Source organism: Megalobrama amblycephala, linkage group LG14 (assembly GCF_018812025.1).
Source record: "Megalobrama amblycephala isolate DHTTF-2021 linkage group LG14, ASM1881202v1, whole genome shotgun sequence".
Lineage (NCBI taxonomy): Eukaryota > Metazoa > Chordata > Actinopteri > Cypriniformes > Xenocyprididae > Megalobrama > Megalobrama amblycephala.
In genome coordinates, this window is record NC_063057.1 from 24,172,543 (window position 1) to 24,290,042 (window position 117,500).

Consider the following 117,500-nt stretch of genomic DNA (forward strand, 5'->3'; position numbering starts at 1 on the left):
AAAAGTTATACTGCTCATTTTTAAGTAGTCTTATACAGTAAGTAGTCGACAGTTTAAGTAGTCGACTACAATAAAAGCGTTCAAATAATAAATATAGTTTAGCCTCCAAATCGTGAATATTGAAACATTTGGATTTGTGTCAAATTAGAGAGGTAGTTATAACGCCGGTTTCTGTTTCAGTTCAGCTTTAAATTAATTCGTTTTATATATATTATTTTTGTCATAACTAAAATAGCTATGTAGCTGTAATTTTAATCTTTAATGTTTGATCTTTACATATTCCCTCAATCTTTTAACCAAAGGGTTATTAACATTAGCCTATATATTCAGCAGGCAATGTTAGGCTATATAAAATAAATAGAGAGATGAGCTATTGTTCGTTTTTTCAAAACTGCTTACACTACTTATTTATTGTGATTTATTCTATTTATTAAAAATAGAATAAAATAAAAACTAGTTTTTTTTTTTTTTTTTTTTTTTTTTAAATCTGTGCTTTTCATCCGCTCCTCTGTGTGGGTAGCGCAGTTTCAGCATGCATATTAAACTACAAACCGCATTACAACAGTCTGTGTGCTGATTAACATTTCTGAAATAAATATTTCTGTGAAATACCCGTTAGGTTGCACAGAAGAAAGCCGATTTATGACATCTACTGATATAGCAGGAGAGAGGAACTCAGTGTATGTCTTTTCCATGTACTGAACTCTTGTTATTCAACTATGCCAATATAAATTCAATATTGAATTCTAGGGCACCTTTAAAACAAATGTTCAAAGCTGAAATGTTTTTTTTTTTAATTAAATGCATATGGTTGATGTAGTGCAGTGTACTTTTGTAAAGTGTGTATCTGAAACTGTGTGAGTCCTTTCCGTGTGAATACTGCATATATGTCACTGCTCTGGTTGTGTGTTGCAGTGAATGCTGATTCTTCAGCGATCTCCTTCACTCTGTCAGCAAAACCTGATGCTTGCTCTTTTGAAAGGTCCAACAGGAAGCTGAACAAAAGAACAATTATTGAGAATTCAGTACAGTTTTACTTACAAGCTGTGTATCAAAACATAATCACAAATGTAAGTCATTTGGTGGCAATGTTTTTGTGTGTGTGTGTGTGTGTGTGTGTGTGTGTGTGTGTGTGTGAAAGAGTGTGTGTATGATGACAGACTCACTTTGCCAACTCTATTATCAGAGCAGCATCAGGCGCTGTGATCTCTCTCAGAGAAGAATCGAGCTGATGAACCATACTGAGAAAACAGAGATAGTGTTATCATCAGATAGTTTATGCTGGTCACTTACACACAAACTCAAATACAGTTTCTGTGAGCTGCATATGAACAGGCTTCACCTGGCTGAACAGAAGATGCTGTTGAACAAGTTCCTGTATTTGTTTTTGAGAGGAAGTTTGTTGAGTGAGTCTGGAGACAGAAATGACACTTTCACTCTATTCAAGTTCAGCAAATCTGCAAAAACACAGGAACAGAAAGAAAATGTGAGAGAAACTGTATCTCAGAACTATTAGTTGCTTTCATGCACCACAGTTTGATTTGTTTCCAGCATTTCACTGTCCATAGAAGTACATTAACTATGTTTTGTCATAACAGGACGTTACCAAGCTCTTGTGTCTGTTGCTCAGATTCTGTGTGAGTCTGAGAGGAAGGCGGATCATTCTGGATCTTCTCTTCTGTTATGAGACTGTCTGTGGATTGACAACAGGAGCTTGAAAGGTTTGGTTTTGCAGACAAGGCTTAGATTAAGCCAGGATTATGCCTTAATTCAATTAGGACATTGCTTTTATAAAAGTGCCTTAAAAACATCAATGGTGTGCATCTTGAAACAAAACAATGGCAGTGATATATTTTAAGACATGTCAGGGCAAGTTGCTTTCCGTTAAATCAGCTCAAACATGCATTTTTGTCTGGCACTAGACTTAAGCCTTGTCTGTGAAACTGGGGGTATGTGTTTTAGATTTTACATTTTCTCGGTTTTGTGTAAAAGGTACAGTTTCAAGAAGGTGGATTAGTTTTTACCAGTGTTCATTGCCATGGTAATTTACGCTACAAGGCTAGCCTGCTCCAGAGCAAGTTTTATATGAATACGACTTCGCAAAATAAGACTGACAAATCAGCAGTAAGCAAAACCAAACAAACAAAGCAGTGCCCACTTTCCCCATTTTCCCACTTCTCCTCTCTTCATTCTTCCATTCCTTCCACCTCCCCACAGCCCAACAGGAAAGTGTTGTTGTGTAGCTGATGTCTGTAAAGTGTGAACTTTATTTATGAAATGTTTCCTATTATTCAGAACCTTAAACATGTCTCTGCTAAATGTCTCTACTTGGAGCAATGATTAGTGGAGGCTGTTACCTGATTGGTTCTATTCCTAAAACCCACCCCTACACCTACCTCAGGTACAGCTTTCATAATCAATGTATAACTTTCTGCTGCCCTTTGCCCTCGACTGGCAGAGAGATTCATCTTAAAAACATATCATTTACAATTACATAAATATATTTTACATTGAATATTCATTTTTGAAAAAAAGAATTTTTAAGAAAGTAATCTAGCCTTTATGGTTTAATAATCCTTGTGCTTATTTGCAAAAGTGAAAGAAGGTAAGAAATGGCTGCCATTTCATCTGATCAGTTCAAACTGTGTGGTTAAAAGGATAGAAAAATTATGTTGTTATTAGCAGGAGGGAACAGATTTTTTTTTGAAAGTGTGATACTATTAAGATATACAATGTGATCTTGCAAGTTGATTTATAACCACAATATGAACGTACCTCGTTCAGCAATATAATAACCATACGTATTACGTAGTCATACCTAAGTTCACAGGTGAGTATTTTTATATAATTTTAATCTTTAATGTCATGATTTCATGGCAAGTGACAACATTTTTTCCCAAAGGAAGTACATTCTATGGATTTTGTTTAAACATATGAGTAATTTAAAAGGATCAAGCAGTTTGACCACTTCCGTGTTTGTTTTATCATGTCTAGGCAGGGAGTTTGCCTGCTTTCTGCTTTGCCTATTTGCCATGATAACACGTCTTATTTAGTTTTATGTATTTGTGTGGAATATTTGAGTTTATAACTTATTTTTTAATAAAAATTGTACTATTATGTTTTATTCATCTTCAGATCTAGTTGTCAGTCAAAATTACTAATACTTTTAATGCTGTTGCTTGGGTTCAATATCTTTCTGTTCTGAATATACTCTTGCACTCTTACAAATAAAATGGGGTTCAAATCAGAACAAATGTATCCATATCCATTTACTGTGCCTTAAATTTGCACTATAGACCTTTCTCAGTGCTGTACTGTACATTTTAGAGTACAAATTTTAGAGAGGAAGGCTGTACTAAAGTAAGCATTTACATGAAGTCCCTGGGCCCAAGTCTGTTGTGTGATAGTTTGGGAAGCTTTAAACTACACAGACACAGTGGCAGCAATCTTCTTAAATTTGTAACAGATTAATTTATTGTTTTATTTTCCAGTCTAATCTGTAATTTACTTTTCACCTTGACTAGTTGTTGTTTTTTATGATAAAATGGTCAATTATGGTAAGGATTTCTGTTACTTTTGGCTATATTTTGTTAGATTAAATGACTAATAGAAAGAGAAGCAAATTATTCTTAGAGGATGTAAAGTGTGAATTAATGGAATTGCTTTATGGGAATAAATTCAGGAGAATAATGACAAATATTGTTACATTTAGGATTTGCAAGATTGTCACAACAGAACTATTTTAACATGAGAGGTGCTTTGAGGAGGGGTTGATTTTACCACCTAGCTGAAGTAAACTTAAATTGTTGGATTGTTGTCTAACTCAGACCTGTTTTGTTTGTTTTGTCTCACATTTTCATTTTCTCTTATCTTTATAACAGTGCTACATGTTTTATCTATGCTGAAAAGATTAGTTAATATATTTCCTGTTTTATTTTATTTGAAGAGATTTGAATTGAATTGAAGTGATTTATCTTGTTTGATATAAGATGTGTTGAACATCAAAATACGATGTGACAACATCATGAATGCATTCATATTGTCATATTTTATTTACTAGGCTTACATTGGATTTTCCGTCTCAGATGTCCAGAAATTCTAAAAAAAATGGCTGAAGCTAATGAAGATTCAGAAACTAGGAAAGGTAAGTAAAAAGAAAAGGTGACTAATGAATTGACTGTCTCACAATGCACAGTTTGTCCATATATATTTGGACACAGGCACAATTTTCATAATTTTTGCTCATGTATGCCACCAGAATAAAATGAAATTGAAACAATCAAGATGAATTTGAAGTGCAAACTTTCAGCTTTAATTCAAGGATTTCAACAAAAATATAAAGTAAAATTGGAACCATTGTTATACACAGTCCCCCATTTTCAGGGGCTCAAATAATGAGATCTTTGGCCTGTTGCACAAAGCCTGTTTCTACCCAGGTAAATTCAAGATTAGTTTGAGTAAACTCTGGTTTTTCGGGCTTATGAAGGTGGATTGGTTCTTAGCGGGGTTCATTGCTATGGTAAATTACACCACATGACTAACCTGAATTAATTATATATAATTATATATGAATTATATATTATATATAATTCATATAATAGTATATTCATATGATTATTACATAATTATGATATTACTTGACAATTATTTATCTTTGCTTTTAATTTGATATAAATATACATGCATCGATATATAAAGCTTTTAAACAAATTAAGCTTATGTATTCATTTGAGCTCTTTGTGAATCTAATATAAATGATTATATTATAAATTATTAGGCATATTTCTTTGATTCACATGCATTGATATAATCAGATATTTTCTTTCAGCTGCCTTCTCAAACTTTCACTGCAGCAGCAGTGTTTATTCCTGCCTTGTAAATGCATTTAATTTCATGATATTTGTCATAATGATCTCTTAATCTTCAGAAGAGAAGTGAATCAAACGGACGCTCTGCATGTTCCATGTGATTGGCCATTTGTCGCATGTGTCACACTTTCAGGTGCACGCGCTTCAGAGTTAATCACAAACTCTGGATTAAACCTGAGTTGGCAGAGAGAGTTTATACAGAGCGTTGTGCAACATCTGATCCTGATCTTAACCAGTTTGGATTTATCTGGATTTGTCAACTCCAATCCTACTCTGAAACTCAGAGTTTGTTCAGCTAGCTTCATGCAACAGGCCACAGGTTGACTTGGCCATTACAGAATACTCCGATTCTTTTACTTCAAAAGCTCATAGGTTGCTTTTGCAGTGTGTTTTGGATCAATGTCCCATCTGTTTGTGAAGCACCGTCCTATCAACTTGGCTGCATTTGGCTGAATCTGGGTAGACATTATATTCCTGTACACTTCAGAATTCATCCAGCTGCTTCTGTCACATCATCAATAAACACCAGTGACCCAGTGCCACTGGAAGCCATGCATACCCATGTATGCTTCCACCGTGTTTTACGGATGATGTTGTATGCTTTGATCATGAGCTGTTCCAAGCTTTCTCCATACTTTTTTCTTCCTGTCATTCTGGTGCAGGTTGATCTTAGTTTTATCCATCCAAAGAATGCTTTTCCAGAACTGGTCGGGTTTTTAAGATGTTTTTTGGCAAAGTCTAATCTGGCCTTTCTATTCTTGAGGCTTATGAATGGTTTGCACCTTATAGTTAACCCTCTGTATTTGCTCTCGTGAAGTCTTGTGGGTTTTTCTTTACCATGGAGAGGATCCTGCGATCATGTCTTCAGTGGATGTCCAGAACTCTTTTATGTTGCTGAGCTTACCAGTGCATTCTTTTTTTCTCAGAATGTACCAAACTGTTCCTTTGGCCACTCCTAATGTTCCTGCTATCTCTCTGATGGATTTTTTTTTTTTTTTTTTTTTGAAGCCTAACAATGCCTATTTCACTTACATGGAGAACTCCTTTACCACATGAACTGGGTTTACAGCAAAAGCTTCCAAATGCAAACACCACACTTAGAATCAAATCCAAACCTTTTACCTGCTTAATTGATGAAGAAATAATAAAGGAATAGCTCCCACCGGTCCATGAAACAGCTTTTGAGTCAATTGTCCAATTCTTTTTACTCCCTTGAAAAAAACAACAACTCTGCTCTCAAGAGCTGTAATTCCTAAACCCAATTTGGAAGTAAATACTCTCAAATTAAAACTGAGAGTGCACTTTGAGCCGAGATTCATTATATAACTGTAGCTTTCTTTCTTTTCTCTTCCTCAGAGTTGTCTCTTGTTTGCCAGTCTCAGATTGTTTTTTTCGTACCCTGGAGAAGATGTTGTTCTGTCATGTCATCTTAAGCCAGCTATCAGCGCTGTTTCAATGGAAATCAAGTGGTGGAATAAGGCTGATCTGGTCTGCCATTATAAGGATGAACAGAAGATAGAGAGCTGTGAGGGTCGAGTGAGTCTCTCATTGCAAGATCTACTAAATGGAAATGTATCACTGACTCTCAGAGATGTCAGAATATCTCAGACGGGCCTCTATATTTGTGAAGTCATCCATGAATATCAAACAATAAAAGAGTATGTTTTCCTTCATATCAACTGTGAGTATTTATAATATGTATACATTTATAATATATATACTTTTTTTGGGTGGTGCATTTTATAGCTTTGTCTTGTATTTGTTTCTGAATTTTTTTAGAGGTAAAATGATCTGTAAATATTTGGATCATAAAATTAAAGTTTTATTTTTATATGAATAAGACATTCAGAAATTAGAAAATTCAAAATTCAGATCATACAAAAAAATAGAGCAAAGGTCAAACTTCTAATTTCCATGTTCCACAAAAGTAGAGGTTATCAGAATAGTCAAACTAAGCATCTATCATACTTCAATGCCATTTTTTAGCACACCTATGAACATGACTGAGAAATGCTAATCTGAATTGGGCAGAATGTGTAAAAGGGTGGCTCATTCTCTATTGTAAATTTCATGGGTCTGTAAAAAGCAAATGGTACACAAAAATGTTTAAACTGTGGATTTCATTTGAGCTTTAGACTCCCTCATATTTATTCATATTTGACATGTCCTGCACCCTTGAACATGATAAAGAAAAGCCAGCACGAATTGGGCAAAAGATGACAGCTCATTCTGAATTATTCCATATGTGAAGTTCATAGAAGAAGATTAGTGCAGTGAATAAATATCTCTACTTTGGATTTAATCTGAGTCTTAAACTGTACCATACCCCAGTGTCATTTTAACACACATGAAAATGAATGCAAAACACCAAATCGCTTTGGGCAGAAGGTATAATTGGGTGAATCACTCCACATGTCTGTAATAGTATCAGCCCCCAGGGTCTTATTTAACACATCTTTGAACCTGGCTGAGAAAACAACCCAGAAATGGGCTGAAGTGTGCTGTATCATGGCTCATTGTGTACAATCCCATATTTCTAGCTCAAGGGTCCATAGAAAATATTGTACCGTAAAAATCTTAAAACGTTGGATTTTGTTATACCTTTAGAATATGTATCAAGCCCCTTTTGTCATAATTAATGCTTGAAAATGACAGAGAAATAGTGCTTTATATTGTCCCGAAATGACGTGGCGCATTTATCTGCATTGTACCATATGTCGTATTTAAAAATATTGGTACAAAAAAAGTTCAGAATTTGCATTTTGATAGACTGACTCTGTTTGAAGCCCCAGTGTTATATTTAACCCATACTTTCAAGTGACAGAAAAACAGTGCTTTAAATTCCATTATGTGGAAAATGTATGGGTGCATTAAAGAAGTGTCACATCCTTTTCAGGTCAAACAGAAAGTGTCAATAAGCAACTGGAGAATAAGTAATTTCATTAAAAAACAGAAAAGACAATGGTGATTAAATATTCATTTGTGTTAGTAAATGAGTGTGACTGACTTTTCATGCTATAAATGTATTTCTCTGTCCAGCTGAAGACTTTAGTCTTGTGATTCCTCATGGCACTGTATCTGCTGGCCCTGGATCAGATGTCATCTTACCTGTTCATCTCTCACCTGAAACCAGTGCTGTGTCCATGACAGTCAGATGGTTTAGAGAGACAGACCTCATTTTTCAGTATAAGAACGGGCAGGAGATAACAAATAATGACTATGGGGGCCGAGTCTATCTGTCTATCCAGGAGCTGGAGAGAGGAAATGTTTCTCTGACTTTGAGAAATGTTCAACAATCTGAGTCAGGAGACTATACATGCAGAGTTTTCTATAATGGATGTCTGCAGACTGGAATAGTTCACTTGCAACTGAGAGGTAAATCATTATTAATACTGAACTTCACTTTCATTTTACTTTCAATTTAAAAAAGAAAACATATATTTATCATTGTCCTTCAAATAGAACTGCTGTGACACATTTAAGACTGATAAAGGGCTCACTTTGATATTTGCTTAATTTTAGAGAATAAGAAGTGTGATGAAGATACTTGGAGTTTCCACAACTTCCTAAGACAAAACATATTTGCAATTTATTTAAACTCAATTTTTTCGAACTCTTCATAGGCCATTTGTCCAATTTGCTTGAAACTTGACATGCATCATCAGGGGACCCTCCTGGCAAGAATTTTGATGGATTTAAACTGTTTAGCAGATACCGTTTTTATATATATCTGGTATGGCCCATTTTAAGTACCATGTCTATACAAAAAAAAAAAAAAAAAAAATCACAAAACTGTGTACATATGAAGAAACATTTGACACAGAAGTCATTCCGAAGAAACATTCTGGGTTTCATTTCTGTTGCTTAGAGGTCTCACAGTAAATTCTTTCTAAACTATCAATCATTACAACTGAAAGATGAAGGCTGTAATACTACTGTTGTCCACTAGAGGGACCCACAGGATAAGAAATCTTTTTAATCTAATCTGTTTCTAGCATTGGCTGATAAGCAAATGTTTAAAACTATTATTTTTTTATATTGTGGTGCACTGGTAATGTAGTTTAATTTTATATAATTAGTTTACAAAGAAATATATGAAATGTTTAGACCATTAAAAGATTCACAATGACATATCCCAATAACACTGAAAAAATTGTCTTTGTTATTCAAATTTAGACATTATAAAATCACTATTATAACTTTTAAAAATCACATTTTGTCAAAGTTTATCTTCATTTGTACTGAGCTGTTTAGACAATTTTGCCACATAATTATTGTGAAACCTATCCTTCTTAGCATTTTGTCATTTTACCTGGTGTTTATTCCTTAAAGGGAGAGTTCACTTACAAGATAAGGTGCCAGTTCTGTGAGGTGGTGTGCAAACATGCACTAACTGTATATAAAGTTTAATCTTTTTTTTGTTGTTTAGCAGAGTCAGTTTACCTTTATCTCTACCATGATGTGACCATGTGCATTAATGGCCTGTATTATTGTTTAAGCCTTTCATGTATGTGTTTTAGCATATTTTCCATCATGGATATTTTATGGTGCTAGGCTGTCAGCCCAATTTTTCGGGTTGGCCTAGACCTAGATTGCATGAAGTTCTTAAAACCCCATTAATTGCTTCTTGCAGTTATATTTTTGATTAATTTTGTTTACATCATCATATTTTAGGTCCTACACCTAGACGGAGAAGTAGCATGGAAGAAATCCCCCCACTCAGTAAGATATCACTTTAAATGTTCATAGATGCTTGTGAGGATGATCAGAGAATCCTACAGTGTTAATAACTGCAATGAAACTGTTTTTCTATATCTTTGATTAGAAAAGTCATTGAGGTTAATTGTTTATTTAATTCAGTTAGTTTAGTTCATTTATCTTGTGATTTCATACAGTGGGAGATGATGGCACATGTGAGACTCCTGAAATGAGACTGGAGAGAGTGGTCCTGCAACTTCCAACACATCAAGAATCCCAGGAACCCCAGGAACTCCAGGAGCTCATCTGGGAACTCCAGGAGCTCAGGCGGGAACTCTGGGTGCTCATCCCAGCACTCCCTAGACTCCAGCAGATACTTGCATTCCTTTTTAGAGTCTCGTGTAGAAGTTTGCGACTTTCACTGTTATTCACCAGATCAGTTATTTCAACATTTAGAGTTTTTATGCAGAGACCCTTTTATGCAGGGCAAGAGAGATTCTCCCCAGTAATACAATCACAGGAACAAGAAAGAGAAAAAACATCAGTCACATTACCAGCAAGAGATATGACACAAACACCAGGGAGACCAGTAGACAGAACACTAAGGAGAAGAGAAAGAATAGAGACAAACTGCCAAATTTTGTAATTAAAGTAAGAAATATACTACTAATATACTACTGATTTAACATGTAAACATGTCAAACATTTAGTTAATGGTGCTTGCCAAAGGCAAAGCGTCATTATAGTTCTCCTGCATACTTATTATTATTCTTCCACACAAAACTTTGGCACGCTACTCCTCCCGCAGCTTTTGTCCTAGACCCACGAATGAGGTGTCAAATCATGCGGCTTATTGAGGAATGGTGTGCTATGACTTTTATAAGCGATCAGGTGTACGATGTTCGCCCGGCGGGCAAAAAAGTAGCCGAAAAAATCCCATAGACTTTGCATTGCGACAAATTTTGACAAGTCATAACTCCTAACGAGGATTTCGTAGAAAAATGTGGGTCACCACGTTTGAAGAGACTGGCGGGCTCTGTCAGACCATACTATGGTGAAGCCGTGCCCATGAAACATTGTGTTTTTCCTACTATGAGAAATTACATAGGGATTTTGTATTGAACATAACTCTGGATCACAATGTCATAGGCCACGTTCACACAGTCATTTTTTGGGATTGACAACCGCATTTATTTAACAGGTGTAAGTCTCGAAATGTCTCGTTCACACAGCAACTTTCAGTAGTGTTTGGAACACTGCCTGTATGAACGTGCAGCGAGTGTCAAGCCTGTATTCTCTTACTAGTAACCATAACAACAGTGATCAACGTAATATTAAAGATGGCGACGTCCATAAAACTGAAAAGTATTATCACTTTTCACATGACAAGAGACTAACTGAACCGCGAGTTCATCCATCAAAACTTCATTAACCAACAGCAGCATGTAAACACGTGATAGCCGGAGTCTTTAACCGCTGCACACGCGTCACGTCCTTTGCGACGTCTCGCGCATGACACAGCATTTGAAAAGAAACACAAAACTGACATGAGCCTCTCCGATGGAGAACAGTGACTGGATCTAACACCTTAAGATGATGCACAGCTCACATCTCTGTCGCTGTAAGTTACCAAAAGTGAAACAACACAAAACACCGGCTGTCTCGCACTGTATGACGATGTGACAGACAACTAGTTGTCCAGTGCGGTTTCGTTCACACACGAATACACACGAATATTCAGAGAATGCGATTCTGAGTCCTGAAAATTTACAGGTGTGAGTTCGGTTATAGAATGCGGTTGTCACTCCCGTAAACCATATTAAGGACTCAAATACAGGACTGACAACCATATTCTGCTGCTGTGTGAACGTGGCCATAGAGACAAGGGGGTGGGCTCATTTTACTCAGGCAACCAATCAGTCTCTCAGGATCATTGTGAAGCTATCAAGCCACGCCCTAGCAACCATATAGAGCACCTTAGTAACAAACTCCATAGACTTCCATTGAAAAATATCAATGGAATATCTTTGGATAGAAATGTCATAGGAACATGAGGGTGGGGTCATTTTACTAGGGGCAGCAAACGGCCAATCACGAATCACCTTCCAGACTTCATAGCCACGCCCTAGCAACCATTAAGAGCACCCTAGCAACCCGAAGCATAGAGGGATATCTTCAAATTGGAATATCATAGAGGCATGGGGGTGGGTTTATATCATTCATACTGGCAAGCAGCCTTTGGAGTATCATCATTGGCAGCTGCCAAGCCACTCCCTAGCAACCGTTTTTTCAAGACCTATATCTCTGCATCAAAACATTGTACAGACATGGGGGTTGGCTTTTTTGACTAATGCTAGCAAACTGGACTTCCAACATGCTACACATGCTAACAGTGAATAGCTACATATTAATAGTGATTAGCTTAGGGTTTAAACATGACACAAACAAGTAAAAATGTGTTAGCATTATGCTAGTAGCATGTTAATCGTGTTAGCATCATGCTAGTAGCATGCTAATCATGTTAGCATCATGCTAACAAACATGCTAATCATGTTAGCATCTTCTTAAAAACATGTTAGCAAACTTGGTAAAAATGCTAGCAAAATTCTAATCATGTTAGCATCTTCTTAAAAACATGTTAGCAACATGGTAAAAATGCTAGCAAAATTCTAATCATGTTAGCATTATGCTAATAAAATGCTAATCATGTTAGCATTTTACAAAAAACGTGCTAGCAAAAAATGCTAATCATGTTAGCATCTTGCTTAAACATGTTAACAGCCTGCTAATGGTGTTAGCATCATGCTAGCAACTGGCTAATCATGTTAGCATAATGTTAGCAAACATGCTAATCATGTTAGCATTTGGCTAAATACATGATAGCAACATGGTAATCATGCTAACCTCATGTTAGCAAAATGCTAATGGTGTTAGCATCATGCTATCAAACATGTTAATCATGATCATGTACGTGATCATCGCGTAAATGATTGGCCCTCTGGCTTGTCAATCACTGCCATGACATTCCTTGTGAGAGACGTGCACGGCTGCGCGCTCCAGTAACCTTCCACACACTACAGGTGCCGCATGCAATGTTTTTGTCAGGAGACAGGAGTAACAACTGCAGATTATGAGTTACCTGCGGTGAGTCCGACATAATGAATCCACTAACACAACACAGCGAATGCCGGTGGTAAACAAACACTCGTGTTCCAATACTCGTGCACAAGTTTTGGGAGGCGTTCCCTCGAAATGAGCTGTGAAGGAGGGGGGTTGTTCTTACACATGCGCTCATTTCAAAAACTCACTAACAGTCTTTGGTTTCTCAGTCGACGAAAAGATCTCTGTATCACCTTTAAGAACTTTATTAATCCCACAAGGGGCAATTCACATACATCAAATTCACATACAAGTTTCTTTGCTAAAATGATAGGATTAATTGTGTTGAATGCAGAGGAGAAATCAACAAACAACATTCTAGCAAATGTGCCTCCCTTCTCTAGATATTGGTGTATGGTATTTAGGAAAAAAAGCTTTGCATTATCCACACCTCTTATAGTGTTATATGCAAACTGCAAAGGATCTAGCTCAGGACCCATAACTGTGATAAGAAGTGACTTAACTTCCCTCTCTAAGGCTTTCATGGTTAAAGAAGTTAATGCAATGGGCCGAAAATAATTTAAAGAATGTGACTTTTCTTGCTTGAATAGGTATTATATTAAATGTTTTCCATAAGCAAGGAACTACAGCTTGGTCCAGGGATGCTTGAAACAGAGAGCAAAACACAACATTAAGCTGATCGGCACAGTATTTAAGTGTTCTCCCACAGACACCATCTGGACCAGGCACTTTATTAACAGGTGTAGCTTTCAGCTGCTTCACTACATTAAGAGGATGCAAAATCAAGGACTTAATTTTTGTTAAAAATCATCAAGAGCAGAACTTATATCATGCTTCTCAAAACGCGTAAAAAACAAATTCAGGTCATTAACCAATAAGTTACCATCATCGTTCCTATTTAACACTGTTCCTTGCTTAGGTATACCAATATCCGCCATGTTCCTAATCCCATGCCAGACAGCCCTCATATCACCTTGAACAAATTTATTAGATCAAATTAATTTATAAAATTAATTTATTAGATATAATTAAATAAAAGTTATTTGGAATTGTTCTCAATTTTTGTGAACTCCAAATTACATCATTAAAATTGTAGTTCCTTTATGGAAAACATTTAATATAATACCTATTCAAGCAAGAAAAGTCACATTCTTTAAATTATTTCAGCAACAATTTCAGCCATTTAGCTAACTTGAACCATATGCCTTACAGAAGTGAAATTACAAAAAAAAAAAAGCACATTTAATTTGCATTACTGTTGAATGCCACATTAAATTCTATATTATAATGATGTTAAAAATATCTAGTCCAGTTTTGCTCAGACTATATTGTGGTAGATTTTTCCCCTACACATTTGACATTAAGTTTAAACCTTACTGAAGATTTTTATAATTTATAAAGGAACTGCAGAGAATTCTATTCTCTATCTCCTTGAATTCTACTCAGATTTTCTTTAATCTCAGACTATCTGTACACAGCAGAGCTTCTTTCTTATTCTGGCAATCTGTCATTCTTTTACATTTTGCATGTGAATGAAGAGACAACAGGTCCTTTTTTAATTAAAATTGTTCAAGCACACAAGTGTTTGTTGTTTTATTATAATGGAATGATGTTTGTGTTCGTCAATGGAACACAATGGAACACAATGGAACACAATGGTTTTTGATCTGTCTGCATTGGCACTATTGTATGCGACCAGGGGCCGGTTGTATAAACTGCTAAGACTAGTCTTACAAGTTAGTCATCACATTCTTTTTCTTTAAGACTGTTCATAACTGTTTTTAGTCAAGTACATAAAAACGTAGATTGGTATAATTTGAAACCAAAAAGTTACACTGATTGCCCTCGACTAATCACTAGTTGGTCATACTAGCACTTAAGACACATCTTAACATATTGGCTATGTTTATGCAACTGGCAGCTGAACTGAGCTGGACAATGACATCACTGTTTTCTCCAGAGCTGATGTACAGATGAATTAACTAAATAACTTGATTTTTACAAAGGAATGACTCAATACTAAATTTACTTAAACTGGACAATGACACCATTTTCTTCTAAAGCTGCTGTGCAGCCAAAATTATTTGCCAGTTATCACTGTAAAGCTGCTTTCACACAATCTGCATTGTAAAAAGCACTATATAAATAAAGGTGACTTGACTTGGATCAACATGAAGACTAAACTTTCTCTTGGGGTTTACTTCATCAACTGCTTTTTGTTGCGTTTCATTTTCACTTTTTTTTTTGGTCCAATCATTCCTACATTGGACTTGTTTTTGCTGTATTGTTTGTTAATTTTCATTAACCAACATGGACTAATAATTTTAAGCATTATTTAATTTTATTCATGAACAAGTAGCTTGAAACTTTTATAAATGTTCATATATATTCATATTTAAATGTTTGTTAATAATGTTTGTTCCAGTTATGAACTGTCAGTGTTTGTTTAATCAAATCTCCCATTAAGACAAATGTTTTCAAAGCTGAAATTGTACTTTTTTTCCTTTTTTTTTTTTTTTTTAATTAAATGCATATGGTTGAAGTAGTGCAGTGTACATTCGTAAAGTGTGTATCTGAAACTGTGTGAGTCCTTCAGTGTTTTTTTCCATGTGAATACTGCATATATGTCACTGCTCTGGTTGTGTGTTGCAGTGAATCCTGATTCTTCAGCGATCTCCTTCACTCTGTCAGCAAAACCTGAAACTTGCTCTTTTGAAAGGTCCAACAGGAAGCTGAACAAGAAAAACATGGTGATCATGAGCATTCAGGAGTTTTGCTTAAAGCTGTGTATCAAAATGTTAGCATGAGCACAAATGTAATGACATGGGTATTACACTGGTATTACGACATAAACATTAAATATGAGGACATTTCATAAGTCCTCATATTTAAAATAGCTTTAAAAACATATTAAACAATGTTTTATTGACAATGTAAAAATGTAGACAGTTTCCTGTGATGGGTAGGTTTAGGGGTAGTGTAGGGAGATAGAATGTACAATTTGTACAGTATAAAAACCATTACGCCTATGGAATGTCCTCACTTTGATAGCAAAACAAACCTGTGTGTGTGTGTGTTAGAGAGAGTGTGAGATGACAGACTCACTTTGCTAACTCTATGACCAGAGCAGCATCAGGCGCTGTGATCTCTCTCAGAGAAGAATCGAGCTGATGAACCATACTGAGAAAACAGAGATCATCAGATATTTAATGCTGGTCACTTACACACAAACTCGTATACTGTTTCTATAAGCTGCATATGAACAAGTTCCTGTATTTGTTTTTGAGAGAAAGTTTGTTGAGTGAGTCTGGAGACAGAAATGACACTTTCACTCTATTCAAGTTCAGCAAATCTGCAAAAACACAGGAACAGAAAGAAAATATGTGGAAAAGTCTATTTCAAAACTTTTTGGCTGCTTTTATGTAACAGTTTGATTTGCAGCATTTCACTGTCCATAGAAGTACATTAACTATGTTTTGTCATAACAGGACGTTACCAAGCTCTTGTGTCTGTTGCTCAGGTTCTGTGTGAGTCTGAGAGGAAGGTGGATCATTCTGGATCTTCTCTTCTGTTATGAGACTGTCTGTGGATTGACAACAGGAGCTTGAAGGGTTTGGTACATCTTCCTTCAGTAAAGAGCGCCATCTAGTGGAAAGACATTCAAACAACGCCAGGACGTTCACTTCTGAAATATCCTGAGCCATCTGAGAGAAAAAGGTCAGAAAAATGTAGATCATGAGAAATGTTATTTCAATGCATTACATAACATAAAATATATAAAATCCATAAATATAAGTGTGGTCTTGTACAACTTTTTATGATTTTTATCTATAACTATGATTGGGAGGTAATGAACTAATTTGATTCACCTTTACATGTTGATTGTTCTGTGTCTTCAGCAGGTCTTTGTTTTCTGTCTCTATCCCGAAGGACAGATACGGACTGGAGACGATGTCGCCCCAATATCCTCTAACAGCGACCCGATCTCCTCTCTGGGACAAACACATACACATACACAGATTCATGACACTGTTTCATGGACCACACAACAACAACTATTATAGTAGACAGTCAATCTACTCACATAATTAAACACTCGAGTAGAAAGCAGACTCTGATTGGCTGTTTGGTAAAGCCCCTCCCTCATTTCAAAGGCCACACCAGTTTCCCTCCATTTCACATACTGATGTTTACTAATGACGCCACACTGAGAGTAAAAAACATTTTGTAGAACAGCAATGAGACAGGATTAATATCCTTAACTAAAACTAAAACCATAAAAAACATGATTTTTAACTAAATGTTAACTGAAATAAAATAAAATATTAAAAACTTAAAAACTAAAACTGAAATATAAACTAAATAAAAAGTATATAGATTAAGCATTCACATTGGTAAGAAAATATGGGCTAATTTAAATTAAATGTCTGTGTAACATCCAGTAAAGTGAGTTTTATTGCACTGCTCTGATTGGCTGTCAGGAGTGCAGGTGTATAATAATGTCATGTTATTGAGTACATACTCCTCTCTGGTGCAGTTTCATGGTGAGATCCCAGTCGAAACACCCCTGTCGTGAGTCGTAGCGAGTCCCCAGGTGCTGCCGAACACGGGTGTCCCAGACCTTACGTACACTAGATGGAGCTGACGGCGGCCGTTCCCACAGTTTAAAGATCCGGACCAGCTCATCTCTCTCCTTAAACTGTGATGAAACAGCAGACAACAAGCACCATTGGGGCCATTTTCCACAACTGAAAGGAACATCATTCCACCATCAACTGAAGAGTAGATCAGAAGAGTAGCCCAAGAACCAAGGACCACTCGGAAAGAGGTCAAGAAAGACTTGGAGGCAGCAGGTACAGTTGTCAATAAGAAAAAAATAGGAAATGCACTCCACTGCCACAGCCTCCATGCACACTCACCACAGAAAGCTTCATTATTGAAGAACAGGCATGTTGAAGCTCATTTGGAAAGGTCTGATCTACTGGGAGAATTTAGTGAGGTCAGATGAGACTAAAATCAAACTTTTGGCAACAAGACCACATGCCATGTTCGGAGGGGAAATGGCTTTGCATATGACCCTAAAAATACCATACCAACAGTGATGTTTTTGAGGTGGAAGTATCATAGTATGGAGCTGTTTCTCTTCTCATGGTACTGGCAGAATCAATATTTTGAAGGGTAGATGAATGGAGCCATGTTGCTCCAAATTAATTCTTGAGATTAATTTGTTGCCATCCACCAGGATGATGAAGATGAGACTTTGGTGGAGCTTTCACCATGACAACAATCCAAAACACACTGCAATGGAGAGTTTGAATTGGTTCCAGAAGAAGAAAATTAGGTTGTTAGAATGTCCCAGTAAATCACCAGATCTAAACCCAAAAGAACATTTGTGGAAGGAACTGAAGATCAAAATTCACAAAGCGAGACTTCCAGAATATTTAAGATTTAAAGTTTGGTCATACAGGATGCGCCTTGAAGCTGTCATTGCAAAAAAAATACTCACCCACACATTTCTGTCCCACCCACTTTTTAAAACAAAGTTACACCACGACTTTTACTCCACTCACATTCAGCAAATCTGGAAAAACACAGGAACAGAAAGCAAATGTGTGGGAATAACTATTATCCTATATCATTCAGAACTATTTGGCTGCTTTTATGCTGCATTGTTTGATTTGTTTGTTTCAATGACAGGTGCAAATAGCCTACCCACGTTGAACTTTCGATTAGGATTCAACATGCTCCAACTGTTGCTCCAACTGGATTCAGATCATTGAGTAATAAGGTGAGCTACAGTCTAAAATAAATACTTTTCCCTCTTTGCTGTCTTCAGATCTGATAGAAGTCTCTTATTTCTGTGAGTTTTAATGCTGGATGACGGTGACTCTTCTCCGAGAGATTAATCTTTCTTAATATTAACACTAGACTAGACTACATTGAAATTGAATATTCAGTATAATAAATGTACCAAATTAATAAGGATTCGTGGAGGAGTTTTAAGTAATCTAGCATTTACGAGGTTGTTACGTAAAAGCCACAAGTGAAAGTGAAAGAAAATAAAAAATACGTAGCTATAGAATCTTTTCGTCTGTACGTTCTTTAGATCAGTTTATTCTATGGATTTCTTTTAAACGCATCAGTAACTTGCTAATTTAGGAGGATTGATTGAGCGTTTTGCAACGGCGCCTTCTTTATTTGTATTTATCTTACCTAGACCAGAGAGTTTGCCTGCTGTCTATCTGTTCTCCCAGTAGGGGGCAGTAACATGCTCATTTAACCTAATTTAGGGTTTATGCGTTTGTGCGAAATGTGACTTTATATGTTACTTTGTTATTTAAAAAAATGCCTATTAAGTTTAAATAATGCTCAGATGTAGTGATTAATGCTTTATTACTTATATTTTTATTTTTTAATGTTGCTGCTGCTGCTTGTGTTCAGTATCTTGCTATTTATAGCATTAATTTACACACTCTTAGAAATAAAATGTTAATGTGAGAAATCATCAGGAAGGCTACATTACTGACGCATCTGTTTAACACAAAGTGCCTAGGTATTGAATATTTGTGGTGTAATGCTTTGGGATGTTTTATGAAGGCACAGTGTCAGAAACCTTTTCAAATGTATTTTTGTTTGATTTTGCCGGCTAATCTTTAATTTAAAATACAAGAATGTGAATTTATGAAGGATTTTTTTTTACATACCTCCTTGACTAACAGTTTTGTTTACTTTTATTGTGCTAAAATCGTTTTATTTGGATGGATTATATTAGATGTTCATTTGCATGAATGGATTCATTTTAAATAGCTCAAATGACTCACAGAACAATAAGAACTTAGAGAGAAAATAAGAGAATAAGCATTATTTCCATTTCATTAAAGGTGGTAAAGAGGATGTTTTGTTTTATACATTTTTGCAATATTACTTGAAACTGTCTTTACTAAGTGATAAAGACTATTTATTAGGTGCACTGAAAGGAATAGTATTAATATACATCATCTGTGCACGAGGTAGGGCCTTAAAAACATCAGCCAATCGTTTACGCGATCATCGCGTAAACGATTGGCCCTCTGGCTTGTCAATCACTGCCAATGTGAGAGACGTGCGCGGATTGGCCCTCTGGCTTGTCAATCACTGCCATGACGTTCCTTGTGAGAGACGCGCGGCTGCGCGCTCTAGTAACTTTACACACTACATGCGCCGCATGCAATGTTTTTGTCAGGAGACAGGAGTAACAACTGCAGATTATGAGGTGAGTGAGTCCGACATAATGAATCCACTAAGTGTGTGCGCGGTTTAACGATTGTAAGGCCGATTATGAATGTAAATTGATACTTATGACTGATCACGCTCAAACGCGTCCAGTCAGAGCCAGTTGCTTTCAGTCTGCGATAACAGTCGGTGTTCAAATTCCATGTGAAAGTATATAAATCTGCTTCAGGAGCAGGAAACAATCGCTGTATGTTGAGCATAGTCAGAATGTTTTAGCTAGTCGTAAAATGTGTATCAGTTCAAACGCTCATTTCAAAAACTCAGTCGACGAAAACATCCTCTGTACCACCTTTAATGGTACTGCTTTCTGGGAATGAAAGATTTTCAGGACTTATAAGATTTTCACAAAATATATAACAGAAAAAAGGGAAGGACATCTAGCATAAAGTTATGTTTTCAAACTTAAATTATTGCAATTATTGCTTAACTTTTTGATTTTCCCTTATGTCCATATATTTACGTGAGAGGTAAAATAATAAAACTGCATCTCTAGCTCATTTCTGTAGTTCACTGACTGGTCAGTGCCTCATTGAGTGAACTTCGGTAAAGTTGGTTTTATATTCGCACATTCGGACTTCTGATAAATTCAGACTTTCCAATAAATGTGCAATAAATTAAAGGGATAGTTCACCCAAAAATGAAAATTTGATGTTTATCTGCTTACCCCCAGGGCATCCAAGATGTAGGTGACTTTTTTTCTTCAGTCGAACGCAAATTATGATTTTTAACTGCAACCGCTGCCGTCTGTCAGTCAAATAATAGCAGTGGATAGGAACTAAAACTATAACAGTAAATAAAACTTGCTTAGACAAGTCCAAATTAAATCCTGCGGCTCGTGACGGCACATTGATGTCCTAAGACACGAAACGATCGGTTTGTGTGAGAAACCGAACAGTATTTATATCATTTTTTACCTCTAATACACCACTATGACCAACTCCGTTCAGCTTCCGGTGAGTGAGGTCAGATCGCGCTTTGACAACGGAAGTGATGTCCCGCGCTCATTGAAGTATATGGGCGAGACATCACTTCCGTCACCAGAACGCGTTTTTTGACCTCACTAACAGGAAGCTGAACGGAGTTGGACATAGTGGTGTATTAGAGGTAAAAAATGATATAAATACTGTTCGGTTTCTCACACAAACCGATCGTTTCGTGTCTTAGGACATCAATGCGCGTCACGAGCCGCAGGGTTTAATTTGGACTTGTCTAAGCAAGTTTTATTTACTGTTATAGTTGAAGTTCCTATCCACTGCTATTATTTGACTGACAGACGGCAGCGGTTGCAGTTAAAAATCATAATTTGCGTTCGACTGAAGAAACAAATTCACCTACATCTTGGATGTACTGGGGGTAAGCAGATAAACATCAAATTTTCATTTTTGGGTGAACTATCCCTTTAATGTTTGCGAATTTTAAGCAGCGACATGATATTGACAACCAACGATTGTCAACTTACATTTTTCACAGTCGATCAAAATAGGCAAGTATTGTTTTAATGGCATATTTACTTGTGAATGTCCACTGAATGTCCAATGTAGTGTGATTAACAAGGCTATTGAAAATGGATGTCCGAATGTGCGAATATAAAACCAACTTTACCGAAGTCTACTTTTCTCAGGGAAAATGGCCTGAAAATATCTGAGGATTGTCGTAGAAAAAACAAGACAAAATAACAAGCGTGCTTACTTTATTGGAGGTAGGGCGTTTGTAGAAGGAATCGAAATATTCCCTCCAGCCTGAAACACCGATATAAAGACTTCGGTAAAGTTGGTTTTATATTCGCACATTCGGACTTCTGATAAATTCAGACTTTCCAATAAATGTGCAATAAATTAATGTTTGCGAATTTTAAGCAGCGACATGATATTGACAACCAACGATTGTCAACTTACAACATTTTTCACAGTCGATCAAAATAGGCAAGTATTGTTTTAATGGCATATTTACTTGTGAATGTCCACTGAATGTCCAATGTAGTGTGATTAACAAGGCTATTGAAAATGGATGTCCGAATGTGCGAATATAAAACCAACTTTACCGAAGTGATATAAAGTTGGTTTGACGTTGGATGTTAGATATTCGATAGATATTCGGTCACGAAAATTTTCAATAGATTCTTTGTGAATAATTATAAATGTAAAAAAAGTGCCTTATTTGAAAGGTATTATAACATAGAACTAAGCACACATCGCAGTTTATGAGTTTTAATCCTCTTTAATGTGTAGCAACATATTTTATCTCTAGCAGTGATGCGCTAGCGCTTAGGCCAGATAGGGACCGTCTACAAAGTACATGTGGAAGAAAAAACGATCTTATTTTTTAATAATATGTAGCTCCGCCCCTTTTCAGCGCTGCGCTCGGTCGTTATATTAAATATTCTTGTAAAGTAAATATTCTTTGACAGCGATGCCATTGAAATGTACAGATCTACCGCAAAATGTAATTTCAAAGACAATTTTATAAAGATGGCGGTGCGCTTGTATACTGTACACAAAATATGTAATTGGTTATGTTATTAGTGCTACCAATACAATCTTTTCATAATTCCCACTAAGCAAAGCTATGTCCAGAAGACGTCTCTTCACAAAAGTCGTACATTGAAAAGATGTCCACTGAGGAGCCAGAATAAAAGTTTTTATGACGTCTTCTGAACGTCCAATATAGACGTTCGTTGAAACTCTGTACAAGGTTAAAAAATGAGCATAGACAGTAAAACACATGTTCACACCTTTAGACAACTTGGCATCTGTAATTCACACATCTTTGGATTATCAAGTCAAGTCACCTTTATTTATATATCCCTTTTTACAATGCAGATTGTGTCAAAGCAGCTTTACATTGATAACTGGTATATAATTTTGGCTATACAGCAGCTCTTAAAGAATGGTGTTAAAGCAGGCAGATCAAAGCACTGTTGAATATCAAATGTCAAGTGTCCCCAACTAAGCCAGCCAAAGGCAACAGCGGCAAGGAACCCAAACTCCAACAGGTGACATCAGGTGTTAAAATGGAGAAAAAAAACCTTGGGAGAAACCAGGCTGAGTCGGGGGGCCAGTTCTCCTCTGGCGAACAGTCCTTTGTTACGACTCGGGTTGCTATCATAAGTCGGAAAGGATCGCAACATTCAAAGTATTTATTTCAGTTCCATCCAGTTGAGGATCATATTCATCAGGCCGGTATGGATGGTTGTTGAGGAACTGTGCTACTGGCTGTCATGTCGATGAGGCCTTCACAGTGGATGATCTAGTCGACTCGATCTCTGCTGATACTTCAGGGCTGCGTTGTGGTCGTGTCAATATGCAGGTCCTCGATCTCACCTGGATATGGCCCGGATCCGGCTGACTATGATAAGCCTCGGGATAAACAGAGAGACTAATATTAGCGTAGATGCCATTCTTCTTCTGATGTAACGAGTACATCTGGTGAAGTGTTCCCGGTTCGGGCTGACCTAATTTATGCAGCCTAATAATTCTTTAACGGATTTAAAAATATAAATTCGAGAGAAACCAGATCTGAACAAAGACTTTAAGCTCAGCTGGGATTCGAACCAGGAACCTTCTTGTTGTGAAGAGACAGTGTTTTCCACTGAGCCGCTTGTGCTGCCCTTAGGCACAGACATACATACATACAAACATACATACACATATATCATACTATTTTTCATGTTTATATGTAAAATAAAATGAAATTAAAAACATTTACAGGAACAAAACTCTGTGTAGATATAAACACAGATCAGTGTTCACTGAGGATTTTACTGTGAATGTTGTACATTTCAGCATCTATCCAAACAATGTTAAAAGAAACACTGAGACAATGTTTTTGAAGCAGTTAATGAGATAATTAAAGGGATAGTTCACCCAAAAATGAAAATTCTATAATTTACTCACCCTCAAGTTGTTCAAAATCTGTATAATTTTCTTTGTTCTGCTGAACACAAAAGAAGATATTTTGAAGAATGTGTTAAACTGAACAGTTTTGGGGCACCATTGACTTCCATAGTAGTTTTTTTTCCTACTATGGAAGTCAATGGTGCCCCAAAGTGGCCTGGTAACAAACATTCTTCAAAATATCTTCCTTGGTGTTCAACAGAACAAAGAAAATTATACAGATTTTGAACAACTTGAGGGTGAGTAAATGATGATAGAATTTTCATTTTTGGGTGAACTATCCCTTTAAGTGATCAAATAATAGATGATTGAACATTTGCTAAAATCAAGCAGAGGAGGATTAAACAAACAGCATTACCAGCTTTACTTATTACTAACCAGAATGACTTTATTTCTGTCACACATCTACAGAAGTTATTATTGAGAATTAACAGAAGTTTAGATGTTGATGTTTGTTTCATTTGAAGTCACCATCAAGGTGGAGAGTGTTGCTAGTTGGGATCTTGGTCCTCATTCTTCTTCTGTTAGCTTTTATTTGGCTGTTATAACTGTGTTTGTAAAACACATTTGTTGTGGCAAAAAAAAAGCCTAGATGAAGCAGGATAAGTTGTTATCAACTCCTTGTTTTAGAAAAATGGTAAAATGAGCGTCTAATGGTATGTTTTTAATTTATAAAACTGATCTGAAAAAGCATGCACAAGATTTGATTGAGTATATCATGAAGTCACACACATAGACATCATTATTTTGGATATGATTCACAATAATGGTGACAATCAAAACTAAAAAACTCATCCTTGTTTTGAATGTCACCATTGTTGTGAATCACATGCAAAATCTTGATGTCTGTGTGTGACGACATGATTATTCCCGCTCAAATATCTTGTGCACATGCTTTTTATAGCTTCAGGATAAGTGATAATTTAATTCTATTGGTGCAATACTGCAGTTTCACAAGGTTGGTGGACGTAAATGCCAAATATAAACAGAAAATTAAAAACCGAAAAGTAGATTTTGGCTCTGTGATGATTTTGTTATCATCAAGAAGTTGATTTGTAGTTGATGTGTATTGTCACAACACATTGTGACAAATGTGTCCCACAGCTACAGCAGCCAATGAAAAGTTAACAGATGAAGTACAAGGACCAAGATCCCAACTAAAGCAAACACTCTCCACCACGATGGTGACTTCAAATGAAACAAACACCAACAAATAAATCTGTTAATTCTCAATAATTTCTGTATACGTGTGACAGTAATAAAGTCAGTCTGGTTACTAATAAGTGAAGCTGGTAATGCTGTTTGTGGAGTTTAATCAGATTTTGAGAGATTCAGCGTCTTTTACTTGCAGTTGATTTTATCAAATGCTGAATCATCAGTTATTTGATCAGTTAATTATCTCATAAACTTCAACATTGTTTCAGTGTTTCTTTTAACATTGTGTAGATTGGAATTATATAAACACAGATCAGTGTTCACTGAGGATTTTACTGTGTATGTTGTATATTTGAGCATCTATCCAAACAGAGTTTTGTACCTGTAAATGTTTTTTATTTTATTTTATATACAAACATGAAAAAAGTCTGAAATATATATAGTTTAAATATATATAGTATAATTTTTAAGTAATTATTCTACAAGTATGTGAATTTTATGAACGTGTCTAAGGGCAGAACAAGTGTCTCAGTGGAAAACACTGTCTCCTCACAACAAGAAGGTTCCTGCAGTTCGAGTCCCAGCTGATCCAGAAAGTCTTTCCTTCAGATCTGGTTTCTGTCACAATCCAAAGATGTGTGAATTACAGATGCTAAGTTGTCTAAAGGTGTGAACATGTGTTTTACTGTCTATGGATGGATCCATGGCTCTTTTTTTTTTAAACCTTGTACAGAGGTCCAACGAACGTCTATATTGGACATTCAGAAGACGTCAAAAAAAGACGTCATAAACATTTTCATTCTGGCTCCTCAGTGGACATCTTTTCATTGTACAACTTTTGTGACAAAGACATTGAAAAGAAATCTTTTGGACATAACTTTGCTTAAGCTCAAGTTAATTCAGTTCAGTTCAATATCAAGATTGATGTAGCATGTAGTTTATCAATATGAAAGAAAATTTGAAAAAGCTATTATGCAACTTTACTGATATCACTAAGCTAAATATAAGAATTTAGCTCCAGCCAAGCAAGCCCAATGTTACAGTGGCATTGAAAAATATGTTTTTCTGATGGTTTTACTGTCAAAAGTGATGCTGAAGACGTGTTAATGAAACGCAACAACTGCGAAAAATCTCGCAAAGCCTCCTAAAGACTGAGCGTTATTACTGCCCCCTAGAGGAACATGATGCAGTTGTTTTGACTGAGATTGACATTCAAAATGTAAATAAATTAATTCAAATTTATACAGTGTTTTTTGTCAACTTCACAGGGTGTGTCCTGTTACCTGGACCTAAAAGAACATTTCCATGCAGGTTTTTATCTCATTTGTAAATCAGGGTAAATGCTATTGAATTAAATTCAAATCTGATAATAAATTCATTTAAAATACATACAGTTTTCTATCTCAACTTCAAATGTTGTGTGTTGTTGCTGGCTCCTAGAAGAACATTTTTATGTTGCTTTTAGTCACAGAACTGTAGCACAAGGCGAGCTATTGATATTCAAAGAAAGACATAAGCTCAATGAAAATAAATAAAGTGTTCTAACTCGCATTCAAATGCTGTGTGTCTGTACTGGTTTCTAGAAGAACATTTTAAGGTTGGTTTCATCCAGAAAACAATAGCATAACATGTGTTATTGAAAGCAACAATTGAGAAAAATCTCGCAAAGCCTCCTACAGACTGAGCGTTATTACTGCCCCCTAGAGGAACATTAGGCAATTGTTCTAACTGAATTTGATATTCAAAATTTAAATAAATTCATTTAAATTCATACAGTGTTCAATCTCAACTTCACAGGGTGTGTCCTGTTACCTGGACCTAAAAGAACATTTCCATGCAGGTTTTTCTCTCATTTGTAAATCAGGGTAAATGCTATTGAATTAAATTCAAATCTGATAATAAATTCACTTAAAATACATACAGTTTTCTATCTCAACTTCAAATGTTGTGTGTTGTTGCTGGCTCCTAGAAGAACATTTTAAGGTTGGTTTCATTCACAGAACTGTAGCACAAGGCAAGCTATTGATATTCAAAGAAAGACATAAGCTCAATGAAAATAAATAAAGTATTCTAACTCAACTTTAAATGCTGTGTGTCGTTATTGGTTCCTAGAAGAACATTTTAAGGTTGGTTTCATCCAGGAAACAATAGCATAACATGTGTTATTGAAAGCAACAATTGAGAAAAATCTTGCAAAGCCTCCTAAAGACTGAGCGGTATTACTGCCCCCTAGAGGAACATGAGGCAATTGTTCTAACTGAGTTTGATATTCAAACGTTTAATACATTTATTTCAAAATGACAAAATCAGTGTTCAATCTCTGCTTCACATGTTGTGTCTTGTTACTTGGACCTAAAATAACATTTTCATTCATATATTTATGTCATTTGTAATTCAGGATAAATGGTATTGAATTAAATTCAAGCCTGTTGAGAAATTAATTTAAAATACAGTTTTCCATCTAAATTCCAAAGGGTGTGTGTTGTTGCTGGCTCAAAAAAAAAAAAAGAAGAAAAAGAAAAGGTTTTAGTCACAGAATTATAGCAGAAAACTTTTTTGTTTGTTTATTTTTTTTTAAAAAACAATGTTATTATCCAATTAAATAATTTCCCCACATGCAATGTTCACACACAAACACACATAACTCACACAGCAAAAAAATAATGTGTTTACATCTTATGTGGTTACATCTAAAATTAATTTATTGTACTGAAGTAAAAGTGTTATTTAACATTTAGAAAGCATTAAGTTACACCAACAAAATTAAACCTACGCTTGGGATGAGGTAAACAGCTCTTTCACCAGTTGCAGTATGGGTGACCACCTGGTTATTGCTCTGTCACAGGGCATAGATGTGAGTTGTAAGAGATATTTTTACTACTGTTATACCATGTAAATATTGATTTAAATTATTTGTAAAGCATGTTTGCTTTGTTGGATTAAAACGTGTTTTAAATCGCTAATAAGCTTTGTTAATTTTAGTTAAAATGAATTAAACAGGCTTGAATTTAATTCAATAGTATTTAACCTGAATTACAAATGACATAAATATATGAATAGAAATGTTGTTATGGGTCTAAGTAACAGGACACAACCTGTGAAGCAGAGATCGAACACTGTATGATCTTGAAATAATTTTATTAATCGTTTGAATATCAAACTCAGTCAGAGCAACTGCATCATGTTCCTCTAGGGGGCAGTAATACTGCTCAGTCTTTAGGAGGCTTTGTGACATTTTTCGCAATTATTGCGTTTCAATAGCATGCCTTCAGCATCACTTTTGACAGTAAAACCAACATCAAATTATTCTTCTAGGAACCAGAGACAAGACACGCCCTTTGAAGTTAAAACAGAGCATTGTATTTATTTTTAATTCATTTATGTATTATCTTTATTTTCAATAACATGTTTTCTGCTGCAGTTCCGTGGATAAAACCAAAACCAAAATGTTCTTTTAGGTCCAAGTAACAGGACACACCCTGGGAAGCAGAGATTAAACACTGTATGAATTTAAATGAATTTATTTACATTTTGAATGTCAAACTCAGTTAGAACAACTTCATCATGTTCCTCTAGGGGGCAGTAATACCGCTCAGTCTTTAGGAGGCTTTGTGAGATTTTTTTTTCAATTGTTGCTTTCAATAACACATGTTATGCTATTGTTTCCTGGATGAAACCAACCTTAAAATGTTCTTCTAGGAACCAATAACGACACACAGCATTTAAAGTTGAGTTAGAACACTTTATTTATTTTCATTGAGCTCATGTCTTTCTTTGAATATCAATAGCTCGCCTTGTGCTACAGTTCTGTGAATGAAACCAACCTTAAAATGTTCTTCTAGGAGCCAGCAACAACACACAACATTTGAAGTTGAGATAGAAAACTGTATGTATTTTAAGTGAATTTATTATCAGATTTGAATTTAATTCAATAGCATTTACCCTGATTTACAAATGAGATAAAAACCTGCATGGAAATGTTCTTTTAGGTCCAGGTAACAGGACACACCCTGTGAAGTTGAGATTGAACACTGTATGAATTTAAATGAATTTATTTAAATTTTGAATGTCAATCTAAGTCAGAGCAACTGCATCATGCTCCTCTAGGGGGCAGTAATAACGCTCAGTCTTTAGGAGGCTTTGCGAGATTTTTCGCAATTATTGCGTTTCTATGAAGTCAAATTAATGCCTTAAAGTTTTGCACAAAAATAAGTTTTGCAAAACAAAAAAAGAATTGAGCAATAAAAAATGTTTTGCAAACACAAATAAAGAATTGCAAAGGAAAAATAAAGTATTGAGCAGAAAAAATAAGTTTTGCAAGCAAAAATAATAAATTGCAAAATAAAATAACGTAGTGCAAAAATAAAAATATAATCAATTACAAAAATCAATGACAGCTGTAATCCTATTTTATCTTTGCCACATATTTTTCATGCTCAAACCTACTAAATCATTTGCAACGCTCATTTTATTCTGCGTTTCAGTCAAGCGTGCGCTCACGATACCGGCTTTCGTTTGCGCTGCACTGTTCTGTGCGGTTCTCTTTATGGCACTGGTTTGACGTGGGGGTGGAGTCAAGAAACGGGGCACGCCCCGCGAAACACGTCATCGGCAGGAGACGCAGATCGCAACAGAACAGATCAAGCATAGAGACAGAGCGCATTTATTATAATCTGAAAACCATGCCCACCGGGGGAAAAACAATCCAACCGTCTCCATTGACTTTGTAATGCATGAGGCTGCCTCCTTGTCTTTTCTGACTCATTACAAAAAACAGAACAATGCCTAAAAGCTGCTGTGTGACAAGGTGTACAGCAGGGATGGACAACTCCGGTCCTGGAGGGCCGGTGTCCAGCAGAGTTTAGCTCCAACCCTAATCAAACACACCTGAACCAGCTAATCAAGGTCTTTAGGATTAGTACACAGCAAAAACTGCAGTGTTAAATTAACTCCTGGGAGTACATGTGAGACCATACTCAAGAGTGTTAAAGTGTTAAAATAAGAGTGTTAAAAGAACACTGAAAAGTGTTAAAGTTAATAAGATAATTAAGTGATTAATTGAGTAATGATTGACCATTATTGAAGACATCTGATGATAACAAGAAGAATCACCAAAGGAGAAAATCACAATTTTTAAGCCACCATCGTGGAGATGAGGGTTTGCTTTAGTTGGGCTCTTGTCCCTTGACTTTTTAAAATAATATTTAGTTTGGGCTGTTTTAACTGAGTTATGACATCCAGACAAACAAATGGAAAAAAATGATCAGGTGGTGTTGGTTATGTTTTCACATAATCATTATTTGGTCTGAATATCTGAACTCATTTAGAGCCCAATCTCTGAGTTAGATTTACATTATTGATTACAGCAGAACTGTGATTCTACAGCACAAGATCAGCTCTATCAATATAATCTGAAGGATTTCACAAACAGTTGTTCTGAGCAAAAAAAAAAGAATCTTTCTCTTAGGCACACACAGACATCAAGAATGTATCCCAGGAGAGTTAATTTAACACTGCAGTTTTTGCTGTGTACTAATCCTAAAGACCTTGATTAGCTGGTTCAGGTGTGTTTGATTAGGGTTGGAGCTAAACTCTGCTGGACACCGGCCCTCCAGGACCGGAGTTGTCCATCCCTGGTGTACAGCTAACAAGCTAAAAAACCCAGAAATAAGTTTTTATAAGCTGTCGACCCCAAAAAAACGAATGTTTAAGGACACAAAAGTGGATACAGGCAGTGAGACAGAGCACAACAGGTCATATTACTATAAGAAATGCATTGGAGGGGGTCGTAATTGGCGACAACATATGCTAAACAAACCAACAAAAACAAACCATTCATTATTTTTAACCATGTCAAAGAATTATTTCACCTGTCGCTGATTACGTTCCCCTCCAATGCATTTCGCGGGGGCGTGCCCCCGTTTCTTGACTCCACCCCCACGTCAAACCAGTGCCATAAAGAGATCCGCACAGAAAAGCACAGCACAAAAGAAAACCAGTATCGTGAGCGAACGCTTGACTGAAACGCAGAATAAAATGAGCGTTGCAAATGATTTAGTAGGTTTGAGCATGAAAAATATGTGGCAAAGATAAAATAGGATTACAGCTGTCATTGATTTTTGTAATTGATTATATTTTTATTTTTGCACTACTTTATTTTATTTTGCAATTTATTATTTTGTTTGCAAAACTTATTTTTTCTGCTCAATACTTTATTTTTCCTTTGCAATTCTTTATTTTTGTTTGCAAAACATTTTTTTATTGCTCAATTCTTTTTTGTGTTTTGCAAAACCTTATTTTTGTGCAAAACTTTAAGGCATTAATTTGACTCCATACGTTTCAATAGCATGCCTTCAGCATCACTTTTGACAGTAAAACCAACATCAAATTATTCTTCTAGGAACCAGAGACAAGACACGCCCTTTGAAGTTGAAACAGAGCATTGTATTTATTTTTAATTCATTTATGTATTATCTTTATTTTCAATAACATGCTTTCTGCTGCAGTTCCGTGGATAAAACCAAAACCAAAATGTTCTTCTTGGATCCAGTAACAGGACACCCTGTGAAGTTGAGATTGAACACTGTATGAATTTACATGAATTTATTTAAATTTGAATGTCAAACTCAGTCAGAACAACTTCATCATGTTCCTCTAGGGGGCAGTAATAACGCTCAGTCTGTAGGAGGCTTTGCGAGATTTTTCACAATTGTTGCTTTCAATAACACATGTTATGCTATTGTTTCCTGGATGAAACCAACCTTAAAAATGTTCTTCTAGGATCCAGCAACAACACACAACATCTATATTTGAAAAATTAGTCTATATGTATTTTATACAAATGTATTATCACATCTGAATCTCAATAGCATTGCTTTTGCATCACTTATGATAGTAAAACCAACTGAAAGCAGTTCTTTTAGGACATAGTAATAGATCACACTATTTGAATTTGGGATTGAATATTATGGTTTTTCCTCAAAATGTAAAACTTCTTTTTCTTAATAACATTGCTATTACCACTACTTTTATTCTTTCCAATATGTAACATTTACAGTCTTTTACCAGGTGAGACTGAGTGTGTGTATGTTTCAAAGTTTTGTGTACACAGTTTGATCGCCTTTTTCCCAAGAGTAAAGTATATGGATGGAAAAATTGAGCGTATTTTCCTCTTCGTTTTGTACTTTGTAGACGGTCCCTATCTGCTATTTTACATTACAAAATGAATAGGTTTCTAATACAGCAAAGCAGATTAAACACATAAACTACATTGTGTGTCCTCTTCTACTTTTTCATACAATTCGAACACAACTTGTTTTTTGTTCTTATACTGAATCGTTATTGATCTATTGAAGTATTTTCGAAGTTGAATCTCTGACGAATGTCAAACGTCCAACATCAAACCAACTTTATATCGGTCCTGAAACTTCATGCAGCTGACCTGGATATACATGATACTTGTTTCACTATGTACTGAAACAGTGGGCTAACGAAAGTCTATATTATCTCGAGATTGTTGCCTTTAAATTTTTTTATTTTATTTTTTTATTTTTATTTTTCTTTTTTTTTTAAAGATGACAAAGAAAAAGTAATTTAGTTGGTATTTTGAAGGAATTTATTATAATTACTGCCATCCTAAGTTATAATTGTTTATATAATTATAAAAATATAAATACTATTGAGTATACTATTATTATTTTATTTATTTTTCTCCTTTAGTTATGACTAAAGGCATTCTAATCTCGGGAATTTGTTTTTGTAACTCTCATTCCTTATGGAAAAAACAAGGACTTTGTTTGGTTCTGTTATTATATTGACTGTATTTACACTATAGAAATAAGGAATTTGAATTTACAAGATAAAAGATTACTTAGGTTCTATGGATGTTGACGTTTAAATTCTGAATTGCACTACTTCATTTGTAATAATAGAGTTTGCTGTTCTCATCATTTTGCCTGTATAGTTAACACATTTTCAGAGACTAGTTCAATCTACTTATAGTAGGCTATTCTTTCTCTTTTATGTCTCTATCTATTATTTCTTTTAACACTAGAGGGTTAAGAAACATTACAAAAAGGAAAGCAATTTTTTTGTTTCTTAAACAATTTAAATCTGATTTTTATTTTTTGCAAGAATGCCACTCAACCAAAGAGGATTATGTTTTCTGGAGATCTCAGTGGGGATCTGATTTATGGATGGCTCATGGAACAAGTAACTCGGCTGGTGTTTGTATCCTTAAAAACCATTTTGATGGGAAGATTATATGCTCTGATTGTGATCCAGGTGGACATTATATCTGTCTTGTATTTGGAAATTTTGAATGTAACAGTTATTATTGTTAATATCTATGGTTTTAATCAACAAAAAGATAACGAAAATCTTATTGATCAAGTGGAAGAACATGTGTTGATTTTGCTAGCCAAATATCCAAACTCTTTTTTTAGTTTTTGGAGGGGATTTTAATGTGGCTTTGAATAACGTTTTAGACAGATGGCCTCCAAAATCTCCTGATAATTCAAGTTTGTACTTAAAGAGGTTTATGCAACGATTTTCGTTACTTGACAGTTGGAGAGAAACTCATCCCTCTCAAAAAATATTTACTTGGAACAATAATACTCTTTCAAATCAATCTCGTATCGATATGTGGCTTGTCTCTAGAGATTTAAAGAATGTATCTTCTGATATTATTCCATTGCCGCTCTCTGATCACAAATGCATCTCTATATGCACTTCCTCTTTCAGATACTGCTAACTTTACAAAGAACTACCTCATATTGGAAATTGAATGCCTTCATTGCTCAAGTACAATGAAGTAAAGGATAAAATTAATTTCATAATCACAAATTATTGGGAAAAAGCTAATAAGGAAAACAATTTTTGCAGTAATTGGGAATTGGCAAAATATGAAATTGGTAAATTCTTGCGTACTTTTAGCAGCAATTTGACTAAAAAGAAAAAAAATGAAGAGATTATTATAATATCTAAAATCTCAAATCTTTTATCTAATATGGTTCAGTCTGATGCTGAAAAAGTTGAGCTTGCTCATCATCAAAACATGTTAGATGAGTTTTATAAACAAAAAGCTGAGGGAGCTTTTGTTAGATCACGGAAAAGATGGATTGAGGAAGGTGAGCAAAATTCTTCTTATTTTTTTAGACTAGAGAAACAACAAATGAAAAAAAATCTGATTGGAAAGCTTATAATTGATGGATCTCTCTGTGAAGACCAAAAGGCTATTGCCAATTTCTGTGCCAAATTTTATCATGATTTATATACATCTAAATTTAACAAACAGCATGCTCATGATTTTTTTGAGTCATTATTTTCCTTTAATCAATTAAGTAACAATGATCAAGCCATTTGCGATTCTCCCATTACTTTAAAAGAAATTGATGAAGCAATTAAATCTTTAAAAATCAATAAATCCCCTGGTACAGACGGTCTTACGTCAGAATTCTATCATATGTTCAGTAAAAACATTGCCCCTTTTTTGTTTAACGTCTTTAAGGAAAGCATAAATAAATCTTCTCTCCCACCTACACTATGCCAAGGGCTGATCACTTTAATTCCCAAACCAAGTAAAAATACCACTTTATTAGATAACTGGCGTCCAATAACGTTATTAAACAATGATTATAAAATAATTGCTTTAGTATTGGCCAAAAGATTAAAAGGAGTATTACATTCTATTATTGATGAAACACAATCTGGCTTTATGCCAAATAGACACATATCTAATAATATAAGATTGATATTAGACATTTTAGATTATTCTGATATAATTCATAATGATAGTTTCATCTTTTTCTTAGATTATTATAAAGCCTTTGATACTTTAGAACACGGTTTTTTATTTCAAGCACTTAAAAAAATTGGCTTTGGTGATTATTTCTGTAAGATGGTTAAAATGCTATATGTAAATGGAAATAGCTCAATTAAATTAAATTAAACGGTACTTCTCCCAGGTTTTCTCTAAATCGTGGTGTTCGTCAAGGATGCCCAGTGTCTCCTTATCTGTTCTTAATTGCAGTACAATTTCTTAATTTACATATTAAAAGGAGTAATCTAAAAGGCATCACTGTTGGAAATGCAGAATTAACCATCAGTCAATTAGCTGATGACACAGCATTGTTTTTAGAAGACTCCTCTCAAATTTCTGTAGCTTTAAATATCCTCCAATCAATTCTCTAAAGCTTCTGGTCTAAACCTTAACATTGATAAATGTGAATTATATTCCCATTAAAAGTTGTAATGTCTCTTCAATCTGTGGTATAGCTGTTAAAAGCACTGTTAAATATCTTGGTATAGAAATAACTAAAGAAAAAAATAGATGTGCAACAAACTTTAATCCGATTATTGAAAAAACAAAGAAAAAACTTAAATTTCTGGCTTCAAAGGGATCTATCTATTAAAGGAAGAGTTTTGCTCACTAAGGCTGAAGGTCTTTCACACCTCTCTTATGCGGCCCAATCTCTCTATGTAGATAAGACTACATGTAAACTGATTGATAGAGCTCTAACAGATTTTGTCTGGAAAAACAAAAGCCATTATATGAAGAAGTCTGTTATCCTAAATTCCTACAACAAAGGTGGCCTAAATTTTATTGATTTTAATTCTTTAAATTACACTTTCAAAATAAATTGGCTTCATCGATATTTGAAAAATCAAGATTCCATCTGGAATATCTTCCCTCAACAAGCTTTGTCGTGTATTGGAGGTATACAATTTTTATTGATGTGCAATTATAACTTATCAAAAATTCCTATCAAACTTTCAAATTTCCACCAACAGGCACTTTTGGCATGGGCTTTAATATATAAACATAATTTCACTCCACATAAATTTTTTATTTGGAACAATCAAAATATTTTATACAAAAACAGAACTTTATTTTTTGATCAGTGGTTTAATAATGGTTTACTTTTAGTCTGTCAGCTATTTAACAACAAAGGGTTACTAATGACTTATGCTGAATTTCTTTCAGAATACAATATACCAGTTACTCCCAAAGAATTTGCCATAGTTATGGGAGCGATACCAACAGGAATCTGTATGCTTTTTAAGAATTATACTCACTCTACTACTATAAACACTACTTTTCCTGAACCAATAGATACTCTTATAGGTAAAATATGTTTTTCAGGAAAAAAAGATAGAAACAAGAAAGTTAGATCCCTGTTTCTTGAAAATATTATCTCGATATCTCCTGCAATCTTTTACTGGAATAATGTATTTAAAAATTTAAATTGGAAAAAGATTTGGTCTTTACAACAAAAATATTTTCTTACCAATAAAGTAAAAGAAGTGTCTTTTAAAATAAATAAATTTTACCCTGCTAAATATTTTATGATTAAATATAAAAACAATATTGATTCAAGGTGCTCATTTTGCCAAGTTCACACAGAAACTGTTCTATCATCTATTTTGGTCATGTTTATATACAGAACAATTATGGAAAGATATTGAAACATTTATTAAAGTTAATATCCAACAAGATATATCTGTAACTTTTAAAAATATTATTTTTGGCCACTTTGATTCTGATTCTAATAAAAACAAAGCTTGTTTTGTTATAAATTTAATTTATTTTCTTTGCAAATTCTATATCCATAAATGTAAATTCTCTAACAACAAACCAATTTTTCTTGTTTTTTTGAAAGAATTTAAAATGTACCTTAACACTATTTCATCCTCTGTAAATAAGAAAGCAAGAAGAACAACCTCAATTTGTAATGATTTTAATTTAAATACTCTAATTGAAATGTAAATTAATCTTACCCTCATTTTTTCTTTTTCTTTCCTCTTCTAATTTTTCTTTCCTCATTTTTCTGTTTGCAAATGTCATATTTTTTTTTGTTCTGTGTTCAGATGACATTGTATATAATGTTGATACATGTTGTATACCATATACATAAATGTATATCATTAATGTCATCTTTATAATGTTCGCAATAAAAAAAAACAACAAAAAAAAAACAATTCTGGCGGAACCTTTGTATGGGCTGAACTGGAACGTCCTAAGCCCTTGATCACTTGGAATCCGCAATGGAGCTGATTTATTATTTATTTTTTCCCCTTACAAAATTGTTTAATACAGCATTCTATATGTATATATGTGTGTTTTAAATGTTTAAAACATAATTAATATATCATAGAGTTGTTTTTGGTGGGGTAAATTAAACGCGATATGCGGTGACGTCACAATCGTGTTGCATTGTGGGTTATGGAGCTGCCTGAAGTGCACATATGAAGTAGACTCGCTCCCTCGGTCAAAATCGAGGGAGCGAGGGTCTGTCCATATAAACTTCCCTCGTCCACTTCACGAAGTGGAACGCACTTCAAAATGGCGGCAGGGATTCCCCCGAGGGGAAGTGTTTAGGGAAGTTCGCGAGTGCGTGTCTAAAACCGAACTGGAACGCAGCCCCATACTTGGCTCTGGGTCGACGGTGTCGCTTCTTCTTCATATATGAAGCTCCCTGTCCTGCGGCTCGCGATCACTCTCTAGCGTCACCCGCCATTGTCTACAGGTTTAAGTGATGTTCAAGTTGGCATCATTGCACAGTAGCCTACTATATACAAATATATATACATATATTTAACTCAAGAAGAACCATCATATTTAACAAATGATAACTAATAATATATTAATGATAAACAATATATACATGAGTTAATATCACTACTACAAGAGCACCAGGTAGGCTACCCCCTTCTGTTTGAAAATGGCAGCCGACGTCCGGTTTTAGTGGCAGGTGCTGTCTGCTGCCAGCCATTTTTTGTTTGCAAATGTAACTTACCTGGTGACGTATAGCTGCCCGCCATCTTCCAGAGGCATTCGTCTTTCTCTCCTACAATCAGCTTATGTAAATATACATTTTCTATTTTAAATCAAATATTCAATTTTTACCTAACCAATACTCTTTGAAAGGGGTTTTATTAAAGTACTATTTACGCGGTAATAACAATCTTTGAGCACATTAGCTATCTCACAACAAGTAGCATAAGTGAAAGTGAAAGTAATGAGAATAACGCAAACCTATCTTTTGGATGTTAAATTGAATAGTCAAAAGCTGGAGTTGTCATTAAGGTAATTTTCTTTCTTTCGAGTTTTCGAGTCTTCATCGATACGATTAGATTTGCATCTCGTGCATACCCTTCTGAAATAAAGCTCTGTTAAAGAAATGGTGGAGCTCGTTTAATATCCGTAATTTTGTCTAAGTTCATCGTTCATTAAAATCATAATCCACCGATGCGTCACAAATTTCTTGTTTATTAAAACTGGCGTGGCTTGAGTTTTTTCAGCATACAGCATAATTAGAGCGGGTCGTATAACTTTGAGCAATTGAAACCGTTTAAACGTAAAATTTCGAACGTAGTCCTATTGAACCATTTGTAATGCTACATTTGCGTTCCGTCTGTTCTACGAGTAGGCGTCAGTAATGCAATGTGTTTACATGAAGTGTCTTGAGCCAGAGTCGGTGTAATGGTGGAAACTCTCAACCTTCTCTTTTTTTTTTTTTACTAAACTCACTTTTTCTAGGCTTGTTGGTTGGATGTTGGGCTCTTGCTTATTTATTTTGAACTTTATGATTAAAAATGGGAATTCATTCTTTTTTCAAAACTTCAGAAGATTAACAGGAAAAGGAAGAGAAGAAGGTCTATGTTAATGTGAATAAATGTAGCTAATATGTGATAAGCCTTGTTTCCATTTTATAACAACTTCATGCTGGAATTGAATGGATGAGAATGATAAATGAGAAAATGTATTGAATTTACAGGATTTGCAAGATTGTAACAGGTGCTCCATGCTGGACTGATTTTATGGTAGCCCACTTAGCTTGAAGAAACTGTAAGTTTTGAAACTTAAATAGTTGGATTGTTATCTAACTAAAAAGCTATTTTGTTTGTTTTTTCTCACATTTTTATTTTAACATTACATAACAGCACCCCATTACATGTTCTTTTGAATTTGAATATAAGAGATTTTAATAAGTTGATTTAACACTAATCTCTACTTTAAGTTTGTTATGTGTTAAAAAATGTCAGGACATACTTTCATACTGTCATAGTTAGGCTAACAGTGGTTTTCCATCTCAGACATCCAGAAATATTAAAATGGCTGAAGAAGTGCCAGAACCTAGACAAGGCAAGTAAAAAAAGAAAGAAAACATGTGACTAATGATTTTACTGTATTTCACTGTACATTAAAAACACTTTACAGAGAAATAATTGTCACAGGTCACGTCTCCCCTGGACTTCATTTCCCATGATCCTCCATGTTCCACACCTGAGCTCACTTCCCTCATAATCTCTCCCGCTCTCCCCGGATTCCCTGCGCCTGTTAGTCTTTGGGTGCTTCTCAATATCCCTCCTCGTCTCCTCGCTCCTCCGTCCTCCATCCTATGACCCGGAAAACGATCGAGCTCAGCCATCTTGAAGGACATCTATGGCGTTATTTTACTGTCAAATGTCGAGAGCACATTATTGTGACGCGAGAGCATATCAATGTAATGCGCGAGCGCAATTCTGTCCGCTCGTGCGCGGATTTCCTCTGCTCTCGCGCAAATCTGTCCGCTCGCGCGCGGATTTCCTTTGCTCTCGCGCAAATCTGGACGCGCGCGCTCAAATATACAGTGCTCTCTTATGAACTGCCTCTCCTCTCGCTCAGATATTGCGTGTGCACGCTCAAACTGTTTCCTGCGTGCTCAAACGTGTCCTGCGCGCTCAAACTGCACATGTGCGCTCACGAATCTCTCCGTGCTCTTGCAGAAATTAATTTGCTTATTATAGCGTTATTTTACTGTCAAATGTCGAGAGCACATTATTGTGACGCGAGAGCATATCAATGTAATGCGCGAGCGCAAATCTGTCCGCTCGCGCGCGGATTTCCTCTGCTCTCGCGCAAATCTGTCCGCTCGCGCGCAGATTTCCTTTGCTCTCGCGCAAATCTGGACACGCGCGCTCAAATATACAGTGCTCTCTTATGAACTGCCTCTCCTCTCGCTCAGATATTGCGTGTGCACGCTCAAACTGTTTCCTGCGTGCTCAAACGTGTCCTGCGCGCTCAAACTGCACATGTGCGCTCACGAATCTCTCCGTGCTCTTGCAGAAATTAATTTGCTTTTGGATTAAACGCTGTCAAAAGTTATAAACCAATCAGAAGAGACGACTCATCCATGAAAATGCTACGTGGAATCGTATTGGCTGAGAGTGAACTGCGCCTGGAATTCTTTCGACAAAAATATATATTTTATTTCTTTACAATTTAATAATATTTATCAAATGTAACCTAGTCTAACTGCATCACATTACAGGTCAAACCCCTATTTATCTAAACAAACAAACAAAAAATGTTTCTTAAAGTTATTGTGGTCATACGTTTTGTGTTGAATTTAAAAAAAAAAAAAATAGGTAACATTTTACAATAAGGTTTTTATTTGTTAACATTAGTTAATGTATTATCTAACATGAACTAACAATGTGCAATACATTACTGTAATTATTAATCTTTGTTAACATAAAAAATACAGCTGTTTGTTGGTTGTTTACTTCACAGTGCATTTAATAATGTTAACAAATACAACATTTGATTTTAATAACGTATTAGTAAATGTTGAAATTAACATTAACAAATATTAATAAATGCTAAAGAAGAGCAATTCATTATTAGTTAATGTTAACTAATGCAGTTAAATAATGTTAACGCAACCTTATTGTAAAGTATTACCAACAAATATCTTCTGATTTAAGACCGAACAAGATCAGGGTCAAATCGTCATTCCCTTAATACTTAATGTGGAGATCACATATACCACTATAGTCAATTTCTTTTGTGGTCTGGAATTAATGATTCTGATACATCAAATACATTCTGATATATCAAATACATTTTAACAGTCACTGGTCACCACCTACTGGCAGAACAGTGTAACAACATTAGTTTCAACATTCATTTAGCTACTTATTTTAATTGCTGAAATCAGTGTATATTCAGACTATAAATTGTTATTGCAATACTTGCATTATTATTTAATGTTTGCAACACAGATGTAGCAATAGTATGTTGTTGAAAACACTTTGTGAAGCTGTTTAAAACATATAGCTTACATGACCACTGCTTTCAGCAGCAATGCAAAAGCAGGTTTAAATATTCTGGTATGATTGTAATTTCAAAAGGTTTAATAGACATAACCGAATCGTTGTCATTTAGGAATAAGATCGCGTTCTTTTGCTTAATCGTGCATACACAAGAGCTTAGGTATTTTTGTATGTCATGTTTTATACCAGACCTCAAAAGAAATTGACTATAGTGGTATATGTGATCTCCACATTAAGTATTAAGGGAATGACGATTTGACCCTGATCTTGTTCGGTCTTAAATCAGAAGATATTTGTTGGTAATACTTTACAATAAGGTTGCGTTAACATTATTTTTCTGCATTAGTTAACATTAACTAATAATGAATTGCTCTTCTTCAGCATTTATTAATATTTGTTAATGTTAATTTCAACATTTACTAATACGTTATTAAAATCAAATGTTGTATTTGTTAACATTATTAAATGCACTGTGAAGTAAACAACCAACAAACAGCTGTATTTTTTATGTTAACAAAGATTAATAATTACAGTAATGTATTGCACATTGTTAGTTCATGTTAGATAATACATTAACTAATGTTAACAAATAAAAACCTTATTGTAAAATGTTACCTATTTTTAAAAAAAAAAAATTCAACACAAAACATATGACCACAATAACTTTAAGAAACATTTTTTGTTTGTTTGTTTAGATAAATAGGGGTTTGACCTGTAATGTGATGCAGTTAGACTAGGTTACATTTGATAAATATTATTAAATTGTAAAGAAATAAAATATATATTTTTGTCGAAAGAATTCCAGGCGCAGTTCACTCTCAGCCAATAAGATTCCACGTAGCATTTTCATGGATGAGTCGTCTCTTCTGATTGGTTTATAACTTTTGACAGCGTTTAATCCAAAAGCAAATTAATTTCTGCAAGAGCACGGAGAGATTCGTGAGCGCACATGTGCAGTTTGAGCGCGCAGGACACGTTTGAGCACGCAGGAAACAGTTTGAGCGTGCACACGCAATATCTGAGCGAGAGGAGAGGCAGTTCATAAGAGAGCACTGTATATTTGAGCGCGCGCGTCCAGATTTGCGCGAGAGCAAAGGAAATCCGCGCGCGAGCGGACAGATTTGCGCGAGAGCAGAGGAAATCCGCGCGCGAGCGGACAGAATTGCGCTCGCGCATTACATTGATATGCTCTCGCGTCACAATAATGTGCTCTCGACATTTGACAGTAAAATAACGCCATACTTATGGATTAAACGCTGTCAAAAGTTATAAACCAATCAGAAGAGACGACTGATCCATGAAAATGCTACGTGGAATCTTATTGGCTGAGAGTGAACTGCGCCTGGAATTCTTTCGACAAAGATATGTATTTTATTTATTCACAATTTAATAATATTTATCAAATGTAACCTAGTCTAACTGCATCACATTACAGGTCAAACCCCTATTTATCTAAACAAACAAACAAAAAATGTTTCTTAAAGTTATTGTGGTCATACGTTTTGTTGAAATTTAAAAAAAAAAAAAAAAATAGGTAACATTTTACAATAAGGTTTTTATTTGTTAACATTAGTTAATGTATTATCTAACATGAACTAACAATGTGCAATACATTACTGTAATTATTAATCTTTGTTAACGTTAAAAATACAGCTGTTTGTTGGTTGTTTACTTCACAATGCATTTAATAATGTTAACAAATACAACATTTGATTTTAATAACGTATTAGTAAATGTTGAAATTAACATTAACAAATATTAATAAATGCTGAAGAAGAGCAATTCATTATTAGTTAATGTTAACTAATGCAGTTAAATAATGTTAACGCAACCTTATTGTAAAGTATTACCAACAAACATCTTCTGATTTAAGACCGAACAAGATCAGGGTCAAATCGTCATTCCCTTAATACTTAATGTGGAGATCACATACCACCATAGTCAATTTCTTTTGAGGTCTGGAATTAATGATTCTGATACATCAAATACATTCTGATACATCAAATACATTTTAACAGTCACTGGTCACCACCTACTGGCAGAACAGTGTAACAACATTAGTTTCAACATTAATTTAGCTACTTATTTTAATTGCTGAAATCAGTGTATATTCAGACTATAAATTGTTATTGCAATACTTGCATTATTATTTAATGTTTGCAACACAGATGTAGCAATAGTATGTTGTTGAAAACACTTTGTGAAGCTGTTTAAAACATATAGCTTACATGACCACTGCTTTCAGGAGCAATGCAAAAGCAGGTTTAAATATTCTGGTATGATTGTAATTTCAAAAGGTTTAATAGACATAACCGAATCGTTGTCATTTAGGAATAAGATCGCGTTCTTTTGCTTAATCGTGCATACACAAGAGCTTAGGTATTTTTGTATGTCATGTTTTATACCAGACCTCAAAAGAAATTGACTATGGTGGTATGTGATCTCCACATTAAGTATTAAGGGAATGACGATTTGACCCTGATCTTGTTCGGTCTTAAATCAGAAGATGTTTGTTGGTAATACTTTACAATAAGGTTGCGTTAACATTATTTAACTGCATTAGTTAACATTAACTAATAATGAATTGCTCTTCTTCAGCATTTATTAATATTTGTTAATGTTAATTTCAACATTTACTAATACGTTATTAAAATCAAATGTTGTAATTGTTAACATTATTAAATGCACTGTGAAGTAAACAACCAACAAACAGCTGTATTTTTAACGTTAACAAAGATTAATAATTACAGTAATGTATTGCACATTGTTAGTTCATGTTAGATAATACATTAACTAATGTTAACAAATAAAAACCTTATTGTAAAATGTTACCTATTTTAAAAAAAAAAAATTCAACACAAAACGTATGACCACAATAACTTTAAGAAACATTTTTTGTTTGTTTGTTTAGATAAATAGGGGTTTGACCTGTAATGTGATGCAGTTAGACTAGGTTACATTTGATAAATATTATTAAATTGTGAATAAATAAAATACATATCTTTGTCGAAAGAATTCCAGGCGCAGTTCACTCTCAGCCAATAAGATTCCACGTAGCATTTTCATGGATCAGTCGTCTCTTCTGATTGGTTTATAACTTTTGACAGCGTTTAATCCAAAAGCCAAATTAATTTCTGCAAGAGCACGGAGAGATTCGTGAGCGCACATGTGCAGTTTGAGCGCGCAGGACACGTTTGAGCACGCAGGAAACAGTTTGAGCGTGCACACGCAATATCTGAGCGAGAGGAGAGGCAGTTCATAAGAGAGCACTGTATATTTGAGCGCGCGCGTCCAGATTTGCGCGAGAGCAAAGGAAATCTGCGCGCGAGCGGACAGATTTGCGCGAGAGCAGAGGAAATCCGCGCGCGAGCGGACAGATTTGCGCTCGCGCATTACATTGATATGCTCTCGCGTCACAATAATGTGCTCTCGACATTTGACAGTAAAATAACGCTATAGACATCTCAATTCTCTAACTGTACCGCGAGGAGGTGAGGATCGAGGAGTGAGGAGGCTTCCCAAGGAGTTATGAGCGAGGATACACAGGTGCATCCTTTGCGGAAGTCTTTGCAATCGAGAAACGTGACGCACGCATAAATTCTCCCCCTTTATATCTATCACAATAATTTAAATTTAAATAAACTTTATACCTCATATATTCCAACGGGGCATCTTGCTTTATTAATATTTATTATATATTTCTTTAAATAACCAAACTTTATCAACATGTGGGTATCCCTCGTGTGCAGCCGATGACGCTTTGAAGTGACGCTAAAGGGAGCGAGGATATATCATTACACTTGATTCAATTCCTACATCCTCGCATCTTTTCCTTGCTTCCTTCCCTCGCATCCTGAAGGGGTGGAGCTAAGACGTGAGGAAAGGAAGCAAGGAAAGGAAACGAGGATGCACAAATAAGAATTGAGAAGCACCCTTTGTTATCACACCCTTTATATTAGACTCACTCCCTCCACTCCCTGTCCATTCTTAATGTTATCTTGTTTTAATGTTATGTTTTTGAGTGTTAGCTGTTCTGTTTCCTTGTTTGATAAATCACCTATTTTTGTAGAAGTTTGATTCAGACTCTTCCCTGCTGCAGCTACACACGCTTATAACATGTTTAGTTTTTTCTTTCTCTTTCTCAGAGTTGTCTCTTGTTTGCCCAAATGACATCTTATTTTCTGATCCTGGAGAAGATGTTGTTCTGTCGTGTCATCTTAATCCAGCCATCAGCGCTGCTTCAATGGAGATCAAGTGGTGGAAAAAGCAGGATCTGGTCTGCCATTATAAGGATGGACAGATGACAGTTAACTGTGAGGGTCGAGTGAGCTTCTCATGGCAAGATCTACTCAATGGAAATGTGTCTTTGACTCTTAGAGACGTCAGGAGATCACAGAAGGGCCACTATATTTGTGAAGTCATTCATGAAAGTCGAACAATAAAAGAATATATTTTTCTCCATATCAGCTGTAAGTATTCTGCAGGTTTACTATACTAGTTGACTGTTGAAAGTTTCTTGTTTGATTTGGAGAAAGCAAAACGAACTAGATCACATATTGTAGCTTATTGGTGGTTCAAAGCAAATGGAAGTTTCTTTGGAAAAAGTTATTTTTGCTTTTTGACACCAACGTCCAACCTAGTATAACTAGTAGGAAAAAAAAAAGAGATTTATGATTAATAGTCATTCGTTTTAATTCATGATGGTGTGATGGATTATTATTGACAATGTATTTCTCTGTTCAGCTGAAGATATTAGTCTTGTGGTTCCTAATGGCATTGTATCTGCTGACCCTGGATCAGATGTCATCTTACCTGTTCATCTCTCACCTGAAACCAGTGCTGTGTCCATAACAGTCAGATGGTTCAGAGAGACAGAGCTCATTTATCAGTATAAGAACAGGCAGGAGGAAACAAATGATATCTATGAGCACCGACTGAGTCTGTCCATCCAGGAGCTGGAGAGAGGAAATCTTTCTCTGACTTTGAGAAATGTTCAAAAGTCAGATTCAGGAGGTTACACATGCAAAGTATTTTATGATGGATGTGAGAAGACAGGAATAGTTTACTTGCGAGTGAGCGGTAAGGTATTATTAAAACTAGCATTACCTTTTAATTTCTGAAATTTATTCTAAAACACTTTAGTACTACTGTTACAACATATTAAAATATGTTTTATGTTGGAAACTACATTTCTCTGGAATAATATTGATTTGTCGGTTGTGACATTGAGTGATCAAGCATTTTATTCAAAATATAAAATGTATAATATTCAAATAAATGTAAATAGATTTTTAATAGTGTTTTAAATATTAAAAAATATTTCAAACTTAAACTATATATTTCATATGTCTTACGCGTGTCTCTGCAGTCTCTCCTTTCATATAAAGTTGTTGCATTAATCATATAAAAGATAACATGCATAGTAAATAAATATTACATAGAAAATATCAGATATTATTAATTTTCTTTCAAATACAGCAGCTATGAAATAGTAATGGGGTCACTTTGATATTTCATTTATTTTAGATCTTACATACATTGCATACATTGGAATATGAGCATCTGCCTGAGACAAAGACAGACTCGTGAAAAATTAACATGTTGAAATCCTGTGTTTTCTTGCAGAGGGAGTGTTGAAGAATTGGATAAAGAATCCTAAGAAGTGGGTAGAGGAGTGTGAGAAGCCGCATAGAAAAGGCAAGTGACTTACTTTACTTCTAGTACAGTACATTACATAGTAATGAAACACAGATCAGTGAGAATGACTGCATCCTACAGATTACTATAAAACTATTATAAAAAGCTATTAAAAAACAATTTGAAAGGTGTAAAAAAAAAAACTTCATTTAGCAAGATTTAGAAATGTCTTCTGATTAATTTTGTTTACCTTATTTCAGAATTAGATCCTACACCTAAACGTAGGCGTAGAAATAGTGTGGATGGAAATCGCCCCCTCAGTAAGATGTCACTACAAATGCATATGAAATTTTTGATTGTTTTATTGTATCAGCAATTAAATGGAAATCATGTACTTTATCTTTGACTTTTTCTTTTATGCAAAATTTTTGTTGAATGATATGCTAAATAAAATTTCTTAATGTCTTGTGACTGTCTTCAGTGAGTGATTGTGATTTGGACAGTGACAATGAATTGGACACGGACAGAGAAAAAGAATTGGAGAACATTACCAGGAAGAGGAAACATAATGGTAAGTTTGAGATACAATTTGGAGCTTTTTCCAGATTATTATAAAAGGATTCACAAATTTGCCTGCCCATTCAGTCTGGTATTTGGTAAAACAAACTTGGCTTGCTGTCCTCGAAGGAGGCTCAAATCCGAGACTCAGCTCGGCTCAAACTCTGAGTTAAACTCCCCTATAAAAGTACTGCATAGAGGGAGAATAAGTGAAATAGAGGAGAAGGGGAGGAGGGATGCTGGAAGAATTGTCACTGGGATGACGCAGTGACTGCTGCTTATATATGCTCGTAATGATGATTGACAGGTCTGAATGTTTAGGCTCCCCCTGAACCTACGTTTGGAACTACATTATAAATAAAGGCCAAATTACCTGGTCAGTTTCTGTCTTCTTATTTTTCAATTTGGCAACATGATTTAAAGTTGTATAGTGGTATGGAATGAATTAACCCACTCAAATGCTCATAGATGTTTGTGAATGTGTTTAATTGGTACAGTATCTGAAAGTTTGTGAATGATTTGTGAATACTACAATGTTAATCTAAATGATGAAAATCTAAAATACTTGAAGGTTCATGTGATGGTTGTTAAATTGTGATTAAAGTGACTTACTTTACTTCCAGTACAGTACATTTCATACTGTAACCATAGACTGTAAAAAAAAATATGGACGTAGTGTCAGTGACGTCACCTATAGAGTTCTGAACAGCAGTTTTGAAGTGAAAATGAGGCTGCTGCCATCTTAGCTGCGCGTCACCGCCCATCACTCCCGGGTAACTTAAAATGGGTAAAGAGTTGGGAGGTGGTTTGAGCTGATGTGACTGGTTGCTGAAACCAAGCCCGCCTAGCTCGACGTGACCATGTTAGCAGGCAAAGGAGCTATCTATCTGTCTTAGATACGATCTAAAATATTAATGAACATAAGTTTTATCATTAGAAAGTTCTAAAGGTTTACTGTTGTAACAGACAAGCCTGTTACTAAGTCTTTTGTCTGTAGTTTTCTTCCTCACTGCTAGGGGTGCTATGGCACCAAATTGACTTCCTTAAGTAAAGGTGAGGTTTAAGAGCAGGGGTCTCAAACTCAAATTGGCAGGGGGCCATTTCTGTGATTGATACCTCATAGGAGGGCCATATTAACATTCAAGCACAAGAAAGCGCAACATTTCAGAAAATTTACTTTCCTTTGCATTATTTCTCATTTACTTCAAATTTCATTAGGCCTACTAAAATATTTTTATACCTATATAAATATACTATAAATAAACCTACTATAAATATTTTATTTACCATATTAAATGTAAACAGCAGTGTCCCTCTCATTGTTACAGAGTGTAATATAATTATATAATACTACTAATATAATATAATACTACTAATATAATACTATTAATTGCAATAGTCTGGTGCAACTTCTCACATCCAACAAGGATTGAAAAAAAAGGATTGCATGGAATAAAAAAAATGGTAATTTAGGAACAAAACCAGCAACACTTGTGGTGTGGAGGGGTCAGAAATAAACAAAAAACTGGAGCTATATATATCAACTTTATTTTGCCAAAAAATAAAAATCTCTCATTGTTACATACATTATTAGTTTTTAACATTTAGTGGAAGTATTTTCTCTTACTTTATGTTAGCTTAAATAACATTAAAGTCTTGCACTGAACAAATACAATCCCTGAATACATTTGTACACTCTTCTGTTTCTTGACAGACACCTGGCAGCGCTTGCGCTCACACAACTGAGACACATTTGTCCAAGATGCCGTTTGAGCATTGGTAACGTTTAATGGGTGCATCGGACGCGTTTCTGTGGTTTAAATCGACGCTTGTGACTTAAAGTCGAGTGCTTTTACTGTAATTTAGGCAAGCACGCTCATAATAGAAGCGACGCGGTTGAGAGCGCGGCTCATGGTTGCATAGCAACAACAGACGCCACGTGAGCGGCCTCTTATGTGACGCGATATGTGAATGCCCCATTAGAACGGCGACTTTTTCTTTGCATATCAGACAGGTAGCAACTAGAGAATAATGATAATAATAATTTAGCGGGCCGGATTATGGTTTATTTTTGAGATCAGTTGCGGGCCGGGTAGAGGGGGAGGGCGGGCCGTAAATGGCCCGCGGGCCGGCAGTTTGAGACCACTGTCCTAGAGGAAGTTAGCAGAACAGCAGTATTTGGAAGCATGGCTTTACTGCCTTTGTGCTGTCCTGGTTGAGAAATGTTCCATTTCAAGCTCAACTTAAAAAGGATCCTTTATCGGTGACTTTAACACCACAGGGTGAGAGCTAAATATGGATTTAAAGCCCAGATGGATGAAAGCTTGTGGTTTTTGGCTTACTTATGGCTGTACCTGATGGGGAAAAGTCTGGAGCTTGAGAACTGTTATTGGTTGGAGCGAATTCATCGTCAATAATTGGATTACTCATCATCTAAGGGACAACTTCTACTTTGGACTTTATTTGATGAACTTTATACCCTCAGTTATGACTCTCTCTCACACCACCATTTTCACATTATCGAACTGTGCAACCTATTGCCCAACTTCTACAATGCACTTATCCATTACATTGTTTTGAATAATGTGATTGATTGTCTTTTTCTTGTATTTTCTCTTTGTATGGTGATTATTTTTGTTTTCATTGGTGTATAAAAGAATAATTGGTTCATTCAGTGAGCATATTTTCCTTCTTAATTTGTTGTTAGGCAAACTGAATCCCCCTTAATTAAGTTGTGTAACTAGTTTTGTATTCAAAAAACATGAGAGAGTTATAGTTTGGTGGCCCGTACGGGGATTTTTGCATTTATTGTCGGTTTAAGAAGGTTAGGATATGGCAAGCCAACACTCTGAGACAGGGGATGAGTATGAGCCCATTCAGGACTTTACTAGTGAACCATTTGTGGTTAGAAGAGAACCAATCAAAGACCTCATTAACACATTCAGTGAGTTATACATTGATTCTGAGGAGGAAAATGCAGCAGTTGATGATGCCGAGGATATTGATGATGTTGATCCTTTTCCACCACCATCCTTTTTCTGAAGTGGTAGAAAGATCTGAGCTCACCCCAAATGCTTCCATTGCAGAACAATTGAGACAATTGATAGACCAGGTCACAACACTCAAGACACGAGTGGAAGACTGTGTTAAAAAAGTGAATGACAGTTTTTCTCAGGCTGAAATGGAATGTAAATGCAGGAAAGTGGAAGAAAAGCTGACTTACCGCATTGAAAGAGAGTGTGAAAGGATTCAACAAAAACTTGAACTTAGCATTAGAAATTTGGGGAAGTCAATGGTGGATTGTCTAAAGAGACAAGATATTCAAATTGACAGCAAAATCAAGTCCCTTATTCCTCCCATGTCTACTCCTATACAGCCATCTCCAACTCGTGTAGTACAGTGTGTCCAACAACCTGTACAACCACAGTTCAAAATGATGACCTTACCCATACTGCTTCGTAACAGATTTTTCAAGCCATTGTAGATACAGGAAGTACGCTATCATTAATTCAAGAGTCTTGCTGGAAGCAGTTGCATCATCGAGAACAGTGGAAGTCCAGTAAAGGTCAAACTTTTATGCTTGCAAATGGACAAATGCAGACTGCCATAGGAATGTCTGAGTGTGAATGTAATCTGCAGGGTAAACAACTCAAGCTGACATTGTATGTGATGAAAGATTCGGATTTGACGATCCCGATTATCCTTGGTATGGATTTCTTGATTTCATCTGGAATTATCCTTGATTTCAAGAATGCACAGTACAGCTAACGATGATGGGGATTCTGTTGAAATATTTCCTCTTCTATTTCCTGAATCATCTCCTTCACCTTCTGTGCAGTTCTATCTTGCCTTACCTACTCCAAAAATGTCTGAAGAACTTTCACAATCTGTTCAACAGCTAAATATGAACACTGATATCACAGTTCAATTTAAATCCCAGTTGGAGAATTTGATGAGGGATTGGCCATCTGTTTGCACCCATGAAATTGGACATTCCAAGATTGTCAGTCATCGTATAATTACCACTGACGAGGTACCGGTTAGAAAGAGAGCCTACAGAGTGTCCGTAGATAAGCAGCAGGTCATTAACAAAGAAATTCAAGAACTACTAGATAAAAACATCATTCGTCCCTCTGTGTCACCATAGGCTTCACCAGTGGTGGTTGTACCCAAAAAAGATGGAGGTTCACAACTCTGTGTGGATTACCATGGGCTTAATGCAAAGACACACTTATATGGCTACTCCATGCCACAAATTCAAGAGATACTGGAATCATTGCATGGAGCCTCAATTTTCAGTACCTTGGACTTAAAAAGTGGTTACTGGCAAGTTGAGATGGAACCTGAAAGCATTCCTAAAACTGCATTCGTTACTTCTGCTGGGCAATTTGAATTTTTGCCTCTTCCTTTTGGACTTAAACATGCCGCTGCCTCTTTCCAAAGATTAATGGAATATGTGCTAAAAGACATTAAAGGACAATGTTGCTTTGTATACATCAATGATATTGTTGTATATTCCAAAAATGAGCAGGAGCATTTACAGCATTTGAGTCATGTTTTCAATTGTTTGCAGCAAGCAGGACTGACTCTGAATCTCAAGAAATGCAACCTTGTACAGAGGTCTCTCACTTTCCTGGGTCATGTTGTATCTGGAGAAGGTGTTAAGACTGATCCTGCCAAAGTAGCAACCATCTGTGGTTTTCCGGTACCACAAGCACTCAAGGAAGTACAAAGATTTTTGGAATTAGCATGTTGGTATCACAGATTTATACCAAATTTCTCAGAAAAAGCTGCACCGTTTTATGCCCTAAAGAGGAAGCAATCCACTTGGACATGGACTAAGGCATGTCTAGATGTTTTTGAAAGGATCAAAAGTGACTTAACTAAAGCTCCAGTTTTAACTCCCCCTGATTTTAACAAGTCTTTTAAGGTCCAAAACAATGCAAGTGACATTGACCTTGGAGCTGTTTTGACACAGGAGTCAGATGGAGAGGAACATGTAATTGCTTACGCGTCTAGACTTTTTCATGGAGCAGAGTCCTCATATTCCGTGTCAGAAAAGGAATGTTTGGCTGTGGTGTGGGCCATTGAAAAATGGAGACCTTATTTGGAGGGCAGACCATTTGAGGTGATTACAGATCACGCTGCATTGACTTGGGTTTTCCAACATCCCAAACCTTTATCAAGGCTGACGCGGTGGACCATTCGTCTACAAGGATATGAGTTCAGCGTCCGGTATAGAAAGGGACAGTGCAACATGGTAACAGATACCTTGTCCCGCAGCCTAGAGACTACTCCACCTCATCTGTTAGTTATGGTCAAATCTACCAGATCTTCTGTTACTCCATCCAACTTACCGGTAGACTGGTCTGATAATGCTACTGCGCAGTCCACTGACCCAGAAATTCAGGAGTTCTGCAACAAGGCTGCTTGCCAGCCCAATCCTGATCCTTCCCGAATGCATTATATCCTGGAAAATGGCTTCCTTTTTCGTAGTGTCCCAGATGGTCGGAAAGGATCAAAGCTCCAACTAGTAATACCTGCTTGTCTTCGAGGTGAGTTTCTCAAGTATGCCCAAGATAACCCCTTAAGTGGGCACCTGGGTCAGCTTAAAACACTACTACGACTGATGGAAGTTGCTTACTGGCCAAGTTTAAGAGCTGACGTATGGTAATACTGTAAGGAATGTGAAAAGTAAACTATCGTTTTCCAAGCTGTCAGGTTACTTGCAATCAACACCAGTGGTAGAACCTGGGTACATGCTGGGTGTGGATTTGATGGGCCCTTTCCCTAAGAGCTATAAACAACATGAGCATCTTTTAGTTGTAGTCGACTACTGTTCAAAGTGGGTGGAGCTTTTTCCATTGAGAGTGGCCAAAGCACCACAAATTGTCCGTATTTTAGTTGAGGAGATTTTTACAAGGTGGGGAACTCCTGTCTATTTGGTATCTGACCGAGGAGCACAGTTTACATCCCACTTGTTAAGTCTTGTCTGCAAACAATGGGGAGTTATCCAGAAATTAACTACAGCATATCACCCTCAAACTAATCTCACCGAATGGATCAACAGGACCTTGCAGACCATGATCGCCTCATATGTGGGAAATAACCATCGTTAATGGGATAAATGGTTAACCGAATTCAGGTTTGCCATTAATACCGCCTGGCAGGAGAGCACTGGCTACACACCTTCCAAAATTGCCCTGGGTCGTAAGTTGAAAGGCCCTCTGGAGAGAGCCTTACCCAGACCACCCAGTCCTGATAATCCTGTTTATGACATTGTGGAGAGGCAAGAAGGCATGATCCGTCTAGTCAAGGAGAATGTGGAGAGAGCTCAGGCAAAGCAGAAACTTTTCTATGACTTACAAAGAAAACAGGCCGTCTTCCAAGAAGGGGAGATTGTCTGGATTTCGTACTCACCCCTTGTCAAAAGCTGAAGATGCGGTCATGGCAAAACTGTCTCCTAGATGGAAAGGCCCTGCTAAAATTAATAAATGTCTAGGTCCAGTTAATTATGCCATTTCATTTCTTGATAATCCGGACACTGTTGATTCTTTTCATGTTCAAAATTTGAAACCTTTTTATGGATGTATTAAGTCTTCCAATGAGGAGCGGGATATGTAACAGACAAGCCTGTTACTAAGTCTTTTGTCTGCAGTTGTCTTCCTCACTGCTAGGGGTGCTATGGCACCTAATTGACTTCCTTAAGTAAAGGTGAGGTTTTAGAAGAAGTTAGCAGAACAGCAGCAGTAGGAAGCATGGCTTTACTGCCTTTGTGCTGTCCTGGTTGAGAAAAGTTCCATTTCAAGCTCAACTTAAAAAGGACCCTTTATCAGTGACTTTAACACTGCAGGGTGAGAGCTAAATATGGATTTAAAGCCCAGATGGATGTAAGCTTGTGGTTTTTGGCTTACTTATGGCTGTACCTCACAGGGAAAAGTCTGAAGCTTGAGAACTGTTATTGGTTGGAGCGAATTCATCGTCAATAATTGGATTACTTATCATCTAAGGGACAACTTCTACTTTGGACATTGTTTGATGATCTTTATGCCCTCAGTTGAGACTCTCTCACACACCACCATTTTCACATTATCGAACTGTGCAACCTATTGCCCAATGCACTTATCCATTACATTGTTTAGAATATGAAATGTGATTATCTTTTTCTTGTATTTTCTCTTTGTATGGTGATTATTTTTGTTTTCATTGGTGTATAAAAGAATAGTTGGTTTATTTAGTGAGCATATTTTTCTTCTTAATCTGTTTTTAGTTTAACTGAATCCCCCTTAATTAAGTTGTGTAACTAGTTTTGTGTTAAAAAACATGAGACAGTTATACTGTCAATCTACGGTGTTTTTTTTTGTTTGTTTTTTGTATTTTGTTTTTTTTTAAGATGTAGATGCTCCAACACCAGTAGTGTTGAGTGTGCAAATAACAACATGGAAAATCAAATGGGACTTAATACCTTCATAATGAAATGGAGATCACAAGATGAATCTAATCTGTGGCACTTGGGTAAAATATGAGTGTCCATTGCAAAACAAAAAAAACAGTACTTTTTGTCCATGAAAGATTTATATATTGTCCATTGTTTGCATCACATTTCTTCTGAATGATCTTCTCTGTCATCGTTCTTCAAGAAAGAATGCAATCTGAGCAGCGTTTTTGATATCGTTTTGTCGGATTTTGATATACTCCTGCCATTGTCATTGTAGTAAATCTCACAACCAAAACTTTCAGCCAATGCCACGATCCAACAACGTGTGTTCTGTTTATCTTCCGCATGCATGCACATCTACACAGACACACATCAGTGTAATGATATTTATTTATTCGCTCAAAAGGGGAAATATTAATAATCATTCATAACTCGTTATGATTAATTATAAATATTTGAATCAGTTAATCAAATTAACTTAAATGTAGCTGAATTAATATTACAATTAATTAATCTGTTTGGCCAGCGAACACTCAGTATTAATTGTCTATCAATTCTTATAGAAAGGATATTTTCTGTGGCCACAGAATATCGCTTTCTTAGCATGTAGCTGTGATCGAATCGTTATCAGGGACATTGGTTTTCTAAGCAGACCAGAATCAACTCGCAAGAGTGTGCACACAAGTTTTATTTAACTAAATCACAAACACATAACTAAACTAACAAACATACCATTCACACAGTGAGAGAGTGGAAAATGAATTTGAACCAAATCATAACAGGGGAATGAAACAATGGAAAGAGTAAATTAACTATTGTTGGATGAACCATCAGTTTCAATACTATAAAGCACCTTTGTTAAAAGGGTTTCACAATCGTACTACTAAATTGCCATTTAGTGTTCAAACGATACTTGCAAATGCCTTAGCTGTACGGGTCTGCAGGCTCATGAGAAAATCCTTGATGGTTTGGTCCGCTGACGTGGAAGTTGTGTTCAATATCTTCAGCGTTGATGAAGAAAATGAAGACAAACTTTGTGCTGTTAATTTGACTCTCTTGTGGTCGCTGCAGTTGTGCATGGCTTGAAGTGAAATGGAGGCCGACTAGCCCGGCTCAGGCCGGGTGGCCCTCGTTGTAACAGGGACAAAGCGAAGAACTAGAAGTCCAAAAGCACTAAAAAACAAAAACCCTACTGAGCTTTTGGGGCTTTTGAACTCTCCAGACAGTCGACACCTTCAAATCTTGGCTTGACCAATGAGAAAGGTGCCATTCTCTGGTGGGGGATTTCATTTGTTTGAAAGTGAGTTCATTTGCCTGGGTTTGTAGGTTTGTGTCCATTTATACTCTGATAAATATAGCAAACATACAATGCATTATATGATATTTCGATGTCCACCAACATGTGAGTCATTAAACAAGGAGTAATTTGATAGTAAACATCATTTAGATGTGATACATTATCTCATAGTTCCAACTTTCAGGCATGCCTAACACTATACAACATACAAAAGAAAAATCATACAAACAGTAATAGACACGATGTACTGGGGAAATGCATGTTCATTCATTTAGACAAGGTTGTCAATGAATTAATGGCAAAGAATCCAGTTTATAGACAATGTCTGGTTCTTGTGGCCTGTCTCCTAAGGGTCTTTGAAATGTGTGTAAAGAGCACATGGTGCAGATAGGGTGATAGCGCGGGGAGCTAGACCTTACGGGGCCTGCATGGGTGATTGCCTTTTACAATTGTGATTGATCGCTCCAGATGCTACATTAGTCTCGAATATTATGCAGCAAGCCATATTTTATAATTGTATAATATATTAATAATTGAGAAAAAAAGCACAAATACGGCTGAGATGCCAAATTCAGTGGCTGGAATTAGCTGAGGTAAAGTGACGGCTCACAGACAGCCGCGGCAATCTACCTGTCACTCAAGTGACTATGCCCTTAATTATGCAGAACTTTGAGGCTTAATATAATTTAAACGGAAGAGTTATAAAACAAATTCACCTCCCTCAGAGTTGTCATGAAGAGCAAAATTAGCAGTATAGACCAAAACCACAATTTGAACCAACTTGTAAGGATGTTTTTTTTGAATTTAACAAGGGGACTCAATGAGATTCTGCTCTCTTTTGGAGCATGTCCCTAGCGGCCAGTCGATAAATTGCAGTTTAAGTCACTTCTGTATTGGCTTCACGAGAGACTGGGTGAGGTTGCCGCTTGAGTGTAACGAGTAGAAATATGGTCTGGCCCCTTTAAGAACTGAGCGCTTCCGTTAAATTGATGTTAATCTGCATTGTATGTGTGATCAGAGCACCGCATGTATGCGGGTTATTTTCAGTCTTTTTCTGTTGCTCATTTCTTTGTTTTGTTTATCAAGTAATGCTGTGGATGGCACAACATTCATGACAGACAGTCATTATAAGTTCCATGGGGAATGAAGTGCCGGTTGTGTAATTGCCAGTCGTCTCTGAGAAGTCTGTCTAAATTCAAGTGAGCTATCCTTTTTGCTCCATAACCACCGCATTACAAGTGGCGCCCGAACATTTTATCTCTGGCTTTGGATTTATGGAGAGGTTTGCATGGATGCAGAGCTGGTTTGTGACGAGTGATGCCGAAAATACTGCAATCTTTCTCGTTGATATGCGTGAGTCTGCATGAGGCCTATTCCAATGCGAATAGAGTGAATTGCCTGGACATTTTGTGTGAGTGACGCAGTTGATATTTCTTAACATTCCAGTGGATTTATGTCGCTATGGAGACAATTTCCGTGGATTCAATTTGCACGTAGGATTGTGGTTCGTTGAGGTAATCGGAAATTTGACTATTTGTCAACTTTTACTGTTTCAGACCTGGTTTTCTCGTCCAGTTGTGTTCATTCACTGAAACTGTTGAACTGGTTTAATTGAACTTGAGAAACTTTTATTTTTTGCTTTTGCACTGGACTTTTTCCTGAACTGTTTTTGAGCGGGATATATATTTTTTTCTGGACTTGTTTTACATTCTTGAGTCATAATTTGGTATAAGTCCTCACACTCTCATGGTTTGTGTTCATTGAAGGACCTGAAAATTTTTTAAAAACAAATCGGAAGAGAATTTATTGGACTCTTAATTTAAGTTTGGTGATATTGAACTGTTGTCACTGTTTTCAAGAAAAGAAAACAATTTGCATGACAAATTTCTTATTATATGGTTAGTTTTTCTAAAAAGGTATCCAGCTGATTATAATTGATTTGTTGCTATATTACTGGCATACAAGAAATTGATACAAGTTGGAAATTTTTGTTGAAAATATTTCTGATTTATTGCTTTCAATTTCATATTACTCTGACACAAACTGATATATATATTTTTTCTGGACTTGTTTTACATTCTTGAGTCATAATTTGGTATAAGTCCTCACACTCTCATGGTTTGTGTTCATTGAAGGACCTGAAATTTTTTTTAAAACAAATCGGAAGAGAATTTATTGGACTCTTAATTTAAGTTTGGTGATATTGAACTGTTGTCACTGTTTTCAAGAAAAGAAAACAATTTGCATGACAAATTTCTTATTATATGGTTAGTTTTTCTAAAAAGGTATCCAGCTGATTATAATTGATTTGTTGCTATATTACTGGCATACAAGAAATTGATACAAGTTGGAAATTTTTGTTGAAAATATTTCTGATTTATTGCTTTCAATTTCATATTACTCTGACACAAACTGATTTTGTTGCAATGAACAGACGTGTTGATGACGGAGTTAACCGACCAATCTACATGCTTTGAGTATCCACCAAGGCAGAGAGTTACAGCATCAGTGGATCGCCTGGAGACACAGATTGAGTCATTATAGGAGGAAGTGGCAATGCTGAGGAAATGCCTGAGTGAGACTCTTGATCTACAGGAGCTATTATTGACAGTTGCACACAAAACTTGCACATTCCTCCTTCATACCAATTGCCTTTACAAGTCAGGCCTGTTGCTTCATCAACCCCATATGCTCAAGCACAAACTGGTCAAAGACACAGACTTCAGTCCTTTTGAAGGGGAAATGAATGCCAGAATGGAAAATGCGTTTGGCCTGGCTCAAAGTTCTCTTGAATTGAACAATGCAACCAGAACCTTGGTTACAGTCTTGCATCAATCGAGACTGGACCCCCAGTGTTTGTGGACGATAGAAAGGTTCAACCTGATGACTGGCTTCTTCTTGTGGATGCCTACAGAACTTCTTTGGGTCTCAGTGATGCTCAAATTTAGCTTGAATTGCCACAGTTCTTAGCTAAAGAGCCCAGGAAGTGCTGAGTTCACACGTTACATCTTGGACACAGTTCTGCACTCTGTTCAAGACTGTATTTCTTCCTTCGGATAACCAAGAGCGTGTCTGGAGAGGTATTCTTGACCGCGCTCAAGCTCAAGGAGAACCATTCCCAACATTTGTTGCACACTTGTTATCTGAATTTAAGAAACTTAAGTCACCACCTCCAGAACAACAACAGATTGATCTTATCTGCAAGCATGCACTTGAGCACTAAAGAGTTGCTTTGTACGGCACACAAATTACTTCAGTCATAGACCTCTTGATGTGTGCCCATGAGCTGCACTCCACTCTCAGCCCTGACAGCCGTAATGAACCAGTAGTACAAAAAAGCAAAAGCATGCGAGAGACTTATTGTTTCAAATGTTCTGCTCCTGGTTTCACATCTAGAAACTGTCCCAACTGCAACTTTGCGCAACAGACTATGTGTTTTCCAGCCACTGACAAACAGACAAATCCAGTTTCAAATGAGCCACAGAACCCTAAGGAGGAGGCTAAAGCCATAACATATGCAGAAATGGAGGAGAAAAAACAAAATTCTGTTCAGCAGAAGGTAAACTTCAGGGGAGGGAGGAAGTTTCAACGAGGCAATCCTCCCTTCAAAAGACAAATGTGCCTCACCGTTATCTTTTGTCCCCGCCCGAGTCACTTGTCCTTGGACATGTGGAGGACCATTCTTCTCCTTCATTTTGGAACACACCTTTTATTGTTAAAGTTAATTTCTGTCACAAGGCCATTGATGCAACGCTGGACACAGGTGCCTCACTTTCAGCAGTTCGTACAAACATGATTTCTGATGTTTTGCAACATTCTCAGAAGGTTCAACCTTGGAATTTTCCCACAATTCAGCTTGCCAACAGTGCTTTTTGCACTCCGACTGGTATTGTCTGGTTAAACGTTGGCCTCCAGGGTAAAAATTTCTACCATTATTTTGTCATTATCCCTGAGCTATCCTCTCCACCCATCCTAGGGATATATTTTATGCTAAGAGCGTCGGTTAGCATTCATATTCCATCAAGGACAGTGACCCACGGTGAACCTACACCACAAGAGGTGTGGAGTGAGTGGTTAGAGGCACCTGAGCTTGGAAGCTTGATGTTCCTGGATGTCTCCCAATCTGCCTTGAATGAGAAAGCTGAGATGGCTTGTCTGAAAACGGAACAAAAAGAGGACTTGAGGGACCTTCTTAAAGACTTTTGGAGCTTTTTGACGGACACCTAGGAAATACCTCATTGGGTGAACACGAAATCAACACTGATGATGCGAAACAGGTTCACCTCCCACCATACTGGAGCTCACCAAATAATTGAGGATCAAATTCAGATGATGCTTGAAGAAGACATTATCGAACATCTTCCAGTCCATGGGCAGCACCTGTAGTAATTGTCAAGAAGCCATGTGGAGACCACAGGTTTTGCATAGACTACAGAAGCCTTAATCATCTGACACACAAGAATTTGTACCCACTGCCCAGAGTTGACAAATCATTGGACTTCCTGGCTCATGGAAAATTTTTCGATTCTTGATTTGGCTCGGGGGTACTGGCAGGTGTCAGTGGAGAAGCAGTCAAGACCAAAGACAACTTTCGCATCACACTGTGGCCTATTTCAATTCAAGGTTCTCCCTTTTGGACTCTGTAAAGTCCCAGCTACGTTTCAGAGGGTAATGAACAATGTCCTTGCTGGCTTGGTCTATAAGTGCTGCGCAGTGTATCTTGACGATATCATCGTTGCATCTCCGACCTTTGAGCAGCACTTGGAAGACCTCAGAAGTCCTGTCAAGACTAAAGTCAGCTGGTCTTACTCTCAAGCTGAATAAGTGTCAGTTTTGTTTGAGTGAACTCGTCTTTCTAGGATACAAGGTCACTCCAGATGGTATTTCTCCTGACCCGAAAAAGCTTGAAGCAGTCACAGATTTCAGAACGCCAAGAGATGTGAAACAAGTGAGAGGATTTCTCGGCCTCACAAGCTATTACAGACGGTTCATTCTGAAATATGCAGAGAAAGCCGAGCTGCTTTTTAAACTCACCAGAAAGGAAACCCCATTCAACTGGGATTACAGTTGTCAGGCTTCAATGGATTACTTGAAAACTGTCTTACTTCTGACCCCATTCTGTGCCTCCCAGATTTCACATGCTAATTTTCCATCCACACTGTGACTTGGGCCTTGGTGCGGCCTTGATGCAGAAGGATGACATGGGTAGTCATGTAGATGTAGTCGTTGCTTTTGCAAGCAGGACATTGCACAAAGCCGAAAGACCATACTGTCATGATCACCAGTTGGAGTGCCCTATTTAGCCACCAGAGGGCACTTCATTTCTGGTTTACCCAATTAAAGCTGCTTTTGGATCTGACCCTCTCGTCTCTGTGCTTATGTGACAGAAACCTTGATCAAGCTTCAGATCCAGCAGTATGGGGTTTCGGGTTCTTCCTCTGGCCATTGTGAGGGAGCGGATGGCTCGACTTTGGGCGTTGTCGGCTTTACGGCAGCGGGGGATGGAGGTGGGAGGCTTTGCCCAGTCGTTTTGGACTATGGGGGTGGCCCGTGAGTCCTCTCCAGAGCCCGTTCCAGACCGTCTGCCCGGCTGAAGCCCACCTGGTCAGTTCCTCCAGTGCCACCCTGGCACTCAGCCAGGACTCCGACCTTGCTGGGGGCCCCATGGTCTGTTCCTCCGGCTCCCCCCTGGCCATCGTCTGAGGACACTCAGCAATATGGGCTCATCTGATTACAGGATTGAGCCCTGAGCCTCCTGCAACATCTCTTTAAATACTCAGACCAAGGCAGAAACTTCTTTCAAAGGGAAACATGACTTCACAATTGGAATTTGCATTAATTAGGGTCCCAGACTGAGTAGTTTACACCTTTTAGGGACAGAAGTCCATTTGCATGAAAGACCTGGTGAAGGTGGTCACACCCACTACAGAGGGCAAGAATAACTCTCAAATCTTTAAACCTTTATTACCTTCTGGTTTACTTCTGTGGGGACGAGACCTTTGTACCAGTCGCACTGAGACATTTCAAATGATACCAAACATGTATAATGTTGTATGATAACTGTTCACATTAAACCATATAGATTTTGGGTGAATTTCAGGTCATCTTTGCATGTAGAGAGAAGAGATGGGGGAAGAGGGGGTGAAGGAAAGGAAATGTAGATTAAGGCAATACTGAAGTGTGATTGACTCAATGTAATTGCGTCTCAAATGGGGATGCTAATTTGCAAGAGAGAGTCCAAATGTTAATTTCCTTTGTTTTCTCAATGAGTAGCCCTTTCTCAGTCCAGACAGTCCGGCATTAGTCTTACAGTTTTTCCTCCTTGACCCCGTGGGTCAAATTCTGGTGGGTCCCATGGGGTCACTGTTAGACGTTTGTTGTAGTCCTTGGTGTATAGCTCAAAATCCTGTCACCTCCAACGGTGTGGTTATCTGGGCAGACTCCAATAGGTGAAGGGGTTCTCCTTAGTTACGCACTGCTTTGAGTGAGACACCTGAAAAGCATCTTAATGGCCACTTGACGACTGTACACAGATGAACTTAATGAACTCAAAACCATAAGGAAATGCATAAGAAAACATAGTGCAACAAAACAAAAACATAAAGGGCCCTATCTTGCACCCAGCGCAATTGACTTTGTACACCGACGCATGTGTCATTCCTATTTTGCACCCGCGCAAAGCGCGCTTTTCCCTCCACAGAAGCACGTCGCTAAACTAGTGAATGAACTTGCGCTCCCTGGGCGGTTCAGCGCAAAAAAGGAGGTGTGTTCAGGCGCATTGCCCGCGCATTGCTATTTTAAGGAGCTGAAAATAGACTGCGCCATAGACCAACTCAAACCTGGTCTAAAGTCAATGGCGCAATATTTTTTTGTTAGAGCGCGTTGGTAGAAACTGCGCCTCTGGGCGCGTCCACAGTGCGCGTTGACTTTGCTTATTACACACAGGGATGCGCATCACACAAACATGCCAAATATTAAAAACAAAAGGATTACAGTGTAAAAGAATATTATTGTGTACATAAATATAAAAATGTAATGATGAATAGTCATTGCGTGTATTAGAATTAGGCTACCTATTTTCAATTCAGCCTATTACTACTTATAATGATGAACGAAATTGGCTAATTAATTGAACAATCGTGCCAATACACACACACACATATATATTAACTGACTCATCGCGTGTACGCCATGTAAATAGCAATCCGCCATGGCGCGAGCGCATCTCGCTCTTAAAGGGAATGGGAGATGACACTCTGATTGGTTTATTTCACGTTACGCCCAAACCACACCTATGAATAATGAAGCTACTTCAGACCAACCCATTTTAGATTTGCGCCGGGCGCAAGAGCCATTTATCCCGCAGGGAAAATAGCAACAGCGCCGAGACCCGCCCACAAAGTTACTTGCGCTTCGCGCTTTGACACTTGCGTTTCAGATCGTTAAAATATGGCCCAAAGTCAGTTAATGTCAGCAAGTGCGATTGGTACATCTGGTCTCAAGCGTTTTTCAAGGTCATGTATGTTAGGGTAGTCCCATTTAAGCATCCAATTCTTCACTACCACTGTGAGTTTGGAGTCTGGAGTTTAATGGTAGTGGAATTTAAGTATTCTTGGTCTGAATTACTCAAAAGAAACGCTGCAAAAAGTCAGTATAAATTACATATTTAAATAGGTGGTATGCATCAATAAACCATATAATAACAGCAATAATAATATTCAATTACAATTATGGAGGTATAGTTATATATAATAATCACTGTTTGTTCAGGAATCTTCCAAAGCAAGTCACCTATGCAGAACTAAGACTTCTAAGAAGTGAATTGAACATGCTTAGTCAGACAAGAATGGAGATTGTGTTTTCCTTGCAACAGTTTGGTGTGTGTGCATGTGTGTGCTGTGTGTTATGTTGGCTAATTCACAATCGATGATGTGGTCAAATTATAAATTTTGTGGTTGATTGATTGAAGTACCTGTACTCCAGATCTATCCGCTTTGATAATGTTTTTTGTTATTAGAGATAAGTTGGGAAACCAGGGGCCCTCTGGTTTGCCAACCACCCCAATAACAATCAGAAAGTTTATACAATTTGTATCTTAATAGTAGATCTGCCTCTGCTTTAGAATTTGCATCATCGATTTGTGACTGTAGTCATGCATATGTATGTTACAGTGTTTTCCCATGTTTTGCTGAGAATTGTAAATGGCGTATGCTATGCATGTCTTGGTTAGACTGTAATCATGGGATTAACTCTACTTCCTATGTGTGTGAGGCTATGTGCATACGTTAGTGTGTAGATGGACAATAGATCTTTAGTGGAGTTACCCTTTTGGTATCTAAGCCATCTTTGTCTTCTATGATGTGTAGTGTTCAGCCTGGATAGTCTAGATCTTAACCAGGCCATGATGCCATGATGGTGGAGGTGTGTGTTCGGTGTTCATGTCTGAGAGATGGGTGGAAGCTAATCTATAACAATCTGTGTTGCAGAATTTAGCTCCGGTGCTACACCGGGAGGCCATGTAAATATATGTAGTGATGTACTAATGTGAGGTGTGAATGGCCCCTTCAAGTGTCTTCGCACCCATCTCCCACGTCTCAGGTTATGTTCTAACAATTCCGCTGTCCTGGCTTGAGGCAGTTGGGGTCAGTCACCTTCCTGGTATCAGTCCTCCAAGGAATTGCAGTGGTTGACCTGAGATAGGAACAAATGCAGAGAGAACTACAGTTCATTTTAAAGTTTTCAACAGCTTCATATTCAGACATGTGGAGTTGTTTTAATTGCACCATTATCATGTCTATTTGCAATTTTGCTTCCAGATGTCACATGAAACCGAGTTTCATTTCGCCAGAGCAGAATTACTGCTTTTGTTTCAGTGCAGTGTGAGTGTGTCACACCTGTAACGTCTGGACCAATCAGCCACACAATTATTCATTGTATTTAATGAATTACCCATAAACTCACTCTCACTATCAAAGTTCTCTGAACTCATCCCCCTAAAACTGTAACCAGCATCCCAGTGTTGCTAGCACACAGGCCAACCTAGGTGTCCTGTTACAGTTATATGGTACTTTTATGATACAGAAGAATTCTGGAGAGACTAGTGACTCATTCTTCCTGAGAAGGACAAATAAACTCTCTTAATCCTATGTATTCTCTATATAACCACTTGGGAAATGTATAAACATGTATCCAATTTTCCCATCTCATGACTTTCCTTTTATAGGCTTTATTCTATGTATTAATTCTCTCTTTTGAACTATTTTGGTATTAATGTTCCATAGTTGCAAATGTATAGTTAACTGAGATCACATTGGCAGCATGTTTGGTATCTACAGACTCCAACTTTAATTTCCTATTTGGTAATTTATGTTACATGTTACTAACTCTGTGACATGTTAGAATTATAGGAAGCTAGAAGGTTATTCTCTCATTCATCCAATCCAGTGTCTTATGCTAATATCTTGCTACAGAACAAAGACTCGTAAAACTTCCCTCTGAAAGGGGAACTCCTTATTGGCTCAGACACCTCAAGAGGGTGTGACATCTTCACCCCTTATATTCACTGATCACAAGGAACCCCCTCTCTTCCTGCTCGTCCTCCTCTTCTTCTTTTTTTTACTGACAAATGCTGATGTCAAGATGATGCTGTAAGAAGCTAGAAGCTTCTAAGGAACCCCAAGCTTGTGCCAGGCCTCGGCCTAGACCTTCCATTCACCAAAGATCCTCTGAATCCAACTGGTTCTCTTTCATCAAGACAATATCAGCAAAGATTCAACGGGAGCCTCCACAAATTGCATCAGGACAGTTTTAATTCAACTTGGAGAGACATGCAAGTATCAAACTCAGTCTCATTATCGGATACATTGAGTATCCTTACCCCTTTGAAAGAAGGGCCTGTTAAAACTAAACTGATGGTTTGCTCAAGGCTGTTGATCTGCTGAAATGTACAACAATGCTGTAACCTCTTGCTTCCTGTACTCTGCTTTAGCCCTCTCTCTCTTGGTAAACTGTATGCATGTATGTGTGTGAATGTTAGAGTAGTTTAAGTATTTAGTCTAGTTAATAAAGTCTTGTTCATGTCACACGTAAGGTTGTCCGTGTTTTGCGCTCATATACGGGAGTCCCTATTCATGTCGGTCCTGACTACAGGCTTTTAGTAGAATAAGATTGTTATTTCCCATAACCTGGAAATGAACATTTCTTAGAATTAATAAACAATTAACACTGTGTGTTCATTGAACAACAGGTTAATTGATTGTAATATTAATTTTATTACATTAAGTTAATTGTATTAACTGATTAAAATATTAATAATTAATTATAACTAGTTATGATTAATTATTCATATTTATTTTGAGCTAATTTGCTGCACACCTAAAGATGCTCTTGCAGTTGATCCTTCACAGTCTGCTGTGTCATGAGCATTAGAGACTCCAGTTCTGTTGGGGAAACTTTAAATGAATGGGTGTTTCCATCACCCTCCTAATCAGAAGCTCAAATGGGCTGATGTCCGGGTCCTTAGTTTCAGTTACTCTCAGTACAGCCAGATCTGTGGGTCAAATTATTTCACCTGTTTTGGTGATGTCTGCTTAGCAATTGCTGTTTTATGGTGTCGTTCACACATTTGATTAATGTAGGTCTCTGCCTGATGTTTAGCATTTCGCACCTGCAAGGTTAATTAATCTTACATTTATTGTCCCGATTCGTGCCTCATTCTCAGTTTGTCTTTTTCACTCATTGAATGCATAGGCCTATGGGAAAGAGTCATGAACATGAAGCCAATCCGTTCACAAAACCTCCTCCCAGACTTACTTCAGTACATGGTTTATATACATGTTCAGGGGGTGGTGTAGCAGTGGTGTAACAATTGTCCAATGAGAATACTTTCATGATATAGGAATGTGGTACATATAGAAAAACAAGTCTAAATATGGTCAACATCTGGTCCAGTGGCCCTGCCTGCCTTGGGCTCCAGTAAGGCCTAAAAAGCAGGGACCTTTTTTGGCTGCTTTTCAAGAAACACACACACATATACATTGTGTACATTAAAACCAGATGTGTGACGAAACCATAACAACTAGTCTCCGTTCTACCCTTGCATCCATGTAGACCAGGTGAGGGAAAACAGGGAGAAACAGGGAAAGAAAAGTCAGGCTGATAAGAATATCTATCAACACCCTCCTTGTGAATTTTCCGATCAGACTCAATTTTAGATGGTGCACCCCAGTGAAGGATGATTTGGTCTGCTATCACATGTGCCACACTTCTAATAGTGCTCTTGTAAGGGCAAAAAATGAAAGCATACCCCCTCCCTTTTTGGCACTGGGTAGTGGACCAATAAAATCGAATTGTAAGGATGAATGTATAACCTTTCTCTATGTGTTGCCATGCCTTGCAATTATAATATAATGTATTTTATAAATTTTGTTTATAATACAATTATATTATATTAAAATCTGTATAAATTAAATAACATTATTTCTGGTCTCTGGAGAGTCTTTGGAACAACTTAGTTGTCAATGTCTTCATTTTGCAGAAGGCAATTCTTGTGATTTGGTCCTGCAGTCACAGCTGCACTGGCATGTACATTGTGTGTACAACAACGGTCAGGCTTAAACCTAACGAAAGACTCTGTTGTTGTTACCATCCAATGAACCGCAAGCACATGCTGCCCACATGGTCAAATCCACACTCAATTTCTCTTTTTTTGAGAGCTTAAAGTTACAGATTGCGTTCTCATGTCAATATATTTGAATATGAAAAGGATTTAGCTCGGGGTTGATGCAATGCACAATGTCTGTTTTTAGATTTCAAATGCCTATATATTTCATTTAGTCTATTTAAAGACTATATGAAGGTACAATGGCCATTTTTCTCATTTACCAGATGTGATAGAATTAATTTGTGTTACTATTTGGCTAAACGATTCTATGGACCAGGGAGGAAAAGTGTATGTTCTCAGAGTGGTTGTACTAATGGGCTCAGTTATGAGGTACTTTCAAAAACATTAAGCCATGTATTTTATTGACTAAAATATAGTAACAACATCACTATCACTCTGTGTATCAGTTTAGGATTTAAACTGTTTAGGATTATCACCTCTTAATTATTTGTAGTCAAGAGTAATTCTGCTTTGTAGCAGTGAGAGCTGAGGTGTAATTCTGGCCAATCGAAAAGTTCTTAACTTTTACCTGTGTTGCATCACATCACCCTTCTTTTCCCAACTTGCTTTTCATAAACAATGCATCGACCTGCCTTTCCATTTATCAAATCATATGTTTTCCAATTGTTTATAATTTTTTCATTCTGTTTGCTCATTCTCATCAAGGTGTTGCTAGTTTGTTGCAACAAAGCCAATAAAACAATGGAGAAGGCATTTTGCTGATTTTAAAACTTGTTTATGGCTCTCCATTAAGTACCAGAATATAATTTGGAAGATGTTATTCCAATTTTAGGTTTGATCTCTTGTTCCTTAAGCAAACAAGGAGATCTTAAAAATGTATAGCAAGGGATGTCTTTTCTGATCTACACTGCCACTATCATGTCCCTGAAACAATGTGGTTATGTCTAATACTCCAACCCCACCGGATTTCGGTATCCGGTCTAACACTGGGTATTCCGACCCATTCTATAAATGTCTATATGGGATGTATCTGTTTTTCCCTCAACACTTCTAAAAAACGAATAAGAATTGACTTATCATGGCAGCTGAAGAAAAGAAGAAGATCAAACCCTTGCTTGTTGCAAATCCCAATATTTTGCTGAAAGACGTCACTCGCCTTGGCTGGGAGATCACGGAGGATGGTCACCACTTTGTAAGGCACAACAGCGGTTTCCCACAGGACGGGGAAGGTTTCTTGCGCGTTCGGTCTTTTCAGTGTGGTAAAATAGTTTAATTCCAATTAAACGCTTATCTGACTCCATTTTATTATGACCTCGAATTTAGGTTAGAATGCCAATTGATTATTGACAATTTATATGATAATTTATCAACACATTTGATTATTCTATTTAACTCTTTACTCTTATTGTACTCGTTCATTCGGATTCCTATAACGCTTTGGGCCCTATTTTAACGATCTGAAACGCAAGTGTCAAAGCGCAAAGCGCAAGTAACTTTGTGGGCGGGTCTCGGCGCTGTTGCTATTTTCCCTGCGGGATAAATGGCTCTTGCGCCCGGCGCAAATCTAAAATGGGTTGGTCTGAAGTAGCTTCATTATTCATAGGTGTGGTTTGGGCGTAACGTGAAATAAACCAATCAGAGTGTCATCTCCCATTCCCTTTAAGAGCGAGATGCGCTCGCGCCATGGCGGATTGCTATTTACATGGCGTACACGCGATGAGTCAGTTAATATATATGTGTGTGTGTGTATTGGCACGATTGTTCAATTAATTAGCCAATTTCGTTCATCATTATAAGTAGTAATAGGCTGAATTGAAAATAGGTAGCCTAATTCTAATACACGCAATGACTATTCATCATTACATTTTTATATTTATGTACACAATAATATTCTTTTACACTGTAATCCTTTTGTTTTTAATATTTGGCATGTTTGTGTGATGCGCATCCCTGTGTGTAATAAGCAAAGTCAACGCGCACTGTGGACGCGCCCAGAGGCGCAGTTTCTACCAACGCGCTCTAACAAAAAAATATTGCGCCATTGACTTTAGACCAGGTTTGAGTTGGTCTATGGCGCAGTCTATTTTCAGCTCCTTAAAATAGCAATGCGCGGGCAATGCGCCTGAACACACCTCCTTTTTTGCGCTGAACCGCCCAGGGAGCGCAAGTTCATTCACTAGTTTAGCGACGTGCTTCTGTGGAGGGAAAAGCGCGCTTTGCGCGGGTGCAAAATAGGAATGACACATGCGTCGGTGTACAAAGTCAATTGCGCTGGGTGCAAGATAGGGCCCTTTGAGTCTCGCACCGGCCGGGCATACGATCTCATAAAATATCAGTTGGTGTGCCCCACTGCTCCACCTAAACTGTACTTTAGTCCGTTACTAACCTGAGCGTAGATTTGTGGGGTTATGGACTTAACGTAATCTACTAGAGTCAATAATTTCAGAGTAAGTCAGAATAAAGCCAAATGTAACAATTTATTAGTCAGGTAAATGTATCATGCCAATTACATAATCATTTCAAAGATGATCAAAACAAACATCAAATGCTCAGAAACAGAGTAAAAGATGAATACCTGACATTAGAAAAATGCACATTGCTGAGTGTCTGAGGACACTCAGCAATATGGGCTCATCTGATTACAGGATCGAGCCCTGAGCCTCCTGCAACATCTCTTTAAATACTCAGACCAAGGCAGAAACTTCTTTCAAAGGGAAACATGACTTCACAATTGGAATTTGCATTAATTAGGGTCCCGGACTGAGTAGTTTACACCTTTTAGGGACAGAAGTCCATTTGCATGAAAGACCTGGTGAAGGTGGTCACACCCACTACAGAGGGCAAGAATAACTCTCAAATCTTTAAACCTTTATTACCTTCTGGTTTACTTCTGTGGGGACGAGACCTTTGTACCAGTCGCACTGAGACATTTCAAATGATACCAAACATGTATAATAGTTGTATGATAACTGTTCACATTAAACCATATAGATTTTGGGTGAATTTCAGGTCATCTTTGCATGTAGAGAGAAGAGATGGGGGACGAGGGGGTGAAGGAAAGGAAATGTAGATTAAGGCAATACTGAAGTGTGATTGACTCAATGTGATTGTGTCTCAAATGGGGATACTAATTTGAGAGTCCAAATGTTAATTTCCTTTTTTTTCTCAACGAGTAGCCCTTTCTCAGTCCAGACAGTCCGGCATTAGTCTTACACTACATTGCCCATAACCCACTTCCTGGACTCATTAGCACTTCATTGCACCCAGCTGTTTTGTGTTTGATCATTAGTGTCTGTCTATTTATACCTGGTTTGTTTCTGCTTTTGTCATCGAGGTTTCGTTTATGGTCACTTGCTTCCGTTTGTGTTTGCTTTGTGTTTTTCTTATTTTTGTATGGACTTATCTGTGGATTTTGACCCTAGTGAAAAAAAAGTATACTTTATTGTATTTTAAATATATATTCCCTTTTTCTATAGTACACTGCAAATATACTAACAAAAAATGTACTATCATTAAATATATAAAAAGTATATTAGTATCATATTTTCACAATGCAACTTTTAACACACTTTAAAATAATTGTACTTTAGTATATTTTCTAAAACATATATTTTAGAAAAATACACTTGAAGTGTATGTTCAGTTTATTTTTTAAAAGTGTATTTATTTGCACTTTATAAAAATATATTTGAGGTATATTTTAACAGTGTGCTGAAAATTATCATTGTAACAATGCACTGAAAGTATATTTAAAAAATACATTATTTAATATCCTGAAGTTGTAGTGTATCTAATGTTAAATTTGAGTATATTTTTTTAAGTTTACTTCTTCATCCTTGGAATTAATTATATTACTTGTGCTATTTATTTCAGTATGAATGCATTACAAGCCCATTTAGTATATGCAGTGTAGCCTATACAATTTCCAAATATGTGTAAATGTTTATTAAGTTTACACTGGCAGAATCTTTTTACAATCGTACACACAAATCTATATTAAACAACACACCAGCAGCCCAAGTGACGTTACATGCGAAAAAAATATGTTGAGTGGTCAAATTTATAGGAATTCAAATGTCTCTTCAACTTGGTCTGTGACCAATCAGATTTAGTTGCTCACTGCCTTCAGCCAATCAGAGCTGCTGACGTCACGGTCGTCGTCTGAATCCCCCTCGCTCAGTCTCTCAGGGGGTTTTCAGGTGAAGTATAATGTCGCAATGTATAATTTATTTAATAAAACACTGAAAGCGCAATACATCGCTCAATCTTGGGGATTCTGACCAGTTCAATCAAGTGGCATCGCAGACTGACACTGATGGCAGCGACAACCGGCTAATGGCCTACGCGATCCTGAAAGAACTGGAGAAAAGTGCTGCTATTGGGAGGTGAGTTGTAGTCTACCAGTTGACAAACTTTATTTTATTTTCTTTAACAAACGGAGAGCGATATTTCGGCTTGATATCTCCTTTTTGAGTTTTTGTGTGGTGTTTTATGGCACATGTTGTTTGCAGCACCAAAACATTCATATGATTGGTCAAATCGGCCCGTATTCTGTACGATATTAATTCATAAAGTGTTTTATGCTTGACTATGTAAGTTACCGAAAACAATATCGACATGCCATTCTGATACGGTAAAGTTGGTTTTATATTCGCACATTCGGACATCCGTATTCAATAGCCTTGTTAATCACAGTACAATGGACATTCAGTGGACATTCACAAGTGAATATGCCATTAAAACAATACTTGCCTATTTTGATCGACTGTGAAAAATGTTGTAAGTTGACAATCGTTGGTTGTCAATATCATGTCGCTGCTTAAAATTCACAAACATTAATTTATTGCACATTTATTGGAAAGTCTGAATTTATCAGAAGTCCGAATGTGCGAATATAAAACCAACTTTACCGAAGTCATTCCGATACAGTTCCCTGCTGCTAATCCTCATTTACTGTTCAAAAATAGTATTGGTTCAATGTAGGATTTAGACAGACTATTGTAAACGTGAATAAAGAGTTGAACATGCTGTCTTATATCTTTGGTATATTCTGTCAACAGATGCTGTTCTTCACGAGTCTCTGCGGTCATCATTGTGCCATCAGACACAATGAGAAGCTCATCAGAAAATGGAATATAATGTGTAATTTGTATTTGTGTATAGAGGGTCACCATGGTCCAATATTTTTTTTTTCTTTAATGAAAAACATGGTAAGTTTTGCTGAATCTATATTAAGTTTAAATAAAACCATTGGATTTGTCAATGAAATATGTCTCTTCATTAGTGATGTTGTTACATTTTATTTATTTTTATGGCCTTGAAAACAAATGCATTCAACTTTGGGAAAATGTGTTAATATTCAGTGTATATTGCTTGTGTTTTCTGAAGACACTCGTAATTATTTTGTAATGTACTTAAATCACAAAGTGTACTTATAACACAAAGTGTACTCATAACAGAAATAAAGTATACTTATAACACAAATAAAAGTATACTTATAATACAACGTATATTATAACAAAAAAAATATACTTTTAACACAAAGTATACTTATAACACAAATTAAGTACACTTTAATATCATTAATCAAGCATGTAATTAGTCCATACACAGACATATACTTAAAGTGTACTAAGTATACTTGAAGTTGTTCCAATTTAGCACACATAAGTATACTAAATATACTTAAAGTTGTATTTTAATACTACTTAATTTCAACTTAAATATACTTAGTACAAAATTAGTTGTTTCAAAATAGCACACTTTAAATGAACTAATCATTAACACACTTGAAATATACTAATAATTAGTCTTGCTGCAAGTATACTTAGTATACTTTTTTTTCACTAGGGGACCCTTGCCTGTTTTATTACATTTCTGGATTACCCAATTAAAGCTGTATTTGGATCTGACCCTCTCGTCTCTGTGCTTATGTGACACATACTCAACGCCTGAGAAAGAGTGTTTGGGAATGATTTGGGCTCTGGAACATTTCAGACCTTAGATTAAGGGCCTTCATGTAACTGTTTATACTGATCACAACAGCTTGAGGTCGCTAATGAACTGTCCCAACCCCTCTGGACGACTAGAGAGATGGTCCTTGCACCTACAGGATTTTGACTTCAACATCGTCCACAGGCCGGGTGTTCAGAATAAAGTTCCAGACGCTCTATCACGCAGCGCACTACCACATTATGAGGGCCCTATCGACATCCTTCCGCCGTATGCTGTCATAGCTGGGTTGGATCTGCGCAATCTTTCCTTGGTCACAATCACAGACAAAGCGCAGTTGATGCAGTTGCAAGTTGGTGACCTAGTGGCTGGCAGTCTTCTTCAAAACCTTGAAGGGGGCGGTTCTGACAAAGAACATGTCATTCATGATGGTCTGCTTTATTTTAGGGAGCCTAATGTAATCTGCAGTCTCCACCCGATGAAGCAGCTTAAGTTATATGTCCCAACAGTAACTCGACCCACTGTACTCAAATACTATCACGACCATCCTACAGCTGGCCACTTGGGTGTGACAAAAACGCTGGCCTGACTGAGGCAAAGGTTCTTTTGCCTCAAAATGGCAACAGATGCGAAAAGATATGTTATTTCGTGTCCAGCGTGCCAGTTGACGAAGCTGAGCCAAAGAAAACCAGCAGGCCTGATGGTTCCGATAAAACCAACAAACTGGGAATTCACAGGAGTGGATTTTGTAGGTCGTACACAGAGTGGCAATGAATATCTAATCGTCTTCGTTGACTACTTTTCAAAATGGGTGGAAATGAGTGCAGTGCGGTCAGCGACAGCTCAAGTGGCAGTGAGTAAATTTCTTAGTGAGATATTTGCCTGACACGCTGTGCCAACCTATCTCATATCAGATCGTGGGACCCCATTTGTGAGGAATCTTTTTGAGCATGTGGTTGCAGCCCTTGGTTCTGAACTCCGGCTGCAATGGTGTACCACCCGCAAAAACCGCCACTGAAAGGGTGAACCGCACACTTAAAACTGCCATACATGCTTATGTGGAGGACAAGCACACGTTGTGGGACAAGTATCTTCCACAAAGGTTTTGCTCTTCGAATGGCTTGCCATGAAAGTAGGGGTCACTCTCCAGCAATGTTGTTATGGCCGTGAGTTGGAGACGCCGCTTGATTTGATAACACAGCCAAGTACCAAGGGAGTGGATGACCCTAATGTGCCTTTTCCTGAGAGTTTGAGAGGTTCCCTGCAAGATGCTCATGATCACGCCAGATCTGCTCTAAGTGCAAGCCATGCAAAAAAGAAATGTTATTATAACAAGAAGCGACAAAATGTTTCATATGCTTTGGGGGACTTAGTCAGGGTTAGGACTCATCCAAGATCTGATGCTGACGCAAACTTTACTTCGCGTCTCTAAGAAACTGTCTAGTGTTAACTATAAACTTTCAAATGTTGACACTTGAGAGGATGCTGTCGTGTATCATGTTGTAAATCTGCAACCGTTTCATTCATGGGATACAGCCATGCTTACAGCAAGTTCCTATGGTGATGTTGAGATGTCACTACCTTTGGGATGTGCACTTTGATTCCCAAACAGACAGAGAGGAATCTGCTAATGCTGACCAAAGGGTTGATACAGACTATTCAAATGAACCTTTGAATCGACACTCGGATGAAATTCTCCAAAACATTTCACTGAACAATCACTAGACCTTGTTCCTGACAGTGTTGTTGTTGAAGCATTCTCTGGCTCTCATGACTTGACACCTGACGCTGTTACTGATCATGCATATTCATGGTTTTCATATAAGGAAAATTGAGTGTTTCACTTTTGTTTTGTGGTCATACTTTTCTCCAGTATTACTAAACTAATGTATGCTGTGCTTGTACTGTCTGTACATTATTCCTCTACCCTGGTAACTTTTCAACTCCATGTATGAGTGGTTGTTAGGTATATGTGTTCTCTTTGCTGTGTATGGCTGAGGGCAGCATTTTTTTGGCCGTGGGAAATCTGTAATGAGTAGAAATATGGTGTGGCCCCTTTAAGAACTGCACGCTTCTGTTAAATTGATGTTAATCTGCATTGTATGTGTGATCCGAGCACCGCATGTATGCAGGTTATTTTCAGTCTTTTTCTGTTGCTCCTTTGTTTGTTTTGTTTATCAAGTAATGCTGTGGATGGCACAACATTCGTGACAGACAGTCAACATAAGTTCCATGGGGAATAAAGCGCCGGTTGTGTAATTGCCAATCATCTCTGTGAAGTCTGTCTAAATTCAAATGAGCTATCCCTTTTTGCTCCGTAACTACCGCATTACAATAGTAATGATACACAGATCAGTGAGAATTACCTTGCATCCTACAGATTATTATAAAACTAGGCTATACATAAAAAATCAATTTGAAAGGTGTAAAAAAAAGCTTCATAGCAAGATTATTTCAGTTTTAGAAACATAGACAAAAATAGTATGGATGGAAATCACCCCCTCATAAGATGTCACTACAAATGCTTATAAGATTTTAGATTGTTTTATTGTATCAGCAATGAAATGGAAATCATGTACTTTATCTTTGACTTTCTGTTTTATGCAAATTTGCTGTAGAATGATAAATATATATATACTAAATAAAATTAATGATTTGTGATTGTCTTTAGTGAGTGATAATTTCCATTTCCAGGTGAAAAAATTCAGGCAAGCAGGGGCAGACTGGGACAAAATGTCAGCCCTCGCACTGTAAGAAGTATACCAGCCGGTGCACCATTGCCCCCGACAGCTCCACTACCATTACCTCGGATACGTCGATTTCCAGGTGGGGTGACACCATAGTTTTTGTGATTTAGTTTAAGTTCATGCAAATTAGGCATGTCTTGTTTCTTTGCTTGTGTCAATATTGCAGGTGCAAGTTTTAAAACATTTTTTACAGCATCACCAAATACAGCTATTGCTCTAGACTGCTGCTATGAAATCACTTGGCTCACTTTGATATTTAATTTATTTTAGAGCATCAAAATCAGGAAATGGAACTGCTATTGCAACTGGAAATGCAGACTGGTGAAACACCATTAGAAGAAATAACAAATGTTCATACGGCCAACTATGCAAAGAAGAGGGAACATAATGGTAAGTTTGAGATACAGTTTGGAGCTTTTAACAGATTATTATAAAAGGATTCACAAATTTGCCTGCCCAGTCAGTCTGAATGGTTGTTTGGTAAAACAAATTTGGCTTGCTGTCCTCGAAGGAGGCTCAAATCCGAGGCTCAGCTCGGCTCAAGCTCCGAGTTAAACTCCCCTATAAAAGTACTGCATAGAGGGAGAATAAGTGAAATTGAGGAGAAGGGGAGGAGGGATGCTGGAAGAATTGTCACTGGGATGACGCAGTGACTGCTGCTTATATATGCTCGTAATGATAATTGACAGTTCTGAATGTTTAGGCTCCTCCCGAACCTTCGTTTGGAACTACATTATAAATAAAGGCCAGATTACCTGGTCAGTTTCTGTCTTCTTATTTTTCAATTTGGCAACATGATTTAAAGTTATATTGTGGTATGGAATGAATTAACCCACTCAAATGCTCATAGATGTTTGTGAATGTGTTTAATTGGTACAGTATCTGAAAGTTTGTGAATGATTTGTGAATACTACAATGTTAATCTAAATGATTAAAATCTAAAAATACTATACTATAGAAGTGAGTGTCAAATCACAACCATGATAGAAAACATTTGTGAAAAAATACACTTCCATTATTGTAATGATAGTTTGAGAATGTGTTAGGTTATATACAGTAAAGTATAGAGCAACTTGTACCTGTTGTGTTATGCGCAGCCAATAAGGTATATATACGGTAGGGAGTCAAAACAATGTTGAGTCAGTGTTGGTGCGTCAACGCCAATTACATTGAATTAACATTACAAAATGATGTTGCTTTAGCATCACTCTTGCACCCTCAGTTAATGTTGAAGCAATACTGATATTTCAACCACAAATCAATGGTAATAATATTGATTCAACATTACAAAGTGATATTTTTTCAACATGTCTTTGGCACTGTTGAAATAATGTTGAGATTTCAACCATAAATCAATGGTAATAGCATTGATTCAACATTATAAAGTGATATTTTTTCCACATCATTTTTGCACCCTGAATTAATATTGAAATAATGTTGAGATTTCAGCCACAAATCAACGGTATTAGCATTGATTCAACATTACAAAGTGATATTTTTTCAACATCACTTTTGCACCCTCAGTTAATGTTGAAACAATGGTGAACAAAAAATCAACGGTAATGCTATTGAATCAACATTACACTGTGATTGATTCTACATCACTGATATTGAATCAATATTGACATTAACAAAAAATTATCAATGGTATTATTGTTGAATCAACATTACACTATGATTGATTCTACATCACTGATGTTGAGGCAACATTAAAATTTACCAAAATAACCAATGGTAATATTGCTGAATCAATATTGAAATTAAAAATAATTTGTAATATTGTTTGATCAATGTTAATGTGATGCTGATTGAACTGAAATGTCAACATAAAATAACATTCTGAACAACATTAATATTTCAGCTAAACTTCAATGGTACATCAACAAATTTCAGACCATTTCAAAGTTTTTTTATTTTATTTATTTGACAGTTAAACACAATCAATGACAAAGAGATAGAAAATTAAATTCTTTAAGAGTGGGGCAAAAAAGACAAAAGCATTTTAACCTTTAAAAATAACATTACTTTCAGAAGTCTTATGTCATCATAACTACAAGTGATCCAAAGTTTTCAAAATCTGGCTTGCATCAGACAACTGCCTCTTTTCCTTTGGGTTCTTTGAAATCTGAAAAAGAAAGCATGATGTTAATTAAGAGCAAATCAATTCAGTTTCCATACATAGTCACAGTCAACAATGTTAATATGCTAAACACAATATAATTAACTTTTTATAAATTTGCTAAACACAGAATATTCTGACTATATTTATAATACTGTTAAATTATGTATATTTAATCTATTTTTCAACACTTCAATAACACAATGGTAAAGTGTCCAATCTTTCCACCCAAGTTTAGGCTTGTTCGAGATGCGCCTAGCCTCGCCTTAAGTTCAGCCGAGAGTAGGCGGCTGCAGTGAGGGGAGGAGTGAAAAAAGTGCAGGCAAGACGGACAGTTCTCTGTTCTCGCAGTGGATCAGACACCTACGAGATCAAAGGCGGATATCGCGGGATTTACACTCGCGCGCCGTGTTGCTGATAAACGTCTCAGGTTACGTATGTAACCATAGTTCCCTGAGAACAGGGAACGAGACTCTGCGCTGAAATCGCACTATGGGGAACGTCACGTGACCCGGTGTTTCGAAACCTTACTACCAAAACCTCCAATCCTATTGGCCAGCGACAGTCATATGGCGCGACCCGAAAGTATAAAGGCGCGCCTACGGAAGCAGTCAGTATTTATCGTCTTTGAGGGACTGTTCCGCAGGCACCCCAAAGCATGGCAGGGAAGTGCAGAGTCTCGTTCCCTGTTCTCAGGGAACTATGGTTACATACGTAACCTGAGATGTTCCCTTTCAAAAGGGAACTTCTACTTTGCGCTGAAATCGCGCTGTGGGGAACGATATACCCACGCCGCCATGCTTAGGGGAGTGCATGCCAATCTAAAAATGGCTGAGACAAGGCTCAAACAGTCTACAGAAACTGTATTCGTGACAGCATTCCCTAAGGCCATCTAGCCCAAGCTAGGCCTATAAGAGGTCTTCCTGAAGGAGGAAAGACCTAATAAGGCCGCTAAGAGCTTCTGAGATCCACACTTCCGTAGACAGAGTGGTCTCTTCTAGGAAATGAGGGCAGGGAGCCAAGAAAAGGACCCCACCCAGCCACTAGAGGGGACAGCGTCACCCTCAATGCCACCAGGGAAGCTGACCTGGTCTTATCATAAGACGTGCCAGGTGTGAAGCCATCCCTGTCTGAACACAGAATCTCCAAGATGCAACCTCCACTGAAGGGAGCGGGTAAGAGTGACTGCAGAAAGGCAGGAGCACCCCAACTCATGCGTAGAGACGGGCATCCCGGAGAGCAGAACTCAGCTTGAGTGCTATGAACCCTCATATCGAGGGGAGTGTATTCCGCTCGTCTAGGATCTACTTAGTGCCTGATTAACGCACTAAGGAGGCTGTGCGCTAAAACCTGATCCTTCAGGGAAGCACAAAGCAGCCTATGGGCTGAAACGCAGTGGGAGGCCTGGAAAAGGCCAACCACCATAATCAGCTTAGGGAGCTAAGCACTATTATGTACGCAACCCAAAGGGAAGTACAAAGCTCACCTAACAGGTAGACCAGGCAATGGGCAAATACTCATGGAGGCCAAAGAGGGGCCTACAGCATGACAAATGGATATGAACTAGCAGAATATTCAGAAGGTGGCCCAGAGGAGCCACCCCGAACATTTGCTCTGTTCTGAAGCAGACAGAACACTTTGCCCGTTTGCACATACTACCCAACACGAGCCAATGAGCAGTGTACTCGGTAAAAGCACCTTTTACTCTATCACTAGAGGAGTACCACATACGCCAATACTTCGTCAAAGAAGGCTTAGAGAGGCCTGTCACCTTGACAAATGCATGGCATCAGCTCATGGCAGTGTTCTTAGGTACCAGAAAGGATACTAACCGACATGAAGGAGGTTAAGTGCCATCCTGACCCGTGGCCAACGGTGTGTGAAGAGATCCTCGGATCAGCGAACACATCAACATACACCATATGTTGAGAAAAGGCGGCCTATAAGGCCTAGGAACCTTTAACATATGGCATAAGTCCATTGGCTTATACTAGGAGCATAAAAAGATCCACCTTAGACATCTAGGTGGCTGTAGCTCAACTAGTATCTCTTCTTAGGCTCAGTGAGACAATATAGTAAGAAACCAAACCTCAGTAAGGTTTACTACAGTCTACTGAGGGGCTAGCCACTCAGAGTATTTAGCAAACACACTATCTCCTCAGCGAGAAGAGTACTCTAGCTGAACTCCAAATGTTACATCAGAGGCCGAGAAGGAGGCCTACCTTAGTATACATCTGGCATCAGCAAGTGGCTGCCATATTCGGACCACCAAAGAGCAGTATATAAATCCTCCTCAAAGGAAATATACAACTCCCTATAGTGTTGTCAAAAGTACCGGTACTTCGGTACCAAGTCGGTACTGAAATTTTGAAAATGTGACGATACCAGCATTTCTGTAGTACCGGTAGTACCGAGAATCTGGGTATATTCGGTACCCACTGATAGGGCTGTGACAGTATTTTACATGAATATGACACGAGTGAAGCACAAAGCTTTGTTTACAGAAGAAATAATATGTTAGCAATTAAATGCGACATCGCAGCCATGGAAACATTTTGGTTCATGCCGAATGAGGTGCGTGAGTCCATACATTTAAGCTTTGTAATCTGTTTTGCGAATCACGATCTGGTCACCTGATTATCAAAGAATTTAACAATATTCAATTAGTTATTCCACTGAACATGGAATCTCTGTTTCTTTTCCCAAATCTTCACTCATGCAGGGATTATAAACTTTTCTTCATTTCGTTCACTTTTAGGCCTATTATATTCGCATTCTTTACTGTGATAAAGTAGAAAAAACACTGTAGGACAGAAACCTTTTTGCTTGCACGTCAGTTTCTATTTAACACAGTTTGTGCTTGTTATTAGACTTTATAAGGCGCGTCAAGTTAATTTGTATATAGCGCGTTTCACACACGCCGGTTTTTAGTTTCGTTTTCTCTGGTAGCGCTAAATCAAACAGCCTGAATGTCTTGCCCCTGCGGAGGATAAAACTCGCTCTTCAGACCTTTTACAACAAGTGTCAGTTGCTCTTAACGTCAGGAGATAACATGAAGATATTAAGAGAAATGGTCTATTTCCTGCTCGTGTCCCTATTCCTCTCAAAGCGCAGAGCGGTAGGCTATATCAAAGACTATAATAAGGGGACTTTGGCTATAAAACGCATCATTGTGTGGCAATAAAAAAAGAATTCTTTTTGAAATAATATTTAACTTTCTTATTATTTAGGATACCATTATTTGCCGATATTTATTTAATAGTTTTACAGGCTGTAGTGTGTTGTTTTACTGACAGAATAGCTAAAATAAACACGCACGTCTGTTACCCCTGTTGAAAAAAACAGCATATGCTGGTAAGGTAGGTTTTGAAGCTGGTATGGTGGTTTGAGCTGGTTTATGATGGTCCATGCTGGTCCAGGACCACCTTAGGACTAGCATGGACCAGCAGGACCAGTTTAGCACCAGCACTTGACCAGCATACCAGCTTCAAAACCTACCTTACCAGCATATGCTGGTTTTTTCAACAGTATAAAATGGATGTTTGAGCATTTATTTATTTTTATATATATATATATATATATATATATATATATATATATTTCAAAATGTATTTCATTGAGGTAGCCTATATATACACACACAAACATACACACACACACACACACACACACTCCAAATCATATTTAATGTTTTTAAAACAGGCTATATAAAATAATAAAATAGTTCCAATAGATTTTGCTGTGGTACCGAAATTGGTACCGATAACCGTAAAATTTTCATGGTATCTGTACCTACTACTGGAATTTTGGTACCGTGACAACACTAACTCCCTACTACAAAACAGACCTAAAGTGGGCTGTTTGCTCAGGTCATGAGTGCTCTAAAAGTGGTCGCAACTACCAGCCGGCTAGAAAGGAAGGCCTGAGAAGGGCCAACGATCTTGGCAACAGATGGCTTTACGGCTTTCTGTAGTCAATACCAGACTGTACCAACCAGTCAACTGAAAGGGAGGGTCCCTTTTTCCAACCAAATCAGGAACAAGAGGCCGAAGCCAGACTGGCAGTTATCTAAACCACTGAAGAGCAGTGTATCATGACTTCCTCAGAAGGGATACACAAATATCGTTTTCTGATGCAAAACAGGCCACGTGGCCTATTTGCTCAGAGCGTGTTCCTGAAGTGGTTAGATACAAGGCATCCCGCACAACAAGTCAGCCAAGAAGGAGGCCCCTAGGGCCTATCATCCTAATGACAAGTGGCGTTCGCCATTGTGAATATACACTCGCAGGCTGAACCAACCAGTTAACTAAACAGGAAGGCCTAAAGAGGGCCAACGATCATAGTAACAGGTGGCTAAGCAGCTGTAAGGTATACCAAACGGTGCCAACCGGTGAACTGATAAAGAAGCTCCTCAGAGCTATGACTAAATCAGAGACAAGAGGCAGCAGTCCGATTGGCAAATCTAGACCACTAAAGAGCAGTGCATCAAACCTTCCTCAGAAGGGATACACAAACGCTGCTCCCTGACGCAAACGGGCCTGAAGTGGCCTGTTCGCTCAGATCAAGCGTGCTCCTGAAGTGGTCAGATTCTAAGCACCCCGCACAACAGGTCAGTCAGGAAAGAGGCCCCTAGGGCCTACTATCCTAGTGACAAGTGGCGTTCGGCCATAGGCTGAGCCACCCAGTAAACTAAAAAGGAAGGCCTAAGGAGGGCCAACGATCTTAGTAACAGGTGGCTTACAGCAACTGTAAGGTATACCAGACTGTGCCCACAAGTGAACTGAGAAGGAAGCTCCTCAGAGCCTACCAAATCATAGACAATAGGTGGCAGCCCAATTGGAACACTAAGAGACACACACCGTGGCAACACGGGACTAGAAAGGAGGCCGAAGAGGGCCTACCTATTCACGCCGCATGTGGCAACAGCCGTGATCTAATAGGGAACCAAGCTACAGGAAAAACAGCCTGAGCCCAAAACCTATGGGGAGCTAATCCTGAGCTACCGCTAATACACATTCCAACAGGCAATGAAGTACAATTGGCTAAAGGGAACCAACACAGCCAACATGGTCTAAAGGAGGCCAATAGGGCCTATGCTTCAAACAAACACGTGGCACAACCTGTGGCAGTGCAAGTAATGTGAGCATAAAACGATCAAACCAAAGCATGGTGACTTAACCAATGCTACCTAGAAAGAGGCTATGTAACAAACAGGCCTACATTCTAAGACAGAAAGATTAATCCGAAGGATGATCAAAAACAGGAAGCTTAAAAAAATCACCATCTTTCCTCAGAAAGTGGTAAAGGCTACCCTGAGTGTGCAATCCAACAGGTGATGCACTCAGTAACACCAATAAACCTATCATGGGGAATATTAGGTCACCAATGTCTACAATAGTGGTTACAAACAAGCCAGCTATCATGTGACAGGTGCCAACCTGTGGCAGCATACTAGCTCACATACAAATATGTAGGGCAAGGATCTAGAACTTAAAGCAAGCATAGAGCAGCTTTAATATATGTCATTTCAAAAAGGAAATCGTTCTTCCATATAGATTCTCAAATCTGTGCTAAGCCATAGAGGACAAAAACTAAATGATAGTAATGTCTACTCAACATGATTGTAGCATACAACAAGTGGCCTAGAAGAGAAACATTTTCCTTATTGACATAGCGTTCTAGAACGCGGGGCCTAGCAAAAAACCTGCATAACTTATCTGCCTCAACAAGATAAGGGCCTAATCCACCTGAGATAACAGAACAGGAAGTACACAATAGTTTACAACCTAGCTGTCAACTCAACCCATGCACCTACATAAATAGGGGATAGTGGGCATGCGGCCTAACAACTCCCTCGGGAGGAGGCCAAAACTAGGAATATGTATCCAAAGAGGATAACCCACTGAGCAAATTATGTCCAGAAGACGTCTTTTTGAGGTCTTGTCTCAGGTTGAAAAGACGTCCACTGAGGGGCCAGAATGAAAGTTTTTATGACGTCTTTTTTTGACGTCTTCTGGACATCCGATATAGACGAACACGCAGAATCACCAAAGGAGAAAAATCACAATTTTTAAGCCACCATCGTGGAGATGAGTGTTTGTTTTAGTTGGGCTCTTGACCCTTGCCTTCTTAATATTAGAGTTTGTTTGGGCTGTTTTAACTGAGTCATAACAGCCAGACAAGTAAAGAGAAATGATCAGGTGTTGATTATGTTTTCACATAATCATTATTTGACCTGAATCACTGAACTCATTTAGAGCCCAATCTCTGAGTTAGATTTACGTTATTGATTACAGCAGAACTGTGATTCTACAGCAGAAGATCAGCTTTATCAATATAATATAAAGGATTTCACATGATAAAAAAAAAATTCTCTTAGGCACACACAGACATCAAGAATCAGCCTGTGAATCTCAATGACGGTGACAAGCAACATATTCTGTTCAACACATCAACTCTGAACATTAGAAAACAAGCTACTAAAAAGTCGCATAAACAGAACAAAATAAAATATGAGAATTAAGGAAATTACTAAGACAATTAAGCTCATAATTTATTCATGAAGCAATGCATGATGGGAGCCATGGATGAATTTTGATTGGTGGCTCCCAGAATGCACTGCAACATGCTTTTTGATGGTCACCACTGTTGAGATTCATGGGCTGATTCTTGATGTCTGTGTGTGCCTAAAATGCATACTTTTTTTTTTTGTTCAACACACCTTTTCTGAAATCATTTGAATCATATTGTAAAAGCTGATCTTGTGCTGTAGAATCACAGTGCTGCTGCAATCAATAATGTAAATCTAACTCAGAGATTGGACTCCAAATGAGTTCAGTGATTCAGGTCAAAGAATGGTTATGTGAGAACATAACCAACACCTGATCATTTCTCTTTACTTGTCTGGCTGTTATGACTCAGTTAACAGCCCAAACAAACTCTAATATTAAGAAGGCAAGGGTCAAGAGCCCGACTAAAGCAAACACTCATCTCCACGATGGTGGCTTAAAAATTGTGATTTTTCTCCTTTGGTGATTCTGCGTGTTCGTCTATATCGGATGTCCAGAAGACGTCAAAAAAAGACGTCATAAAAACTTTCATTCTGGCCCCTCAGTGGACGTCTTTTCAACCTGAGACAAGACCTCAAAAAGACGTCTTCTGGACGTAATTTGCTCAGTGGGAATATACATAAAGTTATTCGTAAATAACCCTCCTAGCTCTAGCCTAGCCGCTAAGCTTGTGGGCAAAGAAAACAGCAACAAAGCCTGTTTAAAATATCGCTTTTAATCCCTATAAAAGAGAGGGAAGCAACATACCCAAGCAAAAAATGTCAGGCGGCCGATCAAAGCCGCCGACATTGTATAAACTGAAGTGACGAGTGCCAACTCAAACTACTCTGGAAAACAGCAGATGAGATGCTACTAAGCAGGTGGCTAAGAGGCGGCCATTTTGTGGCCTGCACAACATATGCTAGCCACCTAGCAACTCCAGTTTTGCCCAGAAAAACCCCTAATTTTTTTTCTACATGCTCAGAGAACTATACAGGAAACAAGGTCTTATTTAAAACATAAAATAAAGACCCCTCCCTGCGGCTCAATGACCAAAGACTCCTAACGCTCCTTCTCTCATGAAAGGGTGGAAGCCTAAAAGATTCTCTTATTATCAAACAAAACAGTGGGCCTGATAAAAACTATGGGCTCAGCTATTAGTCTGACCATAAGCAGCATCTGAGCATGATATATTTATACACATATGCATATAAACATACATATATACAGGAGGGTGGAAGAAGAGGGAGAGAGTGTAGATAAAAATCGCCTTAATTTTTGTAGCTGGGGAATCGATAACAAACGCAGCGTTGTTTACAATCGATCACCCATCTCACTCTCATATTTCCTCCCCCCGTCTGTCTGGGTTCAGATCTAATCTGAAACGACTAGGGGATTTTCCATGCCTCCCCGAACTCAGACGCGGGGTTCAGAAAGGAATGGAAAGTCATGGAAGCCGCCGCATATATGGACAGAAAGGAACCGCTCGTCGAGCCGTCCGCACGCGCGGCCCCTTGCTTAACGTGCTCTCACGGCAGCTGCAGCCCGCCGAGAGGCGCGTCCCAAGCACACAGCGGCTCACATCCCCCAGCCAGAGGAGCGCTCATCAGACGCGATGATGTCAAAAACGAACGTCATCGTATTCACTCGTCCCTGCCAACTCCGAGGAAGTGATAGAGAGAATACAGTTCTCTCACAACTCCCAACGAGCTCATCTGCGAGCCCTATGATTATTTAGACATGGTTCTGCCTCGGCATAACCCGGCCAAAAACCATCAGGCACAGATGTAGACACCCCTTCCCTCGAGAAGAGTGTCAAACAGGAACGGAGCGTCCACAGGGTGACGCTCTTTTACAGTAAACAACACAGACAGCGTCCTCAAACACTGTCTATGCGCGCTTCTCTCCCAACAGAGGCATACGAACACATAGGGTGTGCATGTATTCCGGTGTCAAGAATCTTGGACACGGATCAGCACACTTCCTAAAGTTCTTACCTTTCTCAGACATTATAGGATTGGAAGGAATTCTTAATAAAGAATACACAGCAGTAGGTCGATACAACAGTCCCGAAAAGACGATGCATACTGACTGCTTCCGTAGGCGCGCCTTTATACTTCCGGGTCGCGCCATATGACTGTCACTGGCCAATAGGATTGGAGTTTTTGGTAGTAAGGTTTCGAAACACCGGGTCACGTGACGTTCCCCATAGCGCGATTTCAGCGCAGAGTAGAAGTTCCCTTTCGAAAGGGAACTGGATGTAATTTAAGTTCTTTTGCTCTTATATGAAAATAAACATAATGAACAAAACACCCAAAGTACTTGATATTTATTTTCATTCGAAGGATGTGTGTATCAATCATTTTTATTTTAATTACAGACATGTTTTATATATTTTTATAAATCTGATAACTATCACATAACCCACAGAGAGATCGCACTGTCAGCGACTTTAGGAATATTCACACATAATTTATACACATAAAATCATGGTATTAGAGTTTTAAAATCAAACATTTTAAAAGAGATCAATAAATCACGGTTGTTTAAACAATAAGCTTTAAGCTGTGTCGTCAGCAAGTTGTTTCCCATCATGCTTTTGGTCAGCGCAGTCGGTGGAGAGCAACTGCGCTCGACTGCAGAATCCGAGGAGGCCGCCTCGCCCTCGCGAGAGGTTTCTGACACACGTCGGCATGACATCAGAGCAAGGCGGCCCACCCTCGGACACATTTCTAACCGGCATGCATCTCGCAGTGATCACCGGTGATCGGTTCTGCGCAGAATTTGCTCATCTCAAACAAGCCTATTATCTCCAGCTCTAATTAAACACACCTGAAGAAGCTTATCAAGGTCATTAGGATCAATGGAAACTTCCAGGCAGGTGTGTTGAAGCTAAAATCCTCATGAAGAGGAACAAACACCTCTGAACTATGGCCAAATCTCAGTTAATTTTCTGTGAAACTACATATCATTCAAGAAAGAAGTTTATCTTGTATAATAAAAGAGCTTAGGGTTTTTTTTTTTTAACGAAAATGTCTTTAAAGCTGCAGATTCACCTTACATAGACCTTAATCTGTTTAAATATCACAAAATAGCCATGCCATTCACTTTCTAAAACACAAGATGTTGTTTTTCTTTTATTTATTTATTTATTTATTTATTATTGTGTTTCAGTGGAAACAGGCTAAACAGAAATGAGATTAGTTGCATTCCTCAAATTTGATACAGATTCAGGGATATGAATGATTACCTGATTAAGCAGTAATCAGGGAGCTGGAGATAAGGTACAGAACAGCATCAAGTCCCAGGTCAGGTGATGATCCTATCGACTACAACTCAATGTATTATAAATGTTACATTTATCAAGAGGGTGCTTTTCTTTTCTTTTTTTTTTAACTGTCCATCCTCATCTGCCTTCATATTAAAGGAAAGAAGTCAAGGTGCTCTGCAAGCATTGAGTAATAGATGCAATACATGGGCTATGTGTAAAGTATGATATTCTTGCTCATTTTCATGCCACTTGCACTAATAAATAAATATATCCTAATAAATAAATATATCCTAATAAATAAATATATCCTAATAAATATTACTAAATCAAGATGCATGCACTATTTAAGAATTTAGAAAATGGATGGTTTATTCAAATACTTTAACTTTTAAATAAATATCTTATTAGATTCAGTAACAATAAATTAAATGTAAATAGCAAGCACAAAAAACAAACCAACAAAAGAACATAGAAATAATAAGACCTTAATAATAATAATGCAACTTTGTTTGAAACCCAGAGAAGTCAGGTGGTTCAACAAACAACACTACTGTGTAGGATGCACCTGTGTTTTCTCTCTAATGAGGAGGAATTGATTAGACTACTGAGAAGTGCACATGCAAAACTAAAATGGGTGTTTACCAATCACTGGCCAATTTCAGAAACACATGCCTGCATTATCTTGTGGTCATTAACTTCAAATCACTGTTAGTTCAATGTCACTGTCTTAAAGCATTTGTGCTGTCTGCTTTTATCAAAATTTCAATGTTGATCCAACATACATTACATTGAAATGATTTTTTTGAACCAAAATGATTGTTTGGATCAAAACTCAATATTATATCAATGTCACCTTGCTACCTGAGCGGTTTATTTCAACACTTTAATAACTTTAATTAATATATCTTATTAGATTCAGTAAACAATAAATCAAAGGCAAATAACAAACATGCAAAAAAAAAAAAAAAAAACCTGAAATGAGATATATGCACCATTGTTTGAAACTCAGAGAGGTCATGCATGTCAAACACACAAGACTTCTGTATAGGATGCACCTGTGTTTTCTCTCTAATGAAGAAGCATCAATTAAACAACTGAGAAGCGCACATGCAAAACCAAAATGGGCGTTTACCAATCAGTGGCCAATTTCAAACTACAATAGATGTTTTTTAACCATTTTTCAACAGACTAAAGGTGCGTTCACGCGGCCTCGTAATTCCTGTAGTTACGAGATTCTAGCTTGTAAAATGCGTTCACGTCCTCGTAGAGATCGTAATTACAGCTTGTAAGCTGGGAGTTTTCTGAAAGCTCCCACATGTACCACGTGGCCGCTGTACCACCTGACCGCTGTAGATTCATTTAGGCGTTGATAGTGGTGCCATGGAAACGCTTAATTCCCAGTCAAAGGACGTGAACAGCTCCGAATATAACGTCACGTGTTGCCATTTCAAGATACCAGTAAATACGAGGTGACGTGAACGCAGCTTTACTAAAACCATGAAGGCCCACCCTTAAACCAAGCCCCCAGTGGATTAGAGCAAATCGGGTAAAGTGGTTGAAAATGCCCATTATGAACTGACACGCCCCACTGATGGGGGAACACCCACTAGTGTTCTGCACAGATACACACCTGCATGATCCTCTGATCATCAACAACAAATCACTGTTAGTTCAATGTCACTGTCTCCACCCATGTGTGCTGTCAACTTTCATCACAATTTCAATGCTGATCCTACACACTTTAAACATTTGAAATGTCAATCTCAACCAAAATGATGGTTTGGATCAAAACTCAACATTGTATCAATGTTACCATGCTGTCTGGGGAGTGTGTTAATGTTGCAACGTGGCGCAGTTGCAAATAAAATAACTAAACGGTTCAACGCCTGCATCGCCTCATTTATATATGCCGTCCTAACATTACAATAATGTACTTAATAAAGTGTTCTATTTTTACACATTAATTTTGTAGGCTACTTAATGTACTGAAATTTCTTACTTTTTTGTCTTGATTGTCTTCAGTGAGTGATATGAAATTGGACAGTGAAGATGAATTGGAGAGACTTTGGGAGACGATGGAGCCCAGTACCAGTGGTGGGTGCAATATAAAATAGCCTATATAACATGCATGGAGTTGCTGTCATGTAGTAGCCTAATATTTTTTTGATTTTGTCTTTCTTTCATGGTCTACAGTAAAAACAAGTAGGTTATCAGGAAAGAAATCTTAGTGTATGTTTGTTTTAGGTGAAGGGGTGACTTAATTGTTAGCCAACAAACAGCGTCAATGGATTTGAAACACGAAACACCAAACCCGCTAGATTTAAATAGTCAGTAACAGCCACCGCAGTATCATTTGTTCGCGCAACTTTTTAAAACGACTTGCTTTAAACAAACAAGGTGACTCGTTGATAGACGAGGAGCGGATCCACGGCAGTAGGGGCGAGACATATCCAGCTGCAGACCAGCAGCACTGCAGTTTCAGAACCGCATTTTAAAGGGTTAGTTCACCCAAAAATGAAAATTCTGTCATTAATTACTTACCCTCATGTTGTTCGACACCCGTAAGACCTTTGTTCATCTTCGGAACACAAATTAAGATATTTCTGTTGAAATCCGATGGCTCAGAAAGGCCTCCATAGCCAGCAATATAATTTCCTCTCTCAAGACCCATAAAAGGTACTAAAGATGTCGTTACAAAGTCCATCTCACTACAGTGGTTCTACAATCAGTTTATGAAGCGACGAGAATAGTTTTTGTGGCAAAAAAAAACTAAATTATGACTTATATAGTGATGGGCCGATTTCAAAACACTGCTTCCTGAAGCTTTGAAGCGTTATGAATCAGTGTATCGATTCATGATTCGGATCGCCAGAGTCACGTGATTTCAGCAGTTTGGCGGTTTGACACGCGATCCGAATCATCACAAAAACTATTCTCGTCGCTTCATAAACTGATTGTAGAACCACTATCGTGAGATGGACTTTGTAACGACGTCTTTAGTACCTTTTATGGGTCTTGAGAGAGGAAATTATATTGCTGGCTATGGAGGAATTTCTGAGCCATCGGATTTCAACAGAAATATCTTAATTTGTGTTCTGAAGATGAACAAAGGTCTTACGGGTGTTAAACGACATGAGGGTAAGTAATTAATGACAGAATTTTCATTTTTGGGTGAACTAACCCTTTAAGAACCGCAGCCACAGAACGGAAGTGAGGGGCGGGGCTTAACAGTCATATTTGCACTACCCATACATGTAATTTTCTTATGTTAAATATAAGATGTTTTTGCATGGCTTTTGATCGGATCGATGTCTACAATATTTAACAACAATACTTTTTAAATAAAGTTACTTTTCTGTTCATAGGCTATGGTCCTATGTGTAAGATATCATGATGTAGGCTACAACGAGGATTTTAAATCCTACCATGTTAATGGATAATACAAACTATGTTTTGTTAGTCCATAAGGCATTAACTAATTTGTAAACTGTGAACAAATACTTTTAACCATATAATTTTGAAAATATATTAATAAATGTGTAACCATAACTATAGTAAAATGTCTCCCTTGACTGTATGTGATATTATTTCTGTATAGCCTCTTCTCTATGTTCATGTCTTAAACTTGTGACAAATAGTTTAAAGACACTGAGCTATTGGCATTTAATATTAAAATATAGGACTACATGTATTTAATCATTGCAAATCCTTGAACAAGTGAAACATGCATTTAAGCCAATGAGACATTTAACAACAGAAGGCGTATACGGTGAGTGTATTTCTGTCGTGATGTGGTGAATGAATTTATATTTATATATTTTAAGTGTTTATCTGCTATATAGGCTATAGAATCTGTTCACATCTTTCACATTTTATCATTAAAGTTTTTTTTTTGCATTTGTCATAGGTATTTATCGTGTTAATATTAAATAAATATTAATTAATAAAACTTATTCATTTTGTTTTTTAAGAGATGAAAAGACAGGTTTTTCTGCAGAAATGCCATGTTATGGGCTTATAATTTTTAAGTGTTTTAAAATGATTATTTGTTGTTTTGCTTGTTTTTATTTTATTATGAGCAGTTTAAATGGTTAACCCTATTATTTTTAGAAATGTTTTTTAAATATCCTATTTGTTTTCATACAGAGAAACATGTTTCACTTGTTCAAGGCTTTTTTATATAATTTTTATTTTATTTTTTTAAAATAGTACTTTTTTAAATAATTATCTTTTTAAAAATATTTTTATTTGACAAATAGCCTACGTTACATAATCTAAGTATTATTTGTAACAATTTGAACATGAAGGAAATAATGTGATCAAGTATACAGTCAAATTGGAAACACTTTACATGTTACACATTTATTAATATGTTTGAATTCATACAAAAAAAAACTTGTATGGTTGTAGTACTGTTGAAGTAAACAATTAAGTGTTTGTATCCATTAACATTAAATCTTCTCAAACTCCTTGTCGTTAAGTATTATATGGAACGTGGAGGAAATAATACTATTAGTCAAATGGGAAACACTTTACAACACACATTAAAGGTGCCCTAGAACATGTTTTTAAAAGATGTAATATAAGTCTAAGGTGTCCCCTGAATGTGTCTGTGAAGGTTCAGCTCAAAATACCCCATAGATTTTTTTAAATTAATTTTTTTAACTGCCTATTTTGGGGCATCATTATAAACGCGCCGATTTATGCTGCGCGGCCCCTTTAAATCTTGTGCTCTCCGCCCACGGAGCTCCCGCTTGCCTTGAACAGTGCCTAAACTAAGTTTACACAGCTAATATAACCCTCAAAATGGATCTTTACAAAGTGTTCGACATGCATGCGGCATGTATGCGTCGGATTATGTGAGTATTGTATACTGTTATATTGTTTACATCTGATTCTGAATGAATTTGAGGCTGTGCTCCGTGGCTAACGGCTAATGCTACACTGTTGGAGAGATTTATAAAGAATGAAGTTGTGTTTATGAATTATACAGACTGCAAGTGTTTAAAAATGAAAATAGCGACGGCTCTCTTGTCTCCGTGAATACAGTAATAAACGATGGTAACTTTAACCACATTTAACAGTACATTAGCAACATGTTAACGAAACATTTAGAAAGACAATTCACAAATATCACTAAAAATATCATGATATCATGGATCATATCAGTTATTAATGCTCCATCTGCCATTTTTCACTATTGTCCTTGCTTGCTTACCTAGTCTGATGATTCAGCTGTGCACAGATCCAGACGTTACTGGCTGCCCTTGTCTAATGCCTTTCATAATGTTGGGAACAATTTACCTTGGCATAGTTGAATAACAAGAGTTCAGTACATGGAAATGACATACAGTGAGTCTCAAACTCCATTGTTTTCTTCTTCTTATATAAATCTCATTTGTTTAAACGACCTCCGGAAAACAGGTGAATCTCAACATAACACCGACTGTTACGTAACAGTCGGGATCATTAATATGTACGCCCCCAATATTTGCATATGCCAGCCCATGTTCAAGGCATTACACAAGAGCAGCCAGTATTAACGTCTGGATCTGTGCACAGCTGAATCATCAGACTAGGTAAGCAAGCAAGAACAATAGCGAAAAATGGCAGATGGAGCAATAATAACTGACATGATCCATGATATCATGATATTTTTAGTGATATTTGTAAATTGTCTTTCTAAATGTTTCGTTAGCATGTTGCTAATGTACTGTTAAATGTGGTTAAAGTTACCATCGTTTCTTACTGTATTCACGGAGACAAGACTGTCGTTATTTTCATTTTTTAAACACTTGCAGTCTGTATAATGCATAAACACAACTTCATTCTTTATAAAATCTCTCCAACAGTGTGTAATGTTAGCTTTAGCCACGGAGCACTATCAAACTCATTCAGAATCAAATGTAAACATCCAAATAAATACCATACTTACGCGATTAGACATGCTGCATTATGAACACTTTGTAAAGATCCATTTTGAGGGTTATATTAACTGTGTGAACTGTTTATGCTGTTTAAGGCAAGCGCGAGCTCTTGAGGCGTGGAGCACGAGATTTAAAGGGGCCGCGTACCCTGAATCGGCGCATTTATAATGATAGGCAGTTAAAAAAATTAATAAAAAAAAACTATGGGGTATTTTGAGCTGAAACTTCACAGACACATTCAGGGGACACCTAAGACTTATATTACATCTTTTGAAAACATGTTCTTCGGCACCTTTAAACTGCTGGTGCTGCGGGTCTGCAGCTGGATACTATTGGAGGGGGCAGCGGCATAATAATAACGATCAGTCTACCCCACCCACTTTGAAGTTTATGGAAATTATGCATTGTAATTATGCATATGCATCTTGTTTCTTTGCTTGTGTGTCAATATTGCAGGTGCAAGTTTTAAAACATTTTTTTTTCAGCATCACTGAATACATCTATTGCACAAGAGAACCCTGGAGCAACAAGAACTCAAGAACAAGAGAGTGAATCCACAGAACAAGAGAGATTCTCTCCAGCTGTACAATCACAGGTACAAGAAAGAGAAGAAACATCACAGTCAGTCACAGCAGGAGATACGACACAAACACCAGAGAGACCAGAAGACAGAACGCAATAGAGATGAGAGTGCAGCCAAAAAAAAACAACAACAACAAAAAAAACAAAGGCCTGGAGTGATTTCTCATGACACCTATTTTAATGATTTCTGTCAGGGACCTTTTATTCCAAAGAATGGGTTACAACACCTTTACATTTGTGTTCCAATTGAATGCAACAAAACATTTAATTTTATAATGTTGTTAGAACATTTGTTAGTTTTTTCAGGTACTGCTTTTTTACACAAGGTCAAACTGAGACTTAAGACATAAAATTTACTTAATACATTAGCCTAATCTATTTAAATTTTAACCATCACAGTCTGTAATGTATATGGAAATGTACAGAAAATTGAATGTTGACATGATTTTATGATTTTAATTTGGAACATGTTTATTTTTTATGGTTTTCATCTCTTCTTACAAAATGTCCTTACTGCAACATTACAATAACAGTAATTTTATACTTTTCTTTTTTAATTTCTATAAAAATGTAATACATTTGCATAGTTACTTTTAAGATTTGTCCATTTTTGTAAATACAGATATTTAAAAAAATAATTTAAAATTAGGGGATTTTATGATATTCTTTATTCCATGGAAAATTTTGATTCTAACCTTAAATAGTATAGTAGGGATAAACAGTAACAGACAAAATATGAACTTGTATTATAACAACAAACTATTTTAGGCCTTTAGTATTTTAATTTTGCCCTCTGGTTTCTTTTGTTTATCCTCCACTGTCTTATTTTCCGATTTGTCAGTTTATCTGCTCTGCTCTTTTTTCCAACTATTCATATCTGTCAGGGTCTTTTCTCATCAAGTCTCTGCATTTCTGTCATCGTATTAGATGAATTTGGTATCCAGGGTTGCAAAAATGGCATATTAATATTTAGATTACAGTATAAAACTAGGTCTTTACCTCAACACCTAAAAATGCTGTGGTAAAGACATGTTGCGGAAATTACATTTTTGCTAATATTGCTGATAACTGGCAGCTTGCAAGGTCTGATACATCAGTTTTGACTTTTAGCACCACATATACATGTATTCGACAGTAATATCAATTTATTTTTAAAATGTAGTACAAAATACATAATTACTAAGATGAATGGTAAGGACACATAATAAATACTTATGAAGATAAAAGATGATCTTTATCTTAGTTTTCTGGATCTTGTGAGTGGGGGTGGCCCAATCTATCAGCCATGTGCTCACATGCTAATTTCTGTTTCCATAGAAACTAGATTTGTTTGGCTTTGAACAAATGTCACATTAAGAGTCTTTTTTCAGTGTTGCAGTAAGGACTCAAACATGTGGGACAGGTGTATTTAGATGGGGAAAAAAATCATAAATAATGAATAAACAAAACTTTAATATAGTGTAAAGTAACATTTTTGTAAAACTAATTCATTTGAAACAATGTCATATTGAAAAAAAAAAGCTAATTTTACGCATTTAAACCACAGGTGTGGGACATGAGCAAAAATGGTGTCTGGACCTATAAATGCTTCATAATTTTTCATTAAGCCATATTATTCTTTTATTATTTTTTAAGTCAGTGTGTGTAATGACACTGTGTATATTTATGATGCTTTATATGACAAATTTTAACATAAACCTTAAATTTCACTACTGGAACTTAAAAGTGCACGTAGTTGCAGAACCACCCTAATATCTCAGTGCCTGGTTTCAGAGACAAGGCTTAAGCTAGTCCTCAACTAAAATGCATGTATAAGCTGTCTTAACTGAAAGCACCTTGCCCTGATATCTTAAAATATATCTTTTAAAATTTAGTAAGCAATTTAGAACATGGGTAGAGTTGGGAGTTAGTTAGAGGGTGTTGTGTTTGTTCTTTTGGCTTTTAAATCCCGTTTCTGATGTTATTTTCATTTTTATTTTTCATCATTATTATGTTTGTACAAGTTATTATATTACACTACATGAATGAGAGGGGACAATGAAAGTTAGAAGCAGGTCATTGTATTACAAGGTAATGCAACTAGATTTAAGATTTAATTTCTTTTGAATGACAAATATTATTTATGGCTTGCTTTACACTTTCTCTCTTACTCTGGTAATCTGTTATTCCTTTACATTTTGTATGTGAATTAATTAAAATAAAAGACAACAGGTCACTTTTTAGTAAAATTCAAGCACACGTGTTAGTGGTTTTATTATAATGGGTGTGATGTTTGTGTTCGCTGATCTCAGATGATCAACATGAAGACCCAAACATGTTGATTGATTTATTTCATCATGTTTCATTTCATTTTCACTTTTTGTTCTCTGTTTTGTAATCATTCTCACATTGGATTTGTATTACTTGTTTAGCATTAGTTACTCTCAAATGTCCCCATATTTATGACGTTTGTTCTGTTGTCTTTACCTAAGAAACTTATCTGTTTATTCACACTAATAGTCATTAATGCATGTGTAAAGGGTCTCGGGTGATGAAGCCACTCTGCGTTGTGTTGATGCACTGAATAAGGAAACTTATTAAGGAATCTCTTGCTGCACTGTATTTATTTTCTGCATAAATGAGAAATATATGCTGTAAACATGTTTGTTTGATAATTCAATAGCACATTGAGTCAAGACCATGAGACAACCACCTCTCGGCTTGTGAACTGAGTGAGCGGAGCAATCTAAAGCGCTTTAACAAATTTTGAAAAATCAAAACAACATAAATAATCCATACAACACTTAATCCATGACACTTCATAAAAAAAATCCATTAAAATCGGCATGAAATCAAAATGTATACGACCCTATTTACTTTGTTAGTGCATATTACTAGTCTTGTGGTGAACAATTAATCTGTGCAAGTTATTACACAGAAAAAAAATGTTTGTCGTAATCTTTAATCAAAATCTGAAAAGTTACTTCTGGTCTGGAATTCGTCCTCAGTTAGGAACCTGGGTGTGCTCTTTGATACCAATCTTTCATTTGAAAGTCATGTTTCTAGTATCTGTAAAACCGCCTTCTTCCATCTAAAAAATATATCTAAATTACGACATATGCTCTCAATGACAAATGCGGAACAGTTGGTTCATGCATTCATGTCCTCAAGACTAGATTACTGTAACGCTCTACTGGGTGGTTGTTCTGCTCGGCTTTTAAACAGACTACAGTTGGTCCAAAATGCGGCAGCTAGAGTTCTTACTAGAACCAGAAAGTATGACCATATTAGCCCAGTTCTGTCAACATTACATTGGCTCCCTATTAAACATCGTATAGATTTTAAAATCTTGCTACTTACTTATAAAGCTCTAAATGGTTTAGCTCCCCAATATCTAAGCGAGCTCTTGGTGCATTATAGTCCTTCACGTCTATTGCGATCTCAGAATTCAGGCCAGTTGATAATACCCAGAATATCAAAATCAACTGAAGGCGGCAGATCCTTTTCCTATTTAGCACCTAAACTCTGGAACAATCTTCCTAGCATTGTTCGGGAAGCAGACACACTCTGTCAGTTTAAATCTAGACTAAAAACACATCTCTTTGCTCTTGCATACACATAATACATTATCAATACATTAACATTTTTTTCAAATCCGTTAAAGGATTGTTACGCTGCAATAATTAGGTCGGCTGGAACCGAGTACATTTCCTATAACACTAGATATACCTGTACATCAGAATAAGAATGGCATCTACGCTAATATCAGTCTCTCTGCTTATCCTGAGGTTTGCCGGGTGCTGGATCCAGGCCGTATCCAGATCAGATGGAGAACCTGTGTCTGGACCTGACTACAACGTAGCCCAGGAGACAATGGGCCTACAGATCCAGTTCTGGCTGCATCTATAATTCAGATTTTTAAATCTCCGTATCCGCTTACATATATTTATATATAATCTATTTTTAATCTCTATAATAAAAATGTATAATTCAGATTTTGATCTCCATATCCATTTACATATATTATATATATCTTCCAAGGGGTTTTTTTCCCTCCTAGGACTTTTTTCCCAGTGTTAGCACGCTGGGTTTTTCTCCTAGGGGGGTTTTTCCACCCCTGGGAGTCAGCCGACATTGGCTTAATGTAGCACCATCTTGTATATGTTACATATTACCACGCTTGCTTGTACAGCTTATTTTTAACCACTTCTCTTTTTTCTGTGCTTCTAATATGTAAAGCTGCTTTGAAACAATTACCAATTGTAAAAAGTGCTATATAAATAAATTTGACTTGAATTTGACTTGAATGGCGTTTCTTCTCTGATGACGTCAGTTTGACAGCTTGGGTTGAAATCGCTTAAACCACTCCCCTCCAACCGTTAGTCTGCTATGAGCGAGAGATGGAGAGGAGGAGCGCTAAAGTAAAACTCTGCCCTCTATTCAATATTCTGTTTCACTTGGAAATACGTCACAACACTGGAGAAAAGTCGTTTGCAACTTCCGGTTCAACTTCCGGTTCACACGGACACGGACACGAAGCTGATGTTCTGCTGTAGAATCACAGTGCTGTTGTAATCAATAACATAAATCTAACTCAAAGATTGGGCTCTAAATGAGTTCAGTGATTCAGGTCAATCAATGATTATGTGAAAACATAACCAACACCTGATCATTTCTCTTTACTTGTCTGGCTGTTATGACTCAATTAACAGCCCAAACAAACTCTAATATTAATAAGGCAAGGGTCAAGAGCCCAACTAAAGCAAACACTCATCTCCACGATGGTGGCTTAAGAATTGTGATTTTTCTCCTTTGGTGATTCTGTGTGTTCGTCTATATCGGATGTCCAGAAGACGTCCAAAAAAGACGTCATAAAAACTTTCATTCTGGCCCCTCAGTGGACGTCTTTTCAACCTGAGACAAGACCTCAAAAAGACATCTTCTGGACGTAATTTGCTCAGTGGGTATATGCTTATATATTGCAAAATAAGCTATATATGCTTATTTTATATGTTTGATATGTATGCTTATTTAACTTTATAGTGTTAAATAAAAAACTATTTGTGTGATGTTACCGTCAGATGAAATCCTGCAGGCACCTGCGCCTTCTCAGTAGCCAACATGCAATAAATGCAAAGCCTTGAATGAGCGCGGATTTCCAGCGTATTTTTCTTAAACTCGGGTAGCCTAAAAACTATGGTTTGATCCATTCCAGAACTAGCCAAAATAAGAATTTAAAAAGAACAGAATAAAACTTTCTCCGAACTTGACGTGCGGGGACACACTGACTGACACAGGCCTATGCACACGAATTATGGTCACACACCCAGAGCAATATTGTTTTATAGTATTAAAATATTTTGAAGGTCAAAAACATGAGCTTTATTGGCTTTACTTCAAATCAGCTGTCACTTTACTTTGTCGTGATATGCACTCGCACACTTAGCACAGCCCTTATGACGGTTCTGTCGGACACATAACAATTACAATTATTAGCCTTTTGCTTGAAAACGTAATCAAACAGCTAATAATAAATATATCTCAGCTGACTTCTAACAATCAGTAGCCTATCCCAAAATGCTTTGAAACTCAGAACATCAGTGGACAAAGACAAATAGTTCAACATAACACCATAATATACATCATAGACCTGCTATATTACTAAATCTACACAATTTTTCCTATCAGCAGAAAACCTAGCTTCTCTCTTCTGCTTCAGAGCGATATGCTAAAGCCAGCCGGCATGTTGTCTTGATTGGTTACAAGGTAGTCTGTGACGTCACAAGCACCCACTATTTCAAACCGCGGCTTTTAGACCGTCTTTGGTTTACTGCAGTTTTAAACATAAAATACTCAGCAATGGTGCTCACATGAATTTGCATATGGGTTATCTTAAAGCATATTAAAAACACTACATAGACATCCCTTGTGAAAAAGAAGTGCACTTAATTGTATTGAAAGTGTACTTTGTGTGTACTTAGTATACTTTTTAAAAAGTGCACTTGCAGATAATACAATATAATTAAAATTAAAGGCCACTTAAGTGTACTTAAATAGAATATACTTTAATGAATAAATAATACTTTTATTTATTATCATGCTTAAGTGCACTTTTTAAAAATGCACTTTGTAATAATGTCAAATTAAGTTGTACTTAAAGAAAGTACACTTTAATGAAAATATTTATTAACACGCTTAAGTGCACTTTTTAAAAATGCCCTTTGTAATAATGTCAAATTAAGTTGTACTTAAAGAAAGTACACTTAAATGACAATATTTACTAACACGCTTGAGTGCACTTTTTAAAAATACACTTTGTAATAATGTCTAATTAAGTTGTACTTAAAGTACACTTTAATGACTATATTTATTATCATGCTTAAGTGCACTTTTTAAAAATGCCCTTTGTAATAATGTCAAATTAAGTTGTACTTAAAGAAAGTACACTTAAATGACAATATTTACTAACACGCTTGAGTGCACTTTTTAAAAATACACTTTGTAATAATGTCTAATTAAGTTGTACTTAAAGAAAGTACACTTTAATGACTATATTTATTATCATGCTTAAGTGCACTTTTTAAAAATGCACTTTGTAATAATGTCAAATTAAGTTGTACTTAAAGAAAGTACACTTTAATGACAATATTTATTAACATGCTTAAGTGCACTTTTTAAAAATACACTTTGTAATAATGACTTATTAATTGTACTTACAGAAAGTACACTTTAATGACAATGTTTATTAACACACTTGAGTGCACTTTTTAAAAATGCACTTTGTAATAATGACTTATTAAGTTGTACTTAAAAAAGTACACTTTAATAACAATATTTATTAACACGCTTAAGTGCAGTTTTTAAAAATGCACTTTGTAATAATGACTTATTAAGTTGTACTTAAAGAAAGTACACTTAAATGACAATATTTATTAACACTTTTTTAAAAATGCACTTTGTAATAATGACTTATTAAGTTGTACTTAAAGAAAGTACACTTTCATGACAATATTTCTAAACATGCTTAAGAGCACTTTTTAAAAATGCACTTAATTTTTACTTAATTATGACTTTATAGTGTTTTAAATAAGTAAACTTATTCTGATGTATTGACTTATATATTAAAGCACATGAAAAATAATTTATTTTAATTTCAACTTAAGTGTGTTGTCCAAGATGACATTTGTTAATGTATTTTAAATGTGCTTAGTCTTTAATAAATACTGTGTGCATTAATACACTTGAAATTTATTTTTCTGAATTTCAAAACACTTGCTTATACAGTGTATAATCCTGTACAACTTATTGTTGAAATTTTTATCACCAGCTCCTGCTCTAAACTCGACTAGTGTCAGTTTTCTACATAATATTTGACAATTTTTTTTTTTTTTTTTTTACGGAGTGCTGTATTTGTGATACTTAATGCAACAGTGCTGTACTTTACATATCTGTATAATACTTATAATATCATTGTTGTTCTAAGTTGATTAAACCTATTTGATTGCAAGCAAAAGTTTAACAGATCTAAAAATTAATTTGAATTCATATTCAGTTAAAATACATTTAATTTTAATCAGACTAAACTATAAAATAATTGAATTTCAGTTAGGTGAATGAGTCAAGTTCTGTAAATCTAAGAATCTGTAAATCTGTAAGTCTAACTACAACAATGAATTAGAAAAACTTCAACTTGAACAAATTTAATCATGCGCATGCGCCACAATACTACGTCATGACGGCGCATTACTTCACCAGAGTTTGAAAAATGCACCTTCAGCCATCTTTCTGTGATCGCGATGCGTGAGGCAACTTTGCTGATCAAAGAAGAAAACAAAGGAGCGCACGTTTGGATGACTACAGATGAGACGTTATGTATTACAAATAAAGAAGCAAGTAAGTATCTTGATATTGATATATGCTCTCTTCATTTTTATTTTTTCACCGGAACATAGCAGTTCTTATGAGTGTAACTTATTTAGTTTAATCGCAAGATGGAGGTGAATTAATCATGTTTCCTGTAATTTATTTATGATTGCATTATAATAATTTCTTATATAATATGAACGTGGTCGCGTGTGTGGGCGTGTTCAAAGAATTTGGCTGCTGAAAATATATTTTAATTGAACTCTGACTTTTTAAATCATTTTAAATGACTTAGTTAAATTTGTTAAATTTGCAGAACTATATTCAAAGATCTGATCTTGTAACATTTAAAGACAATTTAATCGCTATTATAACCACCAGTAATGCTTATAATCTATTTTTCTTTTTGCATTTGAAAAGTTAGTTGTTCAATTACTGTTTGTGTTTGTAATATGTAATATTTTTGTGCTTATCTGTTGTTTTATATATTCATTTTGTAGGATCAGTACAGATTTGTTATTGGAGATACAGTGCAAGCTGTGTGGAATCAAAGACCTGTATTGATGAGGTGATGTTCCATGTTTTTCCATTAATTCAGCCACCCTGATCACACACTATACAAGCTAAAACACTGCCATCAACTGTCCTTATAGCTTTTAAATGCTTTGAATCTTTTCTGTTTGCAAGTAATAAATTCTCACCTGTGCACTTACAAATTCCCATCTAATCATTATATATTTATATTTATATATAATGATATTATATAATTATTTTCAAAGCAAAACCCCTCAATTTGCTTGGGCCTTGGGTTATTTATCTATATTTGTGTAATTGATAAAGTTATGTTTAATTCCTTGTAAAGTAGGAATAAATGTTTATAAAAATGTTCTCTATTTTGAAAGGCCAGTGTCAGTGAAGATGGTGTGGTCACTGGAATCCTGGTGTTTGTGGGAAATGTGAAGGAGCTTCTCCCAGGATTCTACAACAGTGTTGTCCTGATGACTGAGGTAATTCATCTTAGGTGATGCAGTTACGGTCAAAAGTTTACTTACACCTTGCAGAATGAACTGCTTCATCAGGGAAGTACTAAATAAAGAAACAAATACAATGCTAATTTGTATGATTTGTTTGTTTTATAATAAAGTTATGATTATGTAAACTTTAGAATTACATAATCATATTTATACTCTAAATTGTTTTTTGAAATATAAACATTTAAATTGTAGCTGTCATAAATTATGTATTCAAACATTAAATACATAGATTAATTATAAAAAAATATTTAAAATAAAATTATAATGAATATGTAATGTGGTGCATATAATTAGCAGAATGCTCCTCTCTATAGCTGACTAATGAGTTTATGCTGAATATGATTTTTCTGAAGTAAATGTGATGTTACGTGACATTGTTTACAAGCTGTTTCATTGACGTCTTTCCGCGCATTGAAACACTGATTGAGCGATTAAATGTGACAAGTTATGGATCAGTTGTACTGTATGTTGTAACACACCTTCAGATGTTCATTCATATTTATTTCACACTGTAACTGGTATTAAAGTGGAGGAAATTATCAGTACACAGTAAACATCTTGGCCACAGGCTTCAATCACTATCAGCAACTCTTTGCCTTTAGGGAATACCAAATGGGTCTAGGAGGGTGGTGGAAAATGTTTATGTTCATTTTTTATTATTTTCAAACCTACAAAGGTGTATATAAACTTTGGAGTTCTGTATATATATCTATATCTATTGATTTCATTCGATTGAACCAATTATAATAATGGACTGACTCTTACTTCTTTTTTGTTTGTTTTTTCCTCCAGGTATTTATTTTTTTACTTTCTTGCCTCTTTGGAACATGTTCATTTATGCATACTGTGTAGAGGTGGTTCGCAGCTTTATGGACATTTAAGGTTTTCTGCCGATGAAGAGCTTCTGGGACATTGACATAAACAGCACTTTTTCATACAACTTAAAAAAAGGTGGTGAGAGACAATTTTGGTTTTCTTGTTTTTGTGCCTTTGGAATTCATTGTTTTTTTGTTTGTTTTGTTTTTTCTTTTCAAAATTACATTCACTGTAATGCTGGAGTAAGATTTTAGAAGAAACCTTTTTGTCCTGTTTAATGTTTGTGCTAGTAAGGGTTTGCAGAGCTTATAAGTAACAAGGTTTACAAAAGGTAACACTTTACAAAAGGTCTCGCTTGTTAACATCAATTAATATATTAGACAACATTATCTAACTATGTGCATTGACTTTTTTTTTACAGTATTTATCAATATTTGTTAACATTAGGCAATAAAAATTTTTTTTTTCAAGTTAATAAAATGTATAGTTATTGTTCATGTTAGTTTACAGTGCATTATCTATTAACATATGCAACTTTTGATTTTAATAATGCATACGTAATATTAACTACGATTTATAAATGCTTAAAGTATTTTTCATTCATAGTTCATGTTAACTAAAGTAGTTAACTAATAGAAAATTATTGTACAGTGTTACCCAAAGTTTTGAATCTTTTCTTTTCTTTACATTTTGTTTGTATTAATTCATGGGTGTTATCTTATTTATCATCTTATACAGAATGATTTTATCTGAAAATGTAAAAATGCAGAAAGATTGTGATGGGTAGGTTTAGGTACCTTTGTATGTGATGGAGAAAATTATAGTGCATATAAGCCTCACTGTCCTCCAGACTCTTTCTAAATGAGAGTTAAAGTGTTGTAATTGTTTGTGATTGTGTATAGTGTTTCTTGGGTTTTTCTTGTGCATCAACAAAAAGGTTTTTGTGCATTTGTTTTAGAGATTATTTTGTCAGTAAATGTAGAGGGTTTCAATTTGCATTTGTGTTGATTGTAATATTTTGAAATATACTAAATTGTAACTTCATTATTATATGTACAAATAATGTAATTACAAATGTATTAAATTATATAATAGTGAACATGTAAATTACATTAAAGTTTATTTAAGTTCACATTAATTGCTTGTCAGTACATTCGGAAGTATACTTTTACCATATTTTAAAGTACATAAAAAATTGTATTAAAGTCCTACTTAAGTGCTTTAAAAAAATCACTCAGAAGTTCAAATTGCATTTAATATGAACTTAATCTGTGATATATTTGAAATTGATTACAAATAGAATGCACTTAAGGGGGTATGGGATTAATATCCTGCCATGATTCAAAACAGAAAATAAAGTTCTGAAAGGTTGAAACTAAGTGTTCGAAAACTCAAAATCTTACAAAAAAAAGTTCTTGCAAGATCGAAAAATAAGATGTTGCAAGCTTGCAAAAATGTAAAAAAATAAAAAATATCTCTGCAAACATTGAGTTTTGCAGGCTTGCAATGTGGTAAAAAAAAATAAAATCTCTGCAAACATAATTTTGTTTTTGAGTTTTCCTTCTTCAGAAGTGCAACACTCTTTTTTTTTTTTTTACGATGTTGTGCAATCAATTTTTTCAGAGTTTTGAAATTTGTCACTGTTCTCCCAGTCTATTAGTTTGTTTTCCAGATTTGAAACCTTGTAAATGGTGATCTGAAAACTGGTGTGTGAATGTGTGAAAAAAAGTTTTGAAACTCTGAAAACTGAGGTTCGAAAGGGCGAAACGTTATTACATTACATTACATTTGCACTCCTATTGCAGACTATTTTTTTCAGAGCCGAGTTTACAACACCCACTTTGCGGAGATACGCCCACAAAGTTGCGAGCTTGCGACTCACGTGATTTGTGGCAGCGTTGTCACGCAGCTCTGCTCTGAAACTCTGAAACTCAGACTGAGCGAAAATGAAGCTTCGCAACCTCGCAACTTAAAAAAAAAAAGCCTGGAGGGAGGGCCTTCTGCTCTTGGCCAATGCTTTGCTGTCTGCTGACGTACAGTCCAATCACAAGTCGTATTTACTGGAAAGGTGGGATTGACCGACTGCTCCACCAATGACGAAAGCGCACAGGATACGCAAACAGAGGATGCACGGATCTCTGGCCACAAGGCGGTCCCGTCTAGAGCTGCAAGAAACCGCCGTTGAAAGAACCGCGCCCATGGCTGGGAGAGAGGTGAAAAACTTTGTTAACAGTACCATGTTGTAACCATTAACTTTAGCTAACTAAAAAGCTAGCTAATACCTGTGAACGTTATTAGCATGCTTGCGATCAACTCTGTAGTCACTAGCTAACTGAGGCTGTGTTCGAAACTTTAAAGTAAAGTTATGGTGAATTTTCCCGGGCAGATTCATCACTCCTTCCTGACCATGCCTAACGTTAACCCTCAACATGCCATAGTGAAATGTTCATTTTCATTCATTTGGGTTTCGTGGGGTGAAATAACAGCCTACATTTGCTGCGATGTACAGACATCCCAACCTGCAAAAAGTCATTTCAGGGAGGTATCATTCACCCCCCCCCCCCCCCAATCTAAATATGTAGATTACTTTTACTATTTATATAAGCTGCTTATACTATTTATGTAAACTGCTTTTATTTATTTTCCATTGCAACTTTAAACAGGTCTAAGGAGTTTGTTGTTTTCATGTAGCCTTGGCAACTAGCCTGAATAATATGCACATGAAATGAAACTTGTCAACTCACCTCACTGATAATTGATTGGTTGATTTGCCGAAAAAGGCCATTCGGGATGCTCTCTGTCATACATGCGCTTCGCACACACACACACACACACACACACACACACACACGCAAGGTCTCTCTCTCGCTCCCTCTCCCTCTCTGCCGTGCGCGCGCTGGTTTGAAACACAGTCTCTATGCGGGCTCTTGCTCGCTCGCTCTAGATTCCGGGAGATTTTAACTAATTTGCGGGCATCAGGGAGCCGCTATCAATATGCGGGAGACTCCCGGAACTTCCGGGAGACTTGGGATGTCTGGATGTATGCATATAAATTTAAAATTATGATGTCGAAAGACACTATTATATTTGACAGCTCACAGCTGTCTTGTTTTGGTAAAAGTGACAACTTCTAAGTTTGATGTCAATCACAATATTAAAATGTAGGTAGAATCTTGAAGGTTTGAGCTGTTTGGAAACTGCATACAAAATTATAGGCTATGCTATGCATTTCATGTATAGATCTTTTGGCATTGTTCTGTATTTGCAAGTTTAGTGTTGTTTCTGTGACTTTCTTGGAGTCCTTATTTCTAATTAATTTCCCTTTTATTGCCAGGATGTCCTTCGGGAGGAGTTGCTTGAGCGGCTGCGGTCTAGAGTGCAGCAAGCACTTTCAAGACAACCTGTCGATTTGGACTTCCTCGAGTTTGTCTGCAACAATGAATTAAATTTAATTCAGTCTTTTGCTGATCAGATACACATTGGCACTGACATTTTGCAGCAGTTAAACCATTTGTTGGAGCTGGTCCAAGCTGCAGTTGAAAACAATCCAGCTGTGTCACATTTAGACACAGCTGTGCGGATTAAGAGGAGGACCCAGGCTGATTATACAGAGAGATCAGTTGCATTACTTACTAGAAGCACAATTCTCAGTACCCTGTATAGCTCAGTTGTTAGGGGTATCACAACGCACTATATTCCGTAGGATGGAGGAATATGGACTAAGTGTGACAGGATGCTACAGCACCATGACTGACTCAGAACTTGATAACATGGTGAGAGCTATAAAAACCCAGATGCCCAATGCAGGGTACAGAAATGTGAAGGGACAGCTCATGGCAATGGGTAGCCGTGTGCAGTGGGAGAGGATAAAGGCATCGATGCATCGTGTGGATGCCGCTGGAGTTCTTTCCCGACTTGCACAACTTGGCTGCATTGTGCGAAGATCATACTCAGTTCGAGGTCCCCTTGCACTGGTACATGTTGACACCAACCATAAACTTATCAGGTATGTTTTTATGTATTTTAAGCTAACTTTATCCTTGCTAAGGTGTTATGTAAATCAGTGGTTTTAAACTCAGGTCCTTGGGGGCCCTCTGACCTCCAGGACCGAAGTTGAGGCTAATTCCCTGGGTGTGATATGAGTCCACAATAGTGTATTTGTATCTCTCTGTTCACCTCCATAGTATCCAACCCAATTTACACCAAAGTTACAACTTTATTTAAAGCATGCAAGGCAGTGATCGGTGTGGACATGGTAATTATCAGTCAATAATGTTATTTTTGTTTGTTTTTTTGTTTTGTATTACTTTTTGTTCATAGGTACAACCTGATAATATTTGGTGGAGTTGATGGATTTTCCAGAAAGGTAGTACAATTCATATATACAATATCCACTTTGCTAGGTAAATAATTTCAATTCAAGCAATAGAAAGGTTGGATTTCTATCTACAGTACAGAAGGATAAGTGGTTGAGAATGTGATATGATCTTTTAAGTCCCCCCAAATATTGTAGAATATATGAAAGAAATAGTTTTTGCAATTCTATAACATTCAATAAGGAAAATCTTTCTATGAAGGCCAGAACCCTACAGACCTTATTTATATTATATTATGGTTACTTTTGTTGATAATGTAGTAGACTTACACATATTTAAATATGATAAGCCTGTAGAACATGTTAATCCTCAGCAAGATGCATTACTTAAGCTTCTGCCATGGTTTACTTGCCCGATATGGATTCAGGTAGAAATAAAGTAATTGACAATGTGAACAAGATGCCTTCACCTAACGATTATTTTAATTGTGTTTTCGGTTACTGAAAACAGTTTTTGAATGTAAATTAGGAAAATGCATTTCACAAGTTGCAGAGCACAAAGTCACATCCACTAATTGCGAACTTAGTCTTACAGGTTAAAAAAAAGTTACATATTATCATAAGGATGGATAGAGATCAGCAAATAAATGTTAGCATTTGTGAGGTTGTAACCAGCAAATGTTGAATAATTTTATTTGATAAATGACTAATACGATCATGCTGTTTAAAATAATATATTTTTTACTGAATGACTAATTGGTTAATGGAATTGTTTCTGCAATACTGAACATCATCAGAACATACATATTACTGTTTCCTTTTTAAACCGTTCTAAACTTTGTTGTTGATTGTAATTGCTGTGTCACTAAATCTTTTTAGTTAATAATCAGTAATTATTTACACAGGTCCTGTATTTGGATGCAGCAACTAACAACCGTGCCAGTACAGCATTCTCCTTTTTCTTTGAGGCCACCCAGCTCCATGGTGTTCCATCAAGGTAATTATTATTATTACATTGTTTTATTTATTTTTCAAATAATATATATTATCTGCCTGTCTTATTATTGCGGGCAGCTGTGGCTCTGGAGATAGAGCAGGTTGCCAGTTAATCGGAAGAATGGAGGTTCAATCCCCGGCTCCTCCAGGCTACGTCAAAGCGTCTTTGGGCAAGATACTGCTGTTCCACCAGTGTATGAATGTGTGTGAATGGGGAATTCGATGTAGTGTAAAAGTGCTTTGAGTGGTTGCAGAGACTAGAAAGGCGCTTTACAAATACAGAGCATTTATTAATTTTTAATTTGAATTAATTATCCCTAAAATACAGACAATTTTGTTGAGGAAACTCTGTCAGTCATTTTAGTTGTTTTATCTAACTGTGAGATTCACTGCTAAGAGTTACTGCTGCAGATGTTCTTGATTACACCTCATATTATTTCTATGTTACAGGGTTCGTGGAGATCAAGGAGTTGAAAATTTGGACATCGCCTACTTCATGTTTGCGAGACGTGGAACTGGCCGAGCTAGCTTTATCTCTGGAAAAAGTGTACACAATCAAAGGTAATATGAAATATAGGTCCTTCTCAAAAAATTAGCATATTGTGATAAAAGTTCATTATTTTCCATAATGTAATGATAAAAATTAAACTTTCATATATTTTAGATTCATTGCACACCAACTGAAATATTTCAGGTCTTTTATTGTTTTAATACTGATGATTTTGGCATACAGCTCATGAAAACCCAAAATTCCCAAAATCTCAAAAAATTAGCATATCATGAAAAGGTTCTCTAAACGAGCTATTAACCTAATCATCTGAATCAACTAATTAACTCTAAACACCTGCAAAAGATTCCTGAGGCTTTTAAAAACTCCCAGCCTGGTTCATTACTCAAAACCGCAATCATGGGTAAGACTGCCGACCTGACTGCTGTCCAGAAGGCCATCATTGACACCCTCAAGCGAGAGGGTAAGACACAGAAAGAAATTTCTGAACGAATAGGCTGTTCCCAGAGTGCTGTATCAAGGCACCTCAGTGGGAAGTCTGTGGGAAGGAAAAAGTGTGGCAAAAAACGCTGCACAACGAGAAGAGGTGACCGGACCCTGAGGAAGATTGTGGAGAAGGACCGATTCCAGACCTTGGGGGACCTGCGGAAGCAGTGGACTGAGTCTGGAGTAGAAACATCCAGAGCCACCGTGCACAGGCGTGTGCAGGAAATGGGCTACAGGTGCCGCATTCCCCAGGTCAAGCCACTTTTGAACCAGAAACAGCGGCAGAAGCGCCTGACCTGGGCTACAGAGAAGCAGCACTGGACTGTTGCTCAGTTTTGCATGTCATTCGGAAATCAAGGTGCCAGAGTCTGGAGGAAGACTGGGGAGAAGGAAATGCCAAAATGCCTGAAGTCCAGTGTCAAGTACCCACAGTCAGTGATGGTCTGGGGTGCCATGTCAGCTGCTGGTGTTGGTCCACTGTGTTTTATCAAGGGCAGGGTCAATGCAGCTAGCTATCAGGAGATTTTGGAGCACTTCATGCTTCCATCTGCTGAAAAGCTTTATGGAGATGAAGATTTCGTTTTTCAGCACGACCTGGCACCTGCTCACAGTGCCAAAACCACTGGTAAATGGTTTACTGACCATGGTATTACTGTGCTCAATTGGCCTGCCAACTCTCCTGACCTGAACCCCATAGAGAATCTGTGGGATATTGTGAAGAGAAAGTTGACAGACGCAAGACCCAACACTCTGGATGAGCTTAAGGCCGCTATCGAAGCATCCTGGGCCTCCATAACACCTCAGCAGTGCCACAGGCTGATTGCCTCCATGCCACGCCGCATTGAAGCAGTCATTTCTGCAAAAGGATTCCAGACCAAGTATTGAGTGCATAACTGAACATAATTATTTGAAGGTTGACTTTTTTTGTATTAAAAACACTTTTCTTTTATTGGTCGGATGAAATATGCTAATTTTTTGAGATTTTGAGGAATTTTGGGTTTTCATGAGCTGTATGCCAAAATCATCAGTATTAAAACAATAAAAGACCTGAAATATTTCAGTTGGTGTGCAATGAATCTAAAATATATGAAAGTTTAATTTTTATCATTACATTATGGAAAATAATGAACTTTTATCACAATATGCTAATTTTTTGAGAAGGACCTGTACCTTCTGTCCAAAGATTATTACTTTAGAGATTTAACTTTTTTAGATGTCCTAAGTAAAACCCACTATCTTTACATTTACATTTATTCATTTAGCTGTCACTTTTATGTGACAGCTAAATGCCTCTGGAGCAACTAGGGGTTAAGTGTCTTGCTCAGGGACACATTGGTGTGTCACAGTGGATTCAAACCCAAAACTCTCACACTAAAGGCATGTCTTATCCACTGTGCCATCAACACCCCCCATCAATTGTTTTTTACAATATATTCGAAAAATAATCCAACAAGTGATCCAACATTAGCTACTGTCTTTGTTCTGATATCTGTGATCATATACAGTTGAATGGCTGGGGAAGTCCCATTTTGCTTTGTACACTTCCTTATGCAAACCTTCAATGAAAATCTTGTGTTCTGCACAGAACCCTCCCCATTCACCTTCATTTCACTCATTGCCACATTTTGGCATTCATGTATCCTTTGAGGTTCACACTGTCTCGCAGCTTTCTGGACCAGAGTATCTAATTATTATAAATGATATAGCACTTATTAAACAAATTAGATTTGCATTTCATTTTGCCAATACCCATGTCTGATAGACATTTTGTACTTTTGAAGAATCGAACGGATGTGGCGAGACGTGTGGATGGCTGTCACCTGCATCTTTTATGATGTGCTTCACACACTGGAGGAAGATGGGTTCCTGGATATTTCCAACACGGTGCACCTTTTCTGCGTGCATTATGTCTTCTTACCTCGCCTTCGGCAGCGTTACACATCTTTGCTGCAGGTTGGAATAGCCATCCCCTCAGGACAGAGGGAAACCACACTCCACAACAGCTCTGGCATATGGGGCAACTCAACACTCCAGAGGAAGAGGAAAATCTTGAGGTAGGACAGCTTTGTTAACGATTATCACTGTGGTATAAGCTGTTTTGTATTCTTTGCTTTTCGGCTAGCATGAAGCAAACATACAAATGTTATTTTTTAAATTATCATTAGGGGTTAAGGCTTTCCTCTGTGTGTTAGGCCTACACTGAAATCTCTCCCTATGTTTAGGAACTGCAAAACCCAGAACTACACTGGGAGGATGCCCTGATGACCCCTGAGACCTCTGTCAGTGGAGTTCAGGTCCCAGAATTTGAGGTGCCTCTGGCTGATGAAGAACTGGCAGCACTTCAGTCTGCGATTGACCCTCTAACTGATTCGGATTCAAATGGCTATGACCTTTATATCGAGGTGCTAAACTTTGTTAGACTAAACACTTCAACACCCATTGATTAGGCAATTAAGTATCCTTAAGCACAAACATCTTGAACATCCTACATGTAATCAGCCATAAACTATATGCTACAAGTCACATTCACTTTAAATTTGTTAATTTCATCCTTGGGCAAAGGTTTAACAAAATATGGCCAGCCAGCTTTTGTCATTTTTAAGACAGGGTTACCAATGTTCCAGCAAACCAAATTCTGATTTGTATGTGAAATTCAATACCTTTTTTTTCTGTGACTTCTTTTGAAAATTATTTTATTTTTCATTAACAGAAAATGTCAATTTAGATTAACATTGCACATGAACACATTTGTGACAAAGCTGGAGAAATAAGATTTGTATGTGCAGCAATGCTACTTTAAATGCAACATCAAAACTTCAAAATTGTTTTTACTGTACACTACCAAGTACTAATGATTGTTGAACAGTACAACAGGTTGTGAACATTCTCTTAAAATATTTTGTTTAAACATTGTAAATGTAATCCTGAATGAATACTGGACACAAAGGGAATACTGTGAATAAACACTTACCGAACATGCACTTTGCAATTTCTGTTTTTAAAACACCATTATGACAACATTACATTATGCTACAACTCCACGGCCTGTAAAGATGCCATTTTTTTTCTTTACTTCAACATTGTTAAATATACGCTGGCCTAAAATAAATGAAATGTGAATAAAGGAAATTGAGAACTGACATGTTTCACACATGTATTGCATGGAGCTGCATTATATCAGTCCAAATCCAGTATCGGATGTCCCTATAGATGCTTCAAGTGCTTGTTTAAGTTCCTCATAAGTTGAGAAGTGCCCAGGGATGCGTAGGCTCTGGTAACAAGTCGAGGATTTTGGGAACTCCCCACGTACCACCTCCAGCTTCAGCTTCCCAGAGAGAACTTCCCATCCAGTCCAAAACTTGAGTAGGTTCAACCGAGATGCTGCTGGTGCTAGAAAAAAGAAAAGCTTTTTTCACAATAACTCAAATGTAATTATTAAACTCAAAAAATAAATGACAGGAAATTGTATTAATTGGGGAAATTATCAATATTTGGACGTATTGGGGATGGGTTGCTATGCAACACAAGGTTCAGGCTATGGACAACATCTCTTTAAGGAGGAAGTGTAATGTGACTATGACTTTAAGCTGTGGGTTAAGGTAAAAAAAAATAAAACATACACAGCGAACAACTTTGCACATACATTACAATTGTCTTATGCTGTGTCATTGTTCATTGACATCTGCATAATGACAAGTATATGGATATGACATACCCGTTTCAATGAAATGTCGAAGGTACATTCCAATTTTGGCTCTTGTCTCAAGTGGAAATTCCTCGTCGTCGTCCTCAACAACCTCACTTGTTGGCCAGATGATGTGATCAATCATGACCTTGTTGACGCACAAATATGACATTAATTTCTTTAAATTAAAAGTGGAAACAATATACAGTAGAACAAGTTTACACCCTTGACCAATATCATACATAAAATTCATTCAAATGTAAAGATAACAAATCAACCGTAGGCCCCCATAGGAGTATTACCTGGGGGCTGCAGATAACTTCTTTTTCACAAGGGAAGACAACTTCAGCCACATCTCTTCTTTCTGACAGTATTGACCACACTCCCGTTTCTTTTAAGCCCTTTCTCATCTGTTTGATCTGAGAAGCGGTTCTTCCCAGAATCTGCAATAATCATAACACACACACACAGATACAAACAAAAATCTTAAGTAAAAAGATATTTATATAGTATATCACATGAGAAGAAAATAGGGAGTGAGAGCATGAGTAAAATTATTCACCAAAAATAATTCCATTGCAATACTGAAATTATGGTCTGCTGACAGAAGGTCATGGGTTCATTACATGTAAAAAAAATTCACCCTCAAAGCAACACGAATGTTGACACAAATGTCCTGAATTTGATATAAGCAACTCTGGACTGCAAAATGACTGACCGACTGTTCGACAAGGTGATGTATAGTACAAGGTATTTATTTGTCACTTTACAACAGGATGTAAAGTGAAATTGAGTCTGTAACTCCCTTCTGCTACGTAGCAGACAATGTACAGTAATATGAAAGCAATTGGTAAACAGAAATAATCTATAATCAATGGAGCAGTGCTGAGGATGAATTTGAGCTTAAAAGTCTGATTCAGCTTGCGGGGAAAAGCTGGTGGTGTAGTAGCTGAAACTTCTATATCTCTTCACAGAAGGCAGCAGGGTGAACAGGCTGAACCATCACCCCTTTTATATAAGGTATAGGTAGTGATAGTGTCCCGCTTCCCAGTGGACAAAAACTACTGACTAATGAAAAACAGCCGAGTCGTGTATCATAAAGCAAGACAAAAGATGGTTTCAGATTCAGTACGATGATATAAAAGTATTAGGTTATGTGGACTAATGTCATTACCGCATGCTGCAACAGCCTCTGATGAAGATATTGTCTGTTCAGATTAGTCAGTCGTGGCAATTCCCACATTTCGGTTAGGCTATTGACAGCCACTTTCTGGTCCTCAGATAGCTCCCTGTTGCCATCCAGCTGAGGAAGAGAAATAAGTTCCCAACATTAGTCTCTTATTTTATCACACACACACACACCAAAAAAAGCTTCACAACAAAACACTTCCTACCAACTGGATTGTGTTCCTTTGATCGATATCAGGGCAATCTTCCAATACCAATGTCGCTGTCTCCAATTGGCCACCTAAGAGCACGTGGACAACAGCAGGACTGATCCCTGGCAATCCCGGGCCACCATGTATAAATGAATGTCCCACCATTCTACCTGCCATCAGAAAAAGGTCAGAATCAATGAGTGGCTGGGAGGCACATGGGATGAGGTGATCCTTCTGTCCCTCAAACAGCCTAGTCACATCAGCATTGCCTGTAAATAAAGATGAAACAAGAGTTAGCATAAGGCACAGTACAGGTCTTTTCAAGTTTAGGTCATGAAAAATTTCCCAGTGTTGAAAGATATTATCAAAACTAAACTAAGACATACCAAAATTGATGTGGAATCCAGACTGCAAAGTCTGCATAGCAAAGCTGATGAAGTACCGACTTACACCATCACCGATGGCAGCATCACCTAAACCGAGAGGATAATTGTTAAATCACTACAAAAAGGGTACGTGATTGACTGTCAAGGACCTGGAACCACTCACAATGTAGGGTGAAAGTAAGAGGCGTTCATGTCAAGCTAGCATTGGCTGGGGTTTACTTTGTTCATAGCAAACACTGAAAATGTGTAAAGTTTGTCATTCAAACATTGGCCCACATCTTTTAAAGGCTGTGTTACAAAATCTCCAACAAAGAGGCATATGTCAATGATAGAAAGGAGCAATCTCTTTTTGAACCTGTTACACCTGCAGGAAGCATCAACTATTGTTGTGCGAGTCTGATGAGATATATGTGAAGTGAGGGGGAATGACAAAAACACACTTCACCTAGAATTTATGCATAATATAATTTGCAATTTAATTTAGTCTGTGTAATAATTAAAAGGAATTAATAACAAACTGAACAGATAAATGAGTAACTGTGAGTGTGGCCAACTCGAGAATGTAATTTCAGCTGTATTGTGCATGCATGTTGTTACAGGCTTATACCTGCATCCCAAATTATTGTTATATGTGTTTCTAAACCCGACAGGAAGGTCCCAGTTTTGCCAACCTGAGCTAAACGCACATATTACTAAATGAAGGTTACATTGTTATTATATAACAAACAGTGCTTGCAGAAGCACAAGCACTAACCCTTATCAATTAATCAATCTCAATAGTGAAATTGTGACTAGGGCTGCACGATATGAGGAAAAGCTGTGATGTGCGATAACATTGTTTAATATTGCGATGACAATATGACTTGAGATAAATATTCAAATGTGAATGCTATACTGTTCCCATGTCTTAGTGCTTTACAGTTTTTTACAGATGCTAGGACACATTTCTCAATACTTAGGTCTCTTTTGCAAAACTCTTCACACAGTGAGCACAACAGAAGTCTATGTGGGCTAAACTGAGGATCAATTATCATTGCTTTGGCACAAAATGCATTCAATGACTACATCTCTCAAATTTCATGAATTCTTTTCTCACTCAGACACAACAACTGCCAAAACTCTTTGTACGTACAGGCCAATTTGCACATGCTTACATACTGTTTTCAAAACTGTTAAACTTATGTTCAAAACAATAACATCATGCAAAACTGAATAAGACAGAAATATACTGCATTCCTACAGTAATATTG

General features: G+C 36.9%; 3 protein-coding genes, 2 long non-coding RNA genes and 1 pseudogene across 5 annotated transcripts in view; 3 read left to right on the plus strand and 3 right to left on the minus strand.

Annotated features, from left to right (window-relative positions):
* Nucleotides 1-904: 904 nt before the first annotated feature.
* Nucleotides 905-1,439, minus strand: LOC125244598. The gene is made up of 3 exons (XR_007179336.1): nucleotides 1,343-1,439; nucleotides 1,167-1,241; nucleotides 905-995 (listed from the first exon to the last, which is right to left on the minus strand). It is a non-coding gene; the product is annotated as an uncharacterized LOC125244598 (long non-coding RNA).
* A 13,660-nt stretch (nucleotides 1,440-15,099) lies between these two features.
* Nucleotides 15,100-17,635, minus strand: LOC125244592 (annotated as a pseudogene).
* Nucleotides 17,636-37,735: 20,100 nt separating this feature from the next.
* On the plus strand, nucleotides 37,736-39,152 carry LOC125244599. The gene is made up of 3 exons (XR_007179337.1): nucleotides 37,736-37,869; nucleotides 38,785-38,855; nucleotides 39,104-39,152. It is a non-coding gene; the product is annotated as an uncharacterized LOC125244599 (long non-coding RNA).
* A 5,420-nt stretch (nucleotides 39,153-44,572) lies between these two features.
* LOC125244369 lies at nucleotides 44,573-97,655 on the plus strand. Its single transcript, XM_048154461.1, has 9 exons — nucleotides 44,573-45,573; nucleotides 45,848-46,183; nucleotides 46,730-46,801; nucleotides 47,002-47,061; nucleotides 47,223-47,312; nucleotides 76,304-76,435; nucleotides 76,627-76,746; nucleotides 90,317-90,388; nucleotides 94,707-97,655. Exons 1-9 carry the CDS (start codon nucleotides 45,348-45,350, stop codon nucleotides 94,901-94,903), a joined length of 1,305 nt encoding a protein of 434 aa, XP_048010418.1. The 5' UTR covers nucleotides 44,573-45,347; the 3' UTR covers nucleotides 94,904-97,655.
* An 8,985-nt stretch (nucleotides 97,656-106,640) lies between these two features.
* Nucleotides 106,641-113,781, plus strand: LOC125244594. Its single transcript, XM_048154693.1, has 7 exons — nucleotides 106,641-106,708; nucleotides 107,830-108,501; nucleotides 108,816-108,861; nucleotides 109,716-109,807; nucleotides 110,257-110,367; nucleotides 112,582-112,854; nucleotides 113,023-113,781. Exons 2-7 carry the CDS (start codon nucleotides 108,200-108,202, stop codon nucleotides 113,060-113,062), a joined length of 864 nt encoding a protein of 287 aa, XP_048010650.1. The 5' UTR covers nucleotides 106,641-106,708; nucleotides 107,830-108,199; the 3' UTR covers nucleotides 113,063-113,781.
* LOC125244591 overlaps nucleotides 113,477-117,500 on the minus strand; it is an 8,602-nt gene continuing 4,578 nt past the window's right edge. Inside the window, exons 3-8 of the mRNA XM_048154691.1 lie at nucleotides 116,251-116,337; nucleotides 115,880-116,133; nucleotides 115,660-115,788; nucleotides 114,788-114,928; nucleotides 114,516-114,633; nucleotides 113,477-114,190 (exon numbers count right to left, since the gene is read on the minus strand). Coding sequence (XP_048010648.1) covers nucleotides 113,973-114,190; nucleotides 114,516-114,633; nucleotides 114,788-114,928; nucleotides 115,660-115,788; nucleotides 115,880-116,133; nucleotides 116,251-116,337 — 947 coding nt within the window. The 3' untranslated portion in view covers nucleotides 113,477-113,972. The remainder of the gene's footprint in view (nucleotides 114,191-114,515; nucleotides 114,634-114,787; nucleotides 114,929-115,659; nucleotides 115,789-115,879; nucleotides 116,134-116,250; nucleotides 116,338-117,500) is intronic.

Coding starts and splice junctions, on each gene's coding strand:
- LOC125244369 (XM_048154461.1), top strand. CDS start 45,348: ATGGAGATCAAGTGGTGGAAAAAGCAGGATCTGGTCTGCCATTATAAG. Junction 46,802..47,001: donor TGAGAAGCCGCATAGAAAAG/GCAAGTGACTTA, acceptor ACCTTATTTCAG/AATTAGATCCTACACCTAAA. Junction 76,747..90,316: donor AAAGAAGAGGGAACATAATG/GTAAGTTTGAGA, acceptor GATTGTCTTCAG/TGAGTGATATGAAATTGGAC.
- LOC125244594 (XM_048154693.1), top strand. CDS start 108,200: ATGGAGGAATATGGACTAAGTGTGACAGGATGCTACAGCACCATGACT. Junction 108,862..109,715: donor TTGATGGATTTTCCAGAAAG/GTAGTACAATTC, acceptor TTATTTACACAG/GTCCTGTATTTGGATGCAGC. Junction 112,855..113,022: donor AGGAAGAGGAAAATCTTGAG/GTAGGACAGCTT, acceptor CCCTATGTTTAG/GAACTGCAAAACCCAGAACT.